General features: G+C 35.0%; 4 protein-coding genes across 8 annotated transcripts; 1 reads left to right on the top strand and 3 right to left on the bottom strand.

Moving 5' to 3' along the window:
- Positions 1-8,645: 8,645 nt before the first annotated feature.
- On the top strand, positions 8,646-29,121 carry LOC138333322 (chitin synthase chs-2-like). Its single transcript, XM_069281622.1, has 17 exons — positions 8,646-8,711; positions 9,160-9,215; positions 14,699-14,857; positions 16,630-16,741; positions 18,010-18,354; positions 18,550-18,605; positions 18,898-19,075; positions 19,712-19,861; positions 20,709-21,952; positions 22,335-22,568; positions 23,051-23,130; positions 23,288-23,390; positions 23,846-23,999; positions 25,188-25,403; positions 25,587-25,722; positions 26,105-26,305; positions 26,772-29,121. The coding sequence occupies exons 3-17, from the start codon at positions 14,703-14,705 to the stop codon at positions 28,730-28,732; spliced, it is 5,325 nt and encodes a 1,774-aa protein (XP_069137723.1). The 5' UTR covers positions 8,646-8,711; positions 9,160-9,215; positions 14,699-14,702; the 3' UTR covers positions 28,733-29,121.
- Positions 29,122-29,435: 314 nt separating this feature from the next.
- Positions 29,436-80,350, bottom strand: LOC138333323 (dual oxidase 2-like). Of its 5 annotated transcripts, XM_069281623.1 has the most exons (33): positions 80,197-80,350; positions 60,400-60,486; positions 53,189-53,350; positions 52,678-52,862; positions 51,767-51,986; positions 51,203-51,369; positions 50,673-50,766; positions 50,128-50,251; positions 49,686-49,797; positions 48,955-49,048; positions 48,575-48,744; positions 47,758-47,942; positions 46,970-47,100; positions 45,940-46,101; positions 45,539-45,655; positions 44,400-44,608; positions 43,901-44,086; positions 43,401-43,623; positions 43,036-43,129; positions 42,010-42,191; positions 41,572-41,650; positions 40,355-40,378; positions 38,109-38,135; positions 36,285-36,472; positions 35,750-35,980; positions 35,326-35,419; positions 34,930-34,979; positions 34,402-34,683; positions 34,029-34,258; positions 33,391-33,552; positions 32,768-32,923; positions 32,238-32,366; positions 29,436-31,383 (listed from the first exon to the last, which is right to left on the bottom strand). In XM_069281623.1, exons 1-33 carry the CDS (start codon positions 80,234-80,236, stop codon positions 31,258-31,260), a joined length of 4,722 nt encoding a protein of 1,573 aa, XP_069137724.1. In that variant the 5' UTR covers positions 80,237-80,350; the 3' UTR covers positions 29,436-31,257. The 5 variants fall into 5 exon arrangements, with proteins under 5 accessions (XP_069137724.1, XP_069137726.1, XP_069137725.1 ...); XM_069281625.1 differs by lacking the exon at positions 38,109-38,135; XM_069281624.1 differs by lacking the exon at positions 40,355-40,378.
- Positions 80,351-93,030: 12,680 nt separating this feature from the next.
- LOC138332587 (uncharacterized) lies at positions 93,031-102,396 on the bottom strand. The gene is made up of 10 exons (XM_069280587.1): positions 102,378-102,396; positions 101,666-101,796; positions 100,667-100,799; positions 100,108-100,288; positions 99,150-99,322; positions 96,087-96,107; positions 95,342-95,472; positions 94,414-94,546; positions 93,857-94,037; positions 93,031-93,304 (listed from the first exon to the last, which is right to left on the bottom strand). The coding sequence occupies exons 2-10, from the start codon at positions 101,792-101,794 to the stop codon at positions 93,130-93,132; spliced, it is 1,257 nt and encodes a 418-aa protein (XP_069136688.1). The 5' UTR covers positions 101,795-101,796; positions 102,378-102,396; the 3' UTR covers positions 93,031-93,129.
- A 4,207-nt stretch (positions 102,397-106,603) lies between these two features.
- LOC138332584 (uncharacterized) lies at positions 106,604-120,649 on the bottom strand. The gene is made up of 5 exons (XM_069280586.1): positions 120,509-120,649; positions 108,674-108,807; positions 108,022-108,141; positions 107,080-107,162; positions 106,604-106,626 (listed from the first exon to the last, which is right to left on the bottom strand). The coding sequence occupies exons 1-5, from the start codon at positions 120,647-120,649 to the stop codon at positions 106,604-106,606; spliced, it is 501 nt and encodes a 166-aa protein (XP_069136687.1).
- Positions 120,650-121,078: the final 429 nt, after the last annotated feature.

The raw sequence follows: 121,078 nt of genomic DNA, 5'->3' as shown, positions 1-121,078 counted from the left end.
CAGTTCACTTGATAGTGGTAGACTCTTTATTACAAATAATCAATAGGCCTAGCTACCAATAGGCGTAATAGAGATTATTCGTTCGCTACCACAGAGGTTGAACCGTAGAAACACGTGTTAACCAAATCGGTGTAAGTTGTTACCTCGCTATACATGGTGGAATAGTATCCCTAGAGTCTACACAAAGGGGTTTCTAAGAGCACACTCGCCCATTACAGAGTGGCTATAACAATTTTACGAAGGACTCAGAAGCACGTTACTATAAGCATATTTTTGGTCTATTTGAATATAAAAGCATGAGGTAGAGGAATACGAGTTGAATTTACTACCATCTCCTCATTTGCCCACACTGAACATATGGATAGTACGAATAGTTTAATTTACAATAAAAACCTATCAGACCACTTTAAAAATATTCTGACTTAATATGAAATCGAGTGAACGCGATTAGGCTTTAAAAACCAATAAAACATTGTCCTTGCAGAATGAGCAATGTAGTTAAACTTGCTGTCCAATTACATGATCTTCAAAGCGACCTTATCCCGAATCTTCTATTTTCACTTCTATCACTCTGATTACACTTTCTTGGCAACATCTGACTTTTCGCCTTGAGGTGAGCGTTCGCCCATGTGAGGAAGACTCTGGGTTTTGTACCCTTACCGAGAATCCACCATAGTATAATGTATATAAGCTCCAGCTAACACCCAACGGGCGCGACTGATTTGCTCATTATCAATATACTGGGATGCTCTGTTTTGTTTATCTGGTAGTTTAAGTGAAATAGCAAAATAAGATTAAACGGACAAACGATCATTGATAACAATGACATAAAACTACAAAATCCTACTACTAACTCATACACTTCATATACACCCATCACACGCGAATACAGGGTAGACTCTCATCGGCCAATTTTCCTGAGAATCCATTGTAGTTAGAAACTATAATCAAAATACACGTTGGTATATTTCTATCGAAAAAAATTAACCAGGTATCAAGCAAAGTGGTTGTAAAGAATATGGTAAGAAAAGCAAATTATTCAAAAGAAACATTGAAACTTAAGCGTATTACATCCTAAATGTAGTCGCATTTAATGTTGATGTAATGTGTGAAAATCGGCTGTGACCTGTAACATATTTCAAATTAGTCACTCTATTCAAACTTGGGTTTAGAGGTCCATAGTTATAACATTTTGCTCAAGGTGAGACACACTGAACAATTTTCACGAACTACTCCAGAACTACTCCAGAACTAATCCCGAGAGATCAAACACCTTAGGAGTTTTTCTTTTTGTTTTTCTTTCTTTGTAGAATATTTTTTCTTGTCTTATTTATTACTTTGCATAAGTAAATCGAAGAATTGTACTGATTATCCATTTCGCATGATTGTAAGAGGCGACCTAATTTGGTATATTTTCTCTTTTTTATGTATTTTATGACACTTTATTTGCTCCTACTTTTCCATTCTTACATGTATTATGAGATTTATGTTCGTGTCGAATTCGTAATTCAACTTATTAATGAATTATTAATGGAAAATGCATATGATTTACATTTTATATATCTGAACTAATTTTGAGAGAGATATACCTATCAATAACTTTCTAAACTAATATTAATAACTCTGATAACAATTCAGGATAATGCATACTGTAAGTGTGAGGATAACATTTTTCATAATTATTATTTTTCCCCACAAAAAAAAAAAAAAAAAAAAAAAAGCATTTATTATGAACATACAAACTATACACTGTATAACCAAAAACCTAAAATTATATGTATCTCGAAAACAATACATTCGCGAAATGGTTACCTTGCATATCGCGAAATTGATTTTATGTTTGCGGGAAATAAAATTGATAGCAAATATGTAGTAGTCCACTTTCGGAAAATCAGTAGAGCATGAAACTGTTTTCAACATGGCACTGTTTATAGTATTAGGAAATGCAATAAGTAAACTATCTATCCCATGGAGACAATATGAGTAGAGAGGGCGTATATAGGCTTTGTCTGCTTCCCGATCCAAATCGAATATTTTGATTTAATATAAATAAATATAATTTTAAATATTTTTGATATGATAAAAAGAGACAATATAAATAATTTCCTTACAACTGTTCTTTCCCATAATAGGTAATAAGTCATCAGACGGTGAATACTTACAAGTGACATTGTTTATTTCTTTGATTGATAAAAACATTTTTTGTTTTTCTTCCGGAACGTGTGTCTATAAATAGTATCGGAATTCGAAGTATGCAATGAATGCAACCCTGAGTTAAGGGGCGTTAACTCTAAATAAAACCATTAATTGGTGGATATCATGTCTCGATCGGCGAGAATTAATGACTGTGATCACGAAATACGGAGACAAAAATACTGTTGATAACGCTAATGGCGTGGTCAGTAGAACAGCAGAAATGTTTTAGTGTCCGAGTGTCCGGAGTCGGTCACACTGACAGCTGACATAGAACAGACCTTGCTGGACATCCCCGGACATTTTTTTTCTCATGTTGAGTATACAATTAATCAAAAATAAATATACACATAGATATCATTTTGGCGGCTTTGATTTACAGTATACAACTGCATAAAATCAAAAGTTGAATTGAAAGGCATAGATCTACTTATTCGTCGTTATACTATGTTCAACTCCACAAATAAGAGGTTATGTTAGATTTTATTAGGTTCTATATTTCATTGAATACGTGCTATTTACCTTTCACATGTGACTGGGATGTCACGTGATACATTAAGTGGACACGGAACCGTCTGAAGAATGAGTGATGCCCACGCCATTTTTCCAATATATTTATAAATGACCTTGTCATTTAGCGCCACTTGATACACATCTCTGTTAGAATACAATAAACACACTCGGTATCCAGATGAGGACAATATCTTCCTCAGTAAGCATGCGTGCACCAGCGATATTTGAAATATATGTTTAAACAATGGATTGGGTCGCTAATTGTTCTTCAGAAAACAAGGTACGTAATTTTTTACGAATGTTAGTAACGCTTAATATGTGTCGAGTATTTTATAATTTTGTTATTTAGTAACTGTCGAATTGGTTCCATATTTTCCACTCGTATCCTTAAAGAAAATTCACAACAACCCGGATGTGGCCTATTTATCCATGACGGGTATGGTCTACAAACTTGGTGTGATGGAATGTCTGGTTCTAATGTCGATTACGTTTGTTGTTTTGTGAAGAAAAAATCTAAAAACTTTGTGTGGTGGAATGTCTGGTTCTAATGTCGATTACATTTGTTGTTTTGTGAAGAAAAAAAATCAATGTGGGGAATAATTTTCAAACAATTGTTGGGAAAGAAAATCATCTCGTTTATTACTATAAATATAGTGCGGATGCATTCTGTATCTTAGCTATACGTAATATATGAAATTAAGTGACTTTGACAATCCACCGTAGACATACATTAGACTGTATAAGTGTGTGCATTGATATGTTTTGTATTCTCTTCAACATTACACATGGGTCATCGGGGATTTGTGCAAAATTTTCATTCTCCGCAAACATATTGCATGTTTTTTGCATTTTTTCTGGCTTTAATTAGTAATTAATTTTGCGTTGATACTAAAACATGCCATCATGTATATAGAAGCAAGTATTTAATAGGAACATCGATCGCAAATACGAGAGAACCTGTTTCATATTACGCAAAATTATAAAATACTCATGGAATGCAAAGGTATCGGTTTGATTTTCCTTGTCTCACCTCGGACCATCTACGCTTTTTAAAGAGTACATGTACATGACGAAATGGAGACAACTATATGTTTCTTGATGTTTTTATTTTTATACAAACAATGGCGTTGAAGACAATGTCTACTTATTAAATGACGAGTGTTGTCAGAGGCTGGCAGTTCCCAGACATTACAAACAATATACCGAACATTAAACAGGCGTAAACTATCAATGATGCATACAAGTGTATCATACCACTGTCAGTATGTGGCTAGTGTACTCAGGTCTCACTAGCCCAATATACATTACATTCATATCATACTGTTCTCTGATTCGTATCCTACCTTATATTATATGCACTATTATATCAGAATGTATTGTCACAAAATTATCGCTATATAAATTGAATATATGCTGCATTATGCAATTTTTGACGTGAAAGTCTCGACATTCGACTGATTAGGTAACTTTTTAAAGTATCTTAAGTATCTTCAATTGTTATATTATGTATGGCTAAATAGTCTATATATCACTTTTAACTGCATTTTAACAAAACTAAATTGAACAATAGTGTGCATGCATCATGGCTTACCTTCGATATAACTGTTGACCCGTTGTATAGCGTACATGTTGAAACAAATGTGCGAAGTCCGTTTTGAAGGGAAAGTCCACCAGGTTACAATACTGTCACCACATAACCATTCCATTATGTTTACTAGTTGTCTATAGCAGATAGTACCAGTTCGGTTAACAGCATTGAGTGTTTTTTTCATATGGAGTTTGTAAATCATATCCCACAAATATGGAATATACAGAGGCGCTTCAATTGTTATCAATGCACATATTGCTACATGTATAATGATACCTGAGTTATAAAGACATTTGAGCAGGAATATTATTGTAAGGGTAAAATGTTTAAGTTAATAATTTAGCTTTTTTCCTCATTTTTTCTAAAAACTTTTTCTTTCAATAGGATCATATCTGATGAATGATATGCAATCCATTCTACCATTTGTGTCTCATATAAAATAACATCAGATATATGCAGTGTCAAAACCAAATGCATTTAAAAAGAAAAACGCTGATAGTACCTGTGGATTGGAAATGTGCTAATATAACGGCAATATTTAAGAAAGGAGATCGGAAGGAGGCTTCAAACTACAGACCAGTAAGTCTGAAGCCCGACTAGTGTTGTTTGTAAAATATTAGAATCGATAATAAGGGATAAAATAATGAGTCACATGAAAAGAAATAAGCGATTTAGTAACGCCCAGTTCGGTTTTATAGACAGTAGATCCACTGTTCTTCAACTTATCAATGTCATGGATAGATGGACAGATATTTTGGATAAAGGAGCATTCGTGGATATTATATACTGGGACTTTATGGAGGCTTTCGATAAAGTACCTCATGGCCGACTAGTGCATACACTCGCAAAATATGGCATCTGTGGTCAGTTTTCAACCTGGATCCAAGTCTTTCTGTTTGGAAGAATATAAAGAGTTGTAGTGAATGGAAAAACGTTGGAGTGGAATCCAGTTTTAAGCGGGATACCACAAGGATCTGTGTTGGGTGCCACTTCTCTTTGTTCTCTATATAAATGATATGCCCGATGTAACAAGTACCGGGACAGACACCTATCTGTATGCGGATGATACGAAAGCTTTTACATCAGTAAAAATGAACAGGATTGTAAAATATTACAACAGGACATATATTTATTAGGCCAATGGTCAGATATTTGGAAACTTTGCTTCAAACCCACTGCAGACAAATGTAAAATGATGCGATTGGGATATTCAAATACAACTACATGTAAATATGGATACAGACTGGAGGAAAACGCCCGATTTTTTAAATTTGTTGACTCGGAGAAGGATATTGGTGTCACCTTAGATGATAAACTTACCTTTGACAATCATATATGTGAAAAGGTCAACAAAGCAAATTCAATCATAGGAGTATTGCGGAGGACAATGGAATATATGGACCAGAACAGTTACTTTTATTTACGGCATTAGTTAGGCCTCATATTGGATATGATGTTCAAGTCTGGTGTCCGTATTTGGAAAAGCATGTAACGACAATAGAAAACGTTCAACGTCGAGGAACAAAGCTAGTGCCAGGTCTCTCAACTTTGTCATATACAGAACGTTTGCGTAAACTCCAACTTCCAACGTTAGCATACAGGGATATGATTGAAATGTACAAATACTTTCTGGAAAATACGACAAGGAAGTCGCAGATTTGTTTTCAATCAACAAGGGATCATGTACCCGTGGACATGATTTGAAAGTGTACAAAGAACATTCAAGGCTGTGCATGAGAAAACACTCGTTCACCCAGAGAGTAGTGAATACTTTGAACAGTCTCCGGACAAATGTTGTTGACTCCAGGACAATTAAACAATTTGAATTATGAACTCGATTCACATTGGAAAAATCAGCCACAAAAGTATTTATACACTGAAAAAATAAATCCGTAAAGAACTGACTATTATACATGTAGGATTATAAAAAATCCTGTACATGTTTACATGTATGTTGTCAGAATAAATCTATGTATCTATGTATAGATACTAGTAAACAAGTTCATCGTTTTATGTAGTCTTTCATTTCAACAAATTTCTCTTTTAACTCGGTTTTGCAATGCTTGTTACTATTTTGCTTTGTTCTCGGACATCATAAGATACATGATTTGAATATATTAATTTCAACTTCAAACATAAAATTACCTTTAAAAATGATAAATTAATTTTGTGTACGCCATGGAACATTTTATTGCTAAAGACATTCATTATCTGATATAAGTAATACATCGCTGTCAATCGTTTTACAGATCAACATATATTTTTGTTTTATTCGGCTCTGACGGAAAACAGCTGTATTTTTACACGTGCGCCGATTCCATGGATATTTAAAAAGTCATATGCATTTTAGTGATGTTGCTGGATAAAAAGTGGTTCGCCACTTTTGTGTTTTTTAACCCTCGTCAAAATGCAGCTTATATTTTAAGACACTGACCACGTATTTTCTTTATATTCTGGTATGGCATAAAGACTTCCACGAAATTATCAATTAGTAATAAATTCAAGTCAATCAAAGTTCTATCGTTTTTGTCGAGTTATTTACAATGGTTTAGAAGGGTTAGACTTAGCAAAACTTACACTGTTGGGAGGAAAAGTGACAGAAATCAACATTCTATAAAATTTCAACCATGTTAACTTACATCTAGGATAACTTTACTTTCTTCTATATTATATAAACAATTTGTATTTGATACAGGACTTATTCCAACTGCCAACGTCCGGTGTAGAAGACGAAAATGGTACAGATTGTGGTAACCATGGCAACAGTGCGCCTGGTGGAAGTGAGGAACCGGATGTGTACCCGGTGTCAGACATCGGGAGTACTTTTAGGTAGGACAGTAATATCATCCGTGCCTTATATCATAATCGATAAATAGTAGATATAACATTATCATTCATGTATAGGATCTATTTGTTTATTTATCGTGTTCTAAACCTTTTTACGAAAATCGAATTTCTGCAGTGGGGAAAGTAGGTGTACATGCATAGATTTGTTTAAAAACAAATGTACAGTTGCAACCACATAGGAAAGGTGTTTATTGATAAGGAGGGTTGTTTTTATAACAAGAATTAAAATGCAATCCATGGAGTTCGACTGCAGTGTATCGACAAATCTTTTGTTTCACTTAATGTTATATGAAAGTTGTAGATTATCCATGATGATAGATGTTTGGGGATCTTTGTATTGGTAAAGGAATAGGTTTCATGGTATGATGTGGATTGAGGGATTTATTAGGGATTCCATGCTTGCCTTTTCGTGGTCCATCTTAAATGGCTTAAATCTGTAACCCTGCGGCGGACGATCAGTATTTATTTTCTACAAAGCCATGTTGTGACTTTATTTTGTCTCCTAGGTCAGAAAACTTTGAGGAGATGCGTAAAAGTTTGGAGGAAATTTGTGCTAGTATAACGACATCAGAGGAGGAACTAAACGGAGAATTTGAAGAACCGTCTTCACCAAAACATAGCAATACGTAAGAGACATTTGTTCTTCTCTAAGACAGATGGAAATATACAATATATGTGAGAGAGAAAAAAATGTTATATGTGACGTTTATTGGTTATTGAATTGGAAATATTTGTTTTTCCAATCCATTTATGCCGCTATGCATGATCAAGTAATTAATAAATGTACCGATGATAAACTGTAAACTAAACAACAAAAATATTCAGAGTGAATAAATTCATTGACGAAAAATTAAAAGAAAAAACGAGATGCAAACTGCTCCTCTTTCATGTTAAATCTTCTTTACACGTGTATTGCGTCATTAGATAAAGTAAAACGATAACTCTATCAATATTATGAATGACTCATATTTGACCAGTGGTCAGTACACAGGTATCACATTGATATCAGTAGGTGATATCTGACCACTGCAGTCCATACTGATCATTAAGAGGAACATCATATTTCGTTTACTACTAGTTAGTGGAGATGTGTTTCTGACGACAAAAATCGCCCGTCCTTGACAAGTATCAGTTGGTCATTAGTCAGTTGACCCTAGGGCAGTCAGCCCGCACACAAACAGAAACATAAACCTTACCTGTGCATGGACTTCCGCGATTAATAACTCAACTGTAAAATGTCTGTAAATAGCAATGCGTATTTATTTATTTTTTCATTTTGGTAGTTTTTTGTCATTAATTTGCTAAGAAAAAAGATAAGTTTCTAAACACCGATAAATTTAACATTTATTTGAAAATTTAGATTTCTAATCAATACTTCTCTTCATAAGGTAAAATGAAGCAGTAATTTGTTCATAAATATTATGTAAGAATACTTTTTACATATGCCACGGTAAAGCTTTAATAAAGAAACTTCGTTTTTAGTTTTCCCACAAGCAGCCATGTTCTTCACGAATCGCGGCCACTTAGTGTCCAAAGTCAACCGGATACCGCTTCTAAGGCCAGTAGTAAGGTAATATAAACAATAGTCCCGTGTGTAATATATAATCATATTCTTGCATAACCAGTCACAATTTTGGACCTATGCAAATATGTGTTGCTAGACCGTCTCTAAGATAATTCTAGCGTCTACTTCGTCGGCTTCTGTTTTATCCACATACATATATTTTATCGTAAATGTAATCCTAACGTGAGGAATTTCAAATTAATTAGGACAATTATTAAAACAAACGACGGCGGTTTTTGCCGAATATTTATTTCTTAATTTACTATAATGGGTTTTGTTTCGGGTTTACTCTATTGTTATGACTGTATAATTACTCGCAGTTTTTCATATTGATATATTTTCTCTCATTCCATTTTTTTCGTTCTTTGTTTAATAAATGTAGTTTGTAATTATCCAAGACCGTTGACACCAGCCATTAATAATATCAATAATCGTGACATTTTTATGTTTTCAGAAGTCACGTTACGGGATACTTAACAAAGTAACCGACTCCAAGCAATGGATATCCAGGTATAGTTATACTGTTGTCGATTTCAATTATAGTATGTAAAATTTATCATTTTCAATTGCCAGAGGTCATATGTCAGTTGTATAGACAGATACCGTCATTCTAAATGCCTTAAGGGGATATGCTGCATTATCAAAATGTATCAGACTATATAATCACTAAAAATCTGTTTAAAATGTTATAACATTAAATTTCGTATTTAGAATTAAAGGACCTCTTTCAAAAACAATGGAAATTTGCCCACGAACCAGTTTTATTAAAACTTAATGTTACATGTAGCAACATTAATGCAAACCCTTGAAATACGTTTTAAAAATTCAAAAGGTACCCGGGGTCTGTGCTGTGGCCAAATTAAAGTAGAGGTGTATGACAGGGTTCCCTTTTTTATCCAAAAAGGTATCAAAATAATGTTTCATGTCCTAAAACTGTATTATTTTCCGAAGAGTATAAATAATTACTTATTATGATCACAAATATGTAGGCAAAATGTAACAAATCAATTTTTGGCTACTTTTTTAAGACAGAAAATGTTGAAATTTTGGGTGTTATTTTCGAACATGTCAATCATTAACAATGGTAATTCACCCAGTTGCAGCTTGAGTGCACCAAAAATATTTTTCAGAAAACTTGGCTCATTTCCTAAAGTAAATGTAGTGAAAATTTCAGAAAAATTGTGGACCGGTAAATTTGTCGTTTAAAGGTCTTAGTGAGACAAGGTCTATTTCTATCAATATTACACAATGGTCGCACCACGGCCATTTTTAATCATTAAATTGAGAAAATAAAGAAAGTAGTTTCTTAATCTTATTTAATACTCATTAGCTACATTAAATTTTAAGTAATATATGATTTTATAACCTATATATTGTAGAATAAGTGGGCATTATCATTCATTTTTCAACCTAGAAGATGATTGCAACTGCATTCTCAGAATTATTCTTTTTACTTACAGCTGAAAGGCATATAAAGTCAAATAATAACAAAATTTAGAAATAAAAATGGATTGAAGTAGATAATTTTGTAAGAGAATAAAGGTTTTACCAATTTCACACATCTAGTATATCAGTACATATATGTATAATGTTGTTGTTTTTCAAAATATTGTGCTTTCAAAGGGTTGGCAATGGCATCAAATCACACCGTTACAATTTTTTGTGTTAAAAAACAAAGGCAAATTGATATATGATTTTTTTCGTTCAAAATTGTATTAATTTTACTATATTTAGTATTTCTTAGCAGTTTAAGATTTAGATTGTTCAGAACATTTTGTGATCAATCAATTGAAGTTTGATTTCAAGTTTTTTTTATTTTTCTTCAGAATTTTCATTAATTCCATGAAAAATTAAAAGATTTTTTTTTCAGTTTTAAAACTAACAGCATCTTTAATGGTTAATGAAACAGTCAAACGTTTTTGAGGTTCACAGTTTTATTTTTCATAATTAGCTTTGTGTATCGTAAACACATCATACTATCAAAATGGCTTAAATTTTGATTTTATAAGAAATTTGGCTATCACAACAAGAAATATACATGTCAGGGGAGCCAAATAAATTAATTTGTACGTGACACAAAGCTAAGTAACATACATTATATGTAATAAACTGTATCTAAATGATTTCCAGTTTGATCAGACACTCTCATTTTCTCATTCTCATTTCTGTTTGACTGTTTCTCCATTATCTCTGTATGATAAAAACCCTATCCACCAATTAACATTTTTAGTGATGTTTTTGTCCATAAGGATTACTTCAGAATTACAACTAAAATTAATCATATAATTCCAAATTCAAAGTCAGTTTATTTAGTATGGAATAAAACGGTTTCATTGTCACATACTCTTTACCACAGAGGTATACACCATGTACATGTACTGGTATCGAAGCCTTTCCTTTGTGATTAATACTCAGTAAAGCTATTTAATATTCTAGATATCAAATGATACTAACATGGAATTCAAATATGATTATTGATAATAAAGATATAATCAGGTTTTGATGATCTACTTACAGATAACGTGTATTTTCATTATTAAAACTGCTACATTCATTCAGTTATTTTTCAAGTATTTGGCGTTAATGTATCTAAATCTAAAATTATACATAAATGAGTTTCCCGAACAAATTAAACATAAAATCTAAACCAACATAATATGTGAAAGTGATCAGATTTACATTTGTTAGCATGAATCAACATAAATGTTAATCTATAAAAAGTGTTAGCCCTGCAAATAATTGAACTACTGTAGGTTTGTAACATGACCCATGTAACCTTGTTACTCTTTCCTCTCAAACCACACAGTTACAGAATCCCATTTTAATCACTCTCTTCACTGTAAATATACTCTAAAATTATAAAATAAATCATTAGAACAGGACATACTAGTGAATCTACTTCCAAATTTTTATAATTTTGATTATGTAAAACTGAATGTTTTTACAAAGGATCACTAAATAAATTAATGGAAATCATATCAAGCGTTACAGATGAGTATTAGATTATATATCAATGTTGACAACGTTATATCCGTGATAAATGATCCAAATAAGCATATTCATATCATTATGTAAAGTTGCTGAAAATAGACCTTGCCATATTATACCTTTAAACGACAAATTTACCGGTCCAAAATGTTTCTGATTTTTTTAAAACATTTACTTCAGGTAATAAGCAAACTTTTTAGAATTTTTTTTTTGTGCACTCAAACTAGAAATGGGTAAATCACCATTGTTAATAATTGACATGGCCGAAAACAACACCCAAAATTTCAACATTTTCTGTCTTACAAATAATGTATAGCCAAAATTGTATTTATTACATTTTGCATTCATATTTGTGATCACAATATGTAATTATTTATACTCTTTAGAAAATGATACAGTTTGATGATATAAAACATTATTTTGATACTTTTTTTTGATAAAAAAGGGAACCCTGTCATACACCTCTACTGGGCAACTTTAATTTGATCATAGCACAGGCCCCTGGGACCTTTTGAATTCTTAATGTTGCTACATATAACATTTAATTTTAATAAAATTGGTTCGTGGGCAAATTTCCATTGTTCGTGAAAGAGGTCCTTCCATTTGTTCATAAAAGTCGATATACTGTATATGTTTGTTACGACACATCTTGATATATTAATAGCGATAATTACAATAAATGGATTGTTTAAACATATCTATTTGTTCAAATATAATCAATTAAAACGAGGCATAATTCACCCTAAGGGTGACATTAACGGTCAATAAGATCCTTAGTAAATTTCCTAGAAGCAACTTTTTTTATATTTTTTCAATTTACCATTCGTTGCTAAATTTAAGTAAACATTTACATGTTATCCCTTAGGCTTTTATTCCTCAGTCTGCAAGGTAAAAAACCACAGAAAATAAACACAAATAAAATGTTACATCACTGAAGTTTTGGTGCATTTAAATGGGTTATGTACATTATTTTCACAAGCATGCGGAAGCATAATAGAATAAACACGTTTATAGCGTTACCATATATGATTTCCCCTTTTCTTTCTATTGCTAAACTACATACATAGGATTTAAAGATAAGTAAGGAAAGACTCGAATCAAGGTAATAACCTCAATATTACCTGTCAACAGTGTCAGTGGTCATCTCGTATGTCCGAAACTGACCATCACTATACCGAGAGGGCTTTGTGTACTCTAAAACATAAGGAATTAGATTATTGTTTGATGATGGAATGTGTTTCATGTCTATATATAATATAGAGACATTACTCTTTAATATTGTTGTGAAGCCATACGTTGTACTAGTTAACACGTGACTGATCTTCATGTTATCTTTGTTTTATTGACTTGTTGTGTTAATTCAGATCTTTTATTTTCGTATAAAATGCATGATATAACATTATGAAAGCAATACATATACGTATCAGTATAAAGGACGTTTAATCAGGATGCCTTAATAGAGATGTTTACAACTTTATTGAGTCATAATTTCCAGAAAATAACTTTGCATATAATATATTATTTGATCTAGTTAATAATATTGTTATGAGGGAAATACTATAAGTGGGGGCGATTCCTACTGACAACTATATCTCTCCCACTAAACACTACACCATTTTTTATTTAGTTATATTTCAACCTAATTTCACTGTAACGATATGTCACTTAAACACTTGACAATTCACTCAGGCTAATTCTTTTACATAACCAAGAAGCAAAATATGGCATAAATGTATTGTTCTACATTTCTTATGAAACATATAACATAAAATATCGACAAATTCCACGTCATTGTTTAGTATTTTAATTAATATCGTTGAAATATCAAATCGTTGATCAATACGATTAAGCAGGTACAATATGGACGCTGTACCCATACCCGAGCCAAAGTCACGCACGTTAAACAAATAAACTACATAACCACTGAGAAGGTGATAAAATGATTTTAGGCAAGACAATTCATCTAATAAGGTAAACGCACTACTGTCAGAGCGATTTGAGCAGTTCTAGACAAAAGTTGCATTACTCTACGAGCAAGGGACAGGGCTCGGCATACAAGAAGTTCAACCACAATGTGTAATGGCGGACAGCGAGCGAGTTTGAACATCTACACACATGTCACAACCATGGGCTTTTCAGGCATATCACAGTAAAACCGACTGATCTAATTTCAATTAGAACTGGGTTTTTCCCGATATATGTACAAATTTTAATGTACTCTTAACGATATGTCACTTAAACACTTGATATTTGAACGTGGAAATGTAACTTAATGATTTGATTCCCCAAAAACATATGTCGGCCTATAAAAGAGCCGAGATCTGGGGATCATATATATTCATGGTTTTAATAAGGCTCCTTCAATCACTGCCATGTTCAGTACCTTCGAGTTTTGTCGGATTCCGAATCGTATTACGTAACTGATGTCGACACGATCACACGTGTTGAGCCAATGAATTAGTGAAGCGCACTTGTGTTTGTTTACGTTTTCCCTCTGGCTAATATGAGCAAATCATGCTGGTTTAATTCACATATTTCCGTTAAGTATTATATGTATCAAATATTGTTTGCGCATTATTTTCTTTGTAGATCCCCTCTGTTGAGGTCGACCACATGTTTTGTTTATGAAATTCGATGACTTTTTCTCTTGATTTCACAACTCTCGTGTTACTTCGAGATTGTCGCGAAGATGTTCGGAAGGATTCGGAATGAATTGGCATCTGTCGAGCCTATTTTTACTTTTATAATTAAAATTACTTCAAAAAGTTTAAACCTAAGACATTCGGAGAAAAATAAGTATAACATTTAAACAGCTTTCACTATCGACAAAATAACGAAAGTTATAGTCCATAAAGCTTTACCAAAGACATTTAGTTCCTAACTTCCTGTCTTGTAGCTATATATGGTGAAGTATAATCAATTAATTTCGAGATTTAACCGGTATTCATGAGAGTGTTTTTATAATTCCAAAATGTTTAATATCGTTATTTCATAATTTTCTTAAGATTGATGCGACCTAGCTCAGACCGAGGCAGTAACCATGGAGACAGTTCTGAGACCGGAACTATTACATCCAGAACAAGTGAACGATTTGGTATCGATGTCAACCCATTCCAGAGGAAAGATTTTTCTATCTGCATGTCTGTTGATGAGTTCGTTCAAAGGTATAAACATTGATTTTGCAATTACAAATATAGTGCGACTATGGCTCATTCATCGCGGAAATTTTTTTTAAGATAAGGAAAAAGACAACATAGACAATATCAAAATAACGTTTCGCAATGATAAATCTGTATTTGAAAACCTTGGCAAATATTTGCGTTATGAATGTATAGATCTGGGTTCGAATTCTCGGCGCCGAATAAAGTTGAAAACGTAAGCCAATTCATTCTGCAACTTTAGCAGAACATATTCGATTTGAAGATTTTGACGTAAGTTTATTTCGAAGTTTGTTATCAGAACGTATTGTATGCTAGCGCCATGGAATCCTTATAAAACACTTCTTTCTTTGATGAAGATTTATAGACATATAAATACGACGTTAAATTTCAATAACAGCTGTCGATTAGTTAGAAATGTAGCATTAAAAAAAGACGGTCAGTTTAATGATATGATGAAATCTGATGAATGCAAGTTTTTTAATTTAATATGTCCTCAACAGCGGCAGATATCGATATGCTTCAAGTTTACTATGTACAAAGTTTAGTGAGATGTTTCTCCTGTCCTGACAACAATACTACACATACCTTGTGAAAACCTAGCAAATACCGTTGTAACCAACAGAAACTAAGAAATGTGAAGAGATCGCTATAAAGGCAAACGTCGGTTATAAAAATGCCTCAATATTTTAAATAAAATGAACGTAGTCAATACCGTCATTTTTAGAAAAGTATGAATTAAAACAATCCGCTGTAAGTGCAGTAGTATTACAGCTAACACAGGTTTTCATGAATGATATACTTTTATGATTTCCTTGTCTGACAAGCCATATTTTTATAACCTTCTATCCTGACCCAAAACACAATAGGACTGCTACAAATGTGTATATATAAATCAACAGCGTTACTTCTAGGACATGTGAGATGGCACTATAAATAGGTTATACAAAGTTTAGAGTTTACCTTATATAATTACAGCAATGTATTTCCTTTTTCATCTTACATCCTTCCGTTTGGTCGCACGACTTCTCGTTTATGTCTGAGATTTCTTTTAACGTAAGCAACAAACGGTATTTTTATGTAATTTACACAATTATCTTTTATATTTTGTTGATTTCACATTGTGCACGTGCTTAGAATTGGTCATGTTGTCAGATTTTCCTATGTGACGAAATCAAGGCATTCTGCAGGGATGTATTTGTGATACTTATTTTGTGATGCTTAATGAGAACGCGAAACAATATGTAAGTCTAACATATTTCTTTAAAATTTACTCTTACGTGTAGCATGGTACACGTTCTGCAGTACGTGCCCTCAATATTCACTTTTTGCGTAAAATTACTAGTGACGTCTCATCAGTTTTTTTTTATTAAATATATTTTAGTCAAGGATCTTTAAAATAGAGAGTTTATACTCGAGACTTTGACACTGGAATGTGTAACTCCTGGTGTATAACAGTTAACGCTGATGTACACTCATTATAAAATTATACAGAAAGCTTTAGATAAGATTAGCATTGTTTATACTTGAGCTACAATATTAATAATAAATGTTTATAAACGTTTTGACCATGTGGTTGTAGACAATATGGTGAATTCTGAAGGTACCCTTTTGCAAGGGTCTACTGACGTATCTGATACAATATCATGCCATAAAAAATTGATGATCGAGATTTTCATTGAATACAATCTTTGAATATGGAGCTTTGTGTCTTCTGACTTACTGCATCATTTTAGTGTTGTTCATAGAACAGACTTAGATCTTCCTACAATTTCCAGGTTCCGGGATATATCATTCAGTCAGAGCGTGTCTGCTGTTCCGTCAGTAGATGCGTGTGAGAGGATTCTCTCTGATGCCGGTATCAATGGTTATGCCATAGCACAAGGGAAGGTAAGTAATATTTACAAATATAGATGTTAAACGCTTTCTGTAGATCCGTATTAAATTTCATGTTTTTCATTTATCGGAGAATTATATTATTAGTATTTTGACTGTTGAACACATTACAGATCACTGATCTGTTCTCAGTTATACAATCTAGATCTGCTGACGAAAACTTTGTGATGCAATCGAAATATACAATAAGAAATATAATTCTCCAAAGAATGGAATATTCGAAAAGTTTTAAGCATTATTTAATCTTGTAATATGGCATTGATGTCACTATTTTTTAATTTTATCGGGGTATGAAAAAAAAATTGTTTGCAAACTGTGTGAATCCGCGTAGCGGATTCTCACAAAAGTTTGCAAACAATTTTTTTTCATAACCCGATAAAATTAAAAAATAGTGACATCAATACTTATAATTAATTTTATACTCTATTTGATAAAATGAAGTATGTTTAAATGTAACATTATAGTGGTTTTTCAAGGGATTCTTTTTTCCGAATCAATACGCAACGTCAATGTCTCTATTGTGACGTCACGTTAACGTCGGGGTTTCGCGCCATTCTCGGATTTTTTTTTCATAGTGGTATGCAAAAAAAATATTGGCCAATCAGAAAGCCAGATTTGGTATGAAAACAAAGAAAAATTAATCTTGTAATATGGAAATGGAACCAAAGGTCAACGCTACTAAAAATCGAACTTTGTAACAGTTAAGCTTCTCGGTCTGTAAAATCATCATAATTGTCTAATATGTAGGACATAAAATTGTATCTGATTCCATACCACGTGATTGTAAGAGGCGACTGGTTCGCCATTTGTCAATATGATGTATTTAGGATGTCTAACCAATAATTGTCCGTCGTATGCTTTAATAGGATGTCACGGACACCAATTATGGGGCGGGGCATTCCTCCCTAAACCAACGATATTAGATATCAACCGTTAAAGCATAAAACCAACCTGATGCAACAAACTTTGTATAACTGCTAATCATAATTGAATACCCCTCGATATCACTTGGGTTTAAGTTGAATATATATTGGTTTCTACAATCGTAAGAGGCGTAGAAAAACAATTGGTTACTTTATGTCGCAAGAGCCTTTATATTAACTGCATATCGTGAGAGAGTCTGAACAATTTTCGTGAGAGTTATCTTTTTTACATCATGACGTGACATGCATCTGCTTTATCTGATATCAGGAGAAACTTGTGAAAAATTTCATGCCGTAATTGACGTCTGATTAAGAAGGTATATTGCTTTTATCTTTCAGGTGCTGCTACGACACTGGCATGGACCTGTTCTACAGGAGATCGTGGCAGATAGGAAACAGATGATGGCGTCTGCGCATGTCCCATATGGGATGGAAGACGGCATGGTTGACCTTGACGACACCACACAAGTGTCTGTTGGTAACTCACAAAGGCCTTCTTTCGAGACAATGATAGACGACAGGTCGGCTACATCATCCTCTTTTAAACACGAAAATATGCTGACGTCATCCACGGCTTCACATAGCAGAGTAGCTGAATGGATGCAACAACAAGATCACGTGACTTCAGACGTTTCAATCCCCGCACCTGTCTATAGTTTTACTCCACCGCCATTATTTTCAAAGGTTAAGAAAACATGTAAAATATTTAAGCATCGAAAATATTATTGATTTCATATCTGTTAAAGTCACGTATACCAATCCAAGGCTAATATATCTAGGAATATATACCTGGTGAAAATACATAGTAACACGTGATAAATACACATATTATGCACTTTTAAAGCATAATTGTAGCGTTGATTTATATTTTTTTTTCAGAAAAATAGTCATGTACGCATTAAAATGCCTGGGAAGGAAGACACGTTACTTGATATGTAAGCACTTTGTAAGAACCATTTATATTTTCGACAAACATCCCAAACACATTTCTTCCAACATTTCAAGTACACATGTGAACTTCTGTGACAAATATTATTTCAAATGATCTTAATACATGGTCTGGCATATTCCTATTGTCTAAAGTTTCAGAAGTTTAAGATTACAGTCACTTCTCTTACACCTGATATAAATTGTTTACCTTCTTACATCATTATAATGTTGAAACCTACGGTGGTTTATAATTACATCAGAGACTTCGTTGTATTGTTATCATGTGTCTGTTGGCAGGCGACTTTGGGACCGATTCCAGATGATTCCAAGAGAACGCGTGTCTACCAGCGACACCTTCCGGCCATTCTTACGAGCGTTTAAGATCTTCTGTTACGTGCTGTTCTTTTGTGTGGTCATGGGTTCAGCTATCGTCAGTAAACTCTGTATCCTACTTATGTCCTCCAGCATCCTGAAGGTACTAAATATTTTTATTGTTTAAATAAATCATTTCTTAAGTTTGTATTTCATTTCACTATATCAGTTGACCGTTCTGTTGCCAAGATCGTAAAACAGGATTAAAGCATTAATCTAATAAAGTTTTGACTTGACCAATGACAGATGTTAATATAAAGTGGCGTCAGTTTTGATTAAATAGCAGACATCTTAAATCGACTTTTTTTATCCTGAAGACTTCAACTTCTACTATCGAGCTCTATAACATATATATGTATATTGCATGACAAGACTGATGCTACATTCACATTGCCTGCAGATTGTATATCAAATTCGAAATGTCGTCGTAACTATTGTTCCAAGTTATGTGTGTTGCCAATTGACATCCTTGTCATTTTTAAACAAGCATACTGTGCATGTCCTGTTTTATACTCTACATTTGGCTTCATTTGACTGGGAATTTTTACCCAATATCGCAATGATGATACGCCGTTAGAAAAATAAGTTATCTGTTCATGGATTCAAAGACTTTCTTTTTTGAGTTGACTATTCTAAAACATAACTACAATGCACTCTAATACAACTAATGGCAGTTCTAAGCCACTTTTCCAATACCTCATGAATGATACAATGTTCCTTGTGATAACCTATATTCCAGGACAAGAAGGCGTTGTGGGAGTCGGACAGCCCCACTAATACCATGCTTGTCATTGCCATATGTTTCCCTTATATCATCTGGATGTTCAGCTTCTCAGCCAAGTCCTTATTTGGCAGCAATTCTTGGCCTTCCTTCAAAACCGTTATAATTGTAGGTATCGATCGCATTTAATAGCTTTCAAGTAATTGTAATAAATTCATTAACTTAGTTTAAATGCTATTTTTGTAGGGTATTTGATATAACAAACAAAGGAACGTTATGATTTAAATGTGTGGGGGTCGTGATTTCTCAGGAGAAATCCCTCCTCGTGTATTTCTATTTATTCTTGTGTGAATATTTTAATATACGGAGAGATTGCCGATGATTTCAAATTTATGTATTCGCGATCAAAATAATAGTATGAAATGGTTTACAGTTAAAGGATCTCTAACTCCCTTGCAATGTGAACCGAGTGTCTGTAAGACGTTTATTAGAGATCTCAGAACCAAATGATTTTCCATAGACGACAATGTTAACGTTTACCACTGTCAAGGTTAAATGAAGCTTTCAAGTCCGGTCATTCATCAGTAATTTTAAAGAGGGTCATCTCACGCAACTGTGAATAAAATTGGTAAAGAAGTACCAACTTACTAAACTTTTATGTCGGGGGTTCCATCTTTCGTTTAATTCCGCACTAAAATTTGACAAAAATTTTCATAAAACTCTTATCTTGTTTATCTTCCTTTCAGAAACAAACTTAAAATAATTTCAAAATTACTTTACATATTTTACATTTATATATATTGCCTTACCAACACATTTGAAACTGATTCACCATTTACCATTAATACCAATAAACATTTTCAAAAACATTCACCTGTCTATGAGATCAAGAGAATATATTTTTGGTTTGATTATGCTGTACCTATTACCTCACGTCGTTTATTGATTTTGAATTCGGATTTTATTTTGTACTATAGATATTCTGAGGTGTTGACAATGTTTGTTTTGTTTACAGACATTGTTCATGGAACTTCTTCATTCTTTTGGACTTTGCCTCATGGTTTTCCACATCCTCCCCAGAATGGACATGGCTCGGGGATTGCTTCATTTCTGTGGGATATGTACTGTTCCAGCATTCCTTAAAACTATCACCATAGCAACCGACATATCTAGGCCAACAATGAAGCGCTTTACTTTAACGTTTGTCAATGGTCTTGCCTTCGTTATACAGTTGTGTAATCTCGCGGCTTCCACAATGTTCAGTAACCCTCTAAATGAGGCAGAAAGGAACCAACTTCAGAGGGACGTTGTCTATGATCCGGACACTCTACACTCGATAGAAAGACCAGTGCCGAAGTTTGAAAACCGTTACATGTGGGAAATACCCGTCGCTTTATTTTTCATTTCTATATCATATTGGGAAAATTATGTAGAAAGTGATTTATCCATCTGTACGTTCAATATACCATTCCTGCAATGGAAACGCCGACTGAACTCTGTCCGGGAGAGGCTTTATATTTTTGTTGGGATTTGGAAGACTGGCTGGACATTGCTTTTTGCAGCTCTGTTACTGCCCGGATTTTCTTTCAACATAGAGTTTTCTACATCCGGATCAACTCTGAATAAAGCTAGCGATATTGCAGCCCTTAGTCCAAAAGTAACCCCTGAACCGAAGACAACAATATCCCTTCCGATTGGAAGTCAGCAGAATTCTATCGTTAAACGGGCTATTTCTGATCAGATAGGCCTAAACGGTGTTGGTGCAGTTCTCAATTTAACAGATGCAAATCTGAAAGGTCGAACTCCGAAGTTTCGTCCAAGGCCTTCTCCTGAACCAACATCTGCTGCACCTACTGAAACAGGAACACCAGCAAGAAACGAAAGTAGCCCTACCAGTTACAATCTACATCTGCCTGAATCAGTGAAGAGGAATTTTCAGCATTACGGCCCTTTGTACCTTCAGCTCCTGTGTAGTGCCGTTCTATCCTATTTCGGTAGTCTTGCGTGTAAGCTCTGTATGCAAGTGATAGGATTTTCCATACCATTGTTTATGGCCACACCTATAACAATAGGAATAATCATCGTCCAGTGCTACACCAAGTTTATACCGTCTTATATCTATATTTGGTTGTGTCCGGAAATGGCCGGAGATATCCGAATGTTCCATCTCATGTGGCTCGGCGTTCTCTGGGTGTCACAAATCATTCTGACGTCACATATCTGGTTTCCTCGAAATGGGAGGATGGCAAAGATTGACAGGTTTGTTGCTAAATACTGTTCTAAAAGTCAGCTAAGGATTAATCAGATTTGAAAAATGTCTTAAGCTATAGCTGATGGTATTAGATTATGTCATTTACCATTTAGTTATGTTTTGTGAAACTGTTTATACTATTTATACGAAGACTAGTTTGTGATTAGGTTCCTTCCTTTGTGCTATAATGTAATAGATGAAGGGTATTTCTGCTTAATACCATTGGCAGTTATATTGATTAAGATAGTACAATCTATCCCGAGCCAATAATTAAACAAAACCTGACACATCTTATCAACGATAAACACAAATCACATACATAATTCGAACTGTGATTAATAAGATAAGATTAAAGCTGTGAGACAAAACCAAGATCATTATCATTTACAGGTTGTTTGTGATGCCCATTCGATGTGGGATCCTCACGGACCAGTCATTGATGTTACGTCGGAGGACCAATGATCGGGATTCCGCGCTTTTCAGTCCCGATGATGACGTTTCAACACTTTATGATGACGAAGAAGTTCACAGGGCTGATGATGTCGTACCGCAGATCTACGCATGCGCAACAATGTGGCATGAGACGAGATGTGAAATGACACAACTCCTTAAATCTCTATTCAGGTAAATGTTTGTACGTGTATTTATCATTATCATTCCGAACGCAATTTGTTAAAATGTAAATATTTATAAATATGTTAAATATGTCTGAAATAGTGCCATTCACTTTTTATGCATTCTTCGCTGTAACTAATTTATTTAACGAGGTATCACATTAATTGGAATAAATTAGGAAAAAAAAGATTGATTCTAACTACCGTACACGCAATGAAACTAAAATTTAATCCTTTTATTTACGATTATTGTTCTGGTTTTAGACAGAATAAAGCCGGTAACTAAGGTCGCCATGGTTCATAGGCAAAATAAACTGCGTATGATCAGTCTTTTAAAAAGGCAAAGAAAAGAAAAATGTAAATAACAAATTTTCCGTCTGTATAACATTGTATATATTCTATACGAGTAGGGGTCGCACGTTGATGTCCTACCAAATGACCTTGGCTTCAAAGACATATTTTCTCCAATGAAAGTTTGAATTGTATTTTCAGAATGGATATCGACCACAGTGCACGATTTTTAGCTCAGAAGTTTTATGGTATAAGAGATCCAGATTATTATGAATTTGAAGGTAAGGTGACGTTTAAAAGAAAAAGTTCGCTTTACTATTTCGGTGGAGAGAACCTTGTTCGAATAAATGACATTTTCGTGTATTATTTATCTGATGAAAATGTAATATTTGCTAAACATATGTTACAGTTATATAAAATTATTTTTATATTTTATAGCACACGTGTTTTTCGATGACGCCATGGAACTCTCTGATGACGACAAACTCATACCGAACAGTTTTGTGGCGGAGCTAATGGACTGTATTGATGACGCCATCAGGTCTGTCCTTCTTCTCGGTCGTTATAATTTTCATGTTAATAAACATTTGTATCGATTTTATCTAAATTGAACAATAGTTTCAATAGGTCATTTTGATTAGATCTTTTAGGGAAATATTTGGTTTTGATATCATTATGTGTGTTAAAACTTCAATACATTCTGCCCGTATTTGGAATTATCCTTTGTTTCTCGTTGTATTTAGCATACTAGTAGCATTTCACCAGTAACGTTTTACTTAAATATTTGATTGTCATTTGAAAATTCGTTTAATGATGTTACATCTTTGTGCAAGGAAAACAAGATTCCGATGAGTTCACCTAAATTGTCGATTATTAAACATTTAAGTAACGGGAATATTGAATGAAACTATATTCTTGCAAAAACAATGTAAATATTTTGAATAATGAAACCTAGGGGTAGACATTAAGGATAAATTATTTCTGATTGAATTGCAGTTCTGTTCACGAGCGTCAGATGACCCTAGCTCCGCCAGTTCGTACTCCGACACCTTATGGCGGTCGGATGACGTGGCGGTTACCAGGAGGAACAAGACTTGTGGTACACCTAAAGGATAAACATAAAATACGTCACAAGAAGCGCTGGTCACAGGTGAGAGAAATGACATGTTACTAAAGATAAAATACGTCACAAGAAGCGCTGGTCGCAGGTGAGTGAAATGATATGTTACTAAAGATATAATACGTCACAAGAAGCGCTGGTCACAGGTGACAGAAATGACATGTTTTTAAAAGACATTGGTTATTTATATATTGGAATGTACTAGTGTTACAGCAAACGTTGATCACGGTTAGAATGTATGACATGCCATAATATTCATGTGTTTCTCAAAACGTTCAGATGTATGCGGACTCAAATTTAGTAAAGATATTTTTTCAGAGAAGTTAATACAATGGTGGACTGGTACACAAGCAATTTTCATAGTAAAAACGGCTTTCAAAGTTTTTTATTTTGAGATATATGTGCCGTAACAGGGAATTATTTCTTCATTAATATATTGAAAACCATAAGCTTTGATGATTAAAGCTGTGAAAATCATTAAAATTGCTTCAGGTGCCTAATAACGTTAGTTACAACTCTAAAATTATGTACAGTAAAATTATTATTTTTCATGCTTATGTATGTATAAATTTAAACATACATGCTGAAATCACTTTACAATAACTAATAACACCTCAAAAATGTGAAATGAAATTGTAGACCACAATATGGCTTCATAGTCTGACTGTATGTACTCATTTTACTTCACTATATACAACAATATAATGATATTTAGCAGTACTTCCAAAAATTATTTTCAGTTCTATTTGTACTTGTTCAATTAAAACCTATCCATTGAAAGTACTGTAGTTCTCAAAATATAGGTAATTTTTGGTGGTGAATAACATATTAAAAGCGCATCTCGATCCATGGGTATGAAACATCCGGCACATATAATTTTAAAAGTAGATTGTTAATGTCTCCACAAAGAAATGTGATCACTCCTATAATTAACCAGTTAATTAGGTAAAAGAATCATATCACTCATTGCGATCTTAAAAAGTGTGTAATGAATATCCGCAAGATGCCGAAATTTCAACACAGACACAATAACAATGAACATGCAAGCCAAGGTAGATACGACCATTTGGTTTAAATAGACTTTGTTGGTGGCTAATACAAACTATATTCCATGCAATAAATATTATTATTAAGACAATCATCAAAGATATTCTCGCGCGATTGAAACACTTGTTATGACGTTGAAAATATAAAAAAGAACACACCTTTCTCCTCTAGGTAATGTACATGTACTACCTACTTGGCTATCGGATCCTGGCCCAACCTGAGAACCTTATTCACCGTGACGTTTCAGGGTCCACAAACACCCCGGATAAAGACTCTGATACCCATCGTGTCAAACTGACGGAAACACAACTCCGGCGGCGGCGTCAGTCGTCACACTTCACGCGCAGCGTCATCTTCAATTATGTCAGCGATGAGGTCCACACACAGGTACATTATCCTTGGGCAACTTCTTTTGGGATACAATAAATATATTACAAAACTGACGTTGTTGATTGACCCGCAGTCTCTATATCATGTAAGTTCCAATTGAGCTGATGGTATTGGTCTTTATTGTTCAAACGATATTATCCATTTTGGTATGCAAGTGATAATAACATTTTGTTTTCTCAGGCGGAAAATACATTCATTTTGACCCTGGACGGTGACGTAGATTTCAAACCGGATGCAGTTCGCCTTCTGGTGGACCGACTAAAGAAAAATAAGAAAGTTGGCGCAGCTTGTGGGCGTATACATCCGGTGGGATCAGGTAAGTTTGACATTATTTCTATGGTAATATTTAATGAATATAGATTAGATGTCCAGTTGACACGAGAAACAATCAAACAACATGTGGGAGAACATGCAAATATCATAATGAGAATAGTTCATAGCAATTGTTCATAAAAGCTGACATTTTGAATTCTCTCCGCGATTTGCAAACTTTTGAGAACGAGATTTCATGAAACAGTAAACGTTTACAATTAAACATCGTATCGTGATATTTTTAATCTCTATTTCATTTTAAACATATTTTATGAATTCAAAATATTCAATTTGGGTAGCCCATCAGACAAAGCCTCTCCATAACACTACATGTATTATATAGAAGCATATTATATATTTTAATATCTTTGCTTGTGTCATTGTAGGCCCGATAATGTGGTACCAGGAGTTTGAGTACGCTATAGGCCATTGGTTACAGAAGGCCACTGAGCACGTGTTCGGGTGTGTACTCTGTGCCCCTGGCTGCTTCAGCTTGTTCCGAGGGTCAGCCTTAATGGACGATAACGTTGCACGGACATACGCCATACGTACGACAGAGGCAGGACAATACGTCCAGTATGATCAAGGTATAAACGGTTCTCTGTGCACAATATTGAGTTTAGCGTTTGGACAAGGTATGATGGGATATTTGATAAAGATGATAGGATTTTTGGTCAAGATAGTATAACGAATCAGTATTGCTTGGCAAATAGGATGCCTCTCATAACCTATTTTTTGACTTGTTATCTAATTAGGAGCAATAACCACTTATATAATTAATGGCTTCGGGCAAATTAAGGAAATACATGTCACCACATGAACCTAGATCTCCTTAATTAACAATTATAGTAAATTAATTTGAATAAAAATAATTAAAATTTAAAGAATAGACTATAAATTCACCATGGAAATGATTTTAACGTTTTCTATGCACTGACAAATTATTACCCATTTTCTTATGTGTCATAATTGACTTTATTTAAAGTTCATGCACAAAATACATGTTTGGCTTAATGTTGGCTTTTGAAGTAATAATAGTATGTTTATCTATAGGTGAGGACCGCTGGCTGAGTACTCTCCTTCTGCAGCAAGGCTATCGTATCGACTATTGCGCTGCTGCCGATGCCTTGACACATGCACCAGAGACATTTTCTGAATTTTTCAACCAAAGACGACGCTGGGGACCGTCAACTTTGGCGAACGTCATCGATCTTCTCGGGGACTGGAAGAACACTGTCAGACTAAATGATAACATCAGCACGCCGTACGTTCTGTATCAGTTCCTACTCCTTGTCTCAACTTTGCTAGGACCCGCCACTGTGCTTTTGATGATGGCTGGAGCGTTCTCGGTGGTCTTCAAAACAAGCGTCGTCGAATCGTATGCTCTGTCTCTGATTCCTCCAATCGCGTTCATTGTATTATGCATATACGCAAAGCCAACTACACAGGTTACAGTTGCAACAATCATGAGCGCATGTTATGCCATCATAATGACCATTGTTTTAATCGGGACGATAGGAACGGCCATCGATGGATCACTGACTAGTCCTAATGTTGTCTTCCTCCTCATTCTCGTCATCATTTTCTTCGTCGCTGCGTTAATGCATCCCGAGGAGTTTGCCTGTGTGATACCTGGTGCATTATACTTTATATGCATACCGACAGGATACTTGGTGCTGACCATTTACTACCTCTGTAACCTTCATATTGTCTCCTGGGGCACAAGGGAACTGCCCATGCGCAAATCTAGAGAAGAGATCATCGAAGAGAAGAAAGCATCGGAGGAAAAACGTCTAAAACGCCAACGAAAAGGAATTTTGGGTTGGTTAGGTTTGGACAGCATTTTGAATGAAACAGCAGACATGTTTCGACAAATACGCCAGTCTACATTAGCACCTAAATCTAAAACTAAAACGGATGAACTTCTAGAAGCTCTGGTAATCGAATTACGACAAAATCGCAATATGAATGGCCCACGCATAAATCACACCTACCCGATACGATCAGACGTTAGTGATACAGAAACCAAAGAACGTAAACGAGAAAGTCTGAATGAAACGCAACACCTGGAACCCGAATCTAACGAACCAATACATGACTCTACAAATAAAATACCAATGTGGATGAAGAACGAGGACCCCGAAAACCCAGGATGGCTGAAGGATAGTGTGTGTGGAGACGGACCGATAAAGAGGATGGATCACCGAGAAATGTTATTCTGGGACCAGCTTCTTAAACGGTATCTTCATCCAATTGTCGAGGACAAGATTCACCAGGAGAAGGTCGCAGCTGACCTAAAGAACCTCCGGAATAATGTTGTGTTCGGATTTTTCATGACAAGCGCATTATGGATTGCCTTAACTATGCAGCTACAACTGCTTCAAGATGAGTTTAAAGACACTGCTCTATTTATCAAAATCCCCCACTACAATCCACTGAAAAAGGATCTAACATTTGAGCCTCTCGGTATGTTCTTTCTTGGATTGTTTGGCGCAATCTTGGTTTTTCAATTCATTGGAATGTTGTCTCATCGTTGGGGAACAATTTTGCATGTACTTTCTATCACTGACGTGTCGTGCAGTAAGAAATTCACAGAAAAATACAAGATACAGGAAATAATCATGAAAACAATGGAACTGCAGAGAGTCATAAACATCGAGAACGAACCGGAACCAGACTACGATGATCCTATTGCAGATTATGAAGAAGAGGATATCGACGATGACGACGAAATGTCATCTAATACATATACGGATACTCTGTCTAGTGCTTCAAGTACGGCTCATCCACCTTCTTATCATTCACAAGACTGTCAGAACAAGAAAACTGCCCTTCGCAGACGAAACAGCGCTATCTTCAACAAACGTGGTTTTTCAACAGGCAGAACCCTTAGAAGGGCTTTCGAACGCCGTTTTCGGAATCAGCTAAAACGCGAAAGAAGCGGAGAAACCCATGCGACAGATGAATCTATGACAAACATCCATAGGGCCGTGGAAATGTCGGAAAGTGTGTGAAACATGGGGTTTTTTTTTAATTCAAAGATGTCCTTAATTGTTTTAATGAGCGGTATAATTATAGACGCCCATTAGACTGCTGCATGTAACTGTGTGCAAATACACCCCTATATCTTACTTATAGAGTCATTATTCCATTAAGTTGTTATATAGATATTCTACAAATTGTACTATAAAATGCTTTAAATTTTAAATTAGATATTATAATCTACATGTTTTTAGCACGATTGAATGTACAAAATCAGTAATCTACAAAGTTAAAGTTTTATTATTATATTATGTATATAAAAACTGGAGGTGATGCTAATGTTCACTGTGTATAAAAGTTTTTGCATATTACAGAGTTATCTCCCTTGTTGGCAGGTATACATTGTGACGTTATTTTGTGATCGACAATCACGTCGTTTTCTCTGCAAATGACGTTGCCCTCTCAAATATATGACTTCACAATCAATACCTACCTGCAATGATAGATAAATCTGTATGTAAATATCAAATAGGTCATTTGAACTTAAATTGTAGAACTAAACTGAATTCCCTGAACGTCTCAAAGCTTTTGTTATGTATGAAATTGTTGTGTTTATTTTCATGGATATTTTCATCAACTTGCTTAGGTTACAGGACGCAAAAATGCAGGGAAAAACATATCTCGGTCTTTGCAGCATTGTGCATTTGCAATATGTAGACATAACAGGAAACAACATTTTTCAATATATATATTTATTTATATGGGTTTTAAACATACATACATCTATACTTACATAAAAATAAAATAAATATCCCTTGTTTTAAACACTTCATGTATATCAAAGGATGTGTGTTATCCAATCAGATATAATATCTAAATTTTATCATTGGAGAATGTTCAAGTTTGAATTTTATCTTTTAGCATGTAATATCGTATTATATAGTAAAAGTTTATGATGAGAAATTAAACGTTTATGTGTTCATTTAAATAGAGCGCATGGCCTTGTAGTGAATATTATGGATTTTTTTCCAAAATAAATATTTCATTAGATATTTTAGGAACGTTGTTTGACAGGGATTGTAGAATTTTATGTAGAACTAATGGGAAAAAAACCACAGAAATAAATGAATTTTCAATATTTGATTATTATATATATAGTATCACAGAAATTTAAATGTACAAGAACAAAGTACATATATGATGATAAGCCTGATGAAATATGTAAACGATGTGATTTTAATTAATAAATGTCATATAAATGATACCGTGAAGCTGGTGATTGTCGCGGGGATGTTGTTTTCGTGATTCCAATGGACATTATATGTGAACATTTAAATCAAAGGAATTAATACATACTCTATTAGTCAGATCCTAATTCTAAAAATATTTGTGAAATATTAAAGTGGAAATAACATGTATAAAGATGAGTGATTGACATAAATTGTATCTAGATACTTGTTTTCACTGCTTACAATACACTTCTGATGCCTGATATTGATTATTGAATGTCAGGGATGCGTTCATACTTTCAAATTGCGAGATTCTGTTCCAACAGTTAAGTTTGAGGTGTCGTGTCGAGGACACAGTAATATTTTGATTTATTTGTTTTGCTTTAATAGAGATATCACCTTGTTTTAAAAGCCACTTTCTAAAGTAAATGATAAGAATTTATTTATCTTTTAATTAAATTATCAGACTGACAGACGTCTTCATCTTATCGATCACTTAATCACATTATTATGAACCTCTTGATAAATTAATATGCTACTAAATTTTTGTATATCGCACCGCATTCATGTAACATTCGTATTGCGTAGGTAAACTGCTAGATCATTTTATTGAAATGAAAATGAAATTTAAAATTGAAATGATCTGAAGTTAAATGTCTCTCCCGACAATACATGTCATCGACAAATTCGAATTCCTTCTCACTTTTATTTTCATGAAACACAGTACTGACATTGTCTTGAGCAGTAATATATTATATATATGTACATATTTATATGGCATAGATATTTTCATATATATTTTCATATATATATATATATATATATAGATAGATATTTTCAAAGGTGTACAATTACCGATATGAAAATGCATATCGATAATATATCGAGTAAATTGTATGCAAGTATTAGTATATTACAATATGGTATTATCTAATGTGTGAAAATCCAGTACAGAGTCATTTTCACTTTTTGGACCTAGCTGTTCTTTTGTGTGATGCTTTTATGATTGTATTATGAACTTCATTTCAGGCGATAATTAGTCCCTAACGATTTAAACTTCAAATAATATATTTTAAGAAAACCGCATCAATGAAAGCGCCCCGGGTTACAAATAGGTGCGTGGTATAGTGTATTTCCCCAGAAACTAATGTGTAAACAAAAATACAGATCGTTAGATCAAATAAGGTCAGAAGATCAATGATAAAAGTTTATGTCTATCTAGTTCACTCAGTGGTATAATGCGATTTGTTCTTCGTAGACATGGTGAACAACAATCTATCCTTTCACACGACGATGAACAGCATAATCTCCTTTCAGTCTGAGCATATTTAGAAATTCTCAAAGTGATGACTGTAGGTTGGCAAATGAATGTTTTTATTTAATTCCGTACAGGCACGGTCAACCTTTAACGTCATCGGAGGCGGTCCACAACTAAACACACCGACTTGCTTCACCTGGAATAGCAAAATATTGAATCTTAATAACTGAAATCAAGCACAGATACAGAATATACATGAATATCTAAAATGTATGTCTAAATTTCAACATAAGGCATGGACCTCTTCAAAGATCGCTTACGCACGGACCATTGAAAATAACCTGTATACATGGAAGTTATTCAACTTATTCAAATTGTTTCGCAATCGATTTAAAAAAAAATAACGTTTATTTTTGAAATATTGCTGAAACTTCGGACAATGCTTAATAACGCTAAGTCATTAGTTGACCCATTAGGGGTGTAAATTAACATATGGGAAATGACTGAACAAGATATTTTCAGAAAATGAAACTAGAGTGTATTATAGTATAAAAGTGTTGAATCCTAAGAGACTCTGATAATTCTCATGGACGCTCCTGTTGAATTCGTAAACTTTTATTTACTGGATTCATAATGAAAGGTTTATTGTATTACACTATTAAAGGCCAATGTTTCTTGCAGACGTGTCAGATTTATGAGGAAGAAGAAAGCGGAGAAAGATCTCCGACCTACTACATCACAACCCAGAAGTGCAGGGCTAGTGGTATAATTTTTCAGAACATCTTAACCAATCGGTCACAATCGTCATAAAAATTAAGGGTATTATTATACAGACGTTAAAACATCGAAATTGATATTGACCATACTTTTTAATTTTTATGGGTATTATTATTATTATTTTTTTTTTTTTTTGAGTCGTTGGCAAAGTTTTAAAATTGGATGCATCCGGTTGGTGAGGAGATGCTATTTATCTCTTTTTGTTTCTGAAGAGACATCATGGTGCAAGCACATTGGCAATGCTTAACCGACAGGATACTCGACTGTACTTACTCCCCGATGTTCTTGATTGAGAGAAGCCAGGAATTCCTGGAACTGCGGTCGCCCGAAGTGAGTAGTGGAGGATAAACCTGTGAACAGACTCTTCCCTGCTACCTTGTGGAAGTGACGCTCACAAATGTACTGAAAAGAGTAAACGACACTCGTCATCTATGTCATCTAAATTTATAATGTACTGAAAGGAGTAAACGACAAACCGTCTAACTGTGCCATCCAAACGACACTCGCCAAACTAGGTTTATCCAAATATATAATGTACTTAAAGGAATAAACGACACTCGTCAATTTAACAATTATAATATTGAAAGTTATGAGTGAAACTAGTATAGAAATGTCATTTCATGAAGCTTCTATAGCAGGATCAAAATGAAATAAAATATCTTAATGATGTCATTGTGCTATTTCGCAACTAGGCGATTTACTTCTCGGTTATAAATCTACTTTTATATTTCCCGTAGATATATGTATATATCTAATTTAAATTTGGATTGAATAGTTTAAAACATTGCGTTGCTAATTCTTACCAGCATAGTTGTTCTCAGGTCAAACTTCTGTTGGAACTGTGTGATAAAGATATGAACTGCCACTAGTTCTTGTTTATCGGCATTCTCTACCTCACGGATGATGTCTGTAACCCATTCAAACTGTTTCTGTGTGCGTGTCACCCACAGGAAGTATACCTATAGAGAACGGCAATATTCAATTAAAACGTGAATATTTCCTATGAAAACAATCATAATGCTGATTTTTAAATCTGCTTCTTTTCATTACGGTTTAGCGTTCGCTAAATAAGCTGGGAAAACAAAACGTTTGAATAAATATTTTTTAATTGAAATTAAGTGGACATAGTGAAATTGTTGGCCTTTATGACTTTATAACACATTAAATTGTAACTAACTATATTCTATATTGTAGGTGCATTACTGAATAACTGGTAATTTTTTATGGAAATAGTGACTGTGAAGTCATAGATATGTTACGTTTAAATTCGAAACACCAAACTATTGTTATAAGCCCCCAAACAACAGTTTAACAAAATTATTTTATCAAAATAGACCAACATGATTAGACATTCCGGCTTAAAATTCACCTCCTGCACTTCATTATAGTTTCTTATCAAAATATAACTATTCCTTCTAACAATTACCTTCTGGCAGGCCATACGTTGATTCTGGACTTGAGATCGGTGGACAATGTCTTTCAAAATGGAGGCAAATGGTGTGACTCCTATACCGCCTCCAACAAGCACGGACACGGGGTATTTGTACCAATCCTGGTGACCCTCTCCAAACGGCCCATCTACATACACCTGTATCAAAATATAAAAAAAACTTATGTCATGCAAACCATGTTGAAATAATTTCAGCGATGATGACGTTAGAACTTTTTCATAACAAGGAAAATCAGAAAATAATGAAATGAAGAAGGAAGTATCTACAGTATTTCAGTACAGTATATAAATACAGTATATAGATTTGTTTTTTGTTGTTTTTTAATGTATATAAAGTGCTTTTAAAAGTATTATTTGCCATTGCAGGTAGATAATGATTGTGATCACGTATCTGTGAGTATAACGTCATACTTATTCTGAGAAAATGACGAGTTTTCGCTCACAAATTCGTGTCGTCATAATCAATACCTTCTCACAAGGGAAATAATTCTATAACATGCAGAGGCGAAATATTTTGTTTGGATTCGTAACCATACTTCTTTCATTGAATGGGTGTTGAATGCGAATTACTTTGTCGTTTTGCTATTAATACGGTTTGCATTTTTATTCCTTACCTTTGGTGGTATGCGATCCCCAAGATTATTAGGATCATACGTAGACCGAAGATTGATCGTCCAGGGGCCTACAGCCCTGATGTGGAGACTAAGGAAATCCTCATGAGGGGCTGACGTCAGTGTGAACGGATGATATTCATCCGCGCCAATTTCAAGACATGCTATTCTAACCCACTGTCCGGACTTGTATTCAAAATCGAGCGGACGCTTGAACTTCAATCCGGTTACATCTGACGATGAAGTTGTGATACATGACGTTAAGCATTGTAGGGATAGTAAATTACAAAAGGAAATAACATATTTACACATTTGATTTTTCATAGTAAACGATATGCAGAATTTATTACTCAAATGTTGTGAATGAAAAACTCACCAGATGGCAAGAGATCGGCCTGGATCACGGAAACTTCCCTCTTTTTCCGGCTGACACTGACGAGTTTATCAAAGACATAGATGACCAATGGACCATAAAGAAAGTTCTGGAAGAGCGGATTCTGCACGAGCCGTCCGCTACCGTGAAGAACCATGAAGATGTAGAGGAGGATGTAGAAGTTGTGTGTAAACCAGAAGGCGTTGAAGAGATTCCGTCGGGCGTACGGGATAGCGAATACATACATAATGATGACGATCAGCGTAAGGATGACACCAGTAATACCTGAATAGGAAGTTTATGTAACTATACGGGTAAAATATATTAACCACATTGATTGTCAGTGTGAGGCTAATGCCACTGATACATGAACAAAAATTGTTCATCAATATCAATTCATCCCATACGGTATTTATCAGACCTTTTAGATATGCAATAAAAATTGTTTTTACAAAACCTGTCTGCATGTTTCGTGGTTCATATCATTGTCCATTGTCCAGATCTTATTTCAAGTCTATCTCAGTGACTTACCAGTGATGGTGCCATAAGTCCAATAATGAAATGAGGCGAGGATGTCGGTACTGTAATAACATCAACTTCTGATTAGCTAAATACTGTGAAATTACATTGGATGAAATATCAAATTTTCTGATAAAAGAAAATGCATCTTTCATAAGATTGCAATGTAAGGGCCTAAATATATCTTAATGGCATAATGAGATTTTATGCATCTATACACTGGCGCAAGAATAACACAACGATAAATATGAATGAAAATGGTCAACCTAAAGCAAGCTGACTGAGAATTTATTAATGTATATTCAACACAAACGACAACATAATCAAAAATACATGGTACACACTTAAAGAGTATACATATCGAAAAGGGGGCCACATTGGGGTTTATGTATACAAATATTTACTCACGCCCGGAAATACTCCCGGAAGACACAGTTGAGGTCTGTTGACGCCTGCGTACTGATATGATACAGGTTTATACCGTGGCCAACGCAATGCATCACTGAAACAACCAAACAATATGACGTATCATTATGAAAAATCGTTTACAGTTAATATTGCTGAAGACAAAGACGCTTAGCCTTCCGGAACACAAATTGCCTATAATTTCAATGTTATTCACAATGTATTGCACACCTTAAATAGATAGAACATCGTATCAAATAAGCTATAGTTTCAGTGCTTTTCGCTAGGTGCAATAGGCGGCAAGAGAATTGCAGCACAATGTGGTTTTTTTAAACTTCAGATGCGAAGTCGTGGTTGAATTAGCATAGCTTCAAACATAAATGTATAAGTAAGACTAAATTCAGGATAGTCGATTTTTGACACATACCTGTAAAGAATAGTGCATATGCTGCGATGAGTTTGTGGAAATCAATAGCTGAGTCAAATGGTATGTAGGTATGAAGGAATGTCTCTCTCAAAAACGTGATCACATTTCGGCTCATCGTCACCAAAAGACTTGCATACGTGAACATCATTGCGCTAGCAGCTCCTCGAGTGATGGTGACGCCGTAGCCAGCAATACGTCTGAGACCGGCGTTTTCTCTCTCTATTGAGTAATCTTAAAATGAAAATAGTCAAAGAAATTGACATCAAGCAAGGTATCAATGACGAATACTACAACCAAGATTTATCATAAGCCGTTTAATAATTTTTTTTAATTTCGACAAAATCAAAGGACGTGGAGGCCATCTTGGATTTATTATCCCGCAAAAGAAAATGTTAAAAGCAGAACTTGGCATGCGTCTTCTTCAGCACACAACAATTAGTACACATAACAAAATCTTCAGATGGTCCGAAATAAAATAATAAATTTATTCAATTAAATGTTGAAATATACCTATGGTGATATATATCTGACTCACAATATGCTCTTTCTCCAAAGACTCCCACTAAGACCAGAGTATAGAGTGTAACCCAGAAAATTTGGCGTTTGTAGTTCTCAATCCAGCGAATAATTTCGTTGACTTTCGCCTGTGAAGGGGACGGGGGTACTTCTCTTTCTTCTGTCTTCACTTTCACCATGGTTTTCGTGCGAGTTAATCCTGTGTGTCTAAAATTAATAGAAATTTATTAATAAATCTAAGTTTAACTAAATTTTGATAAGAAATTCCTAAAATTTCACCTTATAATTTGCAACCTGCTTATAAGAGAACGTTTTACTAACTACAACTCGTATGTTCAGAAAAGATATATTTTTGGTAAATAAAATAGATAAATGTTATTGCTTTGTTTCCGTTATACTATATTTAACATGCTGATCTAATTGTCATACTAATTAACATATAATGTCTTCAATAAATTAACCTTTATCATGTGCAGCTATTTTAGTTCAATCGTTACAGCTGTACCAATGTATCTTGTGTTTCCAAAGTTACATTAGCTAATATGTGCAGTTCTATGAATATCATGTGTTTAGCGATTGAAACACAACAACAATAAGATTCGAGAAATTTTCATTGCAAAAAAGTCGCTGGGGTTGTCTGTAAATGTAAAGTAAAAGACAGTATATAACATTTCAAGCGATTTATACATATCATTAGATATTCGTCATAATTTGTTAAATGTACATCTGTACCCTTAAAACCATTTTTTGCTTTTTAGAAATAATTATATCAAAACACACGCTTTTTAGTAGCAGTTATAGTATACCCTATGAATCAGTGTACATATAAAGCTATGCAACCAATATAAATTAAAGTTAATTAGTAGTCTTTAATTAACGGGACATTACGCCATTGCATTCTTCCAGTTTTAAAACATGTCTTTGGACTTTTGATCCATGACAAAAAAGACTCAAAGCATAGCACATCACATTATTGAAGAGCGATTTATATATATCAAAAACATTACTAACTTCTTCTTTAACGACCGAAATATATTTTTTGTACTTTGAATAACGATTTAAATGTAATCATCTTTGAACCTTGATTAAAAAAATTAAAATGATATTTCTTAAATCTTGAAAAGAGTTACAGGATCTATATATTGCAACAGCTATGAAAACATCTTTTTCAGATGATTAAATCATACTGAAGATTTTGTTGATATAATTCAATGATTTTGTAGTGGTTACTCATATGAAGAACGTTTTCAGCGATAGATATTTACAAAATGTTTCATTTCCTAAGTGAAGCATATACTATTAATGAATATAAAACTTCTTAAAATTGCCTGCATTAGAAAGGAAAACGTGGTTTGCCTGCAATACGATTTCTTCTCATGTAACAGCACATAGAGAAAGCGGATGTACCCAGCGATATCATTCTGGCATTTAGAGAGCACTTTAGAATTACCATGTTGATCCATCAACATTAAAACATAAAGCAGGTCTGTGTCTTGTCGAGGCATAACAATGCATTTGAAAAGTACAAGCCTAACACACGGTATACAGGCATTGACTTCGGTTTGGCAGTTATGACAATATAAATAATTAACTTTTTTTTCAAAATCAGAATTTTCAAAATTGTCTTGGTGCCATGTGAATGAAACTTTGGGGTGTTTAACATCAAAAAAGCAAAAACCAAAACAGCAATCTCGAATATAAGATAAAGAGTAAAACATTTTTTTTTTCAAAAACCATGGTCATCAAAATTGAATCAATAACATTATCATTTTGAACGCACAGCAAAGATAGCACCAATGAGTTTACAGCGCACACCAAACTAACTAGCATCTCAACGTCTTACCCTCGTTTCTTATCATTCCGATTTATCCTGAAATATTGTTCATACATGAAGTTATATTATGCATAATACATTCATTAATAAGGTTACACATACTTTGTTCTTACAAGAGTAAAACTTAATTCCAAATCACTATTGAGTATTTGAAACGGCTTCGCATTATCGGATGCTTACAATATGGAATAAATCAACGCATACCTTGTTAAATTAAAAAAAACCTTTGGAAATTGAACATGGTGTTTAGATTATTTTGAATTACACGCAACAAAAACTTAATTTTCAGCAACCTTTAATATAAGTAAAACGTTTTGGCGATTATCGTTTTATCATATACTCTGTAACCCTGAACCAGAAGTAGGAACAGAATGACAAAGCCAGTCTTGCCAAAGTGTACGGTAGCCTTTGGATAATAATTATTAAGTATGATTGTTTTGGGAGGTATTCTCGGTCAAATTTAATTCCTCTCAATCGAGCACCTGTAAATAAATATCAAAAGCGCAAAAAATCATTTTTCTCTCCGCAAAATCAAACTACAATGTACTAAGCAAAACACTGGTATATGAAATCTGAAAATCAACAAATGTCGTCCTGAATAAGTATACAGTATCTATATGTATTGAATCACATCATGCAAAATGAGAACAATTAGACAATAATGAATCAAAGAAATGCAAACACTAAGCAAACATTCAAGTAGTTCACGTTTTAGATTCGGTCGATGATTGTCTATGCTACATTTCGAATGTTTATACATTAAGATTTTATAACATGATAAGTTAATAAACGTTTTACCATGTTTATGTAAAATAGAATCAGATTGTAATTAGTTGGAAATGTCTACGTACAGTAAAAAGCAATAACATCGACACCAAAGTACGGAACTATAAAATGCAAAGAGAGAAATAGCGAAAATACAGGAGGATATAAATTAAACTTTGAAAAAAATAATGTGTTCAAATTATTGTGAAATATTTGTATTTATTTTTTTTAGCCAAGATCAATGTATTTTTATAAATATTTCCTTTAATAGTAGTTTCGTTTATGTCATTTTTGTTTTATGTTTCTACATTGATAAGGCAACATATAGTAACATTATAAAAGAACTTTTGTAGGTTATACAAGGGAAAACGTCAATTTAATAAAAAGCCATAATGGGTGACGCTTCCATTGAAGTTAAATGCAGTAATTGGCGTACTTGCAATTTCCATCTTATTAGTAATTCCGACCACCAATTAATATCAATTGATTTAATCGAAATTAGATCAATTAGTTTTAAATGTTTAGCCATTTAAGAGTCTACTACGTTCATCGCGGATCTTCATACCTCTTCATATAGCAATTGTATATAATGTCCCCAAATGCCATTGTATATCAATAATCATTGAAATCGTGCACAACATTCCAGCATTATGTCTATAAGTATGACATTTCACCACCGTGTTTTCCGTGGTTGCTTTGTAGGTAAAATGATCTTTTATCATTTTTATATCATTTGCTACCAAAATGAATCAGGCGAAATTCGATAACATATAGGATTTATGATATCCCCCTCTAGTTATGATTAGTGATGCATTTATATTTATGAAAAGTAAGTTTTGAACAATAATATTACTTTTGCAAGAGTGTATCATTGTCTTCATTTTTGAATATTTATTATCAAACTGTCATTTGATTATCTTTCACAAAAACTTTATCTTAAAAAAATGATGACACAATCTATACTTTATACTTGTTCGTTGAGCGTGTCTTTTAGTCACAACAAATGTCATCAATTGTACCTTTTTAATTGTGGGCTATTTTAGGATTAAGCTGTACGAATTTATTAGTTTACATTTTAAATATGGATTCTAGTTCAATAATGATTTTAATATTTTAATAGCACTATAATAAATTAACACAGTTAATCCCAAATAAAGATAGGTTTCGCCAAATCAGTAAATCGGCAACAAAGAGGAGGTAATGGGAATGGAGTCGGCAGTACCGTAGGATACCACTAGGGAAAACAATTCAGAGGGGGCATGCAGCGAAACCTATCTTTAATGATTCATCAACAATACATATATCGTTTTAGTTAAAACAAGCACATCTCCTACGAATGTGAGTTACATAAATATTTTGTTATCATACTAATATAGTTGGGTTTCCATTTCATCTGTGTGATTAAAAAAAAATCAGACGTAGCAAAGAAAACACACCAGTAATATAATTTCTAAAGAAGCATTCATTGTCAAAGCTGTATCCATTCTTACCCGTCATTTAGATTTTTTCCCATTCTGAAATTATCATTTAATAGTCAAACTAATGGCACTAACCAGATGGAAATAGATATTCATCAATAAACGTGATTGTAGCAACACTGTGCATGCACATACCTTCAACGAACATTACTATTACAACACAATATTATTTTTGCTATCTTAAGTTTGGTCCTGTTCCTCCAGCAAATTTTAGTTTTTAAGAAATTAGTAAAACTTGCAGTTTAAATAGGACCAAATTGCAGGTCGCCAAAAAATGTGTTTTACATTCTTCTTTATATAAGTAGGTCGTTCTTTAGATACCAAAAATTGAAATCAACACTCATTTTTATATTGTTAACCATTATTTGGTATTCCAGCAATGGCTACAGTAGAAAAAAAGATAATGAAAAGATAAAGTCCCTTCATTTTCAAAAAAGAAAATGGCAGTGTCACAAACAAATAAATGTGATGTGAGTATGATTAATATACTAGACACATATTTTAACCGATTAAATAGTCCGAATATCTTACAATCCCTGCTTCACATAGATGTTTATTACATTGTTATGTTTTCTACCTATTGTCAGATTTATCTTAAGGGATTTATCCAATTTCATAGCAAAGCAAATTGTTTTTGATGTATTGTTTCAAAAAGGGAACATTTCCTTAGAATAAATGATATAAAAGAGAATAAACTAATTGAATTTGATTGAATGATACATTATTATTTTAGGGGAAATATAATTGGATGCTGCTAAGGACTATACAATATGTATGAATGAAATGTAAGAAGATCGCTAAATAGCAATACGTACGAAAACGAGTAAACACAACTTCTATATACTACATTGTATAATGGGACAAATTGTTAGGGAATTTATAAGGTTTTCTACGCTACTGCTAGAAGCCATAACATCTAGATGATGCTCTGTATAGAAAGACCTATAATAGACAGGCATTATAAAAATCAAGTTAACTTTAAAACATTTAGACCTTGCCTGTTTTCTTTTCGTGCTTTCCTATCCCAGATGTTTACTTTTCCGCCCTCAACAAAACATTACAATAGTTATTTCGCTTTAAAGTTATACACGTTTACCATAATACAAATAGCGAAAGTGAAAATAAGTATGGAGTGCAACTCGTATATGAACGAAGCATACTATATGTGAGCTTTTGAATATACATTATGTATTTCGACGATGAATTGTTTTCCATTAATTTTTTTTTACCTGTAGCTTTTTAGAAACTTGTCCCGGTTGGCTCGTCTCCCCATTTTGGCTTTTGCAGATGTTGGTGCTTGTTCGATAGCTAGGGAAAACAATAAATAATGGGATTAACTTATTCATCCCTGAAATTTCATAATGGGCTGGCCCAGTCTTTGATTAAGAAGAGTTTAAATGTGCCTTCAGTGGTACAACTAACATCATAAAGGAAATGCTTTGCATTTTAATTTCAAGCTGAAATTATACAAAAAAAAAGCTTATATAGCTGTTATTTTGTGCACAGAGGGCTTGTTAGGCAGGGGATTCCTAATTCATGTTGATATGGAAAACATAATTTTCTTTTGCGAAAATAAACAATAGAATAATCGACTGATTTCCTATGAAATACGTGTTTACAAGAATAATTATATGAATTTAAAAATAATGTCAATTACGGAAACTTACTTCCTATTCCTAGTGACGCGCTCTCCAATGTGTGCTTATGCTCTTCCGAGGCGAAAATTTGTTTGAAAGCATTCAAATCGACATTTTGATTGGGTGAAAGGCCAGCTGTAGTAAACATGGTGTCAATTAAATTATTCATTTCCCCGTCGTCAATGGACTGATCAGAGAGGTCCAACAGAGATCTAGAAATTAAAACAATATGGTAGGAAAAATTAAGTTCCGAAAGGTGACAAAAATCTTTTTAAGTACAGTGGACTTCCGCTAATCCGGACGCAAACTCACAATCTGAACGGAAATACATTTAATTATTGACTACGTAAACTGTATCCAGCGATCCAGAAAATGACCCTTTCGTATAGTTTTCGGATCATCGACGGTACTGTATTATTATGCATCTTTTTTCTCATGTCACGTCAATAACACCTGGAACCTGAATTTTTCGATGTGGAGGCAGCTAGATAAAGGTTAATGGGCTAAACAAAATGTCACATCGGTAATCCGATTTATTAAGTAAACAAACTCCACCAAACACAGTAAAACGTTTAAACGTTTCGGACAACTCAATGATAAAATTTGATTTGAATTCAAACTAAACAGTTCGAACGAACTGTGGTATCAAGATAGGAACATGTCTCATGAAACCCGAGCTTGTGGAGTTATCCCCTGTCGTACAACACGAAACGCATGCATATATGACCAAACCAGACCGAACCAGTCCAATTCCGTTACATTCCTGCCTACTTTCTGCAAGTGCCCATGAAGACAATAACATCAATGTACTCACAACTTCGCTACACACCCCTATAAAGATTATATCAATTTACTTCAAATGGTTGAAATGACAAGAAAGTAAAGCGGGGAGACAGGGGTTCGAACTCGGGACCTCCGAACATTAGCTGGATAATCTACCGACTGGGCTACCTTATGATCTGCCCGTTACAAATCCACGATACATGAATTTAAACAGGTAAATAAATATGAAAACTGTAGTTAGACATGAGAAATGTGTATATATATATCACTCACTTGATCATCTTAACGAATTCTCCTCGTGTCAGGTAGCCTCGTCTACGGAGATCGTACATGTTAAACATTAGCATAGCTTTATCATCGGCATCACCTGGGGTCAAAATAGTCACAACAATCGTTAGTTGATATAGTGTTTTCTTTCTTAAACGGCGAAATGCATTTCATTTCAGAATATTTCATTGTCAGATATTAAAAAGAATGGTAAATCGGGGAACAGAAATAGAGTACATAACAAATCATTTAACAGATAAATATAAATATGAATAATCATCGAATACAATTTTACAATCTAGACATGACACAAAACAGGTAATTCAATTAATTGAAATATCTGTGTTGACTTTTGACCTCTAATATCTTACCAGAAGACATGACGACAAACATATCGAGGAACTCCTGGAAGCTAACCGCATTGTTATTATCGGAGTCTACCAGCAGAAACATGTTCCTCACGAACACAGAGGTTGGTTTCAAGCCTAAAGCCTCGGCAAATTCGGTTCTGGTTAGCTGTATCTTCTGGACCTTGTTAATGTCTTCTGCACTGAGATTGCCAATATTCATCTGTCCTGGAGTCCGGTCAAATGCCTAACATCAAATAAAACTCTCCTTCATGTTATTTCGAACTACATGTATACATAAACGTATGCAAAAAACAAAACCGAGTAAATGGACTGAATTGAAACAAGAAGATATTACGTCCATTGGAGACTGGTTTAATAAGCTGTGTGTCGATACGACTGGACTAAGAATGAGAAAGCTAAGATGAATCCCTGAGAGGCTCAAAGGGCTCATAATTCAAACTTAAGTAGCACTAATTGTCTGGATGACAAAAAGGAATTTGTATGCACCCATAACGACATACCTGAACACAGATGACACGGAAGAACGTATCTAGAACCTTCTGTCTTTCCTCTTTTGTCTCCGCCATCTCCAGAACACTTTTCTCGTCAAACTCGTGCACCTCTCTGTTGATTCCAAGCCCCTGAAGGAAAGCCTCTAACTGGGTGACAAAGGCGTCACGCTCGTCCTCGTCAATAAATCGTAAAACCTGGTAACACCAAACGAATATCAACATGGTGAAAAATACTGAAACGAATGTAACATCCGGCATGTTCAATTTAGTTGTTTACGATCTAATGACCTTTATATTACATAGTCATAAGTGAATGATTCTAGCTTTGAAATATCGGGAATATCTAAAGATATTGACTTTTTTTCTATTTCCGATATGTATAAAAAAATCTTTAGTGAGGTTTATGAGCTTCTGCTTTTCCACAAAGATGCTTCTATTATTCCCAAAAACATATTACATGTTTATGATTATAGATTCTTATAGATGTATGTATATATAGAATATGTACCAAATCGATTTCGTTCGGGAGCCGAACAGATATTGTATTTCTCAGTTTGTCTCTGGATTTCCGGAAGTGGACCTTTGCGTTCATTTTACGCAGATCCAACATACGCAATGGCTTACGCCTAGTATCATTGATGTGTATCTTTTTCCGATCGTTGTCAAGCTTGACCTTGACCTTTCGTTCTCCCATTGTAGGCCCCATCCATTCAATAGCTGGAACAATACAATGGTATTTGGATTAAAGTACTAATTGTGTAATATGCAGTAAAGGTATTAATTGCGACATCATGTTTGCGAGCGTAACGTCATGCTTTGTCAGAGGAAACGGCGTGAATTACACTCACAAAATAATGACGTCACAATCGATACCTACCAACAAGGGAGGTAACTCTGTAATATGCAAAGACAGAATTCCACAGGTGGATCAGTTAGCATCTCAGTTATGGTCTTAATTTTCAGTAGCAGTAAGGATCCACTGATTGAAGCATTTAATGTTAATGACAATACCAGGAAATAATATTCATACAAGCCGTAATATAAAAAAAATTCCGTATACAGAAATGATAGTTAAATTAATAAAGCGTGTTTCTTAATAAGATATAGGGGAAAACAAAGTCCTTTGAAATTGCCCCTGTATATAAATATTGCAACCAGGATAGAGTTTTAACCCCTATGAATTCAGCTGTTGTAATAATACATTAGACAGCTTTAACAAATTTTAGCACTGTGGTCTTTGTAAGATTATTTAGTTGTTTGTTCTATATAAAAAGAATTGTGGTTAAAACATTTTTAATACCCGTCAAAGTTCCAACCATGTTTGTCATACATATCTAACGAACTATGCATGTAACAAAATATATTTGTTTGGTCCCAGAGATTCGTTTGGTTTGATTAGTTTAACTTCATATGAAGAACTGAGGAGATGTCAGGTTAAGATGGTGGAGGGAGGGAAGCCATAAAAAAACATCGACCACTGCCCAACAGATGTTCGTTTTATTTTATTGATATATACAACCGTCGTTATCAACAGTGAAAGTCTATCATTCAACTTTTTATTTGTTCATCTATCAAAACGAAAGTTGTCTTAAACCACTTAAACTTCACCTGCATCTTTCATTAAATCTGAATTTAGGTGTTTAATACCTTCGAATGAATTAGGGTCGTTGCTCTTCGCTCTCTGCTTTGGTGCAAGGATCTTTCTGGCTTCTTGAATTTTTTTCTGACGCATTTTCACCATCAGTATCATAATACCTATCGCTCCTACGAAGGATAGATTCAGTGAAATATAGCTTACATATTTTATTATGTACACAAAACGGAAAGAAGTTATTCCCCTTTATTAAATATAGATATACCCTCTAATCATTACAATCATAGAAGAATGTAGCAGAACTATTTTTAAAAAAATGTTTTTACTAATAGACATGCATGGAGAATTTAACAAAAAGGTTCATTGACATTAACGCGTGTTGAAGACGCAAATAATTTCAATGGACGACATCCGTCATACTACTCTAGATTAGAGAAAATTAATAATTACTTACCGGGGACGCATAGACCTAGAAACAGAAAACTGAGGGCAAATGAAGCTTCGCTGCCGTAGAAGTAGTCGTAGTGTTGTAGATTAGTACAGTTCTCAATAACAGTTATATTTTCGAATTTATTGTTCGTATCAGCTGCCAGCTGTGTAGGTTGGCCACAAGGGTCTGAAAATAAATTACAGATTATTGAAAAGTCAAGGCATATAAGTTATCATAGTGCTGTATTGCAATTGTGTAAAAGATTATAATTCAATAAATATCACACAACCTCATACATATTTGTTATTATACAAGGACCGTCTGATAAATTAGAAGCACAAATTAAACAAGAGACTGTTGTAACCAAAGTAAAACATAAATTCATCATAACGCTTGTTTAATTAGCCATCAGCAGTAAAGAACTTGGCCCATTCATGTAACATATCGTAAATATGCTCCACCACTGACGAATGGTATTTTTCCTCTATTTTCATCAGTTACAAAAGTAACTTACTTCACACTATAACCACCAGATATATATTAAAAATGATTAATTAAAAAAATCCATGGCACTATGCTCTATACTGATTGTGCTTGCACCAAAAACAAAATAAATTATTTTATATGCAATTTTGTGTTAGTTAGACACATATAAACAGTTCAGTTACTGTTCAAATGATTGGTGTATGTTTTGTCGGCGGTGGAGCATGTTTTAATATAACGGAAACGTATGACAAGAAGATTTATTTGAGAAATTCAGACTGGGGATATTTTTGTGTTCAAGAACGAGGTTATGCGAAACGACGATGGCTGGCTAATTAGCCTATTCTCAGCTGAAATACCTATAAAATATCTTAGGTAAATTACACTCGTTCATGTTCTTGTCAGAATATTCAGTATAGCCTAGTATAAGTCTATCTTTTGGTTTAAGAAGATTTTACGGCAAATAACTCACAAGCCGATTCTTACCTCTAATATCACTCCCATCCAGCTCCTTCTAATTTTAATCATTCTAACCATTCACCTCCCCCTCTATCTAACCAAAGCTACGCACCTGTTAGATTATTATGAAGGAAAACATCGGCGGATATTTCCGAGTCTAGAACATTGGTCACGTTAAGGATAATATCACGGAGTGTGATCTGTCGGATTTTCCTAATTTCATCGTCGGAAAATCGTCGAAATCTGTAGGGAGAAAAATAGGAAAGGAGATTAATTTTATCCGAGTGATTTATATCGCGTCGACTCATACGTATAAATGGCATTTACATGTAAATATGTTCAATGATTTTACAGCAAATAGTATACTATCAAACTAATATGGTATCAATAAAGTTATCAACTCTCTAAACTAATCTCTTCAAAAGATGTAAAATGTAATAAAACTGTACACAATAACACACTTGGATATTAACAAGTTATCGCCCTTGTGTATCTTGAAAATGTATTACAAAAAAACTAATTTTCCACTACTTGTACGAAGAGATAATTTGCTTTTTAGCTGATAGTGATAAAAAACCCATGAGTGTTACTTTACGTATCAAATCTTCGCTACCGTATCAATGTTCGCAAAATCACATGAATATCAAAAACGTGGACATAGTCTTATTACGGTATGCCACAAAAAGCTCATACATTTCTATCATAACTATAGTAGGAAATGATACACACAGGTACATACAATGGATGTCTTGTTTCGTTTCTAAAGTTGTTGGTGGTAGTTTAGCAAAATGAAATGTAAGCAACACCAAAGTAAAACCGTGTGAACGATTCAGATAAATATTCATATGAAACGAGTGATCGATTCTCGGAGAATATAAATATATGTTATTAGCAGTTTACCTTGAATCTATGTTTTCAAACCAGAACCGGTCGCCATGCCTGATTCTGAGGAACTGATCCAACATAATGGCGGTAAACAACTCGCCAGGTCCGTCCTCGGTAGTCTCCAACAGTCCACCGGAGAAAATATCAAGCTCGTCTGGGGCAGTCGTGTTTCCATATAACAATTGGAGGTCTTGCAATACCTTTTAAACACGTAATCAAAATTCCAATTGTAAATAATCATTATCATTATTTGTAAAAGTACATTAATTCGAAACGAAATTTGGTAATGTTAAGGTTTTAGACCCTGTTTAAACTATAGTGATATTTTGTATGACTATATTTCACTTGGGAACACTTGTACTTAACTAAATTGATAAAAAAAGTGTGTATGCATAAGGCCTAATCTTAGGTATTACTGTTGACTCGAAGATTCCTGTCTGTAATATTTGACAAAATATGCGAAAAATGTATATTTCAGTTCAGTAAGTCAACAGGGTTCGATGCATATTTCTGTCACCAAATAACCAAGTCACTATGTTTACTAAAGTTTATAACATGTACTAGGTTCTGATCTTACAAACAACTCGACAATCTACGATTCAACAGTATTACCTAAGGTTAGGTCCGATGCCTATACACTTTTAGCATCTATGTGTTATGTTCAAATACACCTAAGAAGTGGTATGGGCTTACAAAAAATCACAAGTTTAAACAGGGTATTAAACCTTAAATAATGTATGACGAATCGATTGGTCATTAACCATTGTCACTTTTAATTATTTCGTTTTATTGTTTTAATTCGCATACAGATTTATTAAGACGATAAACTCACCTGCAGTCGATCAAACAAACTGGGATTGATATCCCTCCAGGTGGACTTGGCGCTGAGACCGTAGGCTAACCTGACAGCATTGTATCCTGCAAGTCCGTGATCTCGGCCCCGCTGGATATTTATAGCGCCAAGGTCACGGCGAGAGAAGTCGAGGGGACCAAACACGTGGTCTATAGTGAAACAATGAAAAAGTTATACTCTCTACGATTTCATGCTCAAGAACCTTCGAAACAACTCTATCGGATCTCATAAATTTAGTAAGCTATGTTTATCATTTAATAAAATATAATAATCAATGCATCATTGTTATTGTTTTAATAAATAATTCCTCACATAACTATCGAGCCAAATATTTTCAGACGAAAAATGATAAAGCCAACCTCGCAGATCCGGCACCATTATATGGTCTTCTTTCTCAGCCAGAGTTGACGTCATGCCTCTCACAAGGTCGTCCAGTTGGGGTTCTACCGTCTCCTGTAGAGAATATGGCCAAATCAAGTTTTACTTCAAAACAAACAAGACTGTGTTAAGTTTAATATATCTACAGTACAAATTGTCTACATCGGATAGACATGCTTCCGGATTATACAGATCTTAATTAAAATGAATTAAAGAAGGAACATGTCATACAATTACTCCGGAATATACTGATATCCGGATTAGACAAAGGGGCGGATTTGACAAGTTATACTGTAATTCCGATAATTTATAAGCGGTCTAAATATACGTAGGCACCGACTCTCGCGAAAATTACTCAATTACAATGTGGGGACATACAAGAATGAGATGGATCCTTCAACATAGAGTAATTGGTAAGATTTTGCGTTGACAAATATATCTAATTATCACCTGGAATGCAAAATTGTGATAAAACTTCCATAATCTATTCGAGTGACCTTGAATCTTTTATCGAATGTTTGTTCAGAAAACGTAATAGATTTGTTTATAATGTATAGCTTGAGACATTTGTAGAATTTGTGGGAATCTAGTTTTGGATTTTAATTGCAAAATTACTATATATAAGTGAAAACTTTGTAAAAAGCTATAAAACCGAAATATGATAAAGAAATACATACCAACATTATACTCCACTTAAACAAAAATAACTGACCTGTGAATTCCAGTAGGCATTACACAGACGAAGAGCATGAACTTCATCAAGTCCTTGAATGTTTACTTTCACTTTTCTAAAGTTACAATCTCCGTTACTCTGGAGAGGTCCCCTATAAAAACAAACAAATATTATTATAAATGATCGTCATTGTTTTACTGTTTACATCAAAATCATTTCTTTTATTTTATCACATGAATGAAATTGCGTTCAGCACCCTCGTGGAATACTACTATTTTAGTAATGGTAGCTCTTCATAAAAGACGCATTAATGCAATTTATGTTATTATTTATGTTGAACCCATGGAAATGAGAATGAAGCAGTGCATTCATACCACTCTTAAAATATACAGTGTATATTTAACGAGCAAACTAACGTATCAACCACCCTAAGTAATGATCCCTTGCTTGTAAGCTGATAGTATACAGTCAATGAACTGACCTCAGCCACAGTCCAGGGGTGACCAGGGTGTGTCCGAACCTCATGGCAGCTGTTTGGAACTCTTGTGTAATGCCCGGGTGTATTTCCGTACTATAACCGTTGAAACCACAATACTCCGTGCATTCTTAAATAAAAAGACAAAAGAACGTTAGCGTTATTTAACACACAATATTATCGTTTTTTCTTACAAGCAATAATACTATATTAAATGATGTCGTTTACGGATTTTAACGTAACAACGAGCTAAGCGACCATTCATCTCTTCCTATAGCAGGTGACAAGAATGAACTATGTATATATGAATCTAGTCAAATAAAGCACTCAGACAATTGATATACATGTCATTTATTGCATAAAACAGACAATATTCCTGCAGTTGCATTATATATAAAACCTCTGTAAAAGAAGATGATACTCGGATTTGGTAAATATAATATATGCTTTCCCGAATCACAATATATTCCAACAAATTATCTTCATATGTTGGAAGAAATAAAGATATTCATTCATTCATTCATTCAATAGATTGCAATGGTGCTACATACGTGTGTCATTTTTTAGATATGGTGGGATATCAATGGTGTCCCCGGTGCTAGTGATCTTCAACCACAAAGGTAACCATTGGTACATCACAATATTCTGTAAGGAATAATGGCAACATTCAAATTATATATTTTCAAGATAAATATGTGCGATATGTGCTTCCAAATTTTATCCTAGTCAGGGATATGTGGGATTGGTGTTTATATCCCATGTGCGATTCTATGGAACCTTAAGTTTGGCCACACTTATGTGGCCATAATGTAGAATATAAGATACAATACCAGTTTCAGGGCCATCTTACCTGATGGTGTTGTGACCAGTTTCAGGGTCAATTTACCTGATGGTGTGCCATGACCAGTTTTAGGGCCATCCTACCTGATGGTGTGCTATGACCTGTTTCAGGGCCATGTTATCTGATGGTGTGTTGTGACTAGTTTCAGGGCCATCTTAAATATATCTGATGGTGTTCTATGACAGTTTCAGGTCCATCTTACCTGATGGTGTGTTGTGACCAGTTTCAGGACCATCTTACCTGATGGTGTGCTATGACAAATTTACGGGCCTCTTCAAACAGTTCCTCGTCTCCCCATGTTGGATGTTCTCTTTTCAAATCCTCTGCGATTTTGTTGTGCCAGCGGAAAAACAGTATTGCAAATGTAAGCAACATAGGATTTTCGTTTCCTCTTGGGTTACCGATTGCTGAAAATAATAATTTGATATTTAGTCTTCAAATACAACGTATTCCGAATATTGAGTTTAGCATCAACTGTACTTATCTATTGTGTTTTCATTTCTAAGTTTACCTCATACGTTATATATCACTATAGTCCACGTAACACGTAACAAACCATGATCGCATCTATATGTCCACTTAGCATTAAACATATCACATTCATCTCCCAAAGTTCCCTTTACAGGTAACATCTTACATTCGCCTATCCGAGTTTACATGTAACAGCGCACGTTCCTCTCTCCAAGTTAACTTAACAAATAGCAAGTATCAGTGTTAAAGGGTGTTACATTAGTTTATAATGCAATATTCTTTGCGTTTCAATAAAGTAATGTTTTCTGTTACCGAGGACACACATTTACATACCTAGAAACCTTGACACAGGTCGTAGTAAGTGTTGTCTTGGAGCTGGCGGATTGGCGAACGGCAGCCTGATTGTGTTCTCTGCTGGAAAGCTGTCCTTGATTGTCGCGTTTGGGTCTCTTGCCTTCAGTTTGCCGTCCTTAAACGCTCTGATGGCGTCCGTCCATGCTCTGGCGGGACCGTAGATCAATGTACCGTCCAGGTAGGGCGTGATCTCGTTCAGCTAATTCAAACAAAGATATTTTTTAATTTTACTATTGGCTTTTTTGTATGTTAAATTAGCTTGCTTGTGAAATACATATATTTTCTCCTTCTTGTACTTTGTCTTTATTTCATTATTGACATTTTATAAGTTAGACTGTGAAATACAGATGTTTAGCCTACTTGCAATTTGTTTTATTTATTTGTATCCAATTAATTTGTTTGTCTGTGAAATACATATACTTTTCGCCTTTTTTAATAGTTTAAATTTACTATTTCCATTTTATTCGGTAGCCTGTGAAATACAGATATTTTAGCCATCTTGTAATTTTATCACTTAATAATTTCCATACTGTTTTAACCTTCTTGTAATGCCAATAATGCTATGACCATGAGTGTTGGTAATGAATAGTTAATATTTCCACGATAGCATCCAATTTTCAAAATCAAAGACAGGTAGATTTACAAAATTATATTATGTGATTTTATCGTTTAAAAGTAAGAACATCAATATTCATCAATGTGGAATTAGTTAATACTAACAAAACTAGTTCGAGTTAAATGCATTTAAAATTATTAAACAATTTACATATACTGGAGTTTTAGCAACTCAATACAAATCTAATGAATTTTTCATTCACTGCTAACATTGGATTGTTTCCTCTAATCCCTAGTATTATATTGACCCCTATTATTGTTTTGCTGATCCCTACCTGTTGTCTGGGGTTATTTGGGGAAAACCCAGTACTTGCGTCGTATCTAGTCCTCAGGAAGGGCATAAAGAGATTGTCCTTTCCTTCTGGGTTATAGGGATGATCCTTAGGCACTGGGATATTCTCAAACTCACGAGGACAGCCTGGCCTCTGAGAGTCCAAAACTTCTTCAACAACCTGTTGGCCTGTAGGTTAAATTAGACCAAAATGTAAATACGATTACACTGCCAAATGTAGGTGAAACGTGTGAAGACATTGGGTCTTTATCAAAATGGTGATTTACCAAGATAAGTAGCTTTCAATAAATGACAGCATTTACATTTTCTGACATATTTATTATGACAGTTTTACACATAAAACAGTTTACAAATATTCTTGTTATATATTATCATGTATAATTCAAAGACATTCTTACCAACAGAAGTTAAAATCTATATAATAAAGAAAGTTTGACAAACAAAGGAGAACAATACATAACCAACCCATTGTCAAACATAGCCAAAAGACTTACCGAAGTAGACCATCATTGCGTTTCGTCCTCTGGCCGAGCCAAGTCCCGGCGTACCACTGTGGGCCTTTTCACTAATTGTGAATGGATTCGGCCTGCTTTGTCCTGCCATGTGGTACACTCCATCTGCATATACTGGAGACGATCTTCGCAATAACTGTCCATCTGGAAATGATACAAAAGATTTTGATACAGAATGTGATTATATAAAGATACATTTTAGTGAACTGTATCCTATAATATATCAAAGTACAAAATTCCTTAATACACATGCTACTATTTGGTCGCTTTACGTACTCCTTTATTGATATTACTCCATGTATCTAACAGAATTCCAGTTCTCATTTACTGAGTATTTGTATCCCCTTATGATGTCTTTGACCAGATATGGTTCATATGTATTCAGTACTTAATGGTAAATAGCGTTTTGAGATCCACTTCGCAGTCTTCTCGGATATATAGGGTTAGAGTCGTCATTTTTGCAAAATGATATCCTCTTTATGCGGCTGATAAATTGAAGATAATTAATCTCGTTACTACTCCCTTTCCTACTCAAGAATTTCATAATTATCATTTTACATTGCATGTCAGGGGGTACTTCTAATACAATAAATCTGCAAATCACATAACTCGAGTAATGTGACTAAATACTTATATGCACTTTTGTGATTTCAGGGCGACACTGAAATTTTCTTAACCGCCAATGTCGAAAATTGCTTCCATTTATCTTGTCTTTGTATGTTTTGAATTTACTTTTAAAAGTTCATTTAAAAGGAATACAATACATTCCGGGAACCATACAATCACTGCTATAAATAGCTTCTTTACAAGGTGTTATAGTAGATAGTATGGCTAATCCAAGCCCTAGCCTTAATCATGCTATTATCATTATAATTATTTTTGTTCCATTAAAGATCTGACTCCGATTTCTGGAAACAAAGGCGCAGGCCTAAATCTAAACTGCTTTCTCCGTATGTTCCTGATAAGAAACTTTTTTGTCTGAAGTCATTTTTTTACCTGTGTCGTGCGAATAAGATTAGTCACTTATACCACATTAAATAGTTTTTTATGAGTTTGTGCATGTTCATAGCTGTATGTGAACATGTAAAACATTAATAATGTCCCTTTCATTTCAACGGTCATTTCTAAACACTTTATTTGACTGGTTTGGTTTATGCAATGGTATCTTTACACTTTATGTGTGGCGTTGCGATCACTAGTAGGATATACACACACAGTCACATTCATCAGACAAATGTTTAATGTGTGGGTTGGGCAATACATGTAGATGTAAAATATGTAAAGACATTTTAAAATTCTGTCAAGTGTCATTCTGTCCCCCCCCATTCCCCCCCCCCCCCCCCCCCCCCCCCACACACACACACACATAAAAGTTTAGCAAGATGGTAGATATTTCTTTTTATTCACAGGTATGATGCCATTCTTCAAAATTAGTGACAGGTGACCAGACTTGAAAACTCCATTTAACCTGGACAGTGGCAAACGTTAATATATCGTATATAGCGAAATCATTTGGTTCTGCGGTCTCTATAATGTCATAGCATGGTCACTGTAGTGAAGCACAAGATGTCTGATATTGATCAGGAAGAATGGATTTTATTAGAAAACATATAAACATCTGGTGTAAGTTGTGATCTATCAGCGTTACTTCCCTTCGTTTCACTCAGTATTGACGGGGTGTAACGAAGGGAAATAACGCTGGTAGATCAGTAGGCATAAACTAAAAGTGACTGTTCATCTATTGTATATAAAATAAGCTGAGATCTGATCTATAGGTTCCGTGCTAGTTGGTATTGACGTGGGTTAACTCCACCCATGACTTCCCAGATTACTAAAAGTAGAAGGTATTAGAAATCTTCATCATTCAGTTGTCACGACTGTCCTACATATTTGTTACAGTCACCTGTTTAATGTCGATTTAATGTTTCATTCTTAATTACAATGGCCCCTTATTTTTTCAGTCTTCTGATCCCTTTGTATGTGCATTTATCAGCAGTGTGTATTTTTTGCTCTACTGCCCATGACTAAGGTTATATACTATGTGTTTCTGTTGATTGTCCTTATAACAAAGCTTTATACATTTGAAGTTATACCTAAATCCTCAACAAGATCAATAGGCATAAATTAAGAGGGACTTACATCGACACCTTTCTATCGTAAGTAAAATCAGCCGAGATCTGATCTATAGTGCTAGTTGGTATTGACGTGGGTTAACTTCCACCCATGACTTCCCAGTTTACTAAAAATAGGAGGAGGTAACAGGAATCTTCATCATTCAGGTGTCACGATTCTTCCACATATTTGTTACAGTAACCATTAAATGTCGTGATCAAGTTTCATTCTTATTACAATGTCCTCTCAATTTCAACATTTCTTACACATTTTGATTGTGCATTTATCAGCAGGGTGTATTTTTTGCTCTGCTACCTATGACTAATGTTTTATATATTATGTGTTTCGGTTGGTTTTCCTTACAACAAGGCGTTATATGCTTGAGTTAATCCTGAATCATTATCCACCACCTACACCGAACGCCGTATCCATATATAATAGTAGGCAAAATATACAATTTATAAGATATTGTAAATCAATGTTTCAAACATATATAAGAAATCAGGTTATTCCTGTATTTTGTTGATAGAGGCAACTATGATTGGAATGCTATGAATTATTGCTGTATCATGAAGGAAGTAGTAAATGAAATAAATACGTTTTTTCTTTATACTTTTTTTTGCGTCATTTGTTTCTTCGTTACAAATACCTATCTGTTACAACGCTATTAAGAACGAGGCAAAAAGGATTAACTCTTGTTGGTGTCATCGTCAATTTGCATTGATAGTATGAAGTACAAATCCCATCAAAATTGTATCCTTTTGGAATGGATTGGGGAAAGGTTAATAGCATCAGGGTGGAAATTTGTTTTAAGCACATATGTGGTGGTCGAGGGGCATAAAATACAAAAAAAATCACAGCAAAAGAATTAATAGAGAAAGAATGGGTTCTTTTTGGTTGTCGAGGTCTTTACATGCAATTAGACAGCAATGACACCCAGTGTATGTACACCAACGTTGTCACACAACAATAAAGATGGCGATAACTACATTAACTCCAGTACTTATAACCCTTAGTGTCTGAACACTGTAACAAGTCACGCACATCGGACACAGATGGTTACAACACATATATCTTAATGACTATAATTACGATATCCCATATCGAAAAATCATCTAGCTCATAAACGGTAATTAAGTGAAACTATTTCAAATAAAGAATATGATTAGAGACTCGAGCTTTTCTAAAATAGGGTGTAAATTCATATATTTTCCATGGATAATATAATGTTAAAAAAATTTCAAATCATAACCTAAACTTTAAATGATTTAGTTATGTGTGGATACTTTACAAAATACACGCATACTGATATAACCCAGAACATTCCAGAGATATACTGTTTCTAGGTAGTGTTATCATATGTTATCTAGAACGTATACAAGGACGCAGAGTCTTTATTGTACCATATCATAGTGTAAGTGTAGTGTTTTCCGTTGATCTAGGTAGGCGATTCCTAAATTAATTAACTGAATTGACTTGACAATGGCTATACACTTACAACACTAGAGTGGACCAGTAACCCATTTCCCATAGCCATTATACAAATAAGTTCAGGAATATCGTTTCCTTTGTATAGGGAATATATTAATTATGGTTCTAAACATCCCCAATTTAATTCAGAAATTAAAAACAAACAAAAGCAGATAACGTTCCTGTCTCGTAGCATTGCATAGACAATGGCTATATTCTTAAAACAATATACCTATAGTCGTTATTCAAGTGGACACACGATTATCATTTCCTTTTTACAGGGAATAAACTTTATTTCTAATCCTAAACTTGATTTCTATTCGTAATCACAAATCACCAACTATATCAGATAATGAGCAGAATTCAAGACGGTTTATATAATATAACCATAATCAAAATAAGTAATACTGTATTTACAGTAAGTGTTGTAACAAAGTGTGATCACACAGTCAACCAACTCCAGTCAACGCAGATGACAGTAACAACAGTAGTGTTAAAGGGTTTGTAACAAAACTTGCTATTTTAACTTTTCCTGGTAACCAGACCCTATCAATGTTGCCTGATACAGGTTCCCCGACACTCCGCGAAGCCATTCATCTACATGTAGCTGCCTGATTTTATTTAATGAGCTAGAAGGTTACAAATGAGTGATGGAACAGGACTGGGTCGTTCATCAGTGACTAGTTAGGTTGTGTTCAGTGGTCCCGGGTTCGACACTTGGTCTGACCACGAACTATGTAAGCTAAAAATAATCTGACAGCATGTCTTGGTACATACATTTATGTAATAATATATGAGACCAGAGAGAATATTACCAATTCATTCATTATATATTTCTTATGATAAAATACGTGTATATGTGGGTATGGCCTCTAAATGACTTTGTAATCAAACTGAAAACGATTTATCCCTTTGCGTTGTGTTTTGTTTGATTGTATACAAATTATAACATTGTAAGTGGATGTCTGTCACGGATGAATAGAACCTTGGAATGCTTTATCGGTTATAACTCGATGGCTGATCTTTCGATGGCTAAACCTTTTATCACACGTATGTGGTAATAACTAGGCCAGACAGGCGCTGACGTATTGTGGGAAAAGCAGAACTTCCATACCAATGGAGGAAGGGTCAATCAAATACAGGGCCGTTTTCGTTTATTCGGAACAACCGGTTCGACCGTTGGTGAAAGTCATTATTTAAAGTATAAATCCTGACGGACCTGCATTTTTTTATACAGGCCTGTGAGGGCTTTGCCAAAGCTCGTCTGAAAACAATATAAAATCATCCGGTCCGTCTGTAATTAATAGACGAACAACTAGGTCCAACCAGTCAAACCGTATAATCGAAAACGGCCCTGCACTAACTGTCATAGCGACCTTTGTATAACGACCACCTGCTTAATTCGGTCACTTCCTTGTGGCCTTGAGGCTGAATGTCAACAGCATTTGACCCATGTATAAAATACTCCGTCGCCGTATATGCGTGTATGCTTGTGGGCCATCATTAGCTCAAACACAGTAAATGTGGGGGGGGGGGAGGGAGGTGGGGAACTGGCAAACTATTTGAAGTGTGTTTTTCTCTGAATAACTTAACAATTTTATGTAGCTTAAAACCGTAATTGACATATATGGGCATATCTTCTTTATTTCAATGACAAAGCCATATTCAACCCTAATACAGATAGATGAAAATTTAACAATTTACAGAGAAATAGACTGGTATCCCTTGGTCGAAATGGATTCCACATCATATACCTTTCTAGATTTTATCCTGGCAATTACCCCCGCCTAACTACGCAAAATTGCATTAATAAATAGCATACAGTACTAAGTGGTGTCAATCCCGATAAAGAACCTATAGGACATAAAAGTTTGACAAACCGGAGACAGGACAAATAGAGATCAGTGATTCGTTTCTACATCATAGTTATTGGCCTGATTCAATAGAGATGTATCGGATACATATACATTTACTCAATATTTAATTATTCTACTTATGCTACACATAATTCTGTTTATAACAATGGTTTGACTTGTTGGAACGCCTTATGTCTTGTTTTAATCCACATGATGGATTATTAGTAAATGTCATCCTTTTTTTTTGGGGGGGGGGGGGGGGGTGGCCATTCAATTTCATGTAGAGTATCAAAATATTCCGTCTTTGTTATTACAGAGTTAGCTCCCTTGCGGGTAGGTATCGATTGTTACGTCATTATTTTGTGGGCGCAATTCATGTTATTTTCTCCGAAAAGTATGACGTTACGCTATAGCAAACGCATGACATCACAATCAATACCTACCCGCATGTGCAGATAGCTCTGTAATATGCAAATATTGAATATACATGTGTAGCTCATTGGTATGCTGGTCCATGTTGTAATATAAAAATGAAAATGTTGGTACTGTTCATTATATGTGTGTAATGCATTTAAATGAAATAAAATTTTGTAACACTTGTAGTAAGAAATATCCAGATTACACAATCATTAAGTATGACAACTAGCATTTATTTAGGATTTCACGGGTATGGAGAGACAGGGGATTTTTATAGATAATAAAAGATATCATTAGTTATTTACTCGCCTGATAGGAAATAATTTGAGCTGGTCAAGTGCCAATTGTATTTCCCCGGTTTTTACAATGATAAACATTAATCATAGATCGCTTCGTACAATTATATCAGGTTTACTAAAAAAGTCAGATTACTGTAGTATATATAATTTATTAATACCTTTGTTATCAATGCTTGTGAAGCCAGGACTTGGATATTGATGGCAGTGGAAAATGTAGCGTAACAGAATTATTTAGTGTTTACATGTTTGAACTTTTTCTATCTCTATTGAAATTCAGAATGTTGAAGTATCCAATAAAAAGCTTTCTTCATTTTGTATGATTTCACTTTTTACTCTCTAAGGTAGAGGTGAAATCTTGTTTCAAAAATGAGTATTATAAATGAAAACGTATTTCATATACTATATACATTTACATGTGTACTGTTGAAATAAGTTTGTACTGATCGTCAGCTCGTCCGCTATATTGAACTTAAGGTAATATGTATGACGTCACTTGTATGGTCATTTAGCTACTCCATTACGCATTTGGCTGATACATTTAATAGGTTTAAATGTTTAATTATTTGTATACGCTTTGATTATGTTAAGACCTCCGACATCTAATTAGTTGTTTGTCCCAGTTTTTAACGCGCAATGTATCCTATTTTGACATCAACTCAATTCTGAGTCAACTCTAATTACCAATCGCAAATACAAAAATCGCGAAGATGTTTCTAATGAGAGTACATTCAGATTTGTTTTCGTGTTATGTCTCGAAAACATAAACACTACTCAAATTCATCGTTCTAATTCAATCTTCTATATCTTCAACATCATTTTGACTTTTTTTCTAATACCCCCTTATCAGCCAAGCAGAAGCGACTGATAAAATATTTTCAAGCCAATGAAGGCAAGAAAAAATGAATACGTGAGTATTAAGTATGATAATCAAAGACGAAAAAGAAACAATATACATAATATACAGTGTACATAACGGGATTTGTTTAATGAGAATCAACGGGAAATAACTACCAACATCATCGGGATAATTAGAACTTACCGATGGCGCCCCAGTCTATGTGGACAGGATTGTTGTACCAGCCATCCTGGGGACTGTACTCGATCTCCTCGTGATCAGACTGACAACCTGTAAATAGGTAAATTGTTTTAGTACATCACATGATAATTACTAGGAATGCGATTGGATAACAGCCATGACCAATTTTGCGACAGTTCCCTGTCCTTCTTGAATACGGGAGACTATACCTGACTACGGGGAATATCCAGGGAATGAGCACGCGAACAAATATATGACGTCATAATGAATGTCATGTGACGTACTTTTATTAGTCTTCGACTCGGGGACTATACCTCGCCAGACACTATAGGAGAACAGTTCCCTCTGGAAAGGGCCATAATAGAATAATAGTGAATATCTATAAGTGATGTAAATAAGTAAATCATTATAGTGAATATCTATAATTGCTATAAATAAGGTTAATCGTTATACTGAATATCTGTAATTGCTATAAAAAAGTAAATCGTTATAGTGAATACCTATAATTGCTACAAATAAGTTTATCGTTATAGTGAATATCTATAATTGCTATAAATAAGTTTATCGTTATAGTGGATATATATAATTGCTATAAATAAGTAAATCGTTATAGTGAATACCTATAATTGCTATAAATAAGATTATCGTTATAGTGAATATCTATAATTGCTATAAATAAGTTTATCGTTATGGTGAATATCTATAATTGCTATAAATAAGAAAGTCTTTATAGTGAATATTTGTGATACATGTAAATAGATAGTTCTTTATATTGAATAGCTAAACACATGTATGCTTTATACCTGTAAATAAATTAATCGATATAGTCAATATCTAAACACATGTATGCTTAACACCTGTAAATGAATAAATCGATATAGTGAATATCTTAACACACGTGTGCTTAAAATCAGTAAATAAATTAATCGTTATAGTGAGTATCTAAACACATGTGTGCTTCATAGCTATATCTAAAGCATCCTTATAATGAATATCTATAATAGCTACAAATGAAATGATCGTTATAGTTTATGTGTACACGTAATAAAATAAGGTAGGTATTGTTAAGAAGCTTTACTTTCTTCAGCAAGGTAAGTACATCATCAAGTAATTATCTTGCATACCACAAAATTGTTACATCTGTGCAGTTGGACAAATTTAATTGGATTAATATGTAAGAAGTAGCAATTCCTTCTTTGTGAGCACGTGTGTGAATGTGTGTGCATGTATGTATGCGAGCTCCTGTGTTTCTTATCTTATTGTCTGCGTCATTTTCTACGTTTTTGTTTCTATTACATTTATGTATTGCCAATACTATTGGACATCATATCCGAACACATTAAAATGACAACCAGCAAACCAGTCGTCCTACTCCCTTAGTGCTGAGTGCAACTAAACCATTTTTTAGGATTTCGCATGAAAATGCAAGTTACCTTAATAGTGACTGTGTATGAAGTAAATATGAACAATAATTACGCCATAAATCGATTCTGAAGTATCTAGACCAAGGCACATTATCAACGATCTTCCTTACAATGGTGACACTTTTGCCCTTCTGAAACAATTGTTAGTTGACATACCCAGGCCGATTATCCACCAGGATGTTTGAACTATAAGGTGATTGTATTACAGTACGTTTTTATATGTTGAATTAAATTTGTTAATGGTAGATAATTGTACAATGTATATTCTGGTATAACAAACCACGGCTTATCAATGGAATGTGTTTTTACTGAAAGCAAACATACTTAAATAAATAAATACAATAAATATTTAATCAAATCGTAACGAATCATGTTTTAATCCAAACATAGGTGTGCCACATGTTTTACTAGGAAGTGGCGTCATAATGTGTGTCTATGTTGCTATATTTTCAACCAGGAACACAACCTGTACTGGCATTAACAGTAACGCATTTACAAAGGTGATAGATTTGAATAAGTCTTAGACACTTGTTTCGATTTCCCTTTATATCAATTGTGTATTATATTGTCGTATATTGTATTAAGATTCAGAATTCAAACAAAAAACGTTTAAACATTTGTAGTTCTACAAAGGATCACACCTGTGTTTAAAGGAATGCATGAATCATTGAATGGTAACATGGTATCATCAAAACTACTAGCAACTCAGTTATGTTTCTTCATGCTTTCAGTTTCTTTATAGTTAAATTAGCTTTTAGTTCTCAGTTCTTTTTTCATTTATTCGTATTATATTATCTTTGTAGAGCAATGATATTGATAAAGTAACCAACAGACAAGGTACGATTCACTCCGTCAATGTGTTACAATAGGTTATCATACAATGGGACCGAGGATGTTATTTATTTGTTTATCTATTTCATTTCAATTGGTCCACGGGACGGTTTGACGGTATGACGGTTGTCATTCTAAGATAGTAATTTTCGATTGCATTTGCAAAATTTTCGACATTATTAAAATTATCGAGTTACAAAGCACCTAAATTGTGTTTAGGGATAGTCAGTCAAATAGAAATATAAAAGATGTCACGTTGACCCTATATACCAGGAAGTTAAATAATTACAATAGAGGGTCTATAGACACGCCATCAAGCGTGACGACAAAAATAAATGTCCAAATGGCCGTTAGAGGAAGTGATTTTCTGCTGTGTAGAGAATGCATATTGAGATAAAAGCTATGAATTGCCTGTTTGTTGTCTGAAGTATCTCATTTCACTACCTGTTTTAAACTTTTTCCATTTACAATAACATGTTGAATACAACGCTGCATGGTGTGTGTCCCCGCATTATCTTAACTGTGGCACGTTCAACGTAAACGTTGTAAGGTTCAGTTATCTCATTGATTTATTTAGCTTCATTTAGCTACAAATGAATCGATTTATTACAGATTTTTTTTATTTAAATCGTTACATGCTAAATATTGGTTGTCATGATAACGTCTGAAAGGCAGTTGTAACATATGATTTGTGCTGTAGACATTTTAAAAATTCCCAAATAAAGAGAATAAAGTGTTTCCAAGACAACACCGATATTTTCACAGACTAAAACATCTTGTGGTAGGTTGATGTGATCATTTCATTACATGTATGCTGCTTCTTTTGTCATAAATAAAAAACATTTCTTATCGACAAACTGCCGTGTCCATGTGATAATAATTTCTGAAATCGGGAAAGAGAAAAGAGAAAGAAAAAACTCCAGAAATATACCCCATATCTTTTCATTATAATTCGGTGATATCGGAGAAGGGCCCAAAATGAAATGAGGAAGTACATGTAGATTTAATTCAGCGGTCTTTTGACAATTTAATATGTTTACACTGTAAGTTGTTCCAGGTACACGAGATAATCCTATTTCTTAAAACGTTCGTTCACGAGTGCTACGCCTCAAAAGGAATGTTTGTTAGGTGTATACAAGTATACAATATGTCGTATGTTGGGTGGGTGTAGGTATATCGGTTAGCATTGAGTACTGCTCATGGGAATAATGAGCTAAATGTGTTAAATGAGGTGGAGAATAAGGATACTTTAGGAGGAAGGATGCGTTTATTTAGATTATATACTATCATATTGTAGAGAGGCTGAAAAGGTATGTGGGTATATAGATCCGTGAAAGTATCTAGAAAGGCGGGGTATGTTATTGATAATGGCATATTGGAAGATATGAGTATGTTATTGGTGTTGGTATATTGGAGGATATGGGTATGTTATTGATGTTGGTATACTCGAGGATGTGGGTATGTTATTGATGTTGGTATACTGGAGGATGTGGGTATGTTATTGATGTTGGTATACTGGAGGATATGGGTATGTTATTGATGTTGGTATATTGGAGGATATGGGTATGTTATTGATGTTGGTATACTGGAGGATATGGGTATGTTATTGATGTTGGTATACTGGAGGATATGGGTATGTTATTGATGTTGGTATACTGGAAGATGTGGGTATGTTATTGGTGTTGGTATACTGGAGGTTATGGGTATGTTATTGATGTTGGTATACTGGAGGATATGGGTATGTTATTGATGTTGGTATACTGGAGAATATGGGTATGTTATTGGTGTTGGTATACTGGAGGATATGGGTATGTTATTGATGTTGGTATACTGGAGGATATGGGTATGTTATTGATGTTGGTATACTGGAGGATATGGGTATGTTATTGATGTTGGTATACTGGAGGATGTGGGTATGTTATTGATATTGGTATACTGGAGAATATGGGTATGTTATTGGTGTTGGTATACTGGAGGATATGGGTATGTTATTGATGTTGGTATACTGGAGGATATGGGTATGTTATTGATGTTGGTATACTGGAGAATGTGGGTATGTTATTGGTGTTGGTATTGTAACTTTTCTGCGCGGGTTGCGTATTTCAGCAATCGCCAAGTAAAAGTAATATATAAGGGATTCGGTTCCAGCCTAGCACTACTCCATAAAAGAACAAAGTCAGGAATAAAAATCAACTTATGATTTATTATAATCACAAATTATCAAAGTACAGGTACTGGATACATCGAGATCTACAAAGGCTATACAAATATTCTACACTAAATACTGATCTAGATTCTTGAATACATTATTGGAATATTGAACATTTCCATAGATGGAGGTGCTTCCATCTATACTGGTATAATGCTCCGAATATGGAGAAATAAATACCTACTATATAAAAGCTATTATAATAAACATTAATTATTAGATAAGAATATGTAATGAGTCTATAGACAGAGGTGCTTCCATCTACAAATAGTGTTTCCGAATACGGAGACGTTTCCCCGTTTTCGCCAACGGACAACACTCATATTCTGAGAGCTTTGTAACTTAACTCTATAAGAGTTATTCCCCTTGGAACGTTAAGTTCCCTTTACGGAGAAGCTCAAACATCTTGAACCACTATTAGGTCATTGGTTTGAGGAGACTCAAGGCTTTCCAAAGTTTAGGGCCAGAAGAGGCGACCACTCGTTTGGGAGCTCAAATGAGTTCTGACTTTCGTCCGATTTCACCCCCTTTTATAGCCTGCGCTGGTGATCATCCGACGAGTCCGAGCCAATCAAAACGCTTGTTACATAGCGCGTGCGGAATCCGCGAAATCCAACCATAACAAATGGCGAAATACACGGAAAGCAGGCTGTCGTTTACAGAGACGTGATTTGGCTAGAATACGACGTTTTATGACATACTAATCTTGCAGCATGGTTCAGGTGACTTCCATGAACATAACAGAACATATTTATACATGTTTCCTGATAAAAATATATGTACTTTGTGTCATTTTCGTTATCTGTCGAATCTTAATACTTTACTCTAACGTTAACGCTACAGATTCAAATCGTCAGATAGTTCGACAGTTATTCGTCGCACAAGTAATTATAATAATACAACATACATTCTATTAATCATGTCAATATCAATAATGAATATAATTACGACTCTCTGTCTTTTAATCACGTATATCACATTGAGTGAAGCTGAGTTTATAACCATTCTCAGATCGGGGCTAGGCCTCCATTGTTCTGATAGGAAAAATGACGATGTCATGAATTTACATTCCTGTGTATAATATTCGCCGTTACGGATCGTAACACTACCCCCCTCCTTCTTAAAAACATTCGTCCCGAATGTAATATCATAGGAGATTTCAGTAGTTCACTTGCGAATATTTTCATTTTTAGGAATTAAGTCATGGCCTGCATGTCATGTTTACTCAACCAAAGATATTGGAGCTTGTACACAATGTACAACACAGGTGCTTGACTTCAGAAACAACCAATTAGCAGCTATTATGCATGTATGGTGAGTACTGTGGTAAGTCTTTGCAGCCATAATTTGCTCACATATTATTCCAATGTAATATAGTACACGCTGTGAATTTATAAACAGAGATTGTAATACATTTAAAAAAAATATGTTCAATATAATACACAAAATAATTCCTACATCAACATCTTATATACGTATACTTACATGTATAATTCAATGAGGAATATCACTTCCTTAGTATCTATATTTATAAATAATATAGTTATAATTATTTATAATTTCTCAATAATTATGAGAAAATGTATATTAATATAATACTCTATAATTTGATTATTACTAAATTAATATTTACAAAACTTTACATTAATATCTTGATATAATTCAATAATTATTGAATAATTGTTCATGTTTTCCACAGTTCACTTCCTTCACTGGAATTTCCTGGCGTCCGGACACGTCCATTGAGTTCCATATCCCCTGGTGTAGCCTGGTGCTTGTATCCTGTCATCCCGTCTTCCGAAGGTAGCTTTACAGGTGGTACACTGGTATACTGTTTTACGACTTCTTTCCAAAATCCATATTGCAGAGAAAGTGCAATTATATTGTTCAGATATCGCTGAGACAGAACAATAATTGGAATAGTAATTTAGACAACAGTCTACATTTATTTAAAGGACTATTCTCCTAATTCTTGAGCCATTTTGGTTTTTCATCACCCTCATATGATTTCAAGTAATTGTGATGAACTACCTTAGGTCTTGACTTTGGAGATTTTTGGATTTTATACACCACATCATTTATTTTCTCAATAACGACATATGGACCTTCCCATGAGCACCGTAATTTGGAGCCAATACCACTTTTTTTAGGATTGTAACGCCAAACTGGATCACCTCTTTTGAATTGATTGAGTTGAGTGTTTCGGTCATGTTCAAGTTTCATTTTGTTTGTTGAGAGTGTAATTTTATCTCTAGCAAACTCATGAATTTTATCCATTTGCTTCCTTAGTGTTGTTGTGTAATTAGTACACGTGTTCATTTCAGGTACAACCCGTCCCAGAACAAGATCAACAGGAAGATTTATGTTACGACCAAACACCATCTCACAAGGCGAGACCCCGGTGCTTTCATGAGAAGATGACCTGTAAGCCATCATGAGTAAGTTAATGTGTTCATCCCAGTCCCTTAAATTCTCTGCCACAAATGAGGAGAGCATATTTCCAATTGTTCTGTTGGCTCGTTCAACCATTCCATCAGACTGCGGTCTATATGGTGTGGTTCGAGTCTTCTCAATTCCCAAGATTCTACACATTTCTTGGAATACATCTGATTCAAAGTTTGTCCCTTGATCAGAGTGAAGTTGCATAGGCACACCGAAAATGGTGACAATTCTATCTATGAATTTTTGTGCAACTGTTGTAGCTTTCTGATTACGCATGGGTATTGCCTCAACCCATTTAGTAAAGTAATCTGCTACTACTAGGAGATAAGAATTCCCCTTATTGCTTAAAGGCAATGGTCCCAATACATCAATGGCCCATCTCTCCATAGGGAGACCCACATTGTATGTATGTAATGGACCCTTCGGCCATTTTGGTGGTGTTTTTCTAGCTGCACATTTGTCACAGCTTTTAATCCACTGTTTGATATCTCTCGACATTCTGTCCCAGAAATATCGCTCTCTCACTTTTGAGAGTGTTTTCTTACTCCCTAAATGACCTCCAGTCACACTATTGTGTAACTGCTTCATCACATAGTCTGTTAGGGATTTGGGTATAACCATTTGGTACAAGGGTTGTCCCCCTTGGATGGTTTCCCATTTGTGACATAATATGTCATCTCTTATAGTGAGGGAATCAAATCGCATCCAATAAAACTTGGTGCTCTCACCTAAATGAGATATATCAGGCCATTTAGGTCTTTCCCCACGTTTAACCCAGTTCCATACAATTTTAAGGACTGGATCATTTTTCTGACTATCTTTAATTTGTAGGAGATTAATAGTCCTTTCTCCTTTTTCAGATACATCCGGATGTCCCGGTGTGGAACCCTTAGCTGCTGCCTTGGGTATATCAGACATATCTTGGTTTGGATCAGAACCCCTGGATCTTGACATTGGAGAGTTGTCTCCCCCAGGGTCATTGACATGGTTTGTTTTATGAGATCTTGTTGTAACTCTACAAATAGTATCTGTAGCCTCATCAGAACAGGTTTTATTATCATACCTTTGTTCTGCTTTATCACAATGGCTACAATTTCTCTCTAAACAAGGTCTCCTAGATAAGGCATCAGCATTGCCATGAGCTTTACCTGCTCTATATTCAATTTTAAATTGATAAGCAGATAATAATTCAAACCATCTAGCCATTTGTCCTTCAGGGTTTTTAAAATTGATCAACCAAGTAAGGGCACCATGATCACTTCTGACCAAGAAATATTGCCCATAAAGATAGTGGTGAAATTGTTTAACAGAGTTTACTATTGCCAGTAATTCTCTACGTGTCACACAATATTTTCTCTCAGATCTGCTGAACATTTTACTATAGTAACATATGACCTTCTCTTTCCCATCTTGTAGCTGAGAGAGGACTGCACCTAAACCTGAGTCAGAAGCATCTGTATCCAGTATGAATTCACCTTCAGACCTTGGATATGCCAGTATCGGCGAGCTTGTCAATGCCCGTTTTAATGTGTCAAAGGCACTTTGACAATCCAAGGACCAGGTAAACCTTTGGTACTGCTCCGTCAACTTATGTAGTGGTTTAGCTATGGTAGCAAATCCTTGGACAAACTTCCTATAGTAGGAGCATAGCCCTAAGAATTGTCTCACCTCTTTAACAGAATTAGGAATAGGCCAATTTTTGACTGACTCTATCTTTTCTGGATCGGTAGAGATACCCTCTTCACTAACAATGTGGCCCAAAAATGAAACCTGTTTCTTACATAGGAAACATTTCTTAGCATGCATCTTAAGATTAGCTTCCTGAAGCCTCCCAAACACTTTGTCAAGGTTATTGATGTGTTCATCAAATGTCTTGGCTAGTACTAGTATATCATCCAAATACACCATGCAAATATCATGGGAAAGATGAATAAGTACTTTTTCCATTAACCTTTCAAAGGTTGCTGGGGCATTACAAAGACCAAATGGCATTGATACAAATTGCCAAAGTCCTCCCCCTGGTATGGAAAATGCTGTTTTGGGTCGATCTTCAGATGCTACCTTAACTTGCCAGTAGCCACTTTTGAGGTCAATGGTTGAAAACCAGTTGTGACCTGATAGTGAGTCAAGAGTACTATCAATCCTAGGAATTGGATGACTATCTTTGATAGTTGCATCATTCAATTTCCTATAGTCTAGGCAAAATCTTAGGCTAGAATCCTTTTTCCGTATTAAGACCACTGGAGTTCTCCATGGACTCTCGGAAGGTTCGATTACGCCTTTTTGTGCCATTTCTTCTATCTCTTTCTCAACCTCCTTAACCATTGATAGAGGAACCCGCCTAGGCGGTTGTCGGATAGGTGGAGTTGAGCCAGTATTTATTTTGTGTTCAGCAAGATCTGTCATACCCAAATCATGGGATGATTTTGAGAAACTATCTTTGTACTTTATAAGTAATTCTTTTAATTGACCACTTTGATTCTCATTCAGATATTCACAAGATTGCTCATAGAGGGACTTCAAATGTTCCGGAATAACATGAGTTTGTGGTTTTTCCACAGTGACTTCATTAACTTGCACATTTTCGTGCTTTTGATCCACAATTTCATCAATAGTATCTATAGTCGCCACCACAGAATTCTTGTATACTTTGCGTTCATTATCGCTAAAGTTCAGAATTCTCAAAGGGACATAACCCATACTAGGGTTTACAACAGCTTTGGCCACTAGCACCTCATGTTTTGACATGAATCCTGGTGAAGGCTCAATAACAGCTGTATTTTGTCTACAAATTGGATCATTAAATTTTCCAGTAACAATCATCTCACAATTTGGAGGTATTATAATATCCTCTGATAATGAGACTCTACAACAAGCTGGCTTTGCTGCTTCAGCTTGATATCGGAAACATTGAATTTCGTCTCCATCTATTTTCAAGCAATTCTTGTTTAATAAGATATCAATAGAATGCGTGGTCAGAAAATCTAAACCTATGATCCCCTGTTGTTTAATGTCTGCTATCAAGACTTCTTGTAACAACTTCTGTTTCCCTAAGCCAATAACAAGCTTACATTTTCCAATAAATGGTGTTTTATCTCCAGTAGCGGTTATCAAATTTAATTTGACCGGTTCTACATTGGAGTTCTTTATACCTAATTTTTGGAAGCAGTTATTGCTTAGAATGGTTACAGTAGCACCTGTATCCACTAGTAGCGGAAGTGCAAAGTCTTTGATTTGTGCACAAACAAACAAACCGGTGTGATCATCATTATTTATGCTGCTCACAACAATATCTGTGGGTCTCTCCACCTCTTCTACTGAATTCCGACCCTCGAAGTCAGTATCTAGTAGTTTCCCTGAATCGGAGGTGACTGAAAGTTACCACCATTTGACTGGGAAGTGTGGGAGGGGTTGTGAAAGTTTGACCTTTGTGTGACATTTGACCTTGACCTCTGTGTTTGGTTCCAATTTGAACCAGTACTTGTGCCATAGTCATGTGTGTCAAATCTGGAACTTTTCCTATTTTGGGAATCAAAACTTTGGTTACCAACATTTGGAACTCTATTTTGATTTGTGTTTTGGGTAAATTGACCATTTTGTGTTTGTTTTCCATAATATGGATTAAACACTTGGTTGTTACCATTTCCATTCCCATTCCACCTATTCCTAGGTTTAGGATTTTGTCCATTTGAAGTGAAACCCGAGTTTCTTTGATCTACCAAATTTTTGGTAGTTTTGTGTAGGGCTTGTATGGACTTATTCAATGTCACAATATCAATGCCCTCTTGATCTGTCATTTTAGCAGGATATAGCATTTGGGTGTGGCACACAGTGCGATCTTCCTCAGAGATCATGTGTATTGCCTTACTCCTTTGCTTATCAGCTAACCTATGAGCCTCGAGCCTGATGGCATGCGTTTCGGCTTCATTAAGGTTCTTTGGTCTCAGTTCCCTGATCCGTAACCGGGTATCAGAGTCTGGTATAGCATCGATAAAGTAATCCAATGCTAGGATATTTATCATTGATGCATCAGCCATAGGGTATGCTTGGCGAGTCATTTTTCGGATAGACTGAGCCATCTCAGAGAGTGTCTCATCCTTTCCTTTAACTCTTGTTTGGAGTCTAGCTCTGTAAATTTCAGAGCGTTCCAATGACCCAAACCTTACATTAAGTAACCTAACTAGGGTATCAAAATCTCGGGTCTCCTTAGCATTGAGCTCTGTGAGGATGGCTCTCGCACTTCCACTTAGGCTCCCAGCTCGATAGAGAGATTTTGTCTGATAGTCCCACCCATTTATTTGTGCTACTATTTCAAATTGGGACAGATATTCTTCTAGATTTTCTCCACCAGAATATTGTTGAGGTTTTAAACTCTGTCTTGTATTGTGTGCAGTGTTTCGTGTGTTCAAATGAGGTGATCCACGACTATTGTCATTTATGTCAGCCACTGGTGAACTACAAACATTAGCACTCTGGTGTTCATGAGAAGGATTCCTTTCCCTATGACTATGATTAATTCTATACTCTAAAGATTCTACATGTTCATGTATACTATTAATTTCTTGTCTAAGCTCTCTATTGAGTTCCCATAAATTCCTTCTATTGTCTTCTCTAAAACTATCAAACTGTTTGTTTATATTCTCCATCAGAATATTAGCTAAATCTTTGCTATTTTGTGTATTTTCAGAACTTTGAACCATTTCTGGAGAAGCTCTATTATCAACCTCTTCATTCTCGGTATCCAGACCATTATTCCTAATCCGGAATGTTACTTCAGAATCTGAATCGGACATCTCTACAGATTTTTATGATTTCAGTAAAGATTAACTCAATATCTCAGATTCAAATTTTGTGATTTTTTTATATACCAATTTTAATGTTCTTTTCATGGATCCACTAGACACTGGAACTCAGTTTATCCCACTTCTGACACCAATGTAACTTTTCGAGTCGGGTTGCGTATTTCAGCAATCGCCAAGTAAAAGTAATATATAAGGGATTCGGTTCCAGCCTAGCACTACTCCATAAAAGAACAAAGTCAGGAATAAAAATCAACTTATGATTTATTATAATCACAAATTATCAAAGTACAGGTACTGGATACATCGAGATCTACAAAGGCTATACAAATATTCTACACTAAATACTGATCTAGATTCTTGAATACATTATTGGAATATTGAACATTTCCATAGATGGAGGTGCTTCCATCTATACTGGTATAATGCTCCGAATATGGAGAAATAAATACCTACTATATAAAAGCTATTATAATAAACATTAATTATTAGATAAGAATATGTAATGAGTCTATAGACAGAGGTGCTTCCATCTACAAATAGTGTTTCCGAATACGGAGACGTTTCCCCGTTTTCGCCAACGGACAACACTCATATTCTGAGAGCTTTGTAACTTAACTCTATAAGAGTTATTCCCCTTGGAACGTTAAGTTCCCTTTACGGAGAAGCTCAAACATCTTGAACCACTATTAGGTCATTGGTTTGAGGAGACTCAAGGCTTTCCAAAGTTTAGGGCCAGAAGAGGCGACCACTCGTTTGGGAGCTCAAATGAGTTCTGACTTTCGTCCGATTTCACCCCCTTTTATAGCCTGCGCTGGTGATCATCCGACGAGTCCGAGCCAATCAAAACGCTTGTTACATAGCGCGTGGGGAATCCGCGAAATCCAACCATAACAAATGGCGAAATACACGGAAAGCAGGCTGTCGTTTACAGAGACGTGATTTGGCTAGAATACGACGTTTTATGACATACTAATCTTGCAGCATGGTTCAGGTGACTTCCATGAACATAACAGAACATATTTATACATGTTTCCTGATAAAAATATATGTACTTTGTGTCATTTTCGTTATCTGTCGAATCTTAATACTTTACTCTAACGTTAACGCTACAGATTCAAATCGTCAGATAGTTCGACAGTTATTCGTCGCACAAGTAATTATAATAATACAACATACATTCTATTAATCATGTCAATATCAATAATGAATATAATTACGACTCTCTGTCTTTTAATCACGTATATCACATTGAGTGAAGCTGAGTTTATAACCATTCTCAGATCGGGGCTAGGCCTCCATTGTTCTGATAGGAAAAATGACGATGTCATGAATTTACATTCCTGTGTATAATATTCGCCGTTACGGATCGTAACAGTATACTGGAGGATATGGGTATGTTATTGATGTTGGTATATTTGAGGATATGGGTATGTTATTGATGTTGGTATATTGGAGGATGTGGGTATGTTATAATGTTGGTAAACTGGAGGATGCGGGTTTGTTATTGATGTTGGTAAACTGGAGGATATGGGTATGTTATTGATGTTGGTATACTGGAGGATATGGGTATGTTATTGATGTTGGTATACTGGAGGATGTGGGTATGTTATTGGTGTTGGTATACTGGAGGTTATGGGTATGTTATTGATGTTGGTATACTGGAGGATATGGGTATGTTATTGATGTTGGTATACTGGAGGATATGGGTATGTTATTGATGTTGGTATACTGGAGGATATGGGTATGTTATTGATGTTGGTATACTGGAGGATATGGGTATGTTATTGATGTTGGTATACTGGAGGATATGGGTATGTTATTGATGTTGGTATACTGGAGGATGTGGGTATGTTATTGATATTGGTATACTGGAGAATATGGGTATGTTATTGGTGTTGGTATACTGGAGGATATGGGTATGTTATTGATGTTGGTATACTGGAGGATATGGGTATGTTATTGATGTTGGTATACTGGAGGATATGGGTATGTTATTGATGTTGGTATACTGGAGAATGTGGGTATGTTATTGGTGTTGGTATACTGGAGGTTATGGGTATGTTATTGATGTTGGTATATTTGAGGATATGGGTATGTTATTGATGTTGGTATATTGGAGGATGTGGGTATGTTATAATGTTAGTAAACTGGAGGATGCGGGTTTGTTATTGATGTTGGTAAACTGGAGGATATGGGTATGTTATTGATGTTGGTATACTGGAGGATGTGGGTTTGTTATTGATGTTGGTAAACTTGAGGATGTTGGTATGTTATTGATGTTGGTATATTGGAGGATGTGGGTATGTTATGATGTTGGTAAACTGGAGGATGCGGGTTTGTTGTTGATGTTGGTAAACTGGAGGATGTGGGTATGTTATTGGTGTTGGTATATTGGAGGATGTTGGTATGTTATTGGTGTTGGTATATTGGAGGATGTGGGTATGTTATTGATGTTGGTATATTGGAGGATGTGGGTTTGTTATTGATGTTAGTATACTGGAGGTTATGGGTATGTTATTGATGTTGGTATACTGGAGGATGTTGGTATGTTATTGGTGTTGGTATATTGGAGGATGTGGGTTTGTTATTGATGTTAGTATACTGGAGGTTATGGGTATGTTATTGATGTTGGTATACTGGAGGATATGGGTATGTTATTGGTGTTGGTATACTGGAGGATATGGGTATGTTATTGGTGTTGGTATATTGGAGGATGTGGGTTTGTTATTGGTGTTGGTATATTGGAGGATATGGGTATGTTATTGGTGTTGGTATACTGGAGGATATGGGTATGTTATTGATGTTGGTATATTGGAGGATATGGGTATGTTATTGGTGTTGGTATACTGGAGGATATGGGTATGTTATTGGTGTTGGTATATTGGAGGATGTGGGTTTGTTATTGATGTTAGTATACTGGAGGTTATGGGTATGTTATTGGTGTTGGTATACTGGAGGTTATGAGTATGTTATTGATGTTGGTATACTGGAGGATATGGGTATGTTATTGGTGTTGGTATACTGGAGGATATGGGTATGTTATTGGTGTTGGTATATTGGAGGATGTGGGTTTGTTATTGATGTTAGTATACTGGAGGTTATGGGTATGTTATTGATGTTGGTAAACTGGAGGATATGGGTATGTTATTGGTGTTGGTATATTGGAGGATGTGGGTTTGTTATTGATGTTAGTATACTGGAGGTTATGAGTATGTTATTGATGTTGGTAAACTGGAGGATATGGGTATGTTATTGGTGTTGGTATACTGGAGGTTATGAGTATGTTATTGATGTTGGTAAACTGGAGGATATGGGTATGTTATTGATGTTAGTATACTGGAGGTTATGAGTATGTTATTGATGTTGGTAAACTGGAGGATATGGGTATGTTATTGGTGTTGGTATATTGGAGGATGTGGGTTTGTTATTGATGTTAGTATACTGGAGGTTATGGGTATGTTATTGATGTTGGTATACTGGAGGATGTGGGTTTGTTATTGATGTTGGTAAACTGGAGGATATGGGTATGTTATTGGTGTTGGTATATTGGAGGATGTGGGTATGTTATTGATGTTGGTATACTGGAGGATGTGGGTATGTTATTGGTGTTGGTATACTGGAGGATATGGGTATGTTATTGGTGTTGGTATACTGGAGGATATGGGTATGTTATTGATGTTGGTATACTGGAGGTTATGGGTATGTTATCGGTGTTGGTATACTGGAGGATATGGGTATGTTATTGATGTTGGTATACTGGAGGATGTGGGTATGTTATTGGTGTTGGTATACTGGAGGATATGGGTATGTTATTGATGTTAGTATACTGGAGGTTATGAGTATGTTATTGATGTTGGTAAACTGGAGGATATGGGTATGTTATTGATGTTAGTATACTGGAGGTTATGAGTATGTTATTGATGTTGGTAAACTGGAGGATATGGGTATGTTATTGGTGTTGGTATACTGGAGGATATGGGTATGTTATTGGTGTTGGTATATTGGAGGATGTGGGTTTGTTATTGATGTTAGTATACTGGAGGTTATGGGTATGTTATTGATGTTGGTATACTGGAGGATGTGGGTTTGTTATTGATGTTGGTAAACTGGAGGATATGGGTATGTTATTGGTGTTGGTATACTGGAGGATATGGGTATGTTATTGATGTTGGTATACTGGAGGTTATGGGTATGTTATCGGTGTTGGTATACTGGAGGATATGGGTATGTTATTGATGTTGGTATACTGGAGGATGTGGGTATGTTATTGGTGTTGGTATACTGGAGGATATGGGTATGTTATTGATGTTGGTATACTGGAGGTTATGGGTATGTTATTGATGTTGGTATATTGGAGGATGTGGGTATGTTATGATGTTGGTAAACTGGAGGATGCGGGTTTGTTATTGATGTTGGTAAACTGGAGGATGTGGGTATGTTATTGATGTTGGTATATTGGAGGATATGGGTATGTTATGATGTTGGTAAACTGGAGGATATGGGTATGTTATTGATGTTGGTATACTGGAGAATGTGGGTATGTTATTGATGTTGGTATACTGGACGATATGGGTATGTTATTGATGTTGGTATACTGGAGAATGTGGGTATGTTATTGGTGTTGGTATATTGGAGGATGTTGGTATGTTATTGGTGTTGGTATATTGGAGGATGTTGGTATGTTATTGGTGTTGGTATATTGGAGGATGTGGGTATGTTATTGATGTTGGTATATTGGAGGATGTGGGTTTGTTATTGATGTTGGTATATTGGAGGATGTGGGTATGTTATGATGTTGGTAAACTGGAGGATGCGGGTTTGTTGTTGATGTTGGTAAACTGGAGGATGTGGGTATGTTATTGATGTTGGTATATTGGAGGATGTGGGTTTGTTATTGATGTTGGTATACTGGAGGTTATGGGTATGTTATTGATGTTGGTATACTGGAGGATGTGGGTATGTTATTGGTGTTGGTATACTGGAGGATATGGGTATGTTATTGATGTTGGTATACTGGAGGTTATGGGTATGTTATCGGTGTTGGTATACTGGAGGATATGGGTATGTTATTGATGTTGGTATACTGGAGGATGTGGGTATGTTATTGGTGTTGGTATACTGGAGGATATGGGTATGTTATTGATGTTGGTATACTGGAGGTTATGGGTATGTTATTGATGTTGGTATATTGGAGGATGTGGGTATGTTATGATGTTGGTAAACTGGAGGATGCGGGTTTGTTATTGATGTTGGTAAACTGGAGGATGTGGGTATGTTATTGATGTTGGTATACTGGAGGATATGGGTATGTTATTGATGTTGGTATACTGGAGGATATGGGTATGTTATTGGTGATGGTATATTTGAGGATATGGGTATGTTATTGATGTTGGTATACTGGAGAATGTGGGTATGTTATTGGTGTTGGTATATTGGAGGATGTTGGTATGTTATTGGTGTTGGTATATTGGAGGATGTTGGTATGTTATTGGTGTTGGTATATTGGAGGATGTGGGTATGTTATTGATGTTGGTATATTGGAGGATGTGGGTTTGTTATTGATGTTGGTATATTGGAGGATATGGGTATGTTATTGATGTTGGTATACTGTAGGATGTGGGTATGTTATTGATGTTGGTATACTGGAGGATGTGGGTATGTTATTGATGTTGGTATATTGGAGGATGTGGGTATGTTATGATGTTGGTATACTGGAGGATATGGGTATGTTATTGGTGTTGGTATATTGGAGGATGTTGGTATGTTATTGATGTTGGTATACTGGAGGATGTGGGTATGTTATTGGTGTTGGTATACTGGAGGAAATGGGTATGTTATTGATGTTGGTATACTGGAGGATGTGGGTATGTTATTGATGTTGGTGTATTGGAGGATGTGGGTATGTTATTGATGTTGGTATACTGGAGGATATGGGTATGTTATTGATGTTGGTATACTGGAGGATATGGGTATGTTATTGATGTTGGTATACTGGAGGATGTGGGTATGTTATTGGTGTTGGTATACTGGAGGAAATGGGTATGTTATTGATGTTGGTATACTGGAGGATGTGGGTATGTTATTGATGTTGGTGTATTGGAGGATGTGGGTATGTTATTGATGTTGGTATACTGGAGGATATGGGTATGTTATTGATGTTGGTATACTGGAGGATATGGGTATGTGATTGATGTTGGTATACTGGAGGATGTGGGTATGTTATTGATGTTGGTATACTGGAGGATGTGGGTTTGTTATTGATGTTGGTATACTGGAGGTTATGGGTATGTTATTGATGTTGGTATATTGGAGGATATGGGTATGTTATTGATGTTGGTCTACTCTAGGATGTGGGTATGTTATTGATGTTGGTATACTGGCGGATGTGGGTATGTTATTGATGTTGGTATACTGGAGGATGTAGGTATGTTATCGGTGTTGGTATACTGGAGGATGTTGGTATGTTATTGTTGATGGCATATGTTGCATGCTGTTGGTAAATTGGAGGTTGGTATGTTAACCGATGAATGTATGTTAGTGGTTGTAAGTATAATTTGGAGGTGGATATGTTGGTAGATGTCAGTTTGTACGTGAGTGTATGCATTATTTGGAGGTTGGTATGTTGATGGATGTCGGTTTGTGTGCGGGTGTAAGTATAATTTGGATGTTGGTATGTTAACGGATGTTAGTTTGTGTGAGGGAGTGAGTATAATTTGAAGGTGAGTATGTTGATGGACGTCAGTTTGTGTGAGGGAGTAAGTATAATTTGAAGGTGAGTATGTTGGTGGACGTCAGTTTGTGTGAGGGAGTAAGTATAATTTGAAGGTGAGTATGTTGGTGGACGTCAGTTTGTGTGAGGGAGTAAGTATAATTTGAAGGTAAGTATGTTGATGGACGTCAGTTTGTGTGAGGGAGTAAGTATAATTTGAAGGTGGGTATGTTGGTTGACGTCAGTTTGTTTGAGGGAGTAAGTATAATTTGAAGGTGGGTATGTTGGTGGACGTCAGTGTGTGTGAGGGAGTAAGTATAATTTGAAGGTGGGTATGTTAACGGATGTTAGTTTGTGTGAGGGAGTAAGTATAATTTGAAGGTGAGTATGTTGGTGGACGTCAGTTTGTGTGAGGGAGTAAGTATAATTTGAAGGTGGGTATGTTGGTAGACGTTTGTGCGTAAAAGTACTATGAATTGGGTGTTTGGTATATATGTAGCGTATGTTAGCGGGCGCGAGTATGTTGGGATCTGGGTACATGTATGCTGGTGACCCTGGAAAGGATTGTTGCTGAGAATTTTAAACGGAAAAATACATATACAGGGTAGCGTCATTTCATGTTGATAAATATTTAATTGTTTACGTAGTGAGGGTTTTCCTGATTTGTAACGGAACAATGTGTTTATCTATTATAATCACAAATCACAATGATAATTTTTGATAATACCTTGACCACAAACACTTTTTATCTCGAGAAAAAGAAAAATAACACTACTATATAAATAACATCTCACTATAGTTATGTCAGTTGCCAAATAATTTTCGTACACGTTTTATTGTAGAGCTATGTACTCGTCTAAATAAAAACAATGTATATATAAACATTTAACAAAGATTGGTCGACTGGGAAATACCACAGCACATCTACGCATTATACCCAAGTTTTATTCAATAGAGTAATTGTATGATATGGGTCTTTAATTCGTACATAGCTGACAGATTAAAAATAGGAAGTAAGATTTACTACTAGTGCAACAGTGCGGAACAACAGCGAACAGTTATGCACATATATAAGACGGAATCTTCGACACAATGCTGAGGCTTTAAAATATAGTTGGATTTCCCATTTTGAAAAAAAATATTCAAGGCCTACAGTCTCGCTTCTAAATGTATAAATTGTATCTTCTTCAAACTACCGTATTTCTTAAACTTTAAAAAAAAAACAATTACAAATTATTTTCTTGAAACTTGAAACAGTGAGCTTTGAATGCATTCCTGGTAACCCCTTATTTCGAAAGAGAAACTAAATACTTAAAAAAAATAATGAATAGTGTAAATAATTTGATTCTTCCTATTAAACAAAAGACATCAAAGAAAACTTACCTGCCAGTGGCAGGATCAGAATTAGGGCCCAGATCAACATTGCTACCTGCTGCAGCTATCATCCGTGGACGGGTCCTACACAAGTGACTGTGAAGCGCCCTGGTAGCTTTTATACACCCTAACTAGGAAGTAAATTGGAACCATAACAATAGACCTTTCTTAATATTAGCTCATGAATATTCATCTTTGAACCAAAACGAGGCTTAGTGAGCATAGCGGTGGTAGTAATACATGTGCAGTAATAGTATAATGTGTTGTAATAATTTTACTTACCTTATCATTAGATGGAAAAAACAAATCTAAGTTCAGATTATATTCCCATATGGTTCCATGAATCAATTTGATCCATCAGCGACTGAATTATGGCATAAACATGTATAAAATATCCCAGAGCCAATAGGAAAGAAAATGCAGGTATTCATGTCAATGATTTCCTTTATTGAGGCCAAGCTAAATTACAGTATTGGTACTCGTTGCCTAAACTGGAATAAGGCTATTTATTATACATGTATGGTGCCAAATAAACAAGGACATGAACCAAACAATTAAATAACATAAATACCATTCCTAACCTTCATTATCAGAGTCTCAAGTTGCCTTCCCCATATTCCCTTTAGGTCAGTATTTGGGTCCCAGTCTGTTTATATTTAACAGCTGTCCCCTCTGATCACATTTTGCCATTAATTTCCCTATTAAAGTATACATAAATTAAGTTGTTATCACAAATTTCACCTAGCTCTGGCTGTCCCCTTTACCAATCCTTATTTACTCCAATAATCACCCTTTGTCTATGACATGTAAACAATTACAAACACCAATTATGTTCACGATATTGCAAACAAATGATATTTGTAATTAGAGTAAAGCATTCCTTAATGACTATCTCTGTATAACGACCATCTTCTTAATAAAACCAATTTCTTTATGGCGCAAACAAAATGGTCAATTTATATTACATGACCTTTTGTTGTGACCATTTGGCTACAAAGCCCATTTTCTCATTGCATTTTTGGGTTTAGATAGGCTTCCCTGTATATATGTGTTGTCCTAATTTCCTCATTTTTATATATCACAAAATAAAAGTACATTGTACTTGATATATTGAGAATACTGCAAGGATCATTTTAACTGAAATATGTGTGGGTCATTTTTAAGTATTTGACAATTCTTGAGGGGCTATTAACAAAGAAATGTTAAGAAATTTCCTGAAACATAGGATTAGGGATCGTTTTCAAAATCTAAGGATCATAGTCTAAAGGGCCACTCTAAAATCATCCCTGAAGTTGTGATCACAAAATACATATCCTATAAAATCAGTGCACAAATCTGTCATAAGCATGATAAAACACATAAATATATATCAGTATACCACCTATTTAACTTAAATAAAATGAATAATGAAAAAAGGGGTTGCGATTGAAAGCCTTAATTTTTCATGCTTTTACAGAAAATATTGTAAATGTGATCATTTTAGTAAATATATTTGGTTTTCTTCTAAAGAATTGAACCCTTGTTCAGATTTGATTATTGATGTCCATAGATAATTATATTCAGTTACTTTATTTCATTTCTTCAATATCTACCAAAAATATGAATTTAAGATGTTAGTTTTAGAAATAATTCACCTAATAATTGACACTTAAATATATCAGCTTTTATCAGCTCTACAATTAGTGTCCTCGTACGCGTGATAATGCACAAAAAGTGTTCTTTCATTTTTAGCAAAAGGTTATGCATGTATATATCAACCGGCATGTTCACTTAGAAAATTACGGTAAAGAACTAAACACTTAATTTGATATTTGTTCCATTTATGTAAAAAACATATATGGGAATTCTCCACTTTTGTGCTTAAATGTGTGGAAACAAACTACACATGTAAACAGATAAATAATTGATGGTAAAAATATACTGTAATGTAATGTTACACAGATAAATCTACATTGATCTTCAACATTATGCACCCTTTTCTCTGCCTATGTTGATAATCAAACTTCTTTTACACTAAAATCTGATGAAAATGAGCAATTAAACCTATTTTCATGATATTGAACGGCAATGTGGTTTGTTTTGTAAGATGTGTTGCATTAATTGTATATATGTTGCTACGGTGCCCGTGCTCACTAAGCCTCGATCTGAATAAGGAATGTCAGGCATGCATATAATTTGAGAAAGGTCTATTACCGGTAGATGCGATTATATATACACACATGACTGGGGCCAGAGATTAGGGACAGAGATATGATGCTAATACTACGCCCCTCCAGGTGGAGAATGCAGGTTGTTATAATGACAGACAGGGGGCAAACTATGTCGCTGTTAGGTTATTTCAAAATGTATCCCTTGACTGGATTTTAAGGTAGTGGTGTGATTGGGTTTCTGTGTCCCTTTTGACAGCCTTTAAGCTTGGTCATGCACTTAACTAGATTTCTACTTTCTTATGTTTTGTTTATATTTAGTTATCTAAATAAGTGTGTGCATAATGATAACAATATACTCTACAGATATATAAGAAAAGTTTAGGTCAGTCCATTGAATTCACAAATGAACATCGTCCAGGTATTAACCCCTCCTGTCAAACAACCTTTTCATGTGCCCCACTAGAACAGGGGGTTAGCGTGCGTAAACGGTGTATAGTCAATCGGGCAAGCCTTGGTTCTGAATGGTGGCACGCTATTTTCCTGTTTATACACATACGTACATGTACACCTGAGTGCCTCTTACCGAACAGCTTACCCGTCTCTCTTATTACACTGCCATAAACATATACATATCGTGAAATACAGTTACCATCTCTTTACCGACATGCGTTAAGAATGAAACCATTGCACATAGTAACACACTAATTTGGAGTTGTTAGCCCCAGTACAGTTTGATGCGATTTTAGTGTGTGATTATAACTCCGAAACTGTATGATTTATTTTTGCATATATCTATTGCTTAGATTTTGTTTCATTTCTTGGTACTCAGATTTATATATTTCGTGATATGCGGTTTTTTGTTTTTACATTATGTTTTTGATATTTAGTGTTTCACTTGAAGCATGATTTAACATTATTGAGTGTTTCACTTTGTGTGATTTTACGATATAAGGTGTATTATTACATGATTTGTGTATAAAGTTTCCTTATTACTAAAGAAATAATAACGTATTGCCCTACCAAACTTATATTTATCCTGCTTCATACATTATGTTTGGTTTAACAATCACTATTGCTCCCTATTATTTGATTTTATAATATGTTAATTATATATCTATCTATGGTGTGTTTACTTCGATGTAAACAGTGACATTCTCTTTAATCATTTTGATATATTTCATACACATTTCTATGTATATTTTTTTTCTTTATTTTTATTTTATGTATTTTTTATTTATTCATTTATCTATGTATTTAATTTTTTATATATATTTATTTATTTATTTATTTTGTTTTTTGGGGTTTTTTTTGTTTGTTTGAGTGAGTTAATGTTGTTACCATCCACACTAGAATACTGTTGCTTACAACAATAAACTATTTTTATCAATTAGATAAGACTTGCTTTCGCAACCACTGCACAAATAAAGCATAGTGCCGCGTTGGATACAATATTTGCATTTTCAACCACAACATACGACAAAAAATTTGTACCATAACTGTAAATGTAATATAACTGAACGGGATGGTAACAGTTAACATCCCTTTTCCAGGAACAGCTTTCCACAGCTAACCGTTGATATAGCTATTGACACAATAAACATCACGCTCAGTGCTTTTTACAGGTATTGCTTATCAAAGAACAATGCAGCTTTTCCGAGAAGGAAGTTCGCTGGGTCATATGAAAGTGTCCTTGATGCGATCATTAGTACATTTATATATTATATCCGGTGATAATACTGGTATATTATGTGTCCATTAAACTTATGAACGACATATATCATAAGTGTATTTTTATCTATTATTCAACCCCCTTTATACAGTATAATTATTACTTTTTTAAATAGTTAAACGAAATACTTTTATAAGACTGAAAATTGTCGTACGAGAGTAAGAAAATTAAGTATGAAATATATACGAATTATCAGTTTTAAAACCAATTTTATTTCTGAAAATAGTAAGTGTTTATTTCGGAACACCTTGTTTCATTTGCTTTTATTATTTTGTCCAAATCAAAGTGAAATAACCGCTCCCAATTGAGCAATTTATAAAGTAATGCTGGTGGTCTTTCACGACGACCGTATATGGTCTGGTATGTATAGCATATATATGGCCTTATCGATGATCCGCCTCGAAACCGACTCCAGCTCACATAAACACCAGATGAATCACGCTGTAATGTGTTATCACACACAAAACCCTCGTACAGATCTATCAAAGTTTATCGGCCTTGCAGTAACAATTATAAATAGCCTACTCGTTATAAAACCTGGAACTTTGGTTTTTAATGATATAAGCATTTCCCGGTTACCATGTTGAACATGATTGCTTGAAATCATTTATAAGGTTTCAAACGAAAATATGGCAAACATTTGTAAATTAAAAGCAGTCCATCAAATACTACCTTAAATCACATAATTTCATACGACGTTAGATAGATAGATAGTAGATGGACAAACTGTATTGATATTAAAACGAAATGCAGATAATAATTAGTTATTGATGTAGTATTATCACTGTGTAAAGTTTATCGATAAATATTTATATCATCATCAAATAAATTTATAGACTCACTGTTTCAACAAAACGTTATTAGAGATCCAGACACACGTTTTTTGATAACACAAATGTTTAGTAAAATTATGATTAAAGCTGACAATGCAAGTTAACTATGCACGTTTACTTTGCTTTTTAATCAGTCTCAATGGAATGCTTTACGTCGCATTATTAACTTGGAGTTTTGACGAACTATATAAAAGAAACTCAAGTGATATCTGAAACTAGGGCAGAACAATATGTTCACGAATCATCAACACTGCTGACTGTCAGATGCATTAATAATGTCAAAAACAAAACAAAAATCGTAAAGTTTGGATTGGTTTGTGCAAGTTTATGATTCAACATTTGAATTTTATTGATACTGTAACAGTAAATTATAATATCTCATGTTCCCTCACTCAACCTAAGAAAATATGAGTTGTAGCAAAGCCTGGGACTCTGGAATCCACCAGTAGAGTCTAGCACCTGCTAGCAAAGGATTCAAAATATAAAAGTTATTTTTCTAAATTGTACTAGCATGCAAACCTATCAAAGATAGCTATTACATCTCAAAAGTTTGGGTTCGGATGTACAAATGGCTATTAGCTTAATCATAATCATGTTTAATAAAACAAATATTTCTCATTTGTTGAAAAACCTATGATTATATCTTCTCACATCCTCGATACTCCAGGGATTACTATAACTGAAATTATATCCACCCCTGGACTATCGCATAGTAAACCTGATGGCAGCTGCAACAATCACAGGCCTGCAAAGATATCTTTTGAAGACTACAGAGAGAGCGAAGCCCATATTCAAAGCCACACAGTCAAATGTATAGTGTAACGTTATTCGGGTTGTCAAAAAGAGCAAGTAAGAATAGAATAGAATAATTCAAAACTGCAAAATATTTACCCAACGTATTTCAGCAAGAAATGTTCATTTCAAAATTGTAGTTAACCAGTAATTACCCTAATTACTAAAAACTGGGCCATGTTCTCTAGCAAAGTCCAGAAATAATGTTTTGATGCAAAAAGTGGTGTTGAAATTTCATGGGCCAGGAAAAAATTATGACCTTTGTTCATATTCTGTATTGCCATATTATCATAAGGTACACAATAAACAATGCTTTTATTTCACTTATCTTTGATATCAACTACCTCCTTCCTAATATAATTTATTTAGTGAAAGAAACCGGACACTGGCCGGCCTCATTTACCATATACTTCCTATCTTACCACTTTACAAAAGGAAATTTATCACCGAAAACCTAATAGCGATAATGTTTACCGATGGTGATATCGTCTGGCCAGTTTGATATATCGTATCTGTTATGTCATCTCGAACAGGTTGGACACAAACAGTAATCGTGCTAATTTTCTGATCAAACACATCCATGCTAAAGGATCTAATGTTTATTGGAGATCTAGAACAACCTTGGTAATATGTCAAGCAATATATGACCTTATAAGAGCACATAAGGCACACATATAATGTTATATAGGACAGGATGTTCTTTTTAAAAGGGCTGTCCGTGTTCAATATTCAATCGAAAGACTCACTTAATTAGTTAAATTTTGTGTAATGCATTGAAGGCATTTATTAACACTGAACTGTAAAATAAACTGTTAAACTCCTAATAGATAGTCATCCTCGATATTCCAGAGGTTCCGATCACTGACGATCTCTACACCCCTGCACTATCTCATAGAAAAACTGGAGGCAACATAACAGAACAGGTAATTTTAAAAGTCCTTTGATGTATATATATAAAATATATATGAACTTTATTTATTTTACATCGATTACGAAACAAGTTATACAACTTATGCAAATCACTCTCGATGGCCCGGATGTAAGCGCGCGAGGGATCTTAGTTGTGGGAGGAAACCGGAGTGCCGGAGAAAACCCACGTGATCGGGCAGGTGACCCCTAACCTTTTCACGTCCTTGCCGGGGATCGAACCCCGGCCGGCTAGGTGAAAGGCGAGTGGATTAACAACTACACCACCCGATCACCCTAATGCCTAATCCTTTGATGTATATCAAAAGAGCCGCATAACGGGACACTGTGTTTGACTGAGTGGCTTTGATGTTAGGCGTCGCTCTCTCTCTCTCTAGTCTTCAAAGGAAATCTTTCCTGGCCTGTGATTGCTCAAATATTTTCCGCTGAGCTACCTTCAATTTCACTATGATATAGTCCAGGGCTGTAGAGATAGTAAGTGATCGGAACCCCTGGAGTATCGCGGATGATAGATAGTATGTAGTGATTTTAATAGACCAATATTTTGTTGATTACCTTTCTACTGAGCTCTCGTGTAAAGAAGTCCTTAATCGCCGAAGATACGAATGCTATACATAACTACCAACCTGATGAAGATGAACAGAAGTATTTGAAAGGCCAAAAGTAATAAAAGAATTGAATTAAGTTCCATGTCTCACTTTCAACGTGTACTTTCTTATGCTGCTTGTATATTGTTAACAATATATATAAACTCTCTTATGTTTCGAGGGGAAAAGTCACGGCTTATACTTATCACGCATATTGCAAAAGTCATACTATTAGTATTAGGCATAGCAGAATGTATATCATGTAAGTCTTTATTTATACAAATATACATAAAGCCTTTTTCTGTTCTAATACTGTATAAATCATATTCAGTATTCACGTTTTTTTTTAGAAAAAAGTCTTTCGGCTTAATTTTTAATAATGTTTTTTAGTGAATTTGTTTGCAGAAAGAAATCGTGAGTTTGAAGTTAGCTTGTAAATAATTTCAGGTCTTATATCAATTCATTAATGTATGCAAACCACGACTAACAAGTAAACATAAGTTTATTTACAATCCGAACATGATCTTCCAGTATGAAATTATTTTATAATATGTATTTTGAGGACAAGCACGCTTACGCTGCAGTTTGGCGTACTCCTGCCTTCTTCTTGATGATGTTAGTGTTGACGAAAGGATTTACTTGAATAGGTTTTTTGGTGTTATGGACCTATAAAACAAAGCTCAGAGTGTACTCTAGGTTAACAGTTATCTGTCTGTGGTAAAGCTCCATGATATAAAATTCTGTTCAGACTAAGCCTTATATCGTACAGCCGGTTATTTACGCGGTTAAAAAAATCGCGATTTTAACTTATATTGGTCAAATCATGTTTAAAAATAATGATCTGGTTTTCAAGGTATATGTGGTTCAATCATTCCTCAATATTTTACGGATCAATTTTTTCGTGATCACAACAAATGTTGCGCGAAATCATGAAAATATCTACACGAAAATTCATTTTTTAGATTATAAGATGATTTTACTTTTTTACTTTTAAGTCAATAAAAATGTTTGTTACAACCAATCTAATCGAATAATTCAAATATTCATAATACTTTTTTAACCAAAGTCAAAATTAGGATAATGCACAACTTCATAACAAAAAACAAAATGTATTCGGTACAAATAAATTAGTATAAACTTCATCAAATGTAAAAAAAATCTATATAGTCAGTGAATTATAATATCTCAAGCGTTAGACTAAACTAACAGCAGTGCAAGGCCGTATTCTATATCTTGTGTTATAAATACATGCATGTACAATAAATAGTATGCATTTCGTAAGTCAATATTGTTTTATTTACGATCCAGTCGCGCCGTTCGATAGCCCTTTGAAGTAGTAGTAGAACTTTAATCAAATAATCCAATACAAATACAAATGCAAAAATTTATTTCCTTGAAAAGATCAAAATTATGTTTTTGCCCGTAAAGTAAATAACTATTAAAGGAACTGATAAAGACTATATTTAGGAACCATGTACGAAGCAGCAAAGCAATAGTTCGAATATCACCTAACGACTAACTTTTTTTCTTTGCTTCTTCTCAATATGTTTTCGTATGTTTATTGCCTTCAGGGATTTTAAATTTCAAAGGCATATCAAAGTCATTGATTAAAAAAAGACTTTCTAGAATATTAGGGACAATATACAGTTGTACCATGTCTTATTCTTCAACTCTTTTCCCAAGATGTTGCAGGCCGAGCGAAACAGCTTTTAGTGTTGGTCTTAACACCAAAGAAAAATAGTTATGACTGTTTTCTTACATTAACCTCAATCTTAAACTTCTTGAGTGAAAGACTTTCGTAGAATTAACATTTGGATTCGGCACCTGGTGGTTATGACGACAACAATTACGCGCACGTCAAACTATTGACCGGTCAATAAAGTATTATGAAGATTTGTGTATTTGTAACGATTTTCAAAGCATTGTGAAAACAGTCGAAATTAGTTGATTTATATCATTCAACTACTTTCTCCTTCTAAGACACCTTATGGATGCTAGAGTCGCCATACCTCTAAGACACCTTATGGATGCTTGAGTCGCCATACCATTTCTTTATTCTTCTAAGACTCCTTATGGATGCTAGACTCGCCATACCATTTCTTTATTCTTCTAAGACTCCTTACGGATGCTAGAGTCGCCATACCATTTCTTTATTCTTCTAAGACACCTTATGGATGCTAGAGTCGCCATACCATTTCTTTCTCCTTCTAAGACTCCTTATGGATGCTAGAGTCGCCATACCATTTCTTTATTCTTCTAAGACACCTTATGGATGCTAGAGTCGCCATACCATTTCTTTCTCCTTCTAGGACTCCTTATGGATGCTAGAGTCGCCATACCATTTCTTTCTCCTTCTAAGACTCCTTATGGATGCTAGAGTCGCCATACCATTTCTTTATTCTTCTAAGACACCTTATGGATGCTAGAGTCGTCATACCATTTCTTTATTCTTCTAAGACTCCTTACGGATGCAAGAGTCGCCATACCATTTCTTTCTCCTTCTAAGACACCTTATGGATGCTAGAGTCGCCATACCATTTCTTTATTCTTCTAAGACTCCTTACGGATGCTAGAGTCGCCATACCTCTGCTTTATCCTTCTTAGACTCCTTAAAGATCCAAGAGTCGCCATACCATTGTTTTGTCCATCTTAGACTGCTTATGGATCCAAGAGACGCCATACCTCTGCTCAGTCTTTTCTATGCTGTTTAGAGATGATATGATCACCATTATACGACGCTTTTGGGATGTTGAGGTCATCATAAAACTAAATAATATTTTTGTAGTAAGGTAAAGTTAGTATAAACATACTAGAGATGTTAGGGCTAAATGTATCTATCGATAACTGAAGATAAACAAAGCTGAAACTAGACACACATATAACAGGATGAAAATGCCTTTAGTAAAACATTTTCCATTTTTTATTATAGCACAGTGCAGTGGTGGATATAACGATAGTTTTAGTAATTGTTTGAGTATCGAGGTTGCAACCGTGATCGCTTCTAAGCAATACGTTCACTCAATATAGGAACACGGAAGTTCCAAATACAACGAATAGAAAACATGCTAGATACACTTCTAAATGTTATTCGATTTCCTTAATTTGAAGTTCCGTAAAAGCTTATAATATCAAAATATATAAATATTTCAAAGTTTGAAATAACCACATGCCTGACTTAAACTTATGCGCATAACCGGAAGTATTAACATTCGAACTAGGGAAATGATTGACATTTGGGGATAGTCAACTTTAAAGTTAAACTATTTTGATGATCCTTTTTCAATGTTCATAGACTTAAAGCAAACATTGATAAGGCAGCTTTAACTTCCTGGTTTGTGATTAATAGTGATCGATAAACCACGAAGTCGTGATGTTTATGTATTTATCATATACAAACATCTCTCACTGCAAGTCCGTGACATAGATAATACTACAAGGGGCTTTATCTATAAACTTCTGATATACTTTATTTATTTATATTTATTTATATTGTTTATTTTGGTCACACAGTAAGCTGATTGATTAGTAAACATACTTATCTAGAACCATGGGAATTCCCCGGATTAAGAAATCAGGTTTTTAAATTTGCGCTACCAAAAAGGCTACATAAAACGATAAAAGGGTTATAAAAAGTAATAATGAGTCGCGTTCCAGTATGGTGGTTTTATTACGTTTCGAAGTCAGAAAGCAAAACTACTATCGTTTAAATTGTGGTTAGTGATGTATACAGTGTGTTTTACAACAAATCAGTGTATAGCAAAACATATTTGTCGATGTTTCTTAAATAATCTTAAAAATTGACTGTCACTTAATTGTAGTAATTAATATTAATGAATAAAAAGGATTGTTATCCAAATATTTTTATGTATAATTTATGCAAGATTTTTTTATTTTTTAAAGAAATATTTATATCAATACCTTAATTGAATATAATTTTGAAGTTGCGATGAAAATTACAACCAAATAGATGATTTTCGCTAATTTATGTATTTCACAAATAGTGTGACTAGTATATCTTAATGTCACTAACACAAATAGGAGTTAATTATAGTAAGTAGTGATAGCTCTAGAAATCCCATCAAGAATGAGCAGCAGACTTTTTCATCGTCTTCTGTGCAGTACAACTAACCATTTGAAACAGACTACCAATCATCAATTTCATCGTCTTCTGTGCAGTGTAACTAACCATTGCAACAGACTATCAATCATCAATTTCATCGTCTTCTGTGCAGTGTAACTAACCATTGCAACAGACTACCAAACACCAATTTCATCGTCTTCTGTGCAATGTAACTAACCATTGCAACAGACTACCAATCATCAATTTCATCGTCTTCTGTGCAGTGTAACTAACCATTGCAACAGACTACCAATCATCAATTTCATCGTCTTCTGTGCATTGTAACTAACCAACTAACCATTGCAACAAACTACCAATCATCAATTTCATCGTCTTCTGTGCAATGTAACTAACCATTGCAACAGACTACCAATCATCAATTTCATCGTCTTCTGTGCAGTGTAACTAACCATTGCAACAGACTACCAATCACCAATTTCATCGTCTTCTGTGCAGTGTAACTAACCAACTAACCATTGCAACAAACTACCAATCAGCAATTCATCGTCTTCGTGCAGTGTAACTAACCATTGTAACAGACTACCAAACACCAATTTCATCTTTCTGTGCAATGTAACTAACCATTGTAACAGACTACCAATCACCAATTTCATCGTCTTCTGTGCAGTGTAACTAACCATTGCAACAGACTACCAATCATCAAATAAAACTTAACAAACTTTGGAACTTTTAATGAGAATTTTCCAAAATATGAAGAAAAAAATCGATCTTTCACTATCTAAGCTACAAGTTGCTATTTGTTAACTTTATGTTTGTTTTTTCCGGTATGTTTTGTTTTTAGATTAAGATCAATGTGATAAGCATAAATAGCTTCAATATAAGGAAGAAGGTTCCTTTTATTGTCCTTTCATGAAAGAATAATAAAGATAAACAACGTTTAAAATTTCTGTTATATTAATTTTCCTCTAAGAAACATAGGCGTTAGTTAATCTAGTGGTATTAGTTGAGGAAAAACGATGTAAATGTTGAGGTCTACATATAAACAGATAATATACAATAATGGCCCTCTGTGGAGTCATATATCTAGAATTTTCATAAATGAATTCGGAAGTTTGTTATTTGTCTAGTTAAAGAACTCATATGTTTCCCAACAACGTTGCTTAATTCGTCGGACTGCAAAAAAATAGGCAACAGCGTTGCCATTGATGGTTAACGATGCAGACGACGTTCACTTCCGGTCACGCACAGAGCTTCCGATGGGTTATTTTCCTGGGATTATTTCCTTGAGGGATTATTTCCTTGGGGTTATTTCCCTCGCCTCCCAATTCAAGGGAGGTGTCTAACTTATTCAATGTCATGTGATCAAGTTTAATCCAATCAGAACATTTTAAATGAAAGTGAGGTATAATAATACAATATGTACATATGATCAGACACTGTAAACCAACTTGTTTTCGCGATCAAATTTCGCGCATTTTGAGGCTAATGAGAAATCGAAAAAAGTTATCGCCGGGTAAACATTTTAAACATATATACATGAGCACCGTTTAGTTCAAATTGCCAAATACAATTACTGATAAAACTTTAATATTTATGATATAGTAAGTAGCCACGAAATCAAGTCTGGTTTACAGTAATCAGATTGATAGTAAGATTAGTAAATCATAAGGTTGTCACGACATTTCACAATAGAAAGGCATTGAACATCTTTGGTGGTTGCAGATTGAAAATGTAACGATATCACCTTTGTTTTGTTGTTTTATTTTATAAAGTAAAAAGAAAAATCGGAAATAAAAACAAAATGCAATAATAGAAATAACAATAGAATGTCAATGTTGGTGAGTTAGTGTTTGGCTACCAGCCATACTTCGTTGTGTCGGTTATGGATTGTGTATGGGCCATCATAGCCGGCAAAATAATAAAATCTCTCCTCAAAAGCAGATGGGCTTCCGATTTCTTCCACCAGATTTTCAATCATCATCATCTTGTCATCGAATGTGGGCCGTCCTCCAAAGGATCTACAATTAAGAGCGTTATTCATAAAGATATGCTACTTTCAAAAATTAATCTTAGTATTATATTGCAAGGGGGGTAACTGTTAAAATATCTCAAATATTTTGAAACGGACTCTTTTTTTCACACAATATTTTGTTTTATGTATGTGATTTACTTTCTTGTTCACATTTCACGTTACAAATGATGCAGCAGTCATGCTTAGCTATTATTTGTAAGATGTATTCATATTTAGTTATTATCTGGTTATGATACTGAATAATGATTTCATTTAAGCTTTTACGAAAGAACATTTTCTTTTTGAAAGAAAATACATGACTTAAACAATTGAAATGAAACACGAGTAAAGTCTGAATGCAAAACGGTATACGCTTCACCTTTCTCATTCATTTCAGGATTCATTTTATTGATCATAAAATGGCATATTTTATTAACTATGAGACAAACTCTCCCTAAAATGAAATTCAATATAAAAAATAGAAAAAGCGCAAAATAACATTCTGTTTATATACATGTACTAATCTAAGTGATATTTGAATTATCAGATAGAAACTTACTTAACGTAGACGTCAAAGGGAGGTAACTCTGTTATGTAGACATCGGGGTCAGTTGGTGCCGGTGGGTTGTTTTGGAATTCAAACGGAACCATGAAGTGTTGATAGAAGAAGCTTTCACAAGTCGGTCCAGGTCCGTGTTCCACCTTCAGTAGGACAGGGGCTGTCATCTCTATCTTCATATCTATTAACAAAAAACAATCGATAGTCTATTGAACAACTCTAATTATTTAGGTTTTAAAACGAGAAAAAAAATCAAAAAGCACTTTAAGAATTTAATAATTGTTTAGTTTCATAATATTGGGAAAATGGTAAATTTACAACAACATTCCTTAATTTCAAAGAATTCTGTAACTTAAAATTATCCATAGGAAAACATTGCACAAATATCCCTCTAATTCTGTTTTGCTTTCTTTGAGGAATTTTAAGTTAAAGAAGTTAAAGAATTCCTTAAAGTTAAGGAATTTTCTTGAAACTGGGCCCAGTTATCTAAAATGATTTATTACATGAGTTAAGTAGATAGATATCTACATCTGAGATTGAGACCCCGTGATACTCACGACTGGTGTTGTTGCCAGAAATGTAATGGAACAATTTGAAAAACATGGCAGAATTATCCTGGTCGCTGAACTCCATAGTCGTCAAATTGGTAGCCACCCATACGGATTTCTCATAGTGTCGCAACTCGTAGCCCTACAATAATCAAATTCATATGTATACATTATATATAATAACAGTTGTAAAAACACTTTCACTTTCCTTTTCATTCTATTTACCCCTATTCTGACCTATCAGAGCTACCTTCTTCGTTTCGCTCCGTCAGTACTGAGGGACTAAAACAATGGGGAGTAAGAATGATTTGCCCCTCAAATGTTGCTGTCAATCTGCCCTCCAGTCTGACTACTGCAGTTTACGTTTTTACTCTGAGCATTCTGTTCAATTGTGCGTCATATCATCTTTGTTCTTACGTATTCACATTTGGTTTTTTTGGCTATCCTCATAAACTAATCAATACCATGATATTTCATATAAACAACATGTCAATTAGATATTTAAAAAAATGTTGTTTTTTTAATCCATATCGTCCACATGTCATGGAGAGATCGTGTTGTCAATAAATAACTGTCAATCAAATTATCTATATGTATTTTTTTTACGTTGATTTCATATGAACAGTTGAAAAACAGTGCATTCCACGTGAATAGTATGTTTCCTGTTGCCCAATTCCGATTGCCTGATAATAACATATTTTGAAATAAACGTAGAATTTGCGTGAAACAATATCAACCTAATCTAAGTATGCATGAAAGCCTATCTAATGCTAACAGCGAAATGTTTTCCTATCACCTTTAAAATTTGATATCCACCACTTTGTAATGACGATTTCGTATTCACGTAATGCATCAAATGCATATAAATATGAGATGGATAGTTAGATAAAAAAAAGATTTAATCACTACATCATAGCTTTTAATAGGTTGAACTTACCGAGTAAGAATGTGCCACAGTGAAATTCGGACATTCTAGACCATGACAGAAAGCTGGAGCTGCTGACGGTTGTACGGCCAGTGAGCTGGCTACGGCCACACAGACTGACAGGATAGCAAGGTACAGCATAACTATAACAATGGAATATGGTCTTATCAATAAAGCAAAGTGACCACACCGTCTGAAATTCCCTTCCCTCTCGTTACTGCAGTTGTTTCAGTGAAACAAAGCGAGGTATAGCTGGTAGATCGGAATGTGTCTTGACAATTATTACGTTGTTCCGAGAATATTAAAGTATGGGGTCATTGCAGCATATCACCCACTAACGATGAATAAAGCAAAACAGACCAAAAACATATCTGGACCCAAAACATTTTACATTTCACCCTTTCCTATGTTTGTCTTAAATACTGTAAGGCATTTGAAGTCGATCGACATCCATGATGGGCAGAATTAGGAAACACAAAATAAAAATGTACTACCCACACAAACTCTTGTATGTTTTGGGAGAATACGATTAAAGTTAGACTCACAGTTTCTAAAACACATTTGTTTAGAAATTTACCATAACAACAAAATAAAAAGCACTAACTACAACATCACATAAAAGTGATTTCTTGTCCTTTAGAAAAATATTTTAAACGGAGACAGCCATAGTGGGCAGAATTAGGAAACACTAAATACTATCCCGTAAAATCCTCAGAGATCTCCTAAGGAAACACACTTCAACTTCAGGATTACTTACCTGGTTTGCTGTCGGTAGGTGTTCAATGTTGTGTACCTCTGATATCGGGGTACTCTCTTATATAGTGCTGGAATGTACCCGCTTACGAAACAAAATTCTTATCAAGAAAATTGCTCGGTTAGGGAAGCAAAATAAACGTGACTGGTCTCTCTTATCGCTTGCTCCCGTGCTCAGAAACGTGTACCCCTCCCCTTGAACGGGTATTTCACTCGTGTCCAACGCAAAAAGGGCGATATGCAGGTCAAAAAATTGATTATACAATATCTTACTTTTTAATTCTTGTTCTGAATAACGTACTGAGGCCTTTCCTCTGTTGAACACTTTAAGCTAGTATTAGGATGATGCTAATGAAATTATATAATCAGCTATTCTATTTTTTCGTTTGTCATGTTTTCCTCTTTCTGTTTTTAATTCTTTTCCCTTTTTTCAGATATTTTGTGTCTGTGATGTTTTTTATAACTGCAAAACTTGTCAAAACGTTTGACATGTTTTCCTCTTCTTTATATTTTTAATTTAATCTATTTTTCTTTTTCGATATTTTTTTCTGCAAAACTTTATATTGGATTATTTCATAAGATTTTTTTCATATTTTCTGAAGATTCTTAATCTATATGATCTATAAACTTGGTTCTGAATTTATTTTTCATTTTCATTTTTTCCCTTTTTTCGATATATTTTATCTGAAAAAGACGTTACGTTGGATTACTCATAAGTACTTTTTTTATATTTCCTGTAGATTTATCTAATCTAAGGTTACCGACCTAATGTCCGTCTGCAGGAGTCACGTTACTAGCCACGTGATGATGCAATGTTATTGATGTCCGTTAGCCATTTCTACCCGAGTCTCTTATCTTACGAATGTACGTACACGTGTACCTGTACCAGCGTGACCGAAATGAACCCTTATTATGACAGCCTTTATGTTGTACAAGTAAACACTGGCATTACATCCATCATGCTAGCTCATCAACTTTTGTAGTTATTTTGTGCGAAGAATGTTTTCTTCGTCCAATTAGCGCGAGGTATACACCAAGGCTAAATTGCACAATATAACAAGAATTCCACGGAAGTCGATGTGTCGCCTGCACAGCATCAAAAAAATAGTTATTTACAGTTGAAAATATTGTTAATAATTAGGTGAAGTTATCAAGTCCCGTAACTCTTGCAAATATTGACGGATTTTGACCAGTATCAAACCACTCCGAGATCTCATTAATATAAAGCAATATACCAAACCCTTTGGTTGAAATTGGACAATAGATACTAAAGTTTTCGAGCGGACACCATAGATTTATCTGTTTTAACGAGTCCTGTAACTCTTGCAAATATTGATGGATTTTGACCATTATCAAACTCATCCGAGATCTTATTCATATAAAACAATATATCAAAGGTTGATGATAAATCCATGGTTTTCGCTCGATAACTTACATATTTATTGTCCGCGATTACATTGATATAAAGCAATATACCAAATCCTTTGGTTGACATCGGACAATAAATATTAAAGTTATCGCACGGAAATGCCGACGCCGACGCTGACATAGTTATACCTAAGTGTCTCTCTTGCCTGCAACAGGCGACACAAAAAATGACATTTTGTTTAGCGGGGATACCCCTTTTGATTCTCTTTGGGGTTTTTTCTGTATCTTGTACTGATTTTGCTGTATCTACTACGTTTAACCAGTGCATAGAATCTCAGTTCCATTGTATTCTAATCTTGATTCATTTAAACCAAAATGATAAAGCTGTATAGGAAGAGTATTGATATTGAGCTTCATCGTACTTCAACGTAGTCTAGAAATATCTGAGGGCATAAGGAAATATACAAATATTAAAATCTATACATATCAAAGATATTTTATATTTAATTTTGCTAATCAACTCTTCATAATGCAATTTTGTCACAATTGCCATTGATAAAAGAAATCTTAATCAACACGGTAACTCCGAAGGTGGAACACTACCTACCTGATGCTGGTAATGAAAATGTTGACTCTTCCATGTCAATGTCCCCACAATGTTTATATGAGTATTTCCCGATTATCAATAGTTTTCACCATAAGAATCACTGATGAGTTAAAGCAGAACTACACGTCACTTGGTTAATAGTTGTTTATCATTATTCGTTGCTAAAACTCCACGTGTCTTTTGCATATCCCTTGGCCTCACTATCAATATATTTGCAAAGTTCTAGAAAACTGCTAACAAACATTATATTCAAATACATTTTTTTCGAAATTTTCAGTTATCTTCTTTGCTACTATTTTCTTTTAATTTTTATGTTTTGTTTTGTTTTTTCCTTATTTACTATTTCTATTTTATTTTATTTTTTGTCTTTTTATTTTTTTCTAAGCAAACACTTTCATTATATATAGTGGTACCAGTAAATAATCTACGGTGTCGTTTATATGTGCGTAGGAATAGCTACTGTTAAACATCATCCTTGTTGCTCCAGAGTAACTATTATTAGTTCTGTCGATATATCATAGTAAACATGAACAGATAAAACAGGTAGTTTGGTCATAGCGATATACTATATGGCTTTCATGTTAAGAGTCGCTCTCTGTAATCTCCAAATTAGTCTCTTCAGGCCTGTGATTAATGAGGATTTTTTCTTGCATAATGCCTTCAGTTTTACAATGACATAATCATTATCCTGGGATGGATATAACGACAGTGATAGGAGCTTCTGGAGTATAGGATGGTTGAACATATAATTTCTATATTGAAGTAATGCAAACGAAACGAAAATAATATTTTCATTTGAACCACCACTTCAACAGTTAATTACTATCTCATCAAAATAGTCTAAGTAAAGGCTGCAGTTGTAATTTCAGAGAAATGAAAAATTAATCCGTATCTTAAAAGAACAACTAATGCAAATTACACCTCTATATGATGTCATTCCTAAACTATCACACATAGGTACTTGAGGATTGATAAAGCAACAATCTTGTCTTTATTTTTATAATTTTTATTATATAAAATAAAATCATAATCAGAAAGACATGTATAGACAAAATAAAAGAAATAACAAAAGAATGTCAATGTTGGTGAGTTAGTGTTTGGCTACCAGCCATACTTCGTTGTGTCGGTTACGGATTGTGTATGGACCGTCATAGCCGGCAAAATAATAAAATCTCTCCTCAAAAGCAGATGGGCTTCCGATTTCTTCCACCAGAGTTTCAATCATCATCATCTTGTCATTAAATGATGGCCGTCCTCCATAGATTCTACAAAAGGTAAATGAGAGATACATCATACTATTTCCATTAATATTTTATTACATTACATTTCCCCGGGAAGACCTTATTGGGTCATTATTTTTCATAAACAATTGAAAATGCAAATCCACCATTGTCCGTGCGAGTTTTGTAATGTTTAGATTGTTCGATTAATACTGTTAGATGGGTAAGAAAAAGCACTGATGGTGTCCGTGTAAGATTTCAAAACATTGATGTTTATAGCTGTTTCCTCTACCCAAAATAATTTCTAAACTTTATGTAAATTTAAAGATGCTCCACCGCTGACAAATGATATTTTTTCACTATCAAAAACACGAGCAGACGATTTAGTATTTTTCTTCAGTTACAAAAGTTACTTACTTTACACCATTACCACCATTGAAAAGTTTGAGCTTCTAATTTTACTTCAAGTTAAAGTTATAAAAAATAATTAATTGCAACCCGAAAAAATTCCGTGGCACTATATCCTATATGAAATTAAGTACTGATTGCGCATGCACTAAGGGCAAAATAATTAATTTTATATTATTTTTTGTGTTAATTAAACATATATATACACAATTAAACACCAATTTTTGTTCAAGAGATTAATATCATTTATGCTCTGTCGGCGGTGGAGCATCTTTAAGTAAATTAATTGGTATGAAGATCCTTTGTGTGCATGAAGATTTCATTGCGATCTCTTGTCTATATTACAGACGTTAGTATGTCTTTCGACTGTGAACAGTTACATTAATTCAGTGAAATGTGTCAAACTAAGTTAGATGACTTACTTAACGTAGACGTCAAAGGGAGGTAACTCTGTTATGTAGACATCGGGGTCAGTTGGTGTCGGTGGGTTGTTTTGGAATTCAAATGGAACCATGAAGTGTTTATAGAAGAAGCTTTCACAAGTTGGTCCAGGTCCGTGTTCCACCTTCAGTATAACAGGGGTTGTCATTTCTATCTTCATATCTGCGGGTAAACACAATGTAGAATAAAGACCGACAGCAAAAAGAAAAGAAATAGCTTGAAATAATGCTACACAAAGAACTTTTTTGTAATACTTTTTTTGCATACAAGGTTAAGGTTAAGCAAATTACTTATTCCTGGATTCCAGTATAAATATTATAGTTCTTGTCCACTTATTGCAACCTCGAGAGACTTTATATTGAAACATTGATTAATTCTAGTGCATTGCTTGAGCTATAAACAATTTCTATCATCCTTTATGAACCAAATCATGGACGAAATATCATTTTATCGTGTAAATCTGTTATAGAAATAGGATTTATTATTACATAACCTACTGTTTAAAACACCTGAGAGGGCCGCCGTAGTCGTGTTACTTACCTCTTGTATTGTTGCCAGAAATGTAATGGAACAGTTTGTAAAACATGGCAGAATCATCTTGGTCGGTGAACTCCATAGTTGTCAAATTGGTAGCCACCCATAAGGATTTCTCATAGTGTCGCAACTCGTAGCCCTATAATAATTAAAGTCAAAAGGGGATATTTGCATTGTACCCGTGGTATTCCGTTTGGAAGTATTGGCGCCAAATACGAATTATACACCCGCAACCCCTTATTCACCACCACCACCATTTATCAACATTTTGAGATTTATAACTCAAAATGAATGTGGGTGTACTGCCAACATCATTGTATTTATGTCTACAGTGCAGTGAAATGAACACATATAGTCAGACTATGGTGTCAAGTAGTGGTCTAGATATTAGTAAATATAAAGTGACTTCTTCAGATATGTTTTCTTCTAAATACAGTTCTGTATACATAAAACATAACAGAACTATTGCTGCAACAATGCAAACATTCTGTGTTGTAACTGATGTTTATAAGGCATTATGCAGTTTTGTTTGAGCCTGTGCACGATTTTTACAGCTTAATTCACCCAATCTTATGGTTTTCAATAGATTACTGATGAAGAAAAAATAGCATGCCCGTTCGTTCGTCCATTCATATATGCACATAAATGTAGTTTGCCTCCGTTTACTTAGCAGTGTCTGGTGTATGACATTGAAACAATAAACACGTGTTACATATTCTCCTGTTAAAAATGCAGACTTTCATACATCACAACATATTGCACACATGTGAAGTCATCCCTAAATGACCATGGCTGTTAAAAGGGCGTTACACCTTATAAACCAATTCAAAATTTCTATACAATATTTCTTACATAGTCTCTTCTCTAACCCATCACATTGCGTGCACACAATAATGTGGCATGCCTTCTGAAAGAAAAGACTCCCCAGTCCCATATGCTATGGTAGCGAGAAATAATTATCATAGTTCATATTTCTTAAAGGAAATATTAAAAGAGAGGACTTACCGAAAAGTTCTGGGATACCGTGAATTTTGGACATTGTTGACGATGACAGAAAGCTGGAGCCGCATAGGGTTGTACGACCAGTGAGCTGGCCACGGCCACACATGCGGACAGGATAACAAGGTAGTGCATAGCTGGAACAAATAAATGCGTCGTTTAGCTTTAACAACGTTCCTAGCTATTATAGGAATTGTCAAAATCCCCTGCATCGAACTAGAGAAATATTAGCTTTACAATGTATAATATTTTGACGCTTTAAGGAAAGCTCTTGATACCCATGCAATCATATTATATATGCTTACATGATTGAATATAAAAAGTTCGTGAGAAATGAAAGTCACATACCAAAAAACACATATTTGAAGAGGAATTGCTTTTAGAAAAGTTTCATAGCTAAGAAAACTCATGGACTATAGACACCACTCCAAGAAAACATAATCATGATTGAAGAGTATTATTAACTTTGTTGTTGGAATATATCTGAAACTGAATTGTTTTATGAAAATTATATTCCATTGTTGCCGAACTTTATACCCTAGGAACACAACTATATAAAAAAATGCCTTAATGACTACCAATAGCGTATAAAAATTTAGAGATCATTTTTATCGTCATCAAAGATATATTATCCCAAAAATGTTATATATTAACATGACAGACATGGCAACTCCGATGAGAACTATGAAAGAAGCACGATTCAACTTGAATAGCTTACCTGGTGGGTTGTCGGTAGGGTTTGATGTTGTGTAGCCTTGGTATGAGACTCTGCTCTTTTATAGTACTGACAGTTACCTGCTTACGAAACATATTTCTTATCGCACAAACTGTTTGGTTATGAATAGAAAATAAACGAAACTCGTGTTCTTTATCGCCTGCTCTCGTGCTCAGCCACGTGAATAGGGCCAGAAATCCATAATTTCACCCCTCTAATTCAGCAGCCAAATACACTTATTACAAGAACGTTAGTCATACAAAATGTTTCCATTTTATTTGGTAACATTTAGTTCTCCGTTACAACTAGGTTTCCTTTATCTAATTTTAATACATATAAAATTACTACAAATTACACGAAAGGCATAACATTTCTTCTAGTTTTTTTTTATATGTAGCATAACATTTGTCACAACTTTTTAGATGTATTAAGTCAAACATTAAAATATGGTTGTGATGTCATTTATTTCATACAATGTAGGTTGAGGTTTAGTCGGTGCAAAGTCTACTATTACAATGTATCACCTTCTACTGTGAAATATGTACCTTTTGCTGTAGAATAGTTGGTGAACTATACTACGGTAAAACGTAACTATTCCACCGTTGAAGGTGAATGTAATAACTGGTGAACATTACCCAATTACATGCAAAGCACTTAGTCAGTAACTGCTTGTTTAGATAGACATCGAATAGAGAAAAAACATCTAATATTCTATTATGGACTGTAGGGAATTCACATTCAATATATGAAAGCGACAAACAAATCCAGAATTACAAGAGACAAAAATCTTAATCAAAAACCATCCTAGGTATTTGTGATTTTTTTGTACTCTTATTTTGATTTGTAAATTTTATCACTTCATTCCAATATAAATTTCATCGTGTCTTTCGCGTGGCCACTTTATCCATAACCCGTCAAGGAATTCACTTGAACAACTCCGTGATAAGGCGAAGGAACGTGGTAGTTTACATATTCAGAACGAATTCCATGAGAAAACAGTTTAATTTCTCTGTCAAAAAGGAAATGTAGGTGCAAGACGTGTTTCTATGTTTTATTTCCATTTGTTTATTTTTTTCATCTTTTCATCTAAATCACTTTGTTTTTCGTAAAAAAAAACACCCATCCATTCCAGCACTTTCATGAAGACAATAACTCCCAGGAATCCATTCATTAAACATATTCTAGTGCCCGGTGATTTCTCTAAATGTGTGACAATGTAGTGCGTTACATTGTATGTACAACTGTTGTAAATCTTTCCAATAGGGTATCAAGACCTTTGTCATACATGAAATACATGTAAAATCTAGTTTTGATTTCATCAAGCTATTGTGTTTCCATATTAGTATTAGGCCTACATGCCACATAATAGAATACCCAGTACATTTTCGATGTGTGTTTACAATTTTATCAGGCCTCATCCTCGATATTCCATGGGTTCCGATCACTTACGATCTCTACACCCCTGGAATATCTCATAATAATACTGGAGACAACAGAACAGAACAGGTAATTCAGTCCTTTGATGTACATGTACATCAAAAGAGCCGTATAACGGTACACTGTGGTTGACCGTGTGGCTTTGATGTTAGGCGTCGCTCTCTCTGTAGTCTTCAAAGGAAATCTTTGCTGGCCTGTGATTGGTCAAATGTTTACCGCTGAGCTGCCTTCAATTTCACTTTGAGATAGAGATCGTAAGTGATCGGAACCCCTGGAATATCGAGGATGCAGTTCCCTGTGCTGCATGAAAAAAGTGTTTGGTCCAAATTACTTAAAGATGCTCCACCGCCGACAAAGCAGAAATGATATTCATTAGTTGAACAATAATTGGTGTTTAATCACGTATATTTCATTTTTGCTAGTTACGAGCATTTTCATTGGCTTAAAAATGTACTTTATCAGCCCATAAAGGAAAAAAATGGCGTCGCCGTTTGTAACGTCGCTTCTGATTGGCTGAGATGACGGCGTAATAATTTCATAGACAAAAGAGTCCCAAAATGAATTTTAAATGTTGAAGAGATTATCTTTAGTAAATTGAATTATAAGGATTAATTTGAATAGATTTTTTTTATGTTATGGAGATATAACACAAAAATCTGAGTGTACTCTCATCATAAACCGCTAGTACACTCAGATTTTTGTGTTATATCTCCATAACATAAAAAATCTATTCAAGTTAATCCTTAAATATATATATGTCTAATTAACTCAAAAAATGATATAAAATTATTTATTTCGCCTTGGGTGCATGCGCAATCAGTACTTCCTTCCATGTAGGATTTTTTTCGGGATGCAATTAATTATTTTTCATATTTTTAACTTGAAGTAAAATTAGAAGCTCAAACTTTTCAATGATAGAAATGGTGTAAAATAAGTAACTCTTGTAACTGAAGAAAAATACTAAATCGTCTGCTCCTGTTTTTAATAGTGAAAAAATACCATTTGTCAGCGGTGGAGCATCTTTAAACTTTATATCCGAAAAATCATCACAACTGGGTTCAAAACTGCATAATTCACTTTGGAGTGATTGATATAAATTTACATTCACTGATTAATCAGGGATTGTTAACAGAACTTCGAATTTCATTTTTTTAAATAAAGTATTCATAAAAACAAATAAAAGCTTTAATTTTGGAAAAAGCAGGTAGATTTGGAGTAGCTTCCCTTGTTCGAACTCTTCAATACAGCCAACATGGCCGCCACACCGAAGGCTGACATGTCATCAAAAAGTAATGTTTCATTTATGTATTCGTGAAAATTATTTCATGCTAAATAATGCTAAGAATTGTTGCATGTTTATATGATATGTAATTATGAAAGCACACCACAATCAGAAATGAAGTAGGAGTCATAATTTGAGCAATCCTTGTCCCACAGACAGTTTCGTCTCTGGTAGCTACTGTTGTAGCGGAAAAGGTATCACCTTCTGACTGACTTCAGAAGGTGATATCTTTTCAGCTACAAGAGTAGCTACGTCTCTGGCTAATCTGACTTTGATTCCTGTCCATACAGAGGTTATCGTGTCACTTCTAGCCTATCTCCGGCTTAACCATTCATATGGCAGGTGTTATGATGATTTCTAGTGTCCGTTTTACCAAGATTGCTCTTCCAAACCAATGCTTATTCAGTGTTCTCATTGTGCTGTAACTTGTACCAAGGATTTATAAGTGAGAAGGATTCGTGACTGTCTCTTTCCATTACTAAACACCACGCGAGACGCCTATGAACCGGGAATAAAAACCGTTTTTCTCAACAAATACTTGTCTTATCGAGTCAAACGAAACACCATTGTAAAGTTTATTAAATTTCATGACGTATATTACTTGCTTTAAAGACGGAATATTTAGAGGATATGTCTTAAATTTTCGTTAAAAAAGATCGACAGCTCATGAAATGACGGCCCCGCTTCAGAAAGTAAGACGGTAACCCTCGCACCCGCAAGCTACATCAAAGGCTGCGCCGGCGGATATCAAAGGAAAATCAGTCGTCGCCCAACGTCACGGTCAGTGCACAAACACAAAAGCGCCTGCCTTGGATTTCCCCAAAACCCAGTGTGACTTATCCTTCTCATGTACGTCCTTGCTTGTACAATTTCGCCCCACATCACACTTAGTCACACTAACAGTGCACTAAAGCTGCGCTACTAGACCTAGGCCGATGTTTTGACGATCTTACACGAACTTTTTGACAATCGTAATTACCATATTCATACAAGATCTCCAAATATCGAACTAGACCTTCCTCTTTTAGCTTAGGTAATGCACTTTACATTTTGTACATATGATGAGGGGCGAAATTGTACAAGTTTAAGGGTAAGAAAATCGGTCATTTTTAATATGGGGCGAATTATGAATGATATAGTTATACGCCTGTGTTAACATCAGAAGTTAAGTTCCCTTAGTATTAGTTTGCATTAATGTTGCTACATGTAACATTTAGTTTTAATAAAATTGGTTCGTGGGCAAATTTCCATTGTTTTTGAAAGAGGTCCTTTAATTCTAAATACGAAATTTAATGTTATAACATTTTAAACAGATTTTTATTGATTATATAGTCTGATACATTTTGATAATGCAGCATATCCCCTTAAGGCATTTAGAATGACGGTATCTGTCTATACAACTGACATATGACATCTAGCAATTGAAAATGATAAATTTTATATACTATAATTGAAATCGACAACAGTATAACTATACCTGGATATCCATTGCTTGGAGTCGGTTACTTTGTTAAGTATCCCGTAACGTGACTTCTGAAAACACAAAAATGTCACGATTACTGATATTATTAATGGCTGGTGTCAAGGGTCTTGGATAATTACAAACTACATTTATTAAACGAAGAACGAAAAAAATGGAATGAGAGAAAATATATCAAAATGAAAAACTGCGAGTAATTATACAGTCATAACAATAGAGTAAACCCGAAAAAAAACCATTATAGTAAATTAAGAAATAAATATTCGGCAAAAACCGCCGTCGTTTGTTTTAATAATTGTCCTAATTAATTTGAAATTCCTCACGTTAGGATTACATTTACGATAAAATATATGTATGTGGATAAAACAGAAGCCGACGAAATAGACGCTAGAATTATCTTAGAGACGGTCTAAGCAACACATATTTGCATAGGTCCAAAATTGTGACTAGTTATGCAGGAATATGATTATATATTACACACGGAACTCTAGTTCATATTACCTTACTACTGGCCTTAGAAGCGGTATCCGGTTGACTTTGGACACTAAGTGGCCGCGATTCGTGAACAACATGGCTGCTTGTGGGAAAACTAAAAACGAAGTTTCTTTATTAAAGCTTTACCGTGGCATATGTAAAAAAAAAGTATTCTTACATAATATTTATGAACAAATTACTGCTTCATTTTACCTTATGAAGAGAAGTATTGATTGAAAATCTAAATATTCAAATAATTGTTAAATTTATCGGTGTTTAGAAACTTATCTTTTTTCTTAGCAAATTAATGACAAAAAACTACCAAAATGAAAAAATAAATAAATACGCATTGCTATTTACAGACATTTTACAGTTGAGTTATTAATCGCGGAAGTCCATGCACAGGTAAGGTTTATGTTTCTGTTTGTGTGCGGGCTGACTGCCCTAGGGTCAACTGACTAATGACCAACTGATACTTGTCAAGGACGGGCGATTTTTGTCGTCAGAAACACATGTCCACTAACTAGTAGTAAACGAAATATGATGTTCCTCTTAATGATCAGTATGGACTGCAGTGGTCAGATATCACCTACTGATATCAATGTGATACCTGTGTACTGACCACTGGTCAAATATGAGTCATTCATAATATTGATAGAGTTATCTTTTTACTTTATCTAATGACGCAATACACGTGTAAAGAAGATTTAACATGAAAGAGGAGCAGTTTGCATCTCGTTTTTTTCTTTTAATTTTTCGTCAATGAATTTATTCACTCTGAATATTTTTGTTGTTTAGTTTACAGTTCATCATCGGTACATTTATTAATTACTTGATCATGCATAGCGGCATAAATGGATTGGAAAACAAATATTTCCAATTCAATAACCAATAAACGTCACATATAACATTTTTTCTCTCTCACATATATTGTATATTTCCATCTGTCTTAGAGAAGAACAAATGTCTCTTACGTATTGCTATGTTTTGGTGAAGACGGTTCTTCAAATTCTCCGTTTAGTTCCTCCTCTGATGTCGTTATACTAGCACAAATTTCCTCCAAACTTTTACGCATCTCCTCAAAGTTTTCTGACCTAGGAGACAAAATAAAGTCACAACATGGCTTTTTAGAAAATAAATACTGATCGTCCGCCGCAGGGTTACAGATTTAAGCCATTTAAGATGTACCGCGAAAAGGCAAGCATGGAATCTCTAATAAATCCCTCAGTCCACATCATACCATGAAACCTATTCCTTTACCAATACAAAGATCCCCAAACATCTATCACCATGGATAATCTACAACTTTAAAACGTTCATATAACATTAAGTGAAACAAAAAAATTGCCGATACACTGCAGTCGAACTTCATGGATTGCATTTTAATTCTTGTTATAAAAACAACCCTCCTTATCAATAAACACCTTTCCTATGTGGTTGCAACTGTACATTTGTTTTTAAACAAATCTATGCATGTACACCTACTTTCCCCACTGCAGAAATTCGATCTTCGTAAAAAGGTTTAGAACACGATAAATAAACAAATAGATCCTATACATGAATGATAATGTTATATCTACTATTTATCGATTATGATATAAGGCACGGATGATATTACTGTCCTACCTAAAAGTACTCCCGATGTCTGACACCGGGTACACATCCGGTTCCTCACTTCCACCAGGCGCACTGCTGCCATGGTTACCACAATCTGTACCATTTTCGTCTTCTACACCGGACGTTGGCAGTTGGAATAAGTCCTGTATCAAATACAAATTGTTTATATAATATAGAATAAAGTAAAGTTATCCTAGATGTAAGTTAACATGGTTGAAATTTCATAGAATATTGATTTCTGTCACTTTTCCTCCCAACAGTGTAAGTTTTGCTAAGTCTAACCCTTCTAAACCATTGTAAATAACTCGACAAAAACGATAGAACTTTGATTGACTTGAATTTATTACTAATTGATAATTTCGTGGAAGTCTTTATGCCATACCAGAATATAAAGAAAATACGTGGTCAGTGTCTTAAAATGTAAGCTGCATTTTGACGAGGGTTAAAAAACACAAAAGTGGCGAACCACTTTTTATCCAGCAACATCACTAAAATGCATATGACTTTTTAAATATCCATGGAATCGGCGCACGTGTAAAAATGCAGCTGTTTTCCGTCAGAGCCGAATAAAACAAAAATATATGTTGATCTGTAAAACGATTGACAGCGATGTATTACTTATATCAGATAATGAATGTCTTTAGCAATAAAATGTTCCATGGCGTACACAAAATTAATTTATCATTTTTAAAGGTAATTTTATGTTTGAAGTTGAAATTAATATATTCAAATCATGTATCTTATGATGTCCGAGAACAAAGCAAAATAGTAACAAGCATTGCAAAATCGAGTTAAAAGAGAACATTTTTATAAACATAAGACGTCATAAAACGATGAACTTGTTTACTAGTATCTTTACATAGATACATAGATTTATTCTGACAACATACATGTAAACATGTACAGGATTTTTTATAATCCTACATGTATAATAGTCAGTTCTTTACGGATTTATTTTTTTCAGTGTATAAATACTTTTGTGGCTGATTTTTTCAATGTGAATCGAGTTCATAATTCAAATTGTTTAATTGTCCTGGAGTCAACAACATTTGTCCGGAGACTGTTCAAAGTATTCACTACTCTCTGGGTGAACGATTGTTTTCTCATGCACAGCCTTGAATGTTGTTTGTACACTTTCAAATCGTGTCCACGGGTACATGATCCCTTGTTGATTGAAAACAAATCTGCGACTTCCTTGTCGTATTTTCCAGAAAGTATTTGTACATTTCAATCATATCCCTGTATGCTAACGTTGGAAGTTGGAGTTTACGCAAACGTTCTGTATATGACAAAGTTGAGAGACCTGGCACTAGCTTTGTTCCTCGACGTTGAACGTTTTCTATTGTCGTTACATGCTTTTCCAAATACGGACACCAGACTTGAACATCATATCCAATATGAGGCCTAACTAATGCCGTAAATAAAAGTAACTGTTCTGGTCCATATATTCCATTGTCCTCCGCAATACTCCTATGATTGAATTTGCTTTGTTGACCTTTTCACATATATGATTGTCAAAGGTAAGTTTATCATCTAAGGTGACACCAATATCCTTCTCCGAGTCAACAAATTTAAAAAATCGGGCGTTTTCCTCCAGTCTGTATCCATATTTACATGTAGTTGTATTTGAATATCCCAATCGCATCATTTTACATTTGTCTGCAGTGGGTTTGAAGCAAAGTTTCCAAATATCTGACCATTGGCCTAATAAATATATGTCCTGTTGTAATATTTTACAATCCTGTTCATTTTTACTGATGTAAAAGCTTTCGTATCATCCGCATACAGATAGGTGTCTGTCCCGGTACTTGTTACATCGGGCATATCATTTATATAGAGAACAAAGAGAAGTGGCACCCAACACAGATCCTTGTGGTATCCCGCTTAAAACTGGATTCCACTCCAACGTTTTTCCATTCACTACAACTCTTTATATTCTTCCAAACAGAAAGACTTGGATCCAGGTTGAAAACTGACCACAGATGCCATATTTTGCGAGTGTATGCACTAGTCGGCCATGAGGTACTTTATCGAAAGCCTCCATAAAGTCCCAGTATATAATATCCACGAATGCTCCTTTATCCAAAATATCTGTCCATCTATCCATGACATTGATAAGTTGAAGAACAGTGGATCTACTGTCTATAAAACCGAACTGGGCGTTACTAAATCGCTTATTTCTTTTCATGTGACTCATTATTTTATCCCTTATTATCGATTCTAATATTTTACAAACAACACTAGTCGGGCTTCAGACTTACTGGTCTGTAGTTTGAAGCCTCCTTCCGATCTCCTTTCTTAAATATTGCCGTCATATTAGCACATTTCCAATCCACAGGTACTATCAGCGTTTTTCTTTTTAAATGCATTTGGTTTTGACACTGCATATATCTGATGTTATTTTATATGAGACACAAATGGTAGAATGGATTGCATATCATTCATCAGATATGATCCTATTGAAAGGAAAAGTTTTTAGAAAAAATGAGGAAAAAAGCTAAATAATTAACTTAAACAACCCTTACAATAATATTCCTGCTCAAATGTCTTTATAACTCAGGTATCATTATACATGTAGCAATATGTGCATTGATAACAATTGAAGCGCCTCTGTATATTCCATATTTGTGTGATATGATTTACAAACTCCATATGAAAAAAACACTCAATGCTGTTAACCGAACTGGTACTATCTGCTATAGACAACTAGTAAACATAATGGAATGGTTATGTGGTGACAGTATTGTAACCTGGTGGACTTTCCCTTCAAAACGGACTTCGCACATTTGTTTCAACATGTACGCTATACAACGGGTCAACAGTTATATCGAAGGTAAGCCATGATGCATGCACACTATTGTTCAATTTAGTTTTGTTAAAATGCAGTTAAAAGTGATATATAGACTATTTAGCCATACATAATATAACAATTGAAGATACTTAAGATACTTTAAAAAGTTACCTAATCAGTCGAATGTCGAGACTTTCACGTCAAAAATTGCATAATGCAGCATATATTCAATTTATATAGCGATAATTTTGTGACAATACATTCTGATATAATAGTGCATATAATATAAGGTAGGATACGAATCAGAGAAGAGTATGATATGAATGTATATTGGGCTAGTGAGACCTGAGTACACTAGCCACATACTGACAGTGGTATGATACACTTGTATGCATCATTGATAGTTTACGCCTGTTTAATGTTCGGTATATTGTTTGTAATGTCTGGGAACTGCCAGCCTCTGACAACACTCGTCATTTAATAAGTAGACATTGTCTTCAACGCCATTGTTTGTATAAAAATAAAAACATCAAGAAACATATAGTTGTCTCCATTTCGTCATGTACATGTACTCTTTAAAAAGCGTAGATGGTCCGAGGTGAGACAAGGAAAATCAAACCGATACCTTTGCATTCCATGAGTATTTTATAATTTTGCGTAATATGAAACAGGTTCTCTCGTATTTGCGATCGATGTTCCTATTAAATACTTGCTTCTATATACATGATGGCATGTTTTAGTATCAACGCAAAATTAATTACTAATTAAAGCCAGAAAAAATGCAAAAAACATGCAACATGTTTGCGGAGAATGAAAATTTAGCACAAATCCCCGATGACCCATATGTGATGTTGAAGAGAATACAAAACATATCAATGCACACACTTATACAGTCTAATGTATGTCTACGGTGGATTGTCAAAGTCACTTAATTTCATATATTACGTATAGCTAAGATACAGAATGTATCCGCACTATATTTATAGTAATAAACGAGATGATTTTCTTTCCCAACAATTGTATAAAAATTATTCCCCACATAGATTTTTTTCTTCACAAAACAACAAATGTAATCGACATTAGAACCAGACATTCCACCACACAAAGTTTTTAGATTTTTTCTTCACAAAACAACAAACGTAATCGACATTAGAACCAGACATTCCATCACACCAAGTTTGTAGACCATACCCGTCATGGATAAATAGGCCACATCCGGGTCGTTGTGAATTTTCTTTAAGGATACGAGTGGAAAATATGGAACCAATTCGACAGTTACTAAATAACAAAATTATAAAATACTCGACACATATTAAGCGTTACTAACATTCGTAAAAAATTACGTACCTTGTTTTCTGAAGAACAATTAGCGACCCAATCCATTGTTTAAACATATAATTCAAATATCGCTGGTGCACGCATGCTTACTGAGGAAGATATTGTCCTCATCTGGATACCGAGTGTGTTTATTGTATTCTAACAGAGATGTGTATCAAGTGGCGCTAAATGACAAGGTCATTTATAAATATATTGGAAAAATGGCGTGGGCATCACTCATTCTTCAGACGGTTCCGTGTCCACTTAATGTATCACGTGACATCCCAGTCACATGTGAAAGGTAAATAGCACGTATTAAATGAAATATAGAACCTAATAAAATCTAACATAACCTCTTATTTTGTGGAGTTGAACATAGTATAACGACGAATAAGTAGATCTATGCCTTTCAATTCAACTTCTGATTTTATACAGTTGTATACTGTAAATCAAAGCCGCCAAAATGATATCTATGTGTATATTTATGTTTGATTAATTGTATACTCAACATGAGAAAAAAAATGTCCGGGGATGTCCAGCAAGGTCTGTTCTATGTCAGCTGTCAGTGTGACCGACTCCGGACACTCGGACACTAAAACATTTCTGCTGTTCTACTGACCACGCCATTAGCGTTATCAACAGTATTTTTGTCTCCGTATTTTGTGATCACAGTCATTAATTCTCGCCGATCGAGACATGATATCCACCAATTAATGGTTTTATTTAGAGTTAACGCCCCTGAACTCAGGGTTCCATTCATTGCATACTTCGTATTCCGATACTATTTATAGACACACGTTCCGGAAGAAAAACAAAATTTTTTTTATCAATCACAGAAATAAACAATGTCACTTGTAAGTATTCACTGTCTGATGACTTATTACCTATTATGGGAAAGAACAGTTGTAAGGAAATTATTTATATTGTCTCTTTTTATCATATCAAAAATATTTAAAATTATATTTATTTATATTAAATCAAAATATTCGATTTGGATCGGGAAGCAGACAAAGCCTATATACGCCCTCTCCACCCACATTGTCTTCATGGGATAGATATTTTCCTTATTACATTTCCTAATAATATAAACTGTGCCATGTTGAAAACATTTTCATACTCTACTGATGGGCGACTACATATTTGCTATCAATTTTTATTTCCCGCAAACATAAAATCAATTTCGCGATATGCAAGGTAACCATTTCGCGAATGTATTGTTTTCGGGATACAGATAATTTTAGGTTTTTGGTTATACAATGTATAGTTTGTATGTTCATTATAAATGTTTTTTTTTTTGTTTTTTTTTTTTTTTTTTTTTTTTTGCGAAAAATAATAATTATGGAAAATGTTATCCTCACATTTACAGTATGCATTATCCTGAATTGTTATCAGAGTTATTAATATTAATCTAATTAGTTTAGAAAGTTATTGATAGGTATATCTCTCAAAATTAGTAGATATATAAAATGTAAATCATATGCATTTTCCATTAATAATTCATTAATAAGTTGAATTACGAATTCGACACGAACATAAATCTCATAATACATGTAAGAATGGAAAAGTAGGAGCAAATAAAGTGTCATAAAATACATAAAAAAGAGAAAATATACCAAATTAGGTCGCCTCTTACAATCATGCGAAATGGATAATCAGTACAATTCTTCGATTTACTTATGCAAAGTAATAAATAAGACAAGAAAAAATATTCTACAAAGAAAGAAAAACAAAAAGAAAAACTCCTAAGGTGTTTGATCTCTCGGGATTAGTTCTGGAGTAGTTCTGGAGTAGTTCGTGAAAATTGTTCAGTGTGTCTCACCTTGAGCAAAATGTTATAACTATGGACCTCTACACCCAAGTTTGAATAGAGTGACTAATTTAAAATATGTTACAGGTCACACCCGATCTTCACACATTACATCAACATTAAATGCGACTACATTTAGGATGTTTTACGCTTAAAGATTCAATGTTTCTTTAGAATAATTTGCTTTTCTTACCATATACTTTACAACCACTTTGCTTGATACCTAGTTAAGCTATTATTTTTTTCGATAGATATATACCAACGTGTATTTTGATGATATTTTCTAACTACAATGGATTCTCAGGAAAAATGGCCAAGGAGAGTCTACCCTGCATTCGCGTGTGATGGGTGTATATGAAGTGTATGAGTTAGTAGTAGGATTTTGTAGTTTTATGTCATTGTTATCAATGATCGTTTGTCCATTTAATCTTATTTTGCTATTTCACTTAAACTACCAGATAAACAAAACAGAGCATCCCAGTATATTGATAATGAGCAAATCAGTCGCCCCCGTTGGGTGTTAGCTGAAGCTTATATACATTATACTATGGTGGATCTCGGTAAGGGTACAAAACCCAGAGTCTTCCTCACATGGGCGAACGCTCACCTCAAGGCGAAAAGTCAGATGTTGCCAAGAAAGTGTAATCAGAGTGATAGAAGTGAAAATAGAAGATTCGGGATAAGGTCGCTTTGAAGATCATGTAATTGGACAGCAAGTTTAACTACATTGCTCATTCTGCATGGACAATGTTTTACTGGTTTTTAAAGCCTAAACGCGTTCACTCGATTTCATATTAAGTCAGAATATTTTGCGAATGTGTAACCTTTCTTTTAGATATTTAGAGGAAAACTATTTCGAATAGGTAGATAAAGTGGTACCATTGATAGAGTTTTATTGTAAAAAACTATTCGTACTATCCATATGAGTGTGCAATGGGAGATGGTAGAAAATTCAACTCGTTCCTTCTTCAAGCGTTTATATCATTAGACAAAAATATGCTTATGTAACGTGCTCGAGTCTACTTAAATAGTATAGCCCTCTGGTAGGCGAGGTGCTCTATAACCTTTGGTAACAAGGTTCAAACCCCTGGTAGCGAGGTACAACTTACACCTTTGGTAACAAGGTTTCTACAGGTACAACCTCTGGTAGCGAGGTATCACTATTACGCCTTTGGTAGCAAGGCTATAGATATTTAAGTTCAACCACTCAGTGACAGAATTGACAAACTCAGTAAATCAAGTTTCAGTATTTGTATTATTATTTACATGGCCATATCAACAACCAGGAGATTACAGATAACACACAGTACAATATCTAACAGTTATTATACATATTATAGCTACAGTAGAATAGATCTCAATAGTATAATTCCACATTAACTCACTTATCACAGATAAATACTATTTTCTTTATAGTAGTATCCCACAACAATTAATACTATTACTAGTTCTACTACTCTATCGTAGTACCACACTACCTGGAACTACTGCAAGTCCACGACCTTGACAGAGTTGCTTATGTAAATAAACCGAGTAGACAAGCTGTAAAACCCCTGTTCTATAAATAGCCTAACTATGAGATCACACTGAATACACCAAAGCCATTTACATGGGAAAATAGGGGCAGAGTTGCGTAGACCCTAGGTTATCGGTTCCGAGATCGAGAACACGACTTAACTCATCGACTACAGGGGCGCAACTGCCTATGATACTACGATGCCCGATGCCAATGCCCCGATGCCAAGAATTCACGCGCGGGCATCCTTCGCTACGCTGATTGGCTGGCCAAAATAACCAAACCGGAAATGTGATTACCAACCGCGGACATGCGCAACACAATAGTCGAAGCGGAAAAGGCTGTCTGAATTTTGCAAGATTTACGATGCCTAAAACGGCAAATGACATAACTTAACGACCGCGATATAGGTAAACTCATCGCGTAGATAAGATACAACTCGCTAAAACCTAGAATTATCGTAACACGTATTATTACCGCGACTAAATACGACAATCTCACAAACTTCATCCAGTCACATGGCCGGTTGGTACAACTGTAAACGTAAACATGTCAACATTACAAACTTATCTTTACTTAATACAAGGAATGATGACAATAATAACAATCTATAGATATACGTACAATGGACGTAATTCTAGTCACGCTACACACTTATTTACATCTAATAAGTTATCCATGTCTCAAAAAATCCATTTGAAAGCTTTGTTATCCTTTTATCTTATCTTATTGTTAGAAATAGGAACATCTATCATATATGTGGACGACATGTGCGAGTTGATCACAGGTGCGTGGTGATAAAAGGTGCGTGGTGGTTACAGGTACGAGGTGGTTACAGGTGCGTGGTGATTACAGGTGCGAGGTGGTTACAGGTGCGAGGTGGTTACAGGTGCGTGGTGATTACAGGTTCGTGGTGATTACAGTTGCGAGATGGTTACATTTGCGTCGTAATTACAGTTGCGAAATGGTTAGAGTTGCGAGATGGATACAGTTGGGAGATGGTTACAGGTGCGAGGTGGTTACAGGTGCGTGGTGATTACAGGTGCGAGGTGGTTACAAGTGCGAGGTGGTTACAGGTGCGTGGGGATTAAAGGTGCGTGATGGTCACAGGTGCAAGGTGGTAACAGGTGCATGGTAATTACAGGTACGCGGTGATTAAAGGTGCGAGGTTGTTTCAGGTGCGTGGTGATTACAGGTGCGTTGTGGTTACAGGTGCGAGGTGGTTACAGGTGCGTGGTTATTACAGGTGCATATTGATTACAGGTGCGAGGTAGTGATTACAGGTGCGAGTTGGTTACAGGTGCGAAATGGTTACAGGTGCGTGGTGATTACAGGTGCGTGATGGTCACAGGTGCAAGGTGGTAACAGGTGCATGGTAATTACAGGTGCGCGGTGGTTACAGGTGCGATGTTGTTTCAGGTGCGTGGTGATTACAGGTGCGTTGTGGTTACAGGTGCGAGGTGGTTACAGGTGCGTGGTTATTACAGGTGCATATTGATTACAGGTGCGAGGTTGTTACAGGTGCGTGGTGGTTACAGGTGCGTGGTGTTACAGGTGCATGGTGATTACAGGTGCGTGGTTGTTACAGGGGCGAGGTGGTTACAAGCGCGAGGTGGTTACAGTTGCGAGATGGTTACAGATGCGAGGTGGTTACAGGTGTGTGGTGATTACAGGTTCGTGGTGATTACAGTTGCGAGATGGTTACATTTGCGTCGTAATTACAATTGCGAAATGGTTAGAGTTGCGAGATGGATACAGTTGGGAGATGGTTACAGGTGCGAGGTGGTTACAGGTGCGTGGTGATTACAGGTGCGAGGTGGTTACAGGTGCGAGGTGGTTACAGGTGCGAGGTGGTTACAGGTGCGTGGTGATTAAAGGTGCGTGATGGTCACAGGTGCAAGGTGGTAACAGGTGCATGGTAATTACAGGACGCGGTGGTTAAAGGTGCGAGGTTGTTTCAGGTGCGTGGTGATTACAGGTGCGTTGTGGTTACAGGTGTGTGGTGATTACAGGTTCGTTGTGATTACAATTGCGAGATGGTTACATTTGCGTCGTAATTACAGTTGCGAAATGGTTAGAGTTGCGAGATGGATACAGTTGGGAGATGGTTACAGGTGCGTGGTGATTACAGGTGCGAGGTGGTTACAGGTGCGAGGTGGTTACAGGTGCGTGGGGATTAAAGGTGCGTGATGGTCACAGGTGCAAGGTGGTAACAGGTGCATGGTAATTAAAGGTACGCGGTGATTAAAGGTGCGAGGTTGTTTCAGGTTCGTGGTGATTACAGGTGCGTTGTGGTTACAGGTACGCGGTGGTTAAAGGTGCGAGGTTGTTTCAGGTGCGTGGTGATTACAGGTGCGTGGTGATTACAGGTGCGAGGTGGTTACAGGTGCGAGGTGGTTACAGGTGCGTGGTGATTAAAGGTGCGTGATGGTCACAGGTGCAAGGTGGTAACAGGTGCATGGTAATTACAGGTACGCGGTGGTTAAAAGTGCGAGGTTGTTTCAGGTGCGTGGTGATTAATGGTGCGTTGTGGTTACAGGTGCGAGGTGGTTACAGGTGCTTGGTGGTTACAGGTGTGTGGTGATTACAGGTGCGTGGTGGTTACAGGTGCGAGGTGGTTACAGGTGCATGGTGATTACAGGTGCGTGGTTGTTACAGGGGCGAGGTGGTTACAAGTGTGAGGTGGTTACAGTTGCGAGATGGTTACAGATGCGAGGTGGTTACAGGTGTGTGGTGATTACAGGTTCGTGGTGATTACAGTTGCGAGATGGTTACATTTGCGTCGTAATTACAATTGCGAAATGGTTAGAGTTGCGAGATGGATACAGTTGGGAGATGGTTACAGGTGCGAGGTGGTTACAGGTGCGTGGTGATTACAGGTGCAAGGTGGTTACAGGTGCGAGGTGGTTACAGGTGCGTGGGGATTAAAGGTGCGTGATGGTCACAGGTGCAAGGTGGTAACAGGTGCATGGTAATTACAGGTACGCGGTGATTAAAGGTGCGAGGTTGTTTCAGGTGCGTGGTGATTGCAGGTGCGTTGTGGTTACAGGTACGCGGTGGTTAAAGGTGCGAGGTTGTTTCAGGTGCGTGGTGATTACAGGTGCGTGGTGATTACAGGTGCAAGGTGGTTACAGGTGCGAGTTGGTTACAGGTGCGTGGTGATTACAGGTGCGTGATGGTCACAGGTGCAAGGTGGTAACAGGTGCATGGTAATTACAGGTGCGCGGTGGTTACAGGTGCGAGGTTGTTTCAGGTGCGTGGTGATTAATGGTGCGTTGTGGTTACAGGTGCGAGGTGGTTACAGGTGCGAGGTTGTTACAGGTGCGTGGTGGTTACAGGTGTGTGGTGATTACAGGTGCGTGGTTGTAACAGGTGCGAGGTGGTTACAGGTGCATGGTGATTACAGGTGCGTGGTTGTTACAGGGGCGAGGTGGTTACAAGCGCGAGGTGGTTACAGTTGCGAGATGGTTACAGATGCGAGGTGGTTACAGGTGTGTGGTGATTACAGGTTCGTGGTGATTACAGTTGCGAGATGGTTTCATTTGCGTCGTAATTACAGTTGCGAGATGGTTAGAGGTGTGAGGTGGTTACAGTTTGGAGATGGTTGCAGGTGCGAGGTGGTTACAGGTACAAGGTGATTACAGGTGCGTGGTGGTTGCAGGGACGAGGTGGTTACAGGTGCGAGTTGGTTACAGTTGCGTGTTGATTACAGGTGCGTGGTCATGACAGTCTGTTTATTATTTGGGGATGAAGTGACATATCTTTCTTGTGCGATATTGAAATAGTGACTAGCTGAACTTGAATGATTTTCCATACTAAATCTGACTTTCTAATGACTGATTTGGTTTCATTTTAAATCAAATAATATTCAGCTGATATTACAGCATTGGTATCACTTTGTTGTTGTTTTTTTTTAGTTCCATAGGGCTATAAAAACGTTTCTGAGAATTCGCTACAGTTCAGTATGAAAAACATACCCATTTGAAATTGAGAAAAATAGTTACATCAACGCGTTTTCTTTCAGTATAACGTTCACATTATTACAGGACAAAACGCTTAGATCCATCTGGTTTATTACATGATGAAAACGACTATGTATAAGTATACTAGCACTTGTTTCCTCATCATTGTATCCGTGTAAATATTTGTTTTGTTATGTACATGTTTTCGGGAATATTTTTCTTGTATAGTACATGTCTTCATCGAATCAAATATACCTTCAAACAATAATTAAATGGTATTTGTTTTTGTTTTACGTCCAATCAACAGCCATGGTCGATTTATAGCGTTGCCTGCCTGGAATATACTATCACAGAAACTTGTCAGGTCATGCCGTTAGGATACATAATGTATTACACAAATATACATTTCTCACATACGGTTCTGTATGGTGTGAGACGATTTTGTATTTACCTGGATCTGAAACACTGAAGTATCCACTATTTCCTGACGACCGTACACAGCCTCTTCCTGGACAAACATTCCATCACTAACGCCGAAAAAAAATTCGCTTCCATTTGTACTTCCTGTGTCTGAGTCCTGAGAAACTTCCATATCACGATATCCATGTCCGGACTTTAGTCACTATTTGGACGTTTGGACGTATATCCATACTATGCCATCTGGCGATCGTAAATGCAATCCTGAGTCAGACCTACAGGCGAAAATGGCTGCTGTGAATTAAGGCATGAAATCGAACTGACCACTTCACCGGGTGATATAGATCTATTATACTGACCATTCACGTGCAAGATACACAGGTAACAGAACAGCAGGATTTAAAGATTATCTATACTTAACACCGAGTTGTTCTGAAACTCTATCTGTATTGGCAGTCCCCTATCACTTTAGCTAAGCATCCAATCAGCAACGTTCTTACAAATGACTATGTGTCCAAAAGCTCAAATGCTAGGACAATGAGAATTGTTTTGTTGAAGTTTAATTTATTGTCCATGTAAAAACAATCAATTGATGATCCACTGC

The sequence above is a fragment of the Argopecten irradians genome, chromosome 10 (genome assembly GCF_041381155.1).
Source record: "Argopecten irradians isolate NY chromosome 10, Ai_NY, whole genome shotgun sequence".
In the NCBI taxonomy this organism is placed as follows: domain Eukaryota; kingdom Metazoa; phylum Mollusca; class Bivalvia; order Pectinida; family Pectinidae; genus Argopecten; species Argopecten irradians.
The sequence above is the reverse complement of the archived record's forward strand: the minus strand, read 5'-3'. Positions and strand labels throughout refer to the sequence as shown.

Excerpts from the sequence above, each read along its gene's own strand:
- LOC138333323 (XM_069281623.1), bottom strand. The coding sequence starts at position 80,236 with ATGTTGATCTGGGCCCTAATTCTGATCCTGCCACTGGCAG. Across the intron at positions 36,473-38,108 it reads CGGAATGATAAGAAACGAGG|ACACACAGGATTAACTCGCA; the intron begins GTAAGACGTTGA and ends TATTAATTTTAG. Across the intron at positions 31,384-32,237 it reads TCAATCAAGAACATCGGGGA|GTGAAGCAAGTCGGTGTGTT; the intron begins GTAAGTACAGTC and ends TTGCTATTCCAG.
- LOC138332584 (XM_069280586.1), bottom strand. The coding sequence starts at position 120,649 with ATGGAAGTTTCTCAGGACTCAGACACAGGAAGTACAAATGGAAGCGAA. Across the intron at positions 108,808-120,508 it reads CTTCAGTGTTTCAGATCCAG|GACTTATTCCAACTGCCAAC; the intron begins GTAAATACAAAA and ends TATTTGATACAG. Across the intron at positions 108,142-108,673 it reads GACATCGGGAGTACTTTTAG|GTCAGAAAACTTTGAGGAGA; the intron begins GTAGGACAGTAA and ends TTTGTCTCCTAG.
- LOC138332587 (XM_069280587.1), bottom strand. The coding sequence starts at position 101,794 with ATGCACTACCTTGTTATCCTGTCCGCATGTGTGGCCGTGGCCAGCTCA. Across the intron at positions 95,473-96,086 it reads ACCTACCGACAGCAAACCAG|TTATGCTGTACCTTGCTATC; the intron begins GTAAGTAATCCT and ends CCATTGTTATAG. Across the intron at positions 93,305-93,856 it reads CCCTTTGACGTCTACGTTAA|ATCCTTTGGAGGACGGCCCA; the intron begins GTAAGTTTCTAT and ends TCTTAATTGTAG.
- LOC138333322 (XM_069281622.1), top strand. The coding sequence starts at position 14,703 with ATGCGACCTAGCTCAGACCGAGGCAGTAACCATGGAGACAGTTCTGAG. Across the intron at positions 16,742-18,009 it reads ATGCCATAGCACAAGGGAAG|GTGCTGCTACGACACTGGCA; the intron begins GTAAGTAATATT and ends TTTATCTTTCAG. Across the intron at positions 19,076-19,711 it reads TGTCCTCCAGCATCCTGAAG|GACAAGAAGGCGTTGTGGGA; the intron begins GTACTAAATATT and ends CCTATATTCCAG.